General features: G+C 53.5%; 1 protein-coding gene and 1 pseudogene across 12 annotated transcripts; both read left to right on the top strand.

The window, feature by feature from the left end:
- The first annotated feature begins 20,574 nt into the window (after positions 1–20,574).
- On the top strand, positions 20,575–137,117 carry ADARB1 (adenosine deaminase RNA specific B1). Of its 12 annotated transcripts, none has more exons than XM_074323293.1 (11): positions 20,575–20,744; positions 66,302–66,433; positions 103,309–103,383; positions 107,697–108,643; positions 112,346–112,460; positions 114,265–114,433; positions 114,983–115,128; positions 116,124–116,292; positions 125,387–125,568; positions 132,635–132,769; positions 133,571–137,117. In XM_074323293.1, the coding sequence occupies exons 3-11, from the start codon at positions 103,356–103,358 to the stop codon at positions 133,861–133,863; spliced, it is 2,184 nt and encodes a 727-aa protein (XP_074179394.1). In that variant the 5' UTR covers positions 20,575–20,744; positions 66,302–66,433; positions 103,309–103,355; the 3' UTR covers positions 133,864–137,117. The 12 variants fall into 12 exon arrangements, with proteins under 12 accessions (XP_074179394.1, XP_074179554.1, XP_074179469.1 ...); XM_074323368.1 differs by having other exon boundaries at positions 20,576–20,744; positions 132,635–132,813; XM_074323116.1 differs by having other exon boundaries at positions 20,577–20,744; positions 114,980–115,128.
- On the top strand, positions 43,532–44,633 carry LOC109436869 (dysbindin; annotated as a pseudogene).
- Positions 137,118–141,376: the final 4,259 nt, after the last annotated feature.

The raw sequence follows: 141,376 nt of genomic DNA, 5'->3' as shown, positions 1-141,376 counted from the left end.
CGGCGGGTGGAACCACCCAAGAGTTCTTCAAGGCCCATTTTCTCCCCCAAGATTCCCCGTCAACCCAACCACTGCAAAATCCTTCTCCACATCCCTAAGGATAACAGCAACCCTGGGATTTTCTGAATGAGACATCACCTCTTTGATTAGAGTAGAGCTGAGACCCAGGGGACAGCAGAGCAGAGGTGACACAGGTTCTGCCAATGATGGCGGTTTTAGTGGACGCCAGTGCTAGTGGAGCTGGGAGAAGCAGGCAGGGACACGTGGCGACCTGTCACATACAGAAACTGGGCTCTGGGGCAGACACAGCGACACTGAAGGTGAGGGTGTTCAGCTTTGCGTTTTTTCTTTCTTTTCTTTTCTTTCTTTTTTTAGTGAATCAAACACCCAGCCAAAGGAAAGTGGAAAATAACATGACAGTTTCCATTTATCCCAACAGGACACATGAGGCCACAAGGCGGGGTGATCACCAAATGCCCTTTCCCGTGCCAGCTGTGGTCTCCCTAGGAATGCTGAGCCCTGAGTGGATGTGACAGAGCCCAACACTGTGCTCCAGAGAGGTCTTTACTGTTGTTTGCATAAAGATGGTTTAGTTGTCAGTCTGAATAGAACTCAGTAAACTATTTTTAACATTAAAAATAAAATGTGAGATGCTTATTTGCATTTGAAGAAATTTGAATGTGGGCTTACGAAGATTTGATCAGGCAATATAATTCTTCTCAAAGATTTCAGACTATCGCTGATTTTCCCCCTGCTGGTTTTACCTTAATACTTTATAATATTTTTATCGTGATCTTGTGAACAAAAGAAGAAATTTAGCAGGTTCTGCTCCTAGTCATGGGCAACTTCTAATCAGACCATCTCTGTCACAGATGGCAACTCTGCACTCAGAATGGTAGTGGAGGCGGCTCCATGAGGATGCTGGGTAATGACCCAGAGCGGGCAGGTTTGCAGGCGGCCAGGGGCACTGGAGGAAGGGGTGGCACTGGTGAGTTTCCTGCATTTTACAATCCCCAGCCTTAGGGCAGCCCTAGTTCACACGGTAACTCAGAAACGTAATGTAATTGGTCACTTTTGAATGTTCTTCTCCAATCACAAGAACAGAGAGAGGAAAAAAGACTTAGATAATGACATGGGTCTCAGGGGCCCCATAGGTAATATTAAAAAGTCTAGTCTATACATAATTTATTCTGAGGAGGGAAAGAAATAACAGCTGAAAAATTCTGAATTTTGGTGGAAAACATAAATTTTTAGATTTAAGAAGCTCAGTAAATCCCAAGTAGAGTAAATACAAAGAAAATCACACCTAAGTGCATCATAGTCAAAATGCCAAACACCAAAGATCACTAGAAAATTGCAACAGCAGCCATAGCAGCACAGAATGGTGGTAACAATGATTGAAGTGATTGACTAAAAATACGGAGCCTCCATCAGGCAGAAAAGTCAGCAGGGTCACAGTTGAACTCAACACCATCAATCAACTGGATAAGCTTGACATCTGTTGCCTGTCCAAGAACAGCAGGATGGCATTCTCCTCAAGCTCACATGGAACAGCAGGATGGCATTCTCCTCAAGCTCACAGGGAATATTCACTAAGGCCACAATATGGGCCATAAACACACCGTAACAAATTTAAAAGACTAGAAATCATACAGTGTCTGTCCTTGACCACAATGGAATTAAACTAGAAATCAATAACAGGAAGATAACAAGAAAAATACCAAAATACATGAAGGTTAAACAACACACTTCTAAAGAACACAGGGGTCAAGGAAAACATCTTGAGAAATTTTAAAATATTTTGAAATGAAAATGAAAACCCAACTTTTATCAGAATTTATGCAATGCTGTGAAAGCAGTGGTTGGGGTATAAAAGAAATTTATAGTATTGATGCATATATTAGAAAAGAAGAAACCCTAAAATCAATCATCTAAGCTTCTGCCTTAGGAAACTAGAAAAAACAGACCACATCAAATCCAAAGTAGGCAGAAGAAAAGAAATCGTGAGAATTAGAACAGAAATCAATGAAATTGAAAACAAGAAATCAATAGATAAAATCAATAAAATCAAAAGCTATTTCTTTGAAAAGATCAATAAAATCAATAAACCTCTAACTAGGTTAACTAAGAATAAAGAGAGGATACAAATTACTAATATCAGAAACGAGAGAGGGGCTATCATACTGATCCCATAGACATCAAAATGGTAATAAAAGAGAATACTATGAACACTCTATGCTCACAGACTTGATAACCTAGGTGAAAAGGACCAATTTCTTGAAACGCATAATCTGCCAAACTTCACACAAGAAGAAATAGACAATTTGAATTGGCTTATATCTATTAAAGAACTTGAATCAAAAATTAGTAACCTTCCAAAACAGAAAGCACCAGGCCCAGATGGGATCACTGGTGAATTCTACCAAACATTTAAGGAAGGAGTTATGCAAATTCTTTGCAATCTGTTTTGGAAGATAGAAGCAGAGGGAATGATTCTTAATTCATTTGATGAGACCAAAGACATTACAAGAAAACTATAGACCAATATTTCTCATGAACTAGATGCAAAAATCCTCAACAAAATATTAGCAAATCAAATCCAACAACGTATAAAAAGAATTATACATCACAGCCAAGGGAGATTTATCCTAATACATACAAGGCTAATTTGACATTCAAAAATTAATTAATGTAATCCATTATATCAACAAGCTAAAGAAGAAAAATCACATGATCATATCAATAGATGCAGAAAAAGCATTTGACAAAATCCAACATAATGATGTGTCAGTGTGGGTTCATCAATAATAACAAATGTACCACTCTGGTGGGGCTGTTGGTAGTAGAGGAGGCTGTGTGTGTGTGTGTGGGGGGGGGGGTTGGGGGGAGGTAGGGATATATGGAAAATCTGTATTTTTGCTCAATTTTCTATGAAACCAAAACTGCTCTAAAAATAAATCTGTTGAAATTATACAGCTAAGGTCCGTGCATTTCAATGTGCATACATTTGCGTAAAATACTAAAATAGTAATAATGGTAATTGAGTGAGGCGTGAGCATAAGTAGAGGTATAGACTATACAAGAATGGAAGAATGTTAATAAATATTGAAGTGGTGACTACATAGAAGTGTGTTACCTAATTCTGTGTACTCTTGCCGTGTGAAATCTTCCACAACAAAATGTTTCCTTTAAAAAAGCAATTGAAGAGAAAATGTTCAACATGGAAGACAATCAAAACAGAGTCTACATGTGCACAATTAAAGCCTCAACAAAGAAAATTACACTAATGGAACAAAACAAATATTTAAGCATGTAATTTAAGAATACTCTTCATAATAAAAGGCAAATGTATAGTTTTAAAAAGTCACATTGGATCTCAAGAAAAATGAATACCCCATAGCATTGTTAACACTAAAACACCCCAGAAATTTACTAGACTTCAAATAATTAAAGTATAAATATTTTTTGCAGCCTAGCAAAAATATAAAGTTAGTTATAAAGACAGAAATCAGTCTTTCCTCTGACTTCTTTCACCAGTTGATACTAGAAGGCCGCAGAGCAATACCCGTGAAATCCTCTGGGAAAGATGGTGTGCACATGATTTCATATCCAGCTAAACTGTCACAAGTGAAAGGCAACTAGAAACAGTTTTCAACATGCAAAACTCAGGGGATGCTGTTCTTAGGAGCTGGTTGTTACCTTTCAGCCAACTGAAACTGAATTTTAAAATATTATAAAAATAAGTAGCAGTGAACTGTGAATCTATTTAACTCTAGGACCAAGGCTACAACCAATTTGCAAGAATGTAAGGTAATACATTTCTGACCATAGAGAAATCATAATGCTCACAATGGTCAGAGTGAAAGGAGCAAGTGCGTGGGAAGGAGGAAGAGTGTGCTGATTTCCTCACCTTTATGGCCAGGAGCTCAAACAAAGATACTGTTTACAATTGATGAAGCCAGTGACAGCAGTGCAGGTATATTGAATAGTGAAACATAAGCACTAAGAAAGGTGGGGGGTGATGGAGGAGAGGGGAGAGGCCAGGAACCCCTGTATCAGTCTTTGTCCCCCTCACAGCACTCAGTACATAGTGCTTAAGAGAGGAAAGTAAACTATTATGCAACATAAAAATGAATCCTTTAGATTTTAAGAAGAAAACAAATATATCCAAAGCTGTTCTTAAAATATAAGGTATTTATTTTACACAAAATGTGGTAAGAGAAGGAAACATTGCCGATATGTATATAGCATTCCTTTTATGCTGGTCTTTCTTAGTTTGTATCCAAAGCTATGGTGCTTAAGACTGGTAGCCAGCAGCTGTAACAAAAAGGCCACTTCCGTTTTGTGATTGTGTAATTATATTCTCAGAGGTGCTCAATAAAATACAAGTTTAAAGTTCCTTTTACTTCTTTGCTAAAGATTAAGTTTCGCAGGCCAACATATGAGGTTGGATGGTTAACCTCTAAGATTTTCCTGCAGAATACATTTCAACATTTCGAAACTCCCAAGACTGCGGAATTGGCTGCCTGGTACAGTAAAACCATTCTCCATCTGGTTGTGGACTCTAGGCGTTCCACCGTGAAAAGAAAGTCACCCCCTAAAATAGATTCCCATCACTAGATGATAGATCCCTGTGGGAAGAAATAATTTGCAAGGAAAATTCCGTATTCAATAGATGTAGTTTCAGATTTCATACCATGTTTTCCCCAAAATAAGACCTAGCCGGAACATCAGCTCTACAGTGTCTTTTGGAGCAAAATTTAATATAAGACCTGGTCTTATACTATATTATATTGTATATACTATTGTATATTGTATATACTATTTTCAATTAATAAGGTAATTCTTTATGCTTACAAGCTAAGTGTTTTTTCTTGTGATCAGGATTTCCCATCTAATGCCCTTCCACTTGCAAGCAACTAAAATAAGAGGGCAGGTTTCTTCTCCTTCCCTTGTAATTTCTCATAATTTCTAGATGTTGGCGGCTACGAGGCAGATGACGCACACTTTGTCCCACCAAGTCCATTTTCAGGAAACATCATGACCAGCTGGGCAGGACTTAGATGTGTCCTGCCGAGAATGCCACACATCGGGCCATCTGGTGAACGTTAGTCTAGGGACTTCTCGGTTGAGGTAACTTTTGCATAGTTTTGGTACAAACTGAAAATACAGTATTCGATTACAAAAGAATTTAGAAAAATAAGTGTGGTCAGAGCAAAGTTGCGCGGGGATCAAAAAAAAAAAAAAAAAAAAAAACAAAACCCAGAAAAAAACCTCATTGGAATAAAAACAGGAAAATTTGTTGAAAAAATTAAAAGCCGTTCAAAGATACGCAATGTTTGCCACAAAAGTTCTTTTTAGAAACAAAATCTTCAATGTTTTTATGGTATTTACATTAATTTTGGTTGAAAAGAGCCACATAGATACTTTCAGTAATTTGTGAGTCTAAAATCATTATATTTCTCTGTGTGGTCATAAAGTAACTATACTCCCTATGTAAAGAAAAAAAAGTTCCTAACGCCAGAGGGGAACTGGGTCCAGAAATCCCTTTGCTTCTTGCTTTCAGTGGCAGAGTTAAAGTGACCCACTGTGTAATGAGAGAGCCTCTCGGAATTTTCACCTGTCACTGCCACGTGCAAACTTCTCTTAATCATTTGTATTCTAGAAAGCATTGCACCTTCTCAAGTGTCAGCATAGTCACCTATGAACTAGTAAGACGCGCTGATGCCACCGCTGCTTCACAGACCCTGTCATCCTTCCTGGTCACACTCCAATGACACCACTCGGCCTCCATGTGGCCAGTGAGCTGGGACTAATTCCAGCCAACAAACCACAGGAGAAGTGATGTTTCCAGAAGCTCTCGCCTGCGTGCTCTCTTCCCTCAAAACAGGTCCGAAGGGAGGCAGCCCTGTGACCCTTGAAGTCCCTTGTGGAAGGTGGCAGCCTGGTGCCTGAATGTCTAAGCAGGGGAGGGACCCTCTGTCCTGCCTGGCCCCGCCCCAGCACCTCCCCTCCCCCCTTCCCTGTCCCCATGCGTCATCAACTAGAACCTCTTTCAACTTTACATGAATAGTAGGCGCACTTGTCTTGTGTTTGAGCCAGTGAGCACTTTGGGGGACTCTGTCACAGCAGTTAGCCCGCCCCACACTCCCAGCCAGTTGTAAGAGTTCTCATTCCTTTTCCTGAGATTTTGCTAAGCATTTCTGGGTTTTCTGTTCACCTCCTGGTATTACCTTGTTTCTCCGAAAATAAGACCCAGCCAGACCATCAGCTCTAATGCGTCTTTTGGAGCAAAAATTAATATAAGACCCGGTCTGATATTATATATTATATTATAGTATAGTATAGTATATGATTATATATTATATGAAAGACCCGGTATTATATTATATTGTTATGTTATGTTATATTATATTTATTATATTAAAGACCCGGTCTTATATTAAAATAAGACCGGGTCTTATATTAATTTTTGCTCCAAAAGATGCATTAGAGCTGATGGTCCGGCTAGGTCTTATTTTCGGGGAAACACGGTAGCTTCTGTCCTGTAACTGGAACTCTTCGGATATATCACTCTGGGACACTGAGGTTATGTTCCCAGCACTGGTTGTCACCATCACTGAGGCTCAGCTCACACTCACCGTTTCCTAGCTCCCCTTGCAACTTGACGCTGCACTTCCAGAATGTTCCATCCCCAGGGTGTCTGAGTACCTGGAGGTGATCCATGGGGCTGAGCGGCCAGCTGGGACTCCAGACGGACTTGGGGGACAGACTTAATTAGCCGCAGACTTTCAGCACAGGGAGCTTATGCGGCCTTTCCTTCTAGAAGTCTCCGCTCCACTCTTAACAGGCGCTGAGCAGGTGCCCGGGCAGGAGCAGGACTGCAGAGGGTCGGCTGGCTGTTCCAAACCACGCGTCCTGGAGGCTGAGGCCTAAGGAATGGGCCGTGGAGGCTGCCTGCATCATGGGGAAACAGTCTCCACTGTTGCTGGAGAAGCACCAGTCATCGTGGGAGAAAGAAACTTCATAAACAGAAAGAAGAAAGACACTCATAAAGCCATCACGCAGGAAAATGCCTCACGCACCTGTCTGTACGAACACAGAAACCTGCAGTTTCCCATACGAGTGTGTAACCTGGCATCTGTTGTGCACATTTGTCACGTGACGATTACATCACTAGCAGTTTTCAAGGTCAGTAAATGTAGGTCTACTGCATCATTTGAAGTTGCAGATAATGACGTTTGATTAAACATGATCTACTGAGTAACCCTTTATAGATGGCCATTTAAATTGTTTAGATTTTAGCTTTTATAAGAACTCTGTGAAAACATGGGTGTGCATACATTTGGGGGCATATCTCTTCTTGCATCGTAAATTCTAAGAAGTTGGACACATCTGTAATGTTTCTGGTCGGTGATCAAAGTATCCCACAGAAGCAAGTCACAAAAGCCCAATGTCCCCCAAGTCCCCTCCCCCAGGAATGACATTCTTATTAGTATTTGCTAATCTGGTAATGGGACTGGGTATGTTTTACTCCTTTAATTTTCACTTTTATTATGGCGTTGATGGAGTTTCATGTTAATTGACCATTTGCTGTTCCTCTTGCTAATTGCCTGTAGCCCTTTCAACGTTCATATAAACGTTTTTTCAATATGCGGTTTAACCCTTTGTTTGCTGTGTCCGTCACCTGTCCCAGTTTGTCATTTGCCCTTTCACTTTGTTGTTTGGTGCTTTCATTGTTGTCACTTCGCTTCCTCAGTTTTTCTTCCCATTCTGATTCACACCTGTCCCCTCAGTTATTGCTGTGTGTGTGTGTGTGTGTGTGTGTTCTGTGAGTGCATGCCTGTGTGTTTACACTCAGCTCTGCAAACATTGGCCACTTGCTTTGGTGAACTCTCTGTGCACAGGGAACATGTGAGTGGGTGGGCAGCACCCCGCGCCCTTCGCACCCTGTGCCTGAGTTCAGGGCTGGTGCTGGTGTGGCGGTGATGGCAGAGTGCGCGGCCCAGGAAAGGTGCCACCCCTCGGTACCGAAGTCTGCTTGCCCGTGAGTGGAAATTGTACCAACCTCCTAGGTTGTCCTGAGGACCAAATAAGCAAATCCATGTGCGGTTTATACACGTGAGCTTCTGGCACACAGTAGGCACTGGAGAAACGCTATTGTTGTAGAGTCAGGTCCTGATTTTATGAAGCGACATGGTGGTTCCATTGCATACAATCACAAATTCATATTTCATCAGCTCTCCTTAAAATGGCCCCACGTCATCAGGTCCAAATAGACTGCACTGGATACAGCTGGAAACTAAAGGGCAAGTGGAGTTTCCATTTTCACAACTGTCCCTCCCATGGGAGGACCTGGACCTGACTGTGGCTGCAGGAGGGGACCCTGTGCTGTGGGTGCTGTGGCCCCGGGGGAATAACTGCCTCGTGGGAGGAAAATAGTTGGCAGAGACGGATCCCAAGGAAGGGGAGACCTGGCAGAAGAATTAGTGCCCTCGGAGACTGACCCTTAAACAGAGACGTCCTGCAGATGCCAGCTCAGCCTAGCAGCAGGAGGTAACAGACAGCCTTGGTAACTGCACACGACCGAACAGGGCGTCCAGGGCCTTCGGCGCAGCCCCAGCTCATCAGCCGAGGAGGACACAGGCGGCTCTAGGACTCGTCAGGCTGTAAGGTGTTGCTCACTTTGTCATCCTAACGCGATGCACTCAGCTCCTAGAGCTGGCAAGAGCGGGTTCCCACCCTGTCGGACTGCCAGCCAGCACGCCCTGCCCTCCGAGCCCCACTGGCAAACACAGATGTGGCACAAGGCCCTCAATGGCTCTGTAGTGCTATTTGTAGAGGAAAGGACTAGAAACGAGGGACAAGCTGCTCCAGGATGGGAAAGCGTCTCTATGTGCCAACCACGCAGGCCACACGGCTCCCCACACAGCACCCCCGGCCGGCCACACCCGCTGTCCCCTGAGTCTGTCCCTGGCCTCATCCGGGCACCCCTTTGCTTCTCCCACAGCCACTCCTGCGAGGTCTCGCCTCACTACAGTGAAAAACCGACACCCAGGTTTGCTGCCTACACCTCCCCCTGGAACTCCAGGCCAGCACACCACACCTGTACTCCTCAGGGCTCTCCAGAGAAACAGATGTGTCCATAGAGACGGGGAGATTTATTACAAGGCCTTGGCTCACACGATTCTGGAGACTGGCATGCGTCGGGACCTGTAGGCTGAGTCAGCAGGCTGGAGACCCAGGGGAGCTGACAGTTTAGTTCCAGTGGAAGGCAGGCAAAGGCCGAGTCCTGTTTCAAAGGCTGTCAAGCAGTCAGATTCTTTCAAACTGGGGGAGGTCAGTCATTTTGCTGGATTCAGACCTTCATGTGATTGGGTGAGACCCACCTGCAGTGAGGAGGGCTGTCTGCGTACTGAGCATGCTGATTCAAATCTCGATCTTACCTGGAAACACCTTACAGACAGACACACCCAGCGTGACGCTGAACCACATGTCTGGGCCTGGCCCTGTCACACTGACACGTACAATGAAGCCCCGAATTGCCTGGGACTACATTGTAGCCTGCCGCTTTGGGCGCGACGGAAGGGTCCTCCCTGGCCTGGGCGGGAGCTGTTGGTGAGAGACCGTCTGTCCCAGCAGCCGGTCTGAATCTCTGAATCTTCACAGCTCAGGGTGTTCCTCAGGGAGGGTTCCAGCCATGGGGAGCGGCTGGACGCCACCTTCCTGGGCTGTGTCCCTCCCCGTCCCCTGCGCATGGCCCTCCCTCCCAGGAGCAGGCGAGGCCAGGGTCCTGCAGGTGAGCACAGCCCCCCGTCAGACCCAGAGACCTTGGGTTACAGGACAACAATGGGTGGACGTGAGGGTAGAGACCGCAGGATTGTTTTAAAGGCGTTGCCCGCAGGGAGGCTGACGGGATGACCATGCAGGACAGAAAGCCACTCCACACCCTGCCAGTGGGTCGTGAGGGGGGCCCCGCGCTCAGGAAGTGCCGTGAGCCCACGCCGGCCCTTAGGTCTGGCGGGAAAGGGCTCCTGGCAAGGCTGCCCCAGAGCCTCCTTCTCAGCAACGTGGGTGTCCTGAGCTGCGTGGGGAAGGCGTTACATAACAAGTGGCCAGTGTGGCAGTGCCCACGACTCTGGGAGCAGAGGTGCTGCAAGGAGGCCCTGCCCTCTGGTACATGCTGCATGGGTGTGTCTGGTATCCTGGGCTGCAGGCCCAGGGCCAGCACGCCGCAGAGGTGTGGGCGCCTGCCCTCCCTCAACCAGATGCCGTCCACCGAAGGACTCTGCTGGATTTATTCAGCCAGCACCACTGTAATGGGCAGGGCGGGGGGGGAGGGGGCCTCAGACTACTTTCTGCCAAGTGGCTTCAGCATACCCAGGCGTGGAAAGCCCATACTGCACGCGGCAGCTCCAGGACTGCGTTCCCACATGCCGAGAGGTCTGTTATGGAAACACCTCTGCAACCCAGGCTTGAGTCATCCGATTCCATCTCTTAAATCACTAGGACCTCAAATTAGCCACGAGAAACAGCAAAACAATAAGCCTTTGCTTTGTTGTAAAAAGGAAGACACAACCCAAGAGCTGACATGTGGGGCCGAGGCTGCTCCATTGGTTGACGTTTATCTCTCTTCCTGCACCTTTTGGTTTCTTCTATTTGTGGAAGGACAGAACTAAGCTGTAGCAGAATGAAAGGAAACGCAGGACAAATGGGCAGTCTTGGCAGAGCGGGACCGTCAGCTGCCCCAGAAATCCTGAAATTAAAACGGTTTTCCCATAAAACATTTGCTTGTCAAAGATGCAAATTAGAGCTATTTTTAGGTAATATTAATGCCTAAATTTGCAGACTGCCAATTACTCCTGCCCCACCCCCACCAAAGCCATCTGAGTGTGTGGCTCCTTCCTTTTAAAATCCTTTTTTAGAATAATGACTTGGTTGTTCTCCGTAGGAGGGATGCATGCACATTGTAAGGAGTCAAACAATTCCAAAAGTTACAAAAGAGAAAGAAATAACCAAAAAAGTCCTCATTTGTGTCGGGTGGGGCAGTCCCACGCAGACCACCCCAAGCGCCCGCCTCCTTAAGTAGGTAGAGGGCAGAGGGGAAGGAAGTAAGGACCTTCCTTGAATGTAACAGAAGAAAAAGAAATGGAGTGAAATTGAGGACGGCTAAATGACACATAAATAAATCTTCATCACGAGAAATAATTTCTGATGATCCCTCAGAGCCAGCCGTCACGCCCTGAAGGAAAAAAAGGCTCTGGGTTGGGACCAGCCCCTCCCTCTGGCACAACACCCTTCTCAGGTGCCTGAACAGACAGACAGACCCGGGACAGAAGAAAAAGCCAGAAACAGGCCCACGTACATTCGGAAGTTCGTGTAGGATAAAGGTGGCATCTCGTGGAGGTCCCGCTCAGGAGGGTCCATACTCAGGGGAGCCCCACCAGGAGAACACTGCTTGTAGTTTTAATGATTTGTGGTTGCTGTCTTGAAATTTTAATGTTATCGGTGAATTTGTGTTTTGAAAATGGAGCATGTTCTGGGCTTGGAGACTGGGCTTGAAAGTGGCCATACCTCCTCCCACCAACTGCCCACCGCTGCTCAGTGACCAACCATTGCTGTGTTGGAGGCCTGGACACAGACATGGAAAGGGGTGGAGACGGGTGTAGGGTAGGGCCCTCATGCCTGAGAGGCTCTATATTTGCCCTGCAAGGATTCCCATGCCCCAGGGAGCATGACATTAAATACCAAATTAAAAAACCACTATGACCAGGAGAGAAAGAGAGAGAGAGAGAGAGAGAGGAAGAAGAGCATAAATACAGAAGGGAAGGAAAGGACTTTTGTCCTGCTTTTTGAGCAAGATGCCCACATTTTCATTTTTTACTGGGCCTGCCTATTATGTAGCTGGCCTGGCTCCCGTGTATTATACAATATGCGATGTCCTTCCAGGTTTGCTCTTTTATGAAAATGGAGAAGGCAGCCAGACCCCAAAAGGAAAATCCTGTGTTGTCCTTCCTCTGAGGTTTCCCGGGACTTCAGCATCTGTGCCACCGACCCTGAGGTAACTCTGTCCTGTGGGCGTGGCCAGTGCCGTCTGTAACACTGTATCACCTTCCTGGCCAGTGCAATAAGGCAAGAAAAAGAATACAAGGCACCCAGACTGGAGAGGAGGAAGGAAATCTGTGTCTGGTCATAAACAACATGGTTGTAGATGTACATGTAGAAAATCCTATTATTTGCATTTCTAGCAAGAAACAACAGGAAACTTAATTACACCATTTACAATAGCAGCAAAAAACATAAAATACTTGGGAATGAATTTAACAAAAAGATATGCAGGACCTCTACACTGAAAACTCCAAAAAACACTGCCAAGAGAAATGAAAGCAACTGAATAAATGGAGATACTCATACATGCCATGACCATGGGTGAGGGGAAGACTCAGCATTGTTAAACGTCCATTCTCCCCGAAACGACCTACCTACCGATCAATACCATCCTGATCAAAATGCCAGCAGGCGTTTTGGTGGAAATGGAGGCGCTGATGCTGGATGGAGGCACAAAGGGCTCCAAGCAGCCTCGGCTGCTCGACAAAGAGCCTGAGGGGCTGACAGCAGCTCCATCTGCTGCGACGCTGAGGAATCAAAGCCGCGTTAAAGACAGCAGCAGATCAGTGGGACAGAATGGAGCCCAGAAATAGACCCACTGTGGGTCAGAAACTGCAAGAAGGTTTCTTCTTGGTTTGATTTGAAAGGGACTTCCTGGGGTGGGGGGAGGAGGGGTTGCTCTAATGTGATTGGGGCTCTGGTTACAGAGCATATGTATTGTCACAAATCATCCTGCTGGGCCACTGAGGTCCTTGCGTTTTCCCGCCTGTAAGCTGTCAGTGCAACGGGCTAGTCATTAATATGAGGGGTGTGATGGGGCACGGTGCCTGCCAGACATTGCTGGGAAACAGAGGTGGGGGGCGTTGCTGGTACACACGGCAGGCTGCTGGTGGGACAGAACGTAGAGTAATTGCTGTTTCAACAAATGTGTTAACAAGTTTCTGCTACCTTCGAGAAACGCTTTTATAATTAAGCTCAAATCCTCCTGTCAATCAACTGATTGTGATGGTGGCTAACGTGCCAGGAGGAGTGAACCACGCTGGGCACACGGGCTCACACTTACCAGCACGACGGGGGCTCAGGGCTTCCTGAAACAGCCTGTTAAACTCCCCATCTCCTTTCAAAACAACAGTGCCCAGTGCCCACCACACGCGTGCTTGGGGCAGGCAAGGAGAGGGCACACTGCCTCCCTGCCCTCTCTCCTCCCCCTTCTTCCCAGGGGGCAGGCCTGAGAGCGAGGCCGGAATCCGCAGTCATAGAATGGTGGGCACGCTGGCTGCCCTCCTCCACACCCACCTTTTGGTATATGTGGTAATTACTGAGCATGAAAAACCGAACAATGAAAGTTGGGCTCGGGGAAGCCGTCTGTGTGGTGCCCTCAGCAGCTCCTGGCCCGGAACGCGGGAAGGGGGCTCACCCAGCACCTACGCATGAGTGGGCTTCGTTAGTGGGCAACCGAGGTATTATAAGACAGTTGAGGAAAAAAATGTGTTTTTCCATTTTGGGAAATAGTCAGAGCTGCTATATTCCACCAAAAATAGAAGTGGAATTCTAGAAAGCAGAACTCTGGGCTTCTGCACGTCTGCTGCTCAGAGGAACCCGCACAGACTATGCGTGCTCTCATCTTTCTGGAATGTGTGCCTGTGTTTCCCTGAGGTCCTGGCCCAGGGACAGGAGAGAGTGTGGGACCTGCTCGGGGCCTGCCACCCCAGCAGCTCGGCCACCCTGGCCCCTTTGTGGGCCCTGGTGAGAGTCCTCACAGATATGCTCTCTCCAGCCTCTGCCCCCACCTCCCGCCCACCCCGAGGGGACGATGACAAATATGAGATCCTTTCCCCAGACTGCTGTGTCACTTGAATCTTCTCTTGAAAAGAGACTTGCTGAATTACTAAGCAGTGACTCTGTCACTCGCCCCGTGGTGGCTGGCACTAGACAGGAGACATTTCCCCCCTTAAAAAGTCTAGGTTGTTTGGAAACACTGCGTGCCACATCCCGTGTAGGGGAGCGTCTCAGGATAGACCCGACTGCAGGCAGAGACAATGAGGGACAGCTGAGTGCACGCGTTAGGGACCCTGTGTGTGTCCAGCTCATACTGTGTTTGACATCTATAGCCTCGTACTTTGCCCATACGGGACTCACAGACGACCTCTCTGAGGAGGACACCGAGACCCAGAGCAGCCCAGCAGCTCTCCCGAGGGCCATGCTGCCTCCATGCTCCCACTTCTCCCCCAGGGTTCCCACTGGAAGCGGCTCCCAGGGTCCCGTCCTTCCCCCCTCCCCCCCCCCCACCCCCCGCCTCGCCGCACAGTCTGCTCTGGCTGACTCCTCTGTGAGAAGCAGCCCAGGTGACTCGCAGAGCTGATCTGGAGGCCACACGTGGAGGAAAACCCCTCATTCTCCAGTGGCCGCAGGCAAAAGGAGCACCACGGGGAAGCAGCAGAGCCTCCCTCTCCGTGCCCTGTGTGCCAGCCGACTTCCCGGAGTAACGGGGGCAAATGGGAAACAGAGAGATTGAGGCCGGCTTAACAAAGTCATGACAGAAAGGGTGAACAACAGACCCAGGCGGCAGCCTGGCAGCCGCCACTGTGACGGAGGTCTCGGGGAAAGTGAAGGTGCGGAACGCACCCCTTTCCATGCTGGCATTCTCTGATCGACTGGCATAAAGGTTTAAACTGCTTTTCAATTCTTTTTGTGTGTCAGACCAGCTTGTCTTCTGAAGGCAACATGATGCCAAAGCAGGCCACCAACCCAACCACCCAACATCGGTTCTCAGTTGTTTTCCGGCTTCTCGAGAAGGAAGTAACTGCACAAAAGAGAAGGAAAGCTCCGTACCGTGTTCGCCCGTTGTTTTTAGTGTCACCAGGAGCCATACTGCTTTTGCATCTGGTTTCTAAAAAAAGTCTGCTACCACTCGAAAGGAGTTGGTGAGGTTTCTAATTTGGTTAGCTGCTATGTTTATTTCTACCCATCTTACGGCACAAGCATTTGGGGTGTTTGGCAATACTGAGGTCTCACTCTGAGTCTCCTTGATGGTTTGCCAAGCAGTTTGTCTTATTTACTCTTCACAGGCACGTGTGGTGTTTTACTTGATCTCAGCTTCCTTCAGATGGTCCCACACACGCTGTCCCAGGGGACCCTCATGCAACTCCCGCTTCTGTGGAGAGCATGTCACATTGGCCATGGCTCTGATAGTACAAACACTGCCACATGTCTTCTGGGAACGTATGCCTGCTTCTTTAGGGCTGTGGATTCTTAGGGGACGTGTGTCTTTGGCATGAAAATTCCACATCATTTTCCAAAGTGGGTTTTCATTCTGTTCCTCACACACACTGCTGCGGCGTCCCCGTGCCCAGATGACAGCATTAGCCATCTTCATTCCTTGCCGGGGACGTTTCCATCCGGAGTCTTGTCTTACCATCCTTCTGCTTTAACATTTTCATTTTAAAATGTATTCAATATGCTATTTGACTTACCAAAGGGTTATATGCAAACATATGTAACTTACAAGGCTTCACCGCCCAGGCCTGAGGCTGTCTCCCGTAACCCTAATGGGCAGGCTCCTTCTCACCACCTGTCGCCTTCCTGCTGGAGATAAGCTCCGCCTGAAACTCTGCCCATCACTCCCTTCTTGTACACGTATCATGTGCACAGATGTGTGTGTGTATGTGTGTGTATGTGTCTGCATGTGTATGCATAGTAGTAGGTTGCTGCAAAAGTAATTGCGATTCAAGAGGTTAAAAATGATAGCAAAAATCGCATTTACTTTTGCACCAACCTGTAGTATGTCCTTACGTTGTGTGTGTCTGTGTGCCTAAGCCTGCTCATGCTTTTGTTTTCCTCGTTTTTAGGCTCTAAAAACTGGCGTGTTTTTCAGTCAATATTTTATTTCCAAGATTCACGCTTGTCGGGTGTTGCTGTAGTTGAGTCATTGACCATCACCGTTTCACAACGTGTGGGCAGTGTGTGGATTTATCCCAATGTATGTCGTCCTTCCCAGTAAGTAGGTAGTTGGGTATTGTGAACACGGCCATCACACACATCCTGCTGCCTGTCTCCTGACCACACGTGCAAGGACTTTGCCTGGGTGTACACTTGGGAGAGAGATCGGTGGCTGGTGGGGTATGTATGCAAATATTCAATTTTAGGAGACAAGTGGTTTTCAAAGTGGCTGCAAATTAGGCTCCCACTATGTTTAAGAATTCTAGTGACTCACATCTTCTCCAACACTTGATGTTCTCAGTTTTTAAAATTTTTGCCAATATGGCGAGTGTAAAATCGTGTTAACGTGACTGACCTGCATTTCAGTCACTGATGAATTCAAACACCTCTTCATGTGCTTATTGGCCATACACCTTTCCTTTTCTGTTCATGTCTTTTGTCCATTTTTTTATTATGTCGTTTGACTTTTCTCATCTGTAGTTCTTTACACGTCCTGGATACAAATCCTCTGACAGTTAATCCATGTTGCAAACATCTCACTATTTCTTGCGTGTCTTTTTACTTTATTGCCTCTTGTGATGAACAGATGTTCTTGTTTTAACCTGACCAAATTTATCAATCTTACTTTTTTATGGTTAAGCACTTTTTGTCCCTTAAGAAATCTCTCTTCCCCAAGGTCATAAAGACATTTGCCTGTATTTTACAAATTCTGTTTTCCTTAATTTTTCTGGACTGAGTCTTGTGTGGGGTGTAAGGTACATACTTGGGGTGTAAGGTACATACTTACTTCCATTTATTCCCCAAATGGACAAACAAGTGTCCCGGCATCACTCACGGAAGCCATTCCTTTCCACACCAATCTGCAATGCCGCGTCTGTTTCTCTTCCGATTGTGTTTCATCGGTCAATTTGCCAGTCCTTGGGCTGATAAGTTACTACGACTTACAGCGCGTCTTGATATTTGCTGGTGCAAGTCGCCTACCTTATTCTCCTTCTTCAGGGGGATCTTGGCTCCTCGAGCTCCTTTGCTTTCCTGTTACATATTTTGAATCAGTCTAGTTGCATAAAAATCCCTGTTGGAATATTTATCAGAATTCCATTGACTGTATAGGTAGTTTGGGGGAGAGGTGACATCTTTATGACACTGAAGTCTTTTTTACCTATTAAAATGGTGTGTCTCTACATTCACTTGCTTTATCGATAAGTTTTTAAAACTATTTTTTCTCCTTAAAGATTACACACTTCTGTTAGATTTATTTTTAACTCGTACTTTTATTGCAATTGTAAACAGGATCATTTTTCTAAATTACACATTATTTGTTGCTGATGTACAGAAATTGGTTTGTGTGTGTGTTGATTTTGTATGCAGTAATCTTGCTAGATTTTATTAAATCTAATAATTTAACTGTAGATAGTTTTTAATTTTTTGCATGTGCAATCATATTATCTGTGATTTTTTTTTTCCGTTTTCAATTTTTATACATTTCATTCTATTGTTGCATCGTGCTCTGTCATTTAGGCTCTATTACAAGGCTGAATGGGAGCATCCTTGTGTTGTTCCTGATTTAAAAGGAATGTTCCTAACATTTCACCATTGGTTTAATGTTTCTTTTAGGTGTTTGTAGCCACCATTGATCAGGTTAAGGAAATTCCCTTCTAGTCTCCTAAGAGCTTGTTCTCCTCATCATGAGTGGTGCTGGGTTATATTAAAAGCCTTTTCTGTGAATAGCAAATATTGTGAATACTGTGTAGATGCCTGACCATTGTGCTATATACCTGAAGCTGAATAATATTGAATGTCAACTATAGTTATATATAGTCGTGTGTGTGTGTGTGTGTGTGTGTGTGTGTGTATGGTCACGGGATGTGGAGCACAGTACAAGGAATAGAGTCAATGGAATTGTAATGGCTATATATGATGCCAGAGGGGTAGTAGATTGGGGGAGGGGGTTATCACTTTGTGATGGGTGTAAATGTCTAACTATTACATTGTTTTGTACACCTGAAACTTAAAAAAAAAAAAGCCTTTTCTGAATCTTTTGAGATAGTCACACAGGTGTTCTTTGATCTCCAGTTATTCACATTCGTGGATTTTAAAGTGTAAAACCAGTTATATTCTCTTGGTTATAATGTTCTTGTTATTATTTTATATATTACTGGATTTTGGTTTGCTGCATGTTCTGTTTAGGATTTTATGATAATTTATTTCTTAATAGGTTTGTTTATGAGTGAAGTTGGTCCTTTTCTCCTTCAGTCATTCTTTATAGGTTCTGAAGTCAAGGTTATGTTAGCCTCATAATAGGAGATGTGGAGTGTTCCCTTTCTGATTCAGTTCTGTCCCCAGTGCTCCACTGAATTTTTCAAAGTCACCATGACCTCTGTGTTGCCACATCCAATGGATTTTCTGTCCTCACTATATTTGGCTTTATCATTTTCTGGCTTCTTTTCTTCTTGAAATACTTTTCTGTTGGTCCCTCACACCTCTCTGGTTCTCCCAGTTGCCTCTGCTCCTCCCCGCCCCCCCCCCCCACCGCCCCATTCTAATGGTTGAAGTTCTTCTGATCTGGGCCCAGTTTCTCCTCTTTTTTCTCTCCTTTCTCTGCGTGACCACTTCCATCTTCCTGCTTCTTAAATGTGAGTCCCCAGCATCGCTGTCTTCCCCAGAAACCAATCTTTCACTCCAGCCTGCCGATGGCGGGGGACACATGACCCACTCGTGGTTCCTGACCAAGCCCATATGAGAGGGCCTTGCCCACACTCCATGAAGAAGAGCAGAGCTGTCCCAGCTGCTGGCCCACAGGATCATGAGCACATGACTGCTTTGAGCCACTTGGTTTTGGGGTGTGTGTTACACAGAAGTAGATATAAAGTCTTCATGCACATACTTCCTTACTCAGGATGAGTCCCTGGAAGGCATCCCAGGAGCCTTGATTTTTTTTTTTTTTTACTTAGTTGTCAATCAGTGGCCTTTGGACACTGTACCTGGCACTTGGCCCTCAAGCAGGGTGACGGGCTTGCTTGTTCACTGGCTGGTCCCAAAGACAGGTTTTTCCTTTCACTCAGACAGCAACCTGAAGCAGATAACTGGACTGCTGCAGCACTTTCCCCTGTGGTTAATTTATGTTCCGGGTCACTGAGCTTCTCGACACCTTCAGTCCCGTCACACGACTCCGGGAAAAAAAGAGTAGCTAACACCGATGGGGCGCTGACCACGTCCAAGGCTCTGCACTCAGTTCTCTACTGTGTGAGTCTTCTCTTCCCTGTCGTACACGTGAGGAAACAGGCAGAGGTCCAGTGGCAGCAGCTGGGTTTGACCTTGGAGTGTAGCTTCTGCACCCATTGGCCCCATCCTGGCCCGAGGCTTGCCAGGCCCTGACCACTTTCTCCAGCCCTTGTGAAAATGAATAAAGGAAACCTCATTAAAATCAGGGCGGGAAAGCCCTGAAAGGGGCGCTCTCACACACAACCGCCCACTGCCATGTGGGGCCCCAGCAGGAAGAAGCTAGGGTACCTTGTTCTCCCCAAGGGGGAGAAGCCCACTTCACTACTGAGGCAGGCGGAAGGAAGATTTTCTCCTGGCCCAGCAACAGGCTAGCCAATGAGAGACCACCACACTCAGCCAATGAGAAGCCACCACCACGCTGAACTCTTGCTCTCCTCCAATGGACTTCTGCTCATAACCACCCCTCCCAACTCCCTCCTTTTTCTCTATAATATTAGACTCTCCTTTGTTGTCAGGATTTTCCTATGGTTTGCCCTAGTTTGTGGGTCTGGAATTGCAATTCCTCAGCTATTCCTGAATGATCCCATTTTTGCTGGTAAAACAACTGGCCATTATACTTTTAAGTGTGATACCCTTGGATTCTAGTAAATCACCGACAGCCAAAGCACTGCTCAGGGCTTCTCCCTTCTGTGCTCTCAGCACCTGCGCTTTTCCTTTATTAAACGTGATTTTCTGTTCTGAATAGAATTGCAGCCTTGCGCTGGTTATTCTGGTCAGAAATGCTGCATTTCCACACATGCTTAAAATCGCGCGTAAACATATCTTGGTGTAAGCATACAATACAGATGGAGTAAGTTTAGTGCACAGACTCAAAAAGCCTCCAAATGCCTCTACTGTCAAACTAGCCAGCCGAGCGACCACCTTGACTCCGATAACTGGACTGGCTTCTGAGCTCGGAGAGCGCCACACGGAAACACGGGAGCCCCTCGGGAGCTCGGGGACCCCCATTTCGCTTTCGCACTGCACACGCAGGGCTCTGGGGACGGCGGAGCGGCCGGAATGCGTTGGAACGTCCAGGTGACAGCGGGCCCTCCCCGGGGTCGCCGGTCCCTCAGTGCCCCCGCCCAGGTCACCTTTCTCCCCGCCCCTGCGCGCCCTCCGGGTCTCCCGCGGACCACCGGCAGGGCTCGGCTCGGCTCGGGGTGCGCGCGCGCGCACGTCCTGCGTCGCGGCGTCGCCCTCCCCCCTGCGTGCGCGCGGCCGGCTGCGGGGGCGAGAGGGCGGAGCCGGCGCCGAGGGCGGAGGCGGAGGCTGAAGCGGGGGCTGAGGCGGCGGCCGGGTCGGGCCGCGCACAGGGGCGCGCCCGGGAGCGCGCTCGGGGCCGCGCCAGGCCACGGCCCGCGCGCCGCAGCCCCGGGCTGCCGAGCGGTGCGAACCCTGGCACGACGCGCGGAGCGGAGCGGCCCGCGGCTGAGGTGAGGCGGACGGGGCTCGGCCGCCGCGTGCGGACACACGCCGCCGGGGCCGCATTTATGTAAGCGCCGCGGGGCAGGTGGGGAGGCCGGGCGGGGCGTGCGGCTCCAGCGGGACCGGTGCCGCCCGCAGGGTGTCCGGAGGGGCTGCGGCCGGGCCGCCCCGCGCGTCCTCCCCGGGACGCCGCGTCTGCGCCGGATGCTCTGCACCGCGGGAGAGGAGGCTGCGCCCGGGATGGAGGGGGAACTGCGCCCCGGGAATGAAGGGGAGACAGCCCTGGGATAAGGCTGCGACCCGGGAGGAAGCTGCGCCCCCTTGGAGGGGACACTGCGCCGGGGACAGCCCCGTTCCCACCCCGGGAGCGCCGCGTGCGTTCCGGATTCTTTCGGCCCCGGGGAGGGAAAGCTGCGCCCTGCGCTGGGGCTGCGTCCAGGGTAAGGCTGCGCCCGGGGGAGGGCGGCTGTGCCCCGGGAAGGCTGCGCCGGACGAGAAGGTTGCGTCCGGGATAAGGCTGCGCCGCTGGGCTGGGGAAGCTGCGCCTCCCGGATGAGGCTGCGCCGGGGTCGGCCCCGCGTCCCCTCCCGAGGGCGCCGTGCCCGCGCCGGGTACCCTGAGCCGCGGGGAGGGGAGAGCGTGCCCCCGGCAGGGGACCCTGCGTCCAGGGTAAGGCTGCGCGCCCCGGAGGGAGCCTTGTCCGCGCGGGACGCTCTGCGCCGCGGGCGGCCCGGGGCGGGCGAGTTCCCGCGGGTCCGGGCGTCTGGAGCGATCCGGAACAATCTGGGGCGACTGGGGGCCCGAGGTGACTTCTGACGTGTTCACATCTGCAGTAGGAAAATTACCGGGCTGTGGACGGGTGTGAGGGAAGGTGGGAAATTGGGCTGCGGACGCCAAAATGTGTTGGAATCCCTGTTTACACCCGGAGAACCTAAAATGTGTTCCCGGCCGGTTTATCCGTCGGAGCCGTATTCGGTTCGCTGTTAATATTTTCAGCCAGTCCGTTCGGTTTTACTTGTGATAAAGGGATTTTGTTTCCTTCTTACACGAACCATAATGGCTAGCGTTCCATTCTCCAGGTGTAAGGAAAAGTGGCGCGATGTCAGACTTGCTTCTTTACTCTTAGTGCCGCAATTAAGATGATTGATCAGGAAGTGTGGGGAACATAAATATTTATGTAATCGTTTTTGTTCCCTCTTAAATTCACCCGTGTGATTTATGCCTTGTAAAGGTGTCACCCAGAGCTGCATTTTCCAAAACACTGGGTTGTCTGAAGGACAGTTCCTGGGCACTGTCTTTGGTTCCCGTATTTTCTTGGGGTCTGAGGCTTTTTTCTCTCTGCTTGCTGAGGGTTTCCCAGCGGGGAAAGAGAGAAGGGAAACACACAAAAGGTTGGGCGATACTGCTGTGCCCTGGAGAAGAGTTCACGCTGCTCCTGGGTGCAGGCTTCTTCCACAGGGCGGGAGCCTCTCCCGTGGGCACCCACCAGAGGGCCTACGGAGTGGCTGATGAGACTCAGCCAGCTGGGTGCCCCATCAGGCCCCAGGTGGAGGCAAGGCGCTCACTCCAGCTTTGGGAGGAATACATTGTCTGTGAGTAATGCCTGTTCGATGGCTGAAGGTTCCTGAGACTGAATCTGTTCAGCTATGGTACGTCTTCATCTGATTTGAAGCTTTAGTTGGAAGGGGAAAAAGGAGGCCTTTCTGCAGGGGCAGTGGTGGCAAGAAAAGTGCTCTGAACAGCTGATGCCCGGGTCCCAGGAGGTGCGATGTGCTGTCAGGCCAGTACTGGGAGCTGAAGAGGAGCCTTTGCCAGTAGCGTCAGGCACAGAAACTTCCTGGCTCATTAGGCTGGTTCTCTCTGCGAATTTACATGTCGCAATAGCATTTCAACTGATTTTAGATTTTTGGAATAAGAAAATTCTTTAACCTTGCATTTGTCTGTTGAGTGAATAAAGCAAACTTAATTCATTCGGTGAATCCGTGTCCACGGCCTGCTATGTGCAAGGCCCTCCCTGTTTTAGGCGCGGTGGGGGGTGAGGGGGAGCTCAGTGCTGAACAACGTAGGCAGAGATCAACAAAGGTCACAGACTGGTAGTTTGTTTTATGAATCACTTTTGTTAGCATTACCTTTTTAAAACTAAAACATCACTTTTGTCATAAAATTTAAAAATGTATTGCATTGAAGTTTGTATTTATAGATTTAAAAATAGAAGCACGCACACAACGCAGTCCATTCAGAAGGCACGCGAGGATGAGAAAACCTGCCCCAGCCCCTCGCCAGCCGCCAGCCGCTGAGTTCCCTGCAGTGGCCAGTTGATGGTGTACTCTTCCCGCCGCAGTCAGTACACACACAGTTGCATATGTGTTTAATATTGTTTGTGGTGTGTGCTGTAAGAAACAGTGCTGCCGTGAATATTTTTATACACAAGCAAAACCTGCTCGTCGTTTTTTATTCATCTTCAGAATTCCTTAGGTGTCAGGCTTATTAAGAGCTGGGTTTTATTCCCTGGCTATGTCAGAACTTAGGACTGAGGAACAGCTAAACAGGAGGGAGATACGCAGCTAGACAGTGCACTTTGGAGATGCATAGGTGAAGTTACACACTTACTGGCCTATTAAAAACTAGTTTAAGAAAAATGATTGGTCTTAGCATGAAACTGAGAAGCTTAGAGAGGGTCAACTTTATTGGAAAACTTGGTGGATTTTTGGTGTCAATTTTCTAAAATGTGAATTTCCAAATCTATAATTTGGTGATAGAAACAGTGGTGTTAAAAGAAACACAACCCTTTTAAAAACACATTCATAATATGTGAGGTAGTAAAGGCCACTAGTGAGCACATGAACTTATACATTGATGTCATTAAGATTTCCTTTTTCCTTGAGTGACTTTTCTTTGCAGTGTTTCGTTTGGCACGTGGGGAGCAGAGGTCTGCACGTGGCCTCGCTGCCAGCATAAGTGCGGGCCCAGACCGGCAGTGTCAGATCGTCACCCCCTCGTGATCTGATGAGGCTCGCTGGCTGCTCCACCCTCATGTGAGGAGTTCTAGGAAGGGGAAGAGAAAGCGCACAGAGACAGCGGCCGTTGGTTTTAGGTTTCCCGACCTTGCGTGGATTTAAGATGAGGATGCACAGGGAGGGGTGGGAGGGCTTGGAGGGCCTGGTGTCTGGACCGCCTGTGCAGTGACGCTCTGCTTGCCTCCAGTGAGTCGCTTCCTTCACAGGGCCACCTCACAGGTGCGCTCAGACGTGGGGACAAGGGTGGTTCCTGCCTCCCGGGGTTTGCATCATGGGGGAGGAAGGGGCATTATACCCCACCTAGAGCCCTAAGTGGTGGCCAGGCCGTGGGCTGGTGGGAGAGGGTGCTGAAAGGAGGGAGGGAGCTGGGCGCTGCCCGGCAGCTGCCTTCAGGCCGGGCGCAGGAACTCCGCAGCCAAAGCGGTGTCCTGTACTGGTGTTAGCTCGGTGTCCTGTACTGGTGTTAGCTCGCTGGGAGCCGGTGGCCGGAAGTGAGCCTGGGAGGCAGGTGGGAGGGCTGCCTCCTGTGGGGGCGCTGCTGAGATCAGGAATTGCAGTGTTAATCTCAGAGTGGTGGGGGCCTTAGGAGGGCTGTGTGCCTTCCTGCCCGGTTGACTTTAGAGTTTTGAACTAGAAAGTGACATGATCTGATTTATCTTTAAAAAGCATCATCTGGCTGTAGGAAGCTGCTGTTTGTTAGCAGCTGGTGACGTGCCAGGCCAGGCTGGTTACGTACTTTACATGTGTCACCTAACTAAATCTCATGATGGTCCGAAGGTCCGTACTGTTCTTCGCCTTCCCTGGGTGAAAGCAGGCAGAGAGCCACAGATGGTGGCAAAGGCGGACTGCCCTGAGCACCTGTCCCTGGGCCCTCCCAGCCCCTGCGCTGGCAGGGAGGGGGCATGGATCGGCATGCGGGCCTCAGACCAGGGCTGAGGTGGCAGCACGTGTAAGATGCCTTCGTTTGTAAGTGGCAGCATTATTTTTGGTTTTTCCCAACAGGGAGGTGCTGCTCGTTAGACTGTGACTCCTGCTTTCTTATCACGCAGCTTTTACTAACACTCCCTTTTAAAATCAGGCCAGTCTTGTGCTTTCATAAAAAAGGGAAATATGAGGGAAATAAAATAAAGTAATTCTAGAATGTCTTCGTGTTCAGAGCCTGATTGCTCCCTGTCAGCCGTGATGTGACGCCACGCCACGCCCCAGTGTTGTCGTGTGCCGTCACCGCTGATCGTCACTGAGGCCCGCACTCTGAGGTGTGGCACAGCCGCCCACACCTGCTTGATCTTACTGGCAGGTGTTAAGGAGAGGGTTCTGGTCCTTAGGTGATTTGCTGACTGACCTGTTGACAGAGGTGTGTCCTGCTACGCTTTCAAGAGTGACAGTTGGGTCTGAGTGTGCCAAGCAGGGAGAGTGACCGCTCACTGGCGGCTGGCAGCCTGTCCGACACTCAGTACCAGGTATGAGTTCTGCGTTGCCAACCTGTGACATGTGGGGCACGCACCTTAGCACTGATGAAGTGCGGCCTGTTTTGTAGGTGGCCCGTCAGGACTGCAGGATTGCTAGTAGACTCTGCAAGACAGAACATTCTGGAACGACCCCAGGGTTGTCGGCAGAGCAGGTAGCTGGCGCCCGCTACGAGGGGCACTGGGAGTGGGGAGCGGGTGTCTTGTGGACATGAGCCTGTGAGGCTTCAGACCCCGGAGGCGGTTCCTGGCAGGCCCCCCCAGACCAGACCTGTAGCGTGTCCCCCCCGGCCGGTCCTTGTCCCGGGACTGTCTGAGGTGCGACCTTGGGCAGGCTATGCAATCCTGTACTTGTTTCCTCACCACAGATTAGGAGGGACTGTAGCCCCTTGCGTGCTGGGGGTGCTGGGTGGATGAATCGCTGCGGGGAGGTGCCTCGGTGGCAGCCGGCTGACGGGACTGGAGCGGGGTCACCTCACTCTGTACGTTCATGGTCAGGCGTCCGGTGCAGGTGTGGGGAGCTCAGGTTGACTTCAAGACAAGGCTGGGGCCAGACCTGGAAATGCGGTTGTGAAACCATAGGCTGGGCAGTGGCTGGAGAGACAGCAGAGCAGAAGGGGAGGCCTGAGCCTGGGTGCTCTGGGCCAGCGGTCCCCAAGAGACAGGGTCAGGCACTACCGCTTGAAAGCGGTCTGTGGAAGGAAGAAGACACCTGGAGTGTTGAGTGGCCTGGAGCCCAGGCCAAGGGACTCTTGTGCTTCATGAGAGCAGGTGACCTTGTGGTTGGGAGAGGAAGTGGGGACATCGGCAGAGAGGAGTTTTGTTAAGAGGGGACAGAGGAATTGGACAGTAGCTGGAGGGGCAGTGGGTTCGGGAGGTTTTTCTTTTTTAAACAAGAACGATTGTGGGATCTTCCGTAATGCCTGGGGAGAGGGGGTAACTGCAGAGCAAAGTCCTGGAGAAGGTGAGAGGGACGCGGCCAGAGCAGGGGCCTGCGGCCCCAGGGGCCGGGCGGGACTCATGCACGGCCCTGGATTCCCTTACAGGTGTTTCTAAAGGACCTGCTGCCTTTGGAAGGCGCATAAGAGGCTGGCAGGTGTACTCGGTCCAGGGGACCTGCCTTGGACTTAGGAGCAGACGTCTTCCTAGCTTGCGGTGCTAAACACGCTGGGGGGCATCCTTACAGAAAGATGTATGTGGAAATGGCGTTTGCTTTATTAAAAAATGTCCCGTGTCCCTAAAGTGCCACTGACTTAACAGGAAGTCGGCCCCTTCACTCGCCAAACGTGGTAGGACTCAGGACTGGCAGGCGCTGGCTGCTGCTTTGTGCCGTGTGTTCTAACGATCTGGACGAAACGCTCTGGACGAAACGCGTGCTGGACGCCCACCTCCGGGCGGGGCAGCTGCCGTCTGCAGCCAGATGCCCAGGCCCCTTTGCTGAAACACCTTCCGTGCGTGTCGATTTGCATTGTTTGTGGTTATTTGATTTTTTTAGGTGTGGCCTTTGGAAATAGTTTTCTCAGGCGTCCACCCAGTGGGATGAAATGTGGACGCCCTGCCATCTCCTTGCCTCAGGCCCTCGTCCCCGAGGTGGGAGAACTGGTTTCCATCTCTGGGCACACTGTCACCTCACACTGCCTCAGTGGACAGGTTCCACGGAGTGCCTTCACTGTGTGTCACTGTGGGGGAACGCAGGGAAGGGGGTCCCTGCCTGTGAGCCAGCATTCCAGCGGGGGAGACTAAACACGGCCAGAGGCAGAGCTTACACCTCGAAATTCGTCCTCCTGTGGAATGAGTGAGGAACCAGGGCTGCGGAGGTGGCGTCCGAGGGCGGCTCCTACTTGATCAGGGTGCTGTGCTGGGGCCCCAGGGGAGAACCAGCTCTTCCTGTCAGGAGAGGGACCAGGACATGCCAGGTGGAAGCCCTGCCTGTTGGAGGAGCCGAGGGCCAGGAGCCTTTGTCCGGCCGGTTGGTCACGGCCTGGCTGTGAGGCCTCTGGGCCAAGGGAAGAGTCTGAAGCCAGGGGCGGAGGGCGGGAGCAGGACAGTCAAGGGCACTGTTTCCTGGGGGCCAGTTAGGGGGGGGGGGGGGCAGGCGGCTGGACGGACTAAGAGGGGCTGCTCCAGGACTCACCACGTGGCACCCGAAGGACTGAGGGTGACCTTCATTGTAGACCTCGTGCGGCCCTGGGATCTGCTGGACTCCGCAGGGCACGTTCCGTGCTGTGTGATGTGCAGGGTTATACACACCTGAGTACGGTCCAGAAGCGCCGTGCATGTGGTTTGTAAACAGATGGAAACGTTTGAACGTCTGGGTACAGCTGGCACTAAGTGGGCGTCCTTGTACCTCCCAAGTCTTCCATCTCTACGTCTCTCATTACGCTCCTTTCCAGACCAGGAGCTGCTGCAAGACGTTCAGTACCTTCCTGGGAGAGCTGGCCGATGTGTAGCTGCCGCTCGGTACGCTCCCCCAGTGTAGCCCGTGCTGGAGGCCGTGTGCTCCAGTTTCTCCCTGCGCTGAGCTTGGGCGGCTTCTTCACGGGAAGCGCCGGCACCTGCTCCTACTGATGAGCCGGCCTGGCCGCCTCCTCACAGGCGTCCTCTCCTCTCCTGTGCGTCCGCTCCCATCTGTTGTTGACCGGCAGCCAGAGCCCAGCGCGTGTCACCCCCCACCCCCCAGAGCCCTGCAGCCGCTCCTTCTCAGTCCTCCCAGGGGCCTCCTCGCCTGCCGTGCCCTCCAGCTGTGTCCTGGGCCGCACGCCCCCACCCTCACCTGCGCACCCACGGCCCCCACCCTCGCAGCAGCCTGCCCAGAGGCAGAGCAAAGCCCTTGGAAGGCAGGGGCCCTGCTCCTCTGTGTCCCTGGGCTCAGAACCTGTGCCTGGCAGAGAGCAGGCTGTCAGCAGTGTTTGTTGAACAGATGAAAACCTTTTCTTACTTTTTATGTTGGCAGTAAATGCTAGTCCCTGAACTGGGGCTATCTGCCTCTGAAAACGTGCTTTTCTGCCTCATCTCACCAACCCCCCCTCCCCCCGCCGTGGACTTGGTGAATCAGGCATATACTTAGGCCCATATGTCTGTGTTACCTCCAGATCGCCATGCTTTCCTTTGTAGAACAGAAACATTTACAAAACATGGAAAATTGTTCTAAGACCATAAAGTGCAATGTAGTAACTGAATCTCTTGAAAACAGTAAAATAATCAACCTGAGAAAATGGCTGTGTCCTGCCCCCATCATTCTAACCCCTCCCGGTGCCGTGTAATTGCGGTGCGTTCTCGTAAGGAGCAACCGTGTCCATAATAGAGAAGTAATCGCTGTAGAACTACATCTTGAGAAAAACGAGTGTACTTTGAATAATTCTGGGAAGTTTAAGAAAAGCAGCTAAATAAAATGAAAAATACTTGGTTCAACTGTGGAGGCTTAAAGATTTAAACATCAGCGAGAATGCAATGTGATAAGCTGTTTGGTGGAGGAGCAAACAGAAGAATTTAAGACTTTCTGGGAGTTTCGGAATCTGGGGATTTAATCCCAGCCTGTCCTGAACTTGCTCCCTTGAGTGTAACAGCAGGCAGGCCATGGAGGTGGTGATTTCCAGGCTTCCTTCCATTTCTAGAAGACTGCTGTATGTAGGAATGAACAATATACTCTTAGTCTCTCCAGGGCCATTTGGCCAGTTGTCCCAGAAATACTTCTCGGAGAGCCCGTGTGCAGTCCTGGGCCACACACGGGCTGTGCCACCTTGCGTCATAGCTGCTTAGGTCTGTGAGAGGCCAGCACTTGGCATAAAGCACCCCGTCCCCTCCCTCCGGACCTGTAGCTGGATGGGGAGGAAGGCAGGTCAGGAGGCAGGTCTGGGGCTGGGGTGATGGGTTCTGACTGCTGAGAAGTCCTGAGACTCCTGGGGCTCCAGGCGAACCCCTCTGTGTTTTCTGGGGCTTAGGGAACCTGACTATGGTAGCTGTCCAGAGTTAAATGGAGCAAGGATTGTTTTCAGTTTGTAAGTCTAGGACTTATTGTCCAGGGGGAGGGACGTACGTAGCCCCATCGCCAACACTGCAGTTAGAAACAGGTGATTGGCATATAGGCTGGTGATGTGGGGACGTTTGCAGGTTGTGTTGTGTGAATTCTGTGCCTTCACACAAGTCCCTTTTTTCTCTTTTTCTGGTTGCTAATAGCACGCACGATCTCTGTCTCCCGAGTGTTAACTCACGTAGGCTGAGTTGATTTCTGTGAGCACGGGAATTGGCTGAAGGACGTCAGGAAGCTTCTCATCGTGTGCGCTGCCGAGGCTGAGCCAGCCAAACACAGGCACCTGGGGCTACGGGAGCGAGGTTGGGTGCTGCGCCAGGTCCCCTGCCATGGGCCCCTCCCACGCCCAGGTCCCCTTCACCTCAGGCACCTCCCCTTTTGGGAACTGCTTTCTGGGGCTTCTCTCTTTCCAGGCGAGCCCTGGCTAGGAGAGGACGGGGAACGCGACTGCTGGCTTCTCCCTTAGGAAGGGGGATGTCACCAAGTAGAGAGGGGAGTCAGAGGTGCTGGGTGGCCGTAAATGTGAGCCCTGAGCACTACGTGAAGAAGGGTGGGAAGCCCTCGGCGTCCCCTGACACTTCCTTCACTGCGGCAGGCCGGAGTACAAGCGGCCTGCAGTCTTCCAAGGACAGGAAGTAGTTTCCAGAGACGTCTGTGCTCAGGCTCACCTCAAGTAGCGATGCTTCGACTTTCTATTCACGGTGTGGATATGAAGTCATCGCATCCAATGCATGTTGCTTACTAGTCTTGAGTGTTTGAATTTGAGGCCGTGTCAGCATAGGAGCTGCGCTCAATCAGAGTCACACAGAATGATTCTTCTCGAGTCAGTCATCAGCCTTCGGTTCTACAGTGTTCTCTGGCGGGCTGCTTTGGGGGATTGGCTTTCCTTTCTTACTGTGTGAACACTGTGTTTTCATTAGAAACCTATCTAAACGTTTAAAGAGACTCACGTAATAACTGTCTAAGTGAACAGTTCCGGGAGACGGGTGGCACAAGCAGTGACTGGTGAATAATATTTGCTGCCGTGGAAGGTGCTTTGGGGTCGATGTTGAAAATCTTCATAGGAGGACATGGAATTCATAGGAGTGACTCAGGACTCAGCGGTCAACCTAGATTTGACCATCACTGGGCCCCTATGGAGAAGGTCACTTCCATCAAATCTTGGCTGGTTTGCGGACGTGGGAACCTCTGTGTCAGAACTGCCTGCTGTGTGCTCGTGACTGTGTGGCACGTGTCGCCCAAATGTAGAGCAGGGTCACAGCTACACCTTGTGACTCCTACTCTGGGGTACTTCCCTCTTCGCTCTTTGGTGTCACGTAGTAGATGGTTTTCGCCCACATGCCGTGAGTGAGTGACATATTTGATGATTTCACAGAGAAGCTTTCTGTTCTTTAATTCCATCCGTCTAATGAAACTGGGCGGGGATTGATGGCATTTCCACAGGCGAGGCAGGTACTGTGTCACCGTACAGGATGTGTCGGTCGCAGAGCGCCTTGTGGGGTCCGCTGTCCCGCCCCGCTGCCCCGCGGTGCTCCCTGTGTGGGTCAGGCGGGCAGGGGCGTGGCACAGAGTGTGGCCCCGGGACAGGGCGGCACGGTGTGACACACCCTGCCGTCCTGCGTGGGTCACGTGGGAGAGTCCATCCACAAGTTCCCAGTCTTGCTGACTGGGGAAAGGAACAGAACAGACTGACGTGTGAGCACAGTATGGTCTGGGTGTTCCGTGTTCTGAGTGCTGGGGACAGCGGGGCCAGGAAACAAAAGGTGGGAAGGTACTGGAAGGATATTTGTTTCTTTTGTTTTAAACAATTACCATGGGGTTCACCTCTGTCCGTGGACAAGTCAGTGACTTTCATGAATTTCTAAGCGGTGTATCCATTACCACAGTCCAGTTTTAGAACTTTCCATCCCCCAAATGTCCCTTATGCACGTTTGTGGTTAACGCTGTTCCCACTGCAGCCACGGAGGCCACCGATCTGCTCCGTCTCGCGCGTTCGTCTCTCCCAGACGTTTCGTGTAAATGGCATGAGGGAGTGAACGTCTCCTGTGTCGGCCTCCTTTCCCATAAGGGGTTTGGGGCTCGCCCATCCATAGCACGGTTGGTCATGGCACCGCTTGTGTGTCCCTTCACCAGCGTGAACATTTGAGTTATTTGTGCGTTTGGACTGTCAGGAACAGTGCTGCTGTGCACGTCAGCGAGCACGTCCTTGTGTGGCCACGTGCTGTGTGCCCAGGAGCCGCGATTGCAGTTTAGGATGAAAGCGCTCCTTGCACACTGACACTGCTGGAAGCGCCGTGTGTCAGTCAGACTTCGGGGCTGTCCCTGGTGTGTGTGGGGCTTCCTGAGCTCCATGGACTTGTCACCTCCCGATGACATGTCAGGCTCACGCTGTCACAGGCTGTGCGGCTTCATACAGGCGCATGCAGGTGGATGGCACGGAGAGAAGTGGAGGTGTCGGTGCGCGTCACCTGGCTCTGTGACAGAGCACAACTGGCTGTCACCCTGCAATAGAGAGAAGCAGGGCCCCTTGATGGAGGCGCGGCCGGAGCACCTGTTGTGCAGGAATTCCTGGCAGAAAGTGCTCGGAAAGGCGGGGCCGGCGGAGGAGGAAGCTGGCCGGGCTGGACGCGGGCTCAGGAGCAGGTACCAATGGCGTGGTGTGTGCCCGGAGAACCAGGCGAGTCCATCACTCCATACTGGTGTGAGGCGTGCACTGCACAGGTCAGTAAGAACAGGACAGAGCCTCTTCCTGGCAGAACGGCTCCGGTTCGTCAGTGTAGACAGAATGAGGCAATAGAAAAACACGCACCGCTGACCACACAGGAGGGTTACTTCAGGCGAGCCCCGGACCCATGCTAAGATTAGTGGGTGAAAGTCTGAGGAGAAACAGGATATTTGCGTCGTCTCAGAGTATCTCTTTTCTAAGTTATTTATTTATTAAAAGGGGAAAAATAGTAACTTTAGAGTGGAGACAGCCAGCAGACACCGCCTTGCCTGGTAACCCAGGTCAACACCACCTCCGGTAAGACAGGTGGCCGGCATGGGCTCCCTGGTCCTACCTGGCAGGTCGTCTCCCTGCTATTCCTGCCCCGATGCCCCAGCACGTGTAATCTCAGGCCAAAGCCGCTGAGCTCCAGCGGAGGACGTCCTGGGGGGGGGGGCGCCTGAGCTGGGCTGGGCCAGCGTCCAGGTCCTAGCACAGGCAGGGGTAGTGACCGCAGCATGCAGCGTGGGTTCTGGGGGGTCCCGGCACACAGGGACATGACTGGGCAGCCAGGGAGTCCAGCGCCCTCCGTGCCCGAGCTGCTGCTGCGGTGCTGGGGCTCACTGCCCACGTTTGGTCATCGGTCGGCGATTTGCTGAGACGTGAGGGTTGGGAGACGCTAGAGGAAGGCTGGCTGGGTACCGTCTGTACTATTTTCCACTTCCCCGAGTGTAGCATTTCAGAATAAAGACTTGAAAAAGAAAGCACAGGGCAGCGTGACGAGATACCAGAGGAGCTGAGCTGAGGCCGGGGCCCATGGCCTTGGTCTCCCCACAGGAGGCAGGGTTCCCAGCAGTGCTCAGGGAGAACCCTTTCCTGCGTTCTTACTGGAAGTTCTGCAGACCTCGCGCTCCGGTGTGCAGCCTTCGGGAGGGGCCTCCCACACCTGTGTCGGGAGGAGCACCTTCTGTAAGGGGCCCCTCAGGATGACCTGGTTCCCGTGGGGAGGGGCGCCGTGACTAGGAGCCACGCTCTCACGTGGCTAGCGGTGTTTTCCTACGTTGTCCTGGGACTTTTGATTTTTTTTTCCCCCAAAGAGGTATGTTAAATTTTTATCTATTCAAATGTATCAGTCTTTTCCTTTTTTCTTTTTAGGAGAAAAGAATACAAGTTTTATTAACGTTTTACATGTATGTGGGAGTGAAGACTGCAGCCTTCTCCTTTGTGACGTTTGGGTTTGACTCCCCTGTAACCACATGTTCCCTCCTCAAGGGTCATTCTTACGTAGTCTCTTCCAGCAGTCTGACATTCTGTTTCCCATATTTAGCCTGTTAATCTCTGTGGATCTGTTTTGTACAGTTTGAAGTCGGGGTCGACCATGTCCCCCCGTTGGCTGGCCCATTGCCTCAGTCCCTGCCCAGTGGTCAGAAAGGCCACTTTTGTCACATACTAAACTCCTGCATTTCTAACTGCGTGTTACTGCGTGTAGGAAAGCTGTTGGTTTTGTATGTTGGTTATGTCCCCAGCCTGTCATTTGTGTGTCATGTGTTCTAGGTAGAGGACCACAGTGCAGATAAGCCTCTTCCTTTCCAGTCTCTGAACTTGTCCCTGTTCGGGGCCTGAATGTGATGTTTGAGTGGCAGCGGCACTTGCTTTGTTCTGACTTCAGTGTGAATGGCTCTGCTGCCCGCCGGGGGTACCCAGTGCTTTGCACTCGCCCTCTCGCCTCGCAAGTTACCCTCCTCGCTTGCTGAGGGGTTCTCTTTCATAAACTTTAGTGCGCAGAGCAGTGGAATTTGATCGCAGAGCAGTGGAATTTGATCGTATGCTTTTTCTGCATACAGTCTGTTGAGCTGGTCCTGTGGTTTTTCTCCTCCCATCTGTAATGTAGTCAATTTCAGTAGTAGATTTCCTGATGGTGAACGTTTTTTTTCATTCTCAGGAAAAACCTTGCTTTACTTTTAACATATTGAACAATAAATTTTGTTTTTTATTTTTATACCTTCTCCTTTTAAAAATAAGTCCCTCAGGCCAGCCCGGTGGCTCAGGCGGTTAGAGCTCCGTGCTCCTAACTCTGAAGGCTGCCGGTTCGATTCCCACATGGACCAGTGGGCTCTCAACCACAAGGTGGTCAGTTCAATTCCTCGACTCCCACAAGGGATGGTGGGCTGTGCCCCCTGCAACTAACAACGGCAACTGGACCTGGAGCTGAGCTGCGCCCTCCACAACTAAGACTGAAAGGACAGCAACTTGACTTGGAAAAAAGTCCTGCAAGTACACACTGTTCCCCAATAAAGTCCTGTTCCCCTTCCCCAATAAAATATTTAAAAAAAATAAAAATAAAAATAAGTCCCTTCCTTAGCCCCCAGCTTTTTCTTTTTTGACATAGTTTACACACTGTAAGGTGTGCACTCCGGTTCGCTGTGTAACCGCTGGCTTGCTTGGAGAGGGTAGGTGTAAAAGCCCTGATCTGTAGCACTTGCCAGTTTCCGTGGCATAAATACTCCCACCCTTGTCTGTTTCAACCTACCAATGAGCGAGCTGTCAGTTGCTTCAGAAAACTCCTGAGGATGTAACAGCCCTTTCTCCTGAGCTGGTGCCACCTGCCAGTGGGACCTGGTTGCAGCCCGGCGACTTCCATGTCTGCATTCTCGTGACCCTCTCCCACGTCCACGGGGGGCTCCTTGTGCTGGCCTAAGTCAGCACCCCACCCCCACCCCATCACCCTTGCGTCCTCCCTCCTGGCTTGAAGACCTAGTTTATTTATTTTTAAGTCATTCTCATATTCTACTCTGTGCTTTGAGAGCTGCCGTCTTCCCTAGATGTACAGACAGTAAATGTAGGGCTCAGAGTGACTTCTAGTGGCAACTTGGGCATTTGACCCATGAGCACCGTTGTGGGTCTTGTACCCACAGGAGTGTGTAGAAAAACCACGTAGCACCTGTGATCGGAACGTTCCTTAAACCTGAGGGGTTGCTAGCATCTCGTACCCATGGAGCTCTTTGTCTGCCTTAGTGTAAATTAAACGTTCTTCATTCACTGTTTATGTCGTCATTTAACAAGTAGTATGTGAATACTCCTGTGTTTCAGGCACTGTGGAATACAAAGGCATAGCCTTTCTTCTGCTACGTCGTTAAGTCGTGTGTTTTTCCTGTTCGGTTGTCCTGCCGATTGTCTTCTCAGACACCCGTGTGTCTCTGCTGCTGGCGTTCTCTTAACATCAGCCCTAAATTAATCCGATCTTTCCCACGGCTTCAGTTCTGAAACTACCTGCTTCCTTACTAGCTGGTGCTGTTTAGCTTAACTGCTTATATAATTATTTTTCTTTTGACTACATTCTCACAATCAGACGGCAAAGGAATTGCATCTGGTGGTTTTTCATTAGGGAAAGTTAATGTTTTAAAAGGGTTGTGACAGTAGAGCAGTTGCAAACGTTGAAGGAAGTGGCACTCTAGTGCGGGGCCTGTCACCTGAGGAGGCACCGTGGGTGAGCTCTGGTCTTCCACTACAGGCCTGGATGGCGGCGGCTTGTCCCCCCCCCCCCCCCAGGCCTCTCTGCCTCCTAAGGGCGTTAGGGCAGGTGGGGCTGTGCCTTCTGGCAGCTTGGTGGCTCTGAGGGGCACATTGTTACGTGTTAGCCGTGTGCTTTGGTATCAGGTGCAGTGGAGGACGTGGAGACTCAGGTCCACATTCTCCTGCTGGCCACAGTTGGGGACAGTGGCAGGTGTCCCTGGGGGACAGAGCCAGGGGACCACAATCAAGTGTAGCTGCCATGGTGGGTAGGCTGGGAGTGCGCATGCCGGCCACTGGACCGCAAGTCTGTCTGCTCGTCTTCTGCCAGACTGGGGTTTCTACTTTTTGGTTCCGTACAAAATCAAATTGTCTTTAATTTAAAAGTCCGTATTTTATTTTAATACGAGAAAATAGTTATATTTTATTTATTCAGATGGTTTAAAAGATCTTGGAGGCCAACTTTCCTCGAGGAGGATACTGAAACGCAGCGTGTTTAAAGCTGGCTGGGTCCCGAGGAGGGAGGGGTCACTGCTGCTGGGCGGGCGGTCCGGCACCTTCCCCCCTCGGCTGACCCTGCAAGCACCCTTGACCACCCGTGGAGGATACAGAGAAGCCCCTAAGGCCGTTTGTTGGTCGAGTGACATCTGACCTGAATGAAGGCCTGAGCTGGCCCTCCTTAACTCTCTTGACAATATTGCACCTGCTGGTGGAAGGATTTAAAATAACCACCCAAGAAAAAACTTTTAACAGGAATAAATATTATCCTTTTTCTGTATAGTTATACCTTGGACTTACTCTTTGAAAGTGGCTATTACGGGGGTCACATCTTAATCTGAGGGTTGAGCCCTCAGAGATTCCATCTTAGAATCAGGAACCCCAGCAAGTCATATTTCTATGGTTGTGCTCCTGTTGGATTTTAAGAAATGGCGGCATCTTATGTATCTTAAATTTGTAAGTCAGACAGATGCTGACAGTGTCACGAAGTAGGAAAAAGCGCAACGTCGCGCCGTGAATATTAAGGTCGTGGACAAGTTAGGGACTGTCCCAGCTCAGCAGACGAGGCGGAGGAAATCGGCAACACTCTCAGCAGCTTTTAACTCTGAGTCTTTATCTAAATAATGATTTAAAAGTTGTTTCAATAAGTGGAGCCTCCCAGTCCTACAAAATAGGCCTAACTCATCATCACGTACGTTTGTGTTTTCTGTTTCTTTTTTTGAATGTTGGTCCTAGGTCCTGCAGACGCGCAGATCAGTGGTTTTCTAGATCCCACGACTTCCTTGTCCTGTTCTCCAGGGCCAGGGGGCCCGTCTGTTACCAGGCTGTTGAAACCCTCTTGATGAGTCTCAGATTCCCCCGCCCACACACACACACGCACACACTCACTTTCCTCCACAGGCACAGTGGAAACCAGGAGTCCAGGCTCTGGGGTGCACAGAGGTGGGAGGAAGGAGGCCGCACAGCCGCACGCACGCCTCCCGCGGTGCAGGTGGGGCCCTGCCTCCTGGGCACGGCCAGGCGGCTCCAAGTCTGGGCAGGACAGTGTTGCTGGGACGGGACCTGGCTATTCCAGGTCTGCCCACCATTGCCGTGGGCAGGTTTCCAGAAGCAGCCGCTGACACCCTGGCGATCTCTGACTTGGTGGCATTTTCCTGCCAGCTCTTGCGGCCTGCTCTGCGGTTCTGGACCTAGTTCCTGTCCCGCATGTGAAGGCTCAGGGTGTTGGCGACCTGAGGCTGCGATCTGTCACTGTGCGCCCAGGGAACCTGCCTGGGCTTCGCCGTCCTTCCTGGGGACACGTTGGCAGGGTGTGGCCCCTGGCCCTGCGTGCAATGGGACCCTGGGAGGAGACTGCCGGGCAAGGCCTCCTGGCTTAAATGACGTCCAGACTCAGTGACTGTGTCCTCCGGCCTCTCCCTTGGGCACGTCTCTTATCTGCCCCCTTAAGCACCTGCACGTGGGCTTTGTGTCCGCATGGCCGTGGCACTGTGGCTGCTCAGGAAATGTTTCATAAAATGGCATGAAATAACTTCCCTCCAGCACCTCATCCTTTCTGGTGATTTGTTTGCTGCCTTCTCTACTCGTGACTCATCTGGTTATTTGCGTGGCTCTGCGTGATCGGAACCTTCTCTTTCGTAGAAGTGTAAGAGGTGGTTTCTGGGTTGTGATGTGATGTATAGTGTTCTCTCTCAGAAGATGGGGTTCTGGTGATTTTGTGTTTAAAAAGTCATGCTCTTTTGAGAAATAAAATATATTAAATTATTTGTGCAGAAGCCTTTTTGCAGCCCCCTGAGTGGTGGGTCTGAAGCACAGTGGATCGTGTACCTGGTTACAGACCTGCAGTCGGAGCCCCCATCAGGCTGCCTGTCCTTTACTGAGGGCAGGGCCCCCCAAGTGCTGGGAGCCCATTTGGGCCCCATGCTAGTTTGTTTCTGAAATTGCAATCAGAAATCTTGATGTAACGCTTTGGAATGTTTTTGATGAATTCCCCAGGATGCTTTTGAATGACGGCTTTGGTGGGAAGTGTATTTCTGGTGTTTTGGCACCACCCCCATGAAGCCCGCCTGCATGCAGGTGGGTCATCTGTGGGACATCCCCTCTGTGCACGGAGAGACAGCACCAAACATGCGTGTCCCAGTACGCGCACGGGGCCTGGGGATGCAGTCACAGGCTTTCTGTGCTCGGCTCTCCCTCCCAGCCCGGCTTTCCCGCTGAGGGGCTCTGTGACAGAGTGGGGGAGGGTGAAAGCACATGAGACGTGGATCTTGCTCTCATGGAGATGTCTGGTGGTGCAGACACATGTGTGTCAGGTCATGGCACATACGTGTAAAATGAGAGCCCGGAATGGAGCCCGGACCTCGCTTTAGGGCACAGAGGGACAGTCTGCAGGAGGGCGGTCAGTATTTACGCTGGGGTCTCCCGTCTCGGGCACCTGTCCCCACTGTTGCCACCTCATCTGTCTGGTCGGGTTTGGCCTCACTGTCCCTCTGAAATGGCTCTTCCAAGTCACCGTGACTGTCCTTGCCAAGGGCAGTGGCCACTAGCCTGTGTCACTCAGGCTGCCCAGCCAGCCCCTTCTCCTCCCGCCCCGCTCCTGCCTGCCCACCCTTAGCCGGAGGCCATGCTCTGTCCTGCTCTGGCTGCCCAGGCGTCCCTGTCCCGGCCGTGTGGCCTCCAGCCCAGCCCCGCCCTGGGCCTGGACGTGCTACAGTGCACCAGCTCAGCGCACACCTTCCTGTCTCACCCTCACCCCACTGTCCGGCAAGGCCTGTTCCCGTCTTTCCCTCTAGAGCCCACTCGCAGCCCCACAGGTTCCCTGTCGGCTGTCCTGGGCACAGACCCGCTCCTAGGCAGCCCCCCTTCCTAGGGTCACTGCACTCATCCTTCTGGGCACATCCCTTCAGGTGACCCCTGCTTGACCCATCCAGTGACTTCCCAGCACAGTGGGGGACGTGGGTTTTTCTCAGGAGAAAGTTCATGGCTCTTCTCCGGCCTCGTCCTTCCGTCTCCCACTTGCTGCTTGTAACTCAGCCCCCACCCCAGGCTCCGTGTCCACTCTTCTCCACGTGTCCACCATTCAGGCGTCAGCTCAGATGTCTCCTTGCTTCCCCGTGTCATGCTTGTCCATGTCCCCTGGTTTATGGGCACTGAGGTGGCCCTGTGCCCTGGTACCTGAGCTGGTGGAAGCCACAGGCGGCCCTGGTCGCTGTGACGGCTGCAGGCCTGTGTGTCGCGGGCCGTCCACAGGCCCTGCGCCCAGGCATGCTCCTTGGCTTGTAGCAGAAAACCTGGCTGCGGGGGCTTTCAGCTCCTGGCCCCCTCGTACCAGGAAGTGGGCAGTCAGGCTGGGACGGGGTTTCTGGACCTTTTCATGTCCACTCTGCTATTCATCCTCAGGCTGGCCCATGGGGTCTGGTGGTGGCTGTCCTGACGCCAGCCTGACGTTCCAGCAGACCGGAGGGGAAGCCGGAAGGGGCGCTGTCTCTACCGGGAAACACTGCAGGAAACCCCCGGCTTCCTTCTCATTGGCTGGAGGAGGGCTCCACGGCCATCTCTGGTCACCAGGATGTGGGGGCAGGGTCTGTGCTCAGGGAGGAGGGGCCGAAGGGGGTCCTCCAGGACCACATCGCAGGAGTCCCTGAGTGTGACTGCCAGAGATGAGCTGTGTCGGGGTCTGTGTTGAGCATGTTTCTTCCCGTCCCGAGTTCTGGACCAGGGAGAGCCCCGCGCACTGCAGACAGGCGAGTGGAGGGCAGATGAGGCCTGTTTTACAGAAAAATAGTTAGAGGCTGTGGCCGGTTTTGGCCACGAGGGCTTGCTAACTTTTTATCCCGAATTAGACAGACGTCCCCACCTGGTGACCAGCATGGCTGGGGACAAGGGCAGGGTGCCCTCGGCAGGGACAGGCCCCTTCTGTGCAGGGACCTGAGTGCATGGTCCCTGAGGCCGGGCCCAGCCAAGGACAGCTGGCTGGGCAGCCCCACTTTCCCTCCAGCAGTGACCTGTGCGCCCTCTGCAGGGAAGAGTGACCGAGCTGGACTCCGTCCACCGGGTACAGAGGAGCGAGCAGTGTGGGTTTTATCTGTGGGAGAAGTGTGGGAGCGGGGTGGTCTCAGGCCCGGCGGCATCAGGAACGCGGCCTGCCTGCCCCTGTCATTCTGTCCCATCTGCCCCATGGATGGCTGCCCCCTCACAGCCCCCAGAGGCAGTGAAAAGCAGTGCCTCCTGGCGCATTTGCCTCTTTCTGGAACCGTCCTTCACGGTTTCTGAGCTGGATTATACCGGGAGAAGCCCAGAGTCATATCCAGAGCGGCTCCTGAGAGGTGAGAGGGCTCGGGGAAGTCATCCGGGAGGTGGCAGGGACCGTCCTCTCCTCTCAGGTGTCACGCTCAGCTTCCTCTACAAGTTCACTTTGTTTCCCCGGTGTGTCTGAGCAGACAAGAGGGAGGAAGACCTTCCTGCCTTCCCCGCAGTGCATGTAGGTCAGGAAGAGCAGGGGATGGGCCCCTGGTTCTTCAGAGGGTGTTTTCCACTGTGAGGTGCTCACTGTGCTGTTCCCTGTTAATTGGGAATAAAAGAGCAAAGCTTTGCTGGAAAAGCCAAGGTAAGCTCATGAGCGTTCCTGGACGTCTATGCAGATGAGGGGTGGAGGACGGCCTGGGGGCCAAAAGCAAGGAACAGTGTCTTCTGCCTACACGGGTGCTGGGGCCGAATGAGAGTTGTAGTTTGGAAGGTTCTCTTGGGCCAGATGGAGAACAGATGTGAGTGGCGGTGGGGGGCCCGCTGACTAGGCAGGAGGTGAAGGTGAGGCAGGTGGGGACTTGGGGGGAGGAAGGTGAGGCAGGTGGGGACTTGGGGGAAGGTGAGGCAGGTGGGGACTTGGGGGAAGGTGGGACTTTGGGGGGGAAGGTGAGGCAGGTGGGGACTTGGGGGAAGGTGAGGCAGGTGGGGAAGGTGGGGACTTGGGGGAAGGTGAGGCAGGTGGGGAAGGTGGGGACTTGGGGGAAGGTGAGGCAGGTGGGGACTTGGGGGAAGGTGAGGCAGGTGGGGACTTGGGGGAAGGTGAGGCAGGTGGGGAAGGTGGGGACTTGGGGGAAGGTGAGGCAGGTGGGGACTTTGGGGGAGGGAAGGTGAGGCAGGTGGGGACTTGAGGGGGAAGGTGAGGCAGGTGGGGACTAGGGGGGGAAGGTGAGGCAGGTGGGGACTTCGGGGGGGGAAGGTGAGGCAGGTGAGTACTTCGGGGGTGAAGGTGAGGCAGGTGGGGACTTCGGGGGGGGGGGAAGGTGAGGCAGGGGCGGACTTGGGACATTGGGCGTTGCAGTGGCCTGGGCTGTGACTGAGTCTGGGATGGAAGTGGTGCTTTTCAGGGGACCATATGGTGGCAGAGGGATAGAGCGGCAGGTCTGATTGGGACGTGCAGACAGTGACATGCAGACAGTTGGACGGGTCACTGGCATTTGCCTTTCCGGGCTAATGTTTCACAGGCGTCCCAAACTAAACATCTGGAACCAGCCACTTTATTTTCCTACCCTTTCTCCTGGCAGTGAATTCCACTGACACCCCCCCCCCCCCCCCGTTTCCAGAAACTTGGCCGTCATCCTAGACTCGTTGCTGTCACATTCACTCGCTAGCATGTTTTGTGCCTACACCTGGAGTGCCTGCTTCTCCATGTGTCTCCTGCTGCCCAGGGCCCACAGGCCACCACTGTCTCTCATTCAAGGCCCTGCACAGAAGCCTGCTAACTGTCCCTGGGTCCTCCCTCATGCTCTCAGCCCCTCCACGGAGGCCATGGTGTTATCCCCGTGCTTCCGGTCCCTTAGGGACTCACCTCTGCGTCTGCAGTAAAGCTGTTACTTATTCCGAGGCCAACAACACCCTGCTTGATCCTGCTCTCGCCTGCCCCCAAGCTCCCTCTGACCATCCCCCATGTGCACCAGGCACACGGCCCCCTCCCTCTGACCATCCCCCATGTGCACCAGGCACACGGCCCCCTCCCTCTGACCATCCCCCATGTGCACCAGGCACACGGCCCCCTCCCTCTGACCATCCCCCATGTGCACCAGGCACACGGCCCCCTCCCTCTGACCATCCCCCATGTGCACCAGGCACACGGCCCCCTCCCTCTGACCACTCTGTCTGCTTGGGTCCAGCTCCTGGCACATCTTGCTGGGTCTCAGGTCTAACTTTCCCCGTGCTGCTTTTCATCCCTCAAAGGACTGCTGCTGTAAGATGGCCCTGACCCACCTGGTTGTGGAGGTGTCCCCTAGTTTTCAGTTGAGAGGCAGCTAGGGGATGTGGTTATTCGCCCGGTTCTGGAACCAGGCAGTTGGGTTTGGGTCATCCCAGCCCTGCCTTTTACCAACTGTGCAATTTAAGTGTCTGCACCTCGGTCTCCCCTTCTGCAAACTTGGGATCCTGGTACCTCATCCCTGTGAGGATGAGTAGTTGGAGCATTTGGGACAGTGTTGGATAGCAAGTGCTGGGAAGCTCTGCCTGCACCTGGCCGAGCGCCTCCTGAAGGGCGGGTGCCAGGAAGTCACCAGAGGCCCTGACCTTGCGCCTTGCCACCTTTGTCTGGGAAATAGGACCAGGGCAGCTGATTCTCAGTGTTTTAAGCTGACGCCAGATTGGCCATCATCTGGCCATCATCCCTGTAAGGGCAGGAACGATTGACCCCCAATCCAGTGGCAGAGTTTCCCAACAAAACAGGTTCCTAAGTCATTTTTGCAGCAGACAGGTGGAGCCAGAAACGGCTTGTCCAAGCTTTAGAGGTGAAATCTGGTGACTGCTCGGATTGAAATGAAGTGTTGGCTCGCCTGCTAGCAGTGCCCACGTCTTTTCCTAAGGGTGGTTAATTCAGCATTACTCTGAGAGGTGGGGGGACTGGCCAGAAAGTATAATTCCCATGGGAGAGCGGCATTTTCATCACCTAGTTTTATGTCAGGTAAAGCTGAATCTGGACATCCTTTATGCACACAGTAGAACCTGGCTGCTATATTAGGACCTTTTTCTTTACGTTGCTCTATGAGCCTTAAAATAAGAATTTGCCATTTGTGTTCAATGCAAACAATACTGTATCATTTCACGTAAATGAAAGCATAATTGCTAAACACAGTGTGTGCAGCCCAGAGCGTGCAGTGTTTGCTCACACACAGTGTTGTCCTCGGGATTGCTGGGTGGCTCGCTCAGGCGGGTTCTGAAGCCCCGCTGCACAGTGGAGCGGCTGTGACCACGAACCAGAGACCTAGACACGGTGTGTGTGTGTGATGCTTGTATTAGATTTACCGCCCAGAATCCCAGGTCTAAAAATATGGATGGCAAGTAGTCCAAATGTGGATTTATGAAGATAAAAACACCTGTGGAAAAATCGCATAAAACATGTGTGAACTTAACGAAGGTGACTCTCATCTTCCCTGTCCACATGCGTGAGTTTACCTGTTTTCCAAACCTCATGTTCAAGATTGAAGAATGTATGTTTTAAAAACCCACCATTGGCTGCGGCGCGAGGGCGAGGGCGAGGGCTGGAGGGGCGGGCTGCGAGTGTGAGGGGCGTGCGGGTGACATGCTGGGGCAAGAGGGTGGAGGTCTGAGACCTAAGGGGAGAAGACACGGTGGCAGCGCTGCTGGAGACCCTGCGTGAGCGGCTGCTGAGCGTGCAGCAGGCTTTCACCTCCGGGCTGAAGGCTTTAAGTGACAGGTCAAAAGAAGCAAAAGTAAAAAGCAAAGCAAGGACTGTTTCATGTTTGCCAAAGTGCTGTGCTGGACTAGAATTACTTAGCAGCTGTGAGGACACATGGGCGCAGTTCACAGAAGAGCAAAGGAATGTGCAGGTGCTGGAGAGCAGGTGGATAGCAAGGTGGGCCTGCTGTCAGCACGCTGGGGAAAGAGAAGACGAGCCTGACATTTACAGCAGCAGCTTCAGCAGCTGCCAGGTTTAACAGTGGACTTAGGGTCTGTGACAGCAGATCTGACTCAGTTAGAGGCCAGTTTTGAGGAGACAGAAAACCACCTGCTGAACCTGGAGGATTTATGTGCACAGTGTGAATTAGAAAGATACAAACACATGCAGTCCCAACAACTGGAAAATTACAAGAAAAATAAGGGGAAGGAACTTGAAACCTTCAAAGCTGAACTGGATGCAGAGCACACCCAGAAGGTCCTGGAAACGGAGCACACGCAGCAAATGAGGCTGAAGGAGCGGCAGAAGCTTCTGAGGAGGCCGCCCAGCACGCCGTGGGGCAGGACCCCGCCACCGGTGCCCTGCAGCGAGCGGAGAGGCCAGAGCCCCTGGGCAGCGTGTCGCCATGGGGGTGAATGTCGACCTGCTGGAACAGATGGAGCTAAGGGACGTATCCGACCAGGAGGCCCTGGACGTCTTTCTGAATTCAGGTGAAGATAATGCTGTGCTGTCCGCCCTCTTAGGCCCTGAATCCAGTATCGGTCAGAAAGAAATTACTCTTCAGGTTCCAAATCCCTCTGAACTACGAGCCAAGACACCTTCCTTATCCTCTGCCTGCACTGACCCAGCCACCCAGGACCCCAGTGAAGGTGGGGGGTCCCCCATTGTTCAGTCTGACGAGGAGGGAGTTGAGGTGGACACTGCCCTCGCCAATTTACACACCAACGACAGTGACTCCTCAATCTGGGCACTTGCATTTTCTGCCCTCTGAAGGCAGACTCCGCTGTGTGCAGAATCCCACCATGAAGGAAAGTGGTTTTATGGAGGCTCTTGATTTTCACACAATTGCCGATAATTTGTGAGAAACTGAAATAACAGCTAACAGTAAAGTTTGAGGACTTTAAAAAAAATAAAAAATAAAAACTCACCATTAAATAATAAGTTATTCACCACATACGGAAATGAAAACCAGCGTTTGGAGATTACATGAGATTCTATGCGTCTAATGTTTGGAGTCAGGTTATAAGCCCGTGCTGCGGGCGTTTCACATGGGGGGGAGGTGTGAAGGAAAGTGAAGTGCACAGTGCTGTCACGGCGCAGGCCCCTGTCACTTACTGTCCCCAGGTCAGTGCAGCCACCAGCTCCTAAGAGAACGACCAGTTTGACAAGAGCTGTGGCCCCTCCTGCACAGAGCAGAGCCGCACCTGACACACTACCCACTCAGCTTTGACCATACATTTAATGAACCCAGGTGAAGCTAAAACACCGTCAGCCGGCTGGGCACCGCTGAGCTTCCATGGCTCCCGAGCCCACCGTGGGCCGCTTGGGGGGCTGCATCTCCGTTCAGTGTGTTGGTGGACTTGCAGGAGGTGTGTCACTTTGCGCCCCCTTGCTCCCAACCAGTCACGGTGGGCTTCTCACTTTGGCTCCGTTTCTATCAGTGAAAGCAAGGAGTGAAGGCTGGCGCTCCATGTCCACGCGTGCGGGGGAGCGGGGAGCCCCTACCCGAGGACCGGCCGCGGGGCCAGCAGGGCGAGCAGGGCCAGCCGTCCGGGCGCGGGGTGCAGGGCGCCGGCTTTGAGCTCGGTGCTGGCCAGGGGCCGGTTCGCCGATGAGTTGCCCTCCGGAATTGGGGTCGGCATCGGCCTGGGCTCGGGCTCCGTGGGCTCCGTGTGGGTCTGCGCGGGCCGGAGCAGGGGCAGCAGCAGCAGCCGCAGCAGCAGGGGTGCAGGCTGGGACGCCACGGCCGTGCGCTCGGCGCGTCCCCTCGCCCCCGTCCTTGGTGCTGGCGGTCGCGGCCGAGTCCTCGTTGGGTCCTGTCCCGTAGACCGCGCGCCTGCAGCCCTGACCCCCGCGGGCGGCTGTTAACGGCGGCTCCGGGTGCTGCCCGCGCGCCCGCGCCCTCGAGCCCAGGGTCAGTGCGCGTCCCCGCGCTGTGCCCGCGCCGCCCGACGCTGGCTGCGGGGGCTCGGGGGGGCTCACGAGAGACGCGGGCCCCACCTTCCCGAAACCCCCAGGTTCCACTGTTGTAGCCGCGGGAAGCCTTGCCTCCTAAGTATACGCGCGGAGCTTTTGTTGTAAAACCCGAGGAATTAGGCCTTTTTTTAAGTATCCCTGTGACGAAACTAAAACATGTTTTTGTTAAGGCTTCTCCAGGGTTGTGCTTCCGTGTAACATTTCCTTCCTGTGCTGGAGTTGAAAGGGTAACATGTCTTGAGTAAATCAGGCAGCTTGTGCTTTGGGAAGTTGTGATGGACTTGGCGTCTTCAGCGCTGCGACGGATTTCCTCCCAGGCGGATGGTGCAAATCTCCACTACTGCACCCTTAATACACAGACGCTTGAATTTCTTGGACGCCCATTATGTGAGAAAACCAGAGTCTGCTGGTTGCTAGATGGGAAAAGAGCAGCTTAACTGCCTGTGGGAAAAGCAGCCGCCGCAGTGGTGCACGTTTCGCCAGACCTGGCTGACCCATCTCGAAGCACAAAGCGAGCACTTATGCTTGTTTTTATTCTAAATCAGAATTATTAGTATTATCTTCCTCACTTGAACTTGGTCAATTCTACTTGTTATCAACACAAGGGTTTAAAATAATCGCCCATCATATCCTTGGAAATGCTTTTGCAAGCAGTTCAAAATGAAAAGTTTAGGCTTCTCCCCCCGCCCCACTGGAGGCAGCCCCTGCCCAGGAGTTAAGGATCCAGGGGGAGCAGTCCGTTTCCACAGAACCCATCTGGGCTGCTGTTCCAGAAGGAGCAGGATGGATTCTCCCACAGTTTAGTTTTCAGATGTGACTGCATGTCCCATGAAAGGGCATATAAAAAACAAAGGGCGAGGGCTTTTTTCCAGGACATAGGAAATGCCCACGATGAGCCCTGAGCACCTGGCACTGCCCGTGAGGAAGGAAGGGCTCCAAACCAAAACGCGGCACCCACTCAGGGTGTGTGGGAGCCAGGAGCCCGTGGAAGAGCTCCCAGCGGCCAGAGCTGGAGCAGGTCCAGCCTTAGCAGGTTGTGGTGGATTCCAGCCCCGAGTCTAAAATCAACATCCACGCGTCACACAGACGTGAATAAACGACTGACGAGTCCATGGGGAGAAGAGGAAACTCCCGTGCAGACGCTCCACGTGCCTTCTGTGGCCGCCCATCCTCCGGGAGGGGCACACCGTCCCCCTAGGTGTGGGCTGTGCACGGCGACCTCCGGCCACAGAAGACGGGGGGGAAGAGTGGTGTGGAGTGGAGGGGCTGGACAGACTCCTCTCCACCGGGGTCACGGTCAGCACCAAGGACGGTCATGGTGATGAGACGGAGCCTTGATGTGTGATGGGAATGCACGTGACCTCTGTGGCCTCCCTCCCGACAACCCGTGTCCCCAGTCCAATCACGAGAAGTTATCATGCTGACCCCAGGGGAGGGCCATCCTACAAAATGCCCGACCAGCCCTCCTCACCATGGTCAAGGTCACCAAGGCCATCAAGAAGAGTCTCAGAAACTGTCATAGCCCAGAGGAGCCCTCGGGACACAGCGACCAAATGTCATGTAGTGTCCTGGCTGGGATGCTGACAGGAAAGGACAGTAAGTAAAATCTGAGGACATCTGAATACCCTAGGCCTTATTAGCTTAGTTAATGTGTTAATATTGGTTCATTAATTGTAACATATGTACCGTGTGGATATGTGGGCAATCTCTGTACTGTCGTCTCAGTTTTTCTTCAAATCTAAAATTGTTCTCAAAAGTAAAGGCTACTTTGAGCTATGGTGTTTTTAAAAAGCTAGTAATTCCTTAGAAGTTCCTTCCGTCTCCTCAACCTCTACCCTAAGTACCCCCCTGACTTCCTGGTCACTGTTTCCTTGGTTTCCTCTGTAGATTCATCACACTGTCTGTCACCTAAACAATATATACACCCTCTGGTTTTGCTCAGCAGGCAAAGGTCGCATTGCCAGCAAGCGCTCCTGGCCGAGGCCGGGTCTCAGTGACCGTGGGTCTCGCTCCTGGCCGAGGCCGGGTCTCAGTGACCGTGGGTCTCGCTCCTGGCCAAGGCTGGGTCTCAGTGACCATGGGTCTCCAGGGACTTCACTTGTGAGGGTCCCTCCCCGGGCATGTCTTCACGAGCTCACACGTTGATACATCTGTCAAAGTGAGGGCTTTCAACTGCAGCGAGTCAGGACTGCCGCTGTCTCCTTCCATGTGCCGTCCCTGTCGCCCATCCTGTGCTGGGAGGCCTGGGACCATCTTCCTTAGAAGACGGCCTTGGGCATCATGGGGTCCGCCTGAGAGGAAGACGCGGGTGCTAGGGGTTTTGGTTTGGGCTGATTGGGCTGTGTGTGTGGGTGAGGGGGTGCTTGTGCAGCGGGGGGCCGTCGGGGGTGTGAGCTTGGACTCGAGTCGGCCTGTGCAGCTCAGGCGTCCAGGAGTGGGGCCAGAGGAGAGGGCCTGTCTGCTGTCCCCGCGCACCTCGGGACCTCTGGGCAGCGTCAGGTTCCAGAAAGAACAGGGAAGAGGGGGCAGTGGAGGCGCAAGGGGCTGGACCCGGCGTGGTGGCTCCCAAGGTGGGTTCGTCAGTCTGAGGGGGAGCTGCTGCCAGACTGCTGGCGGGTGGCTGCTGCAGGGCCACTGCAGGGGCCCAGTGTCAGAAGTGACGAGTGGGTGTTTGGGGAGGGGGCACCAGCCTGGGAGGCCCCCTCGTGCATGTCAAACACATTCCTGCAGGTCTTTTGCGGCGACTGCCGGCCATGAGGACTCTCGGGTTTTGTGGCCTGAATGTACAGGTGGCATTTTTCCCTCGGGGAAGTACTCCCACGAGCGCACACATTCTGAGTGTGGAGTCAGAGAACAGGGTGGAGAAACTCACCTGACGGGCTGTGAGTGACTTTTCTGTTATGTTTTACCGTGCTTCCCCGAAAATATGCCCCATTTAAGATCGTCAGCCAGACGGACACATTTAGTACGTTATGACGATGTTCCAGAAGATGACATGACTGTATTTGAATAAATGTAGATTGTTGTACATGAAAAAAATTAAGACATCCCCTGAAGCGCCCTAATGCGTCTTTTGGAGCAAAAATGAATATATGACCCAGTCTTATTTTCAGGGAAATGCGGCAGAATGCGTCATTGATCCTTTGCGTTTTAATACTCGAGTGATGTTTGTAGAGGAGCATTTGGGTTCATTTTGTAAGTGTGGTGGAAGACACGACAGCCTGGTTCCGTTTCCCTCCGATACCCCCAAGGCTCGCCCCTCTGCTCTCCGGCCGCCGCGGAGGTCCTCGGAGGTCACATTAATGGAATATTGTAAGTGACACAACACGTAAGCGTTAGCCCTACCGAGACAGTGACCCATCTGGACATTGTGCACATAAAAGACCCTAACGTCACTCCCAGACCCTGTTGAACTCACTTCATACCAGTGTCTGTCTCCGTGGCTGCGTTTCCAGAGCCGGCTTCTGAAAGCATCCGGGGCTGTGGGGACCTGTGGGACTCACCTGTCCTCAGAAGCGCTGAGCTCCGCACTGCGCGGGCTTCTTTCCCACAGGGTGCCCACGATGGGGGCTGGGGCCGAGAGCGCTTCCTCGCTGGTCCAGCGTTTTGTTGGCGACCCTGCTGTCCTGTTCTGTAAGCGGTAGCAGCAGGCTGGTGTGGAAATGCTGTGGTGTCAGAGCGCTTCGTTTTTCCCCCTTTCCACAGCAGTATGTATTCCTTTCTTTTTCTGTATTGCAATTGAATCCTGTAAGAACAGGCTTATGAAATCCCTCGGGAGGTTTTTACAGGTCTCTTTCTCCACTTGGCTATGATACCTGTGGAGTTTAAAGCCCTGTCCTGAAGTTTCACAAAGCCCCTCCCTGTGCCCAGTGTGGTTGTGGCGTGTTTATGTCACAGTGCAGACCAGTGTACTAAGCACGAGCGTAGTCTGGCAGTGAATTTGCTGTTCTAAGTGTGTTCGTTGTCATTTCTGCAAATCATCCTGAGTGGGAACCAGAGGGGTGTGTAGACGTGAGCACGGCCGTACCTGCGTTCAGTTCCTGATGTGGGTCCCCACAGTAAGTCCTGGAGAGCACTGGGGAAGCCACTGGGCTCTGGTGCTTTTCTGTCCCCCTTGTCTCTTATTCTCCTAAAAATGAGTGGCTTGGGAATCCATCAGAACAACAAATTAACAAAGAATGAATTTTCCTAGCAACATAAAAGCATTTAGCCTACTTTATTTTCACAAGCCATGCTTAGTGCTGTCTGTGATAGGTTAGGGCCCTTCCGGTCGGGGGCACAGCAGGCCCGAGGTTAGCGAGATGGAAGGGGTCATGTGCAAATGCAAATTCTGCACACAGCGAAGGGTACCATGGCCACGGTACATGATGGGTAGAACATGCAAGGCGTACGGTAGGGTTCGGAGATGTGTTTCCCATGTATTCCACATTCTAATAAAAGAACATTCAGATATCTATAAGTCTCTTTTTCAGGATCCACACGTCAGTCATTTAGCTTGTCCTAGAAGGAAGTTTTGTTTTCCTCTGTGAGAGAAGTCTTATCGGAGGTTTAAATAAGGGCAGCAGGGCAAAGAAAGCTTTGTGGAGAATGCAGGTGGCAGAGTGAATTTCTGGGTGCGCTTTGCCCCCACCCCCAAAGCAGGAGTAGGTGCTGGACCTGCAGGCCTGGGGGGGGGGGTCAGGAGTTGTACAAACACAGATGTGTGGTTTAATTAAAAATTATAAAGGGGACCTAATGTTCCCACAGCCAGGATCCGAAAAGGACAAGAGACAACAAAGGCATCACAGTTTAACTAGAAGAGGTAAAATAATGTGTTTGCCATCTGCCCAGAAAGGTGGGCAGCAGTGCCGTCCGGGGGTGCTGTCTGCGGGTGGGGTGTCTTGTAGCTGCGCTGCCAAGATGGCCACCACGTGAGAGCACAGCCCCAGGGCAGCAGATAAAACAGCTCAGACAATGAAAGAATTTGCTGGGGTAGCAGAAATATAAAATTAATATGCAGGCATCAGTGATAACTTTCATATACACAGAAGAACCCGGTCAGAAGATATTATAGAGGAGACGCCATTTACACCAACAACAAGAAAGTACTTAGGAATAAACGTAATAAGTACTGCTGTTCAAAACTTAAGTGAAGAGAATTCTAAAAAACTTCTCAAGAAAGACACAGGAGCCTTGGCAGATGGAAGGGCTTGGCTTATTCTTGCTGAGGATGTCCCGGCTCGTTAAGACGGCAGATCTCTAAGTCAATGGACAAATGTAGTGGGATTCCAGTAAAACTAGGAACACAAGAGTCATTTCTTCCCTTGGGCTGCACATGATTATAAAATTGACAGAAAAGCGAGCATGCCTAAAGACCTAGAAAACTCCGAAGAGGCGGGGCCGTGCTGGGGAGACCAGCCCCACAGACACTGAAACGCGTGGGCATGACGTGGGGACGACCAGGCGGACAGTGAGTTCAGGATAAGCCCAGATCAGAGGGGATTCTGGTGTCTGATTCGGCAGGTTCCCAAATGGCCAGGTCAAGGTGAGCTTTTTAAGAAGGGATTTGGGGCTGACTAGACACCGTGAGATTTCTCCCTCACACCACATGCAAGAACATGCTCCAAATGGGTCAGAGAGCTCAGTGTAAAGGGTGACCCCAGTCAGCTGGCAGACAAAACCAGGGACCAGGACCTGTGTGTTGGGAAAGGCTTTCAAATTGTAACTCAAAATACAGGTTCAACAAAAGAAGATGGGCACATTTGACTACATTTAAAAAACTACAATGAAAAGCTGGCTAACCCAAAACAAAATGACAAAACAACAACAAAACACTATGAGTAGGGTCTGAAGTCAGAAAGATCAATTGGGCAAAAAATCTTTGCAACATATCAGAAATTTGCCCTTTTAAAAATGGCAGGGAAAAAAAGGACCAAGATCCTGTAGGAAAACAGATGACATAAACAGACACAGACACGCACACACGGTCAGACATATGCAGACATGCACGTACACACGTGCACACAGACGCATGCGCAGACATTCAGGCGTGCGCACACACACACACACACACACACACACACACACCGCCTTTCACCGAGATACCATTTCTCACACATCAGATTGGCCCAGTGCAAAAGTCGTGAAAGCTGTCACTCTCGCCCCGCCTGGTTGAGACGGCGTCTCAGTGAAGGTGAGGCTTCTGCAGCCCTCAGAGCGTTAGCGTTTGGGGGCTTCTTCGTGGTACCTGCCATGGCCTTTATACTGAAGCCCCCAACTCCTTAGGTCCTGGGTTCTAATCCCACAGAGTCAGTGGTTCCTGGATTCTGATCCCACGGAGTCAGTGGCACCTGTGTGCACAGCAGCGGTTACCCTCTGAGCCCCCGTGGCTCTTCGGGACTTGGGCCATTTGTCCTCCCTCCACACCTGCGGGTATTGGATCGAGGGGTTGCGCTGGGGCAGCTCGGTACTGCTTACGGAGCTCACACCCTCCCGAGGACACGGAGGAGGGAGGGGCTGAGAAGGACGGTGCCCTGTCTGCGCAGGCTCAGGCCGTGTGGGCGCCGTCAGCTCGGCGGGCCGCCCTCTGTGGGAGCGCCCTGCACACACCACGGAGAGTGTTGGCTGCACTCGACTGAGTGTGCCAGGAGTGTGAACTGCTCAGGCAGACATGACGACGCACAGCAGAGCCACCGGCAGGCAGAGCTTGTGCCCGGTGCTGTGCCAGCCCCTTCCGCTGCCGAGCCACGGCCCCTCTGCCCACCGTGCACTGTGCTCCGCTCCTGGGTTTCTTTGAAGGCTGACCTGTTCTGATTTGAAAACCAATTGTATGGTTCCTGATGTGGACCTAAGGGCACGTGGTTGTCCCTCTGCTTGAGGGGACACAGAGCTGACCGGGGTGCAGGGACCATGGCAGCGTTGGGGCCACTGCCAGGCCACTGTGCCTAGTGGGGCAGCACGGGGGTCCGGGCCAGGCCCCCTTCCAGGCTGGCACTGCTCGCTCGCTTACAGGTGGGTGACAGGAGAGCCAGTTTGGGTCCTGCCGGCGCCTGTGGCTCCCGGGGCCCTGGCTCTCAGGTGGGGGGACAGCTTTGCCTCAGGCAGGTCTCTGCAATGGGACAGCAGCCGCCCGGAGAATGAGGCAATGCCAGGCTAGTTAGTGCCTGGCACGAGGGGGGCCTGAGGCTGCACTGGCTCCTCAGATAGCCTGCTGGAGGTTTGCTCACATGGACGGCCAGCCCGCCCCCGCCCCCATTTCTCCGTCGGGTACCACTCAGCCCCTTTCCTGATGGCCACAGCCCCCTCCTCTTGGACCAGGCCCACATGGAGGCTGTTTGTGCGTAAGAGGAAGCCATCACTTAGCTGGATCACGGGCCTGGCTGGTGAGCACTTGCCTCCCTCCTCCCTCCACGCGCCCCTTTGAGGCACCTTCAGGCCATGTGGTGTCCTGCGGGTGCTGGCGCTGCCAAGCCCTGGGCGGCCTTGAGTCTGGTGGTCGAGGCCTGCAGGGCTGGGCTGCCCTGGCACGGGTAGCCCCACCTTACAGACTGCTGGCACGGGCTGATCGGAAGTGCCGTGCTCTTCTCCCCTGGTGTCTTCCTGTTCTGTGTGCAAGGCCTTCAAGCTTCGTTCCGTTCTGGGGGCGTCCAGAGAGCCAGCAGAGATGCCTGGTTATGAAGTGGCCCTGCTGAGGGCCTGCAGACCCTCACTGGTGCCGAGACCGTGATCACCTCCCCGACTGGCCTGGCCGTGAGAATGGAAGTGACATTTAAAGCAGGACCACTAGGCCCATATGGCTGCTTACATTGCAGTGAAATAGAAATAAAAGCCCATTCTCTCAGTCGCATGGCCCCAGCGGGCAGCTGTATTGGGGGACAGCACAGGGCCAGTAGGCAGGTGGCGCTGGTGCCGATGGAGGGCGGCGCGCGGCCCGCTGTGGCCCGTGTCCTGCGTTCTCTGTGCCATGGCTTCTCACACCTCTAGCTTTTTCTGTTACAAAACTGTTGTGGGGCCAGAGCCCCAGAAAGTAGTTTACAGGCTCTCGGCCTCACGTGGAAAGGTGCTGGCTTGAGTAGTGAGTGGCCATCGGCTGTGGCCGGTTAGCCGATTGGCCGCTAGTGTAACTGCTGCGGCTACGGAGGAGAGCCGAGGAGCCGTGGAGAGCCGAGGAGAGCGGAAGAGAGGAGAGGAGGAGAGTCTAGGAGAGTGGAGGAGAGTCGTCAGTCGGTTGGCGGAAAGGCGGACGGCAGGTTGCGCGTCCGGTGGGCCCAGCCTCCAGTGAGACTATAGTGGTATGACTCCCCTACCTATGGCTCCGTGGGTGTTCCTTTTCGGCCTCACCATATCCTGCGTTCTTGTGTGGGGAGCGGGAGCAGAGACCCTGCAGGCTGCCCGCTTGAAAAATGGCGCAGCGAGCAGGGTCTCCGGCACGACAACTGTGCTTCAGGGTAGACAGTTCAGACAAGGAAAAGAAAACAAGTCGTCTGGGCACTCAGACGCTCTCCAGAGCTGTCCTGTGGTGGTATCCTCACGCATGGGTGGGCGTGTCCTCACGCATGGGTGGGCGTGTCCTCACGCATGGGTGGGCGTGCACGGTAGACGTTGCATGTGTGCGCGCACGTGATCACGGCACCGGTGGGCGTTGCTCCACCCACGCAGCGCGGCCCCGCCCCTGCTGGACGGGCTCTTGGGGCGTGTGGGTGGCCTGAGTGACCTGGCGGTTCCAGGCCGGCTGTCCGGACCGAGTGTCGGGAGAGCTGTGCGTCGTAGGCTTCTGTCTGCGGGAGTAGAAAAGCCCGCTGGGTTCCAGTGTGTGTCTCCCTGAAGGTGACGGAGTTTCCGCGGTGGATCGTTCCATCGCGAGGCGGTCTGTCGGTGCGCAGCTTCCTGCTGCGCCCGGAGGGTTCGGTTTCCCGTCGTTACAGACACGCTTGAGGCCAGACGCGCTCCGCTCCTGCCCCGCAGCGCTTCCCCCACGAAGCTTTTGAACCTTCTGCCCCGTTGGCTAGTGCAGGGGGAAGACGAGCTCAAATTCATCAGTTTGCTTAGTATTTATTTTTACGTGACCTTTCTCACTTCCAAATTTTGAGAAGAAAATGTGCGTTTCTTTTCTCCGCATAATTTTCTTCCTTGACGAGAAGCCCCTTCCCATAATAGACTCTGAAAGGGGGGGATTAACGTGAGGGCGGCGCGGCCAGCACTGTCCATCCACGGAACAAACTTGAGGGTGTTAATCTGTTGCCGTGCGAAGTAGCTGTTAATTCCTTCTCCAGCCCACGTGGAATCAGGACACGCGTGTCCCGAGTCATGGTTCCCGGACAGGGACGCGGGTGCGGGTGCGTGCGCGGAGCGCGTTGCTGAAGGCGCGGGGGAGGCAGGACGGAGCGTTGCTCTCCGTGGTTTCACTGACTTTTCTTCGGGAGGGAGGGAAGCCCCGCCCCCGAGCGGGCCCTGCTTTAATGTCCAGGCGATTGAGCGCCTCGCCTGGGGCAGTTTGAGGCCGAGCGGACTCGCCGAAGCGCCCCTGCGCCCCCGGACGTTCTCCTGGCCCAGGGGTCGCGGGCGTTCGCTGCGCCTCCAGTGTTTCTGGTGACAGCTGCTGTCGGGATTCATTTTACTCTGAACAGTGGGTCATGAATGTTTGCCATTATCTTAAAGGTAGTAAACATGAAATGAAATGTCGGGGCCGGGTGGTGGCAAAGCCCTGCGGCCCCGCCCGCCGCCGCAGGTCGCACCCGCCAGGTGCCCAGGCGCCGGCCCGCGGGCTGCTGGGGGCGCAGCGCTGACGTCGGTGTTCCCGGCCCCCAGCCCCTGGGGTCGCGGTGCTGCGGCCTCTGCGGGCCGCCTGCTCTTACCTTCTCCTTCCTGCTCAGCAGCTGCCATGGCTAAACGGCGCGTTTTAACCGGTGTTGAGGAGACGCACACACTCACACGTGCGCGCGTGCAAAGTGCCCAGAGCAGACGTGCTGCTCGGCCAGTCAGCGCAGCGTGAGCTTCTGTGGGACCCCACGGGAAGGGACGTCACTGCCAGCCCCCGAGCCCGCCCAGGGTGGACCCTGCGGGTGTCCCCCACAGCGTCCATCTGTTTTAAGTTTCTGTACGCTCATTCAAAAAGTGCATTTTTGTGTCTTTCTTTTGTTCAGAGTTGTGTCCCAGGCTCCCTGTGGGGTTCAAGTTTATTTTGCTGCTCTGTGTCGTATTCCCCCTTCGGACCCTATTGTACATTTATTCATTCTGCTGCGGACGGACACTTAGGCATGTGGGGGCAGTTATGAGTAAAACTGCTGTGGCCACTCTGAGCCGCCTTTTTGGATAAAGAACCACAGGCCTTCCCGGGTGGCCATAGAGGCATGGATTTCACATCAGTGGGCAGTGCTGGCCTGTGGCCGGTGGGGCTCTCAGGCTCCCACCCCACTGGGCACCATGGTCTTGTTAGCCTTTGCCGTTCTGTGGGCACCAAAGCTGTTCTGTGCGGTTCTGAGCGTCCTCCCCGGTTGCTAATGACATCGAGCATTTCCTTTATGCAGAGTGACCACTGACCTTTTGCAGCACCTTGTACTGCGCCCAGCCAAAGGCTCAGGTCACCAGGGAAAAAAACGGATACAGGGACAATGCTCTCTGCCACAGCCCCTGTCACACCTCCATCTTTTTTTAAAGAAAAAAGCCCTTGTTTCCCCCTTGTAATTTAAAGAAATTGGCTCATTATTTCTGAATTCTACCACAGGTGTCTTTTCTGGAGGTGGCTGTTTTATTTAGCTCTTAAAAAGGCATAAATGCTTCATAACCTTAATATCCGTGTGGCAAGTTCCCTGGGGACACGTCCAGGCTCCTGGCCGCCTCTTCCCCGCTGTGGCCTCTGGGACTCCCGCAGGCTCCCCGCCTGTGGCTCCTGGCAGGGCAGCGGGGGCCGGACCTGGGCAGCAAATCTTTCTGTCCCTGTTCCTCCTGTGCAGAGCTGCTCGGTGACACCCCATTCTGTGCTGAATTGAATTAAGTGGGGGAGGGTACAACAACATGGGGGTGGCAGGGGGATGTGGACCACCCACATTCCTCTTGGTTGGTCTGCCTGGGGTGAGGTGGGGAAGGGAGGCGCCGCACCCTCTGCAGACATTCTCTGTGGTTTCGGGCGCTGGCTGTTAAAGCAGGTGACCATGCAGTTGACTGCTTGAGTGGGGACACTTTTGAGAGTGCAAGGGCCTGCAGTTACCAGATGTCCTGAGCAGCGTGGACCCTAAGTTACGATCCCAAAGGCCAGAGCATCCGGGAGGGTGCAGGATGAGTAATAAGAGGACCCACGTGTCCCCTGAGCCGCAGCCCAGGGGGGCCTGCGGGGCCCTGAGCCACTGCACAAACGGGCCCTTTGGGCACGTGTGTCCCCTGAGCCCCAGTACAGACGGACCTTGGGGCACATGTGTCTCCTGAGCCCCAGTACAGACGGACCTCGGGGCATGTGTGTCCCCTGAGCCACAGCCCAGAAGGGGCCTGCTGGTTAAGTCTTTACCCCTGAGCCACTGTGCTGACGGGCCTGTGGGAAGATGGCTGGAGGTGGAGGCAGGAAGTCTCAGTATTTCACGCCACATCTTCTTACTGTGCAGTTTTATTCGTCCTTGAAAAAGGAAATGTTCTTGCTTTGCTGAATGCCTTTCCTCGGGCTATTTGGGGCAGTAAAATGTGATGATGTGACTTAAAAATATTTTGCAAAATGTGAATTACTCACCTTGGCCTGAGCTCTTTCTGTGTCCCTCCATAATGGGCGCAGCACAGCTGTCTTGGGACTGCTGTCCTTGGTTCTGCCCGGAAGCGCCCAGCCCGGGTCTGTGTGACCGCTGCCCGTCCTAGAGGGCCCGCCGAGGGACAGCAGCGCCGCTGTGTTCTTTAACTCGTCACCGTCACGGTGGCTCCCGGCTGCTGACCAGCCCTTCCTCGGCGTGAGCACGGCCAGCTCAGCCTTCCACTCCACACTGGTTTTTCAAAGATTTCAAACTGGAAGTCACAGTTGCCTTTCACATTTGAAGCCATATGCCCATGTCACATATAAGGACATTCATATTTAGTTAAAAGTACTTCTAAAGCTGCTCAAGTTGCACAATTTGTTTAGACACTGAGGAGAACCATGTGACGTGACATGGTGGCATAAAGCTTTCCTTTAGTGAATATTGGGATTGGAGACATACCCTCCGGACCAGCTGGGGGATTACTGGCTGGGCACGTGTCGCCAGGCTGCGCTCAGAGGTTTTCCCGGTTCCGCCCTTAAAAGGCTGACACCTTTGACATGGAGCACACAGCCGGCATGTGAATCGCAGTAGGAGGGGCACCATTTGTCAGGCGTGTCAGGAGCAGGATACACATCTCAGCACCTGCACTGGGAACCCCTGGCAGGTATAGGACATCCGTGTGACGCTGTCCCACAGAGGCACAGACGGCCACAGGGTGCACCTCAGGACAGCGCTCATTTTATGCAGAGGTGTGAAGAGGTGCCATCTGTCCTCACCGGCACAGGGCGGTCTGGGCGCTGGGCGGCCGGGCGCGCTTGCTGCCAGGGCTGTGCCTCTGCGGGGTCTTCGTGCTGGAGGGTCCCTGAGCTGCCGCAGTGCTGAGACACAGCCGGCTGGTCCACGTCCTGCTGCTCAGGAGCGTGTCGGGCGCCTGCCAGCCAGGGACCTGGCCGCGTGGACCTGGGAGTTGCCATCTTCATCCGAGGGTTCTCGAGGCCGCCCAGAGCAGCCAGCGCCCGTCCAGCACCCAGTCTGTGCCGGGAGCTGGGCGGAGCCTTTGCCTGGACTCCTTATTCAGTCCTCGTGCAGCCCGCGTAGGTGGCACTGTCACTAACCCTGGTTCCCCAGGGAAGCCCGAGGCATCGGCGGAGTGGAGCCTGCCCAGTCGTCCCTAACCCGGGCACGTGGCACTGTGCAGAGGTCGGTGGGCTGTCTCGCCAGGGAGTGAGTGGGTCCTTGAGCCCTCGTTCACCACAGCAACACCAAAGCAGGGTGATCTTTGGGGGTGCATGCCCCCCAGCTCTGTAGCCCCCTGTCCACTCACAGACAAGCCCCATAAGGGCCCAGGAGACAGATACCGTGACCAGTCATCTGCGGACAAGCAGTATTTTGTACTTAGTTCTAGTCCTTTATCCCAGAAATGCAGAAACGTGTGCTTTTGGACATTTGCTCTCACCTGTTGGTGGTCAGGAGGCAGAGTCAGTGAGTCGGGGACCCACTGTCATGTGTCAGAGCTCTGTGCACCCTGCTATCCTCGTTGGGCCTTCATGGCCAGGGCAGTGGACAGCTTTGCAGGGGCTCTGGGTCATCCAACCCTGACGGGCTACAGCCAGAGAGAGGCCCCTTAAAGCTCACGCGCCATCGTCAAGGACCTGGCTTCCCGTGGTCACTTGCACCGTGACCTCCGCCCCTTTCCTGCAGCTTGGGGTCTGAACTTGCCGTATTTATGATGTGAGTTTAATAGTCGAGATGTCTTTTGTTATTTGCATCAGTGAAAGTCAAGGATTCTTGCAGGAGTCCTATGGTGTTTCTGCTTTCACGTGTGACACACGTAAGGAATTGCTCCTTTGCTCTAAAACGCCAGTGTGTAGCCTGCGGTTGTGTCACACACAGAGTCATAGTGGTGAGTCCAGGAGCCGAGGCCTTGCCCAAACGTCTCAGCTAAATCTGGGGCCAGGGTGTCCGCCCAGTTAGATATTAGGGACACCGACATACCCTGTAGAGGTCTCTGTTTATTCCTTTCTGTGACGCCCAAACCTGAAGAGATGTGTGTTTGTTCATTAAACGACTTCACTTTTGTCCCTCTCTGTGTCAAGAACTGTGGTTTTGCTGCTGGAGACCAAGCCCTTGGCACCAAGTGTGCACTGGGGGTGAAAGGTACACGCTCTGAGGGGTGCAGATTGAGTCACCTCCCGGGTCAAAGCCCCTCGGGGCTCAGCACAGCACAGCTGCATGTTTGAGCCGCTTTTCTCTTGTAAACAGGGTCAGTCTGCGAACTGGCCTTGCCTGGGGTGGAGGGCACCTGGCAGGGCTGCGCCCAGGCCCTCTGGCAGGTGCGGTCTCCATGCGTCTGCCCTTTGCCTGGGTTCCATGTCTTCCACGAACAGTTGTTATGTTTCTGAGTTTCTTTTAAGAGAGTTGACATTTTGTTCAAAACAGAATGTGCTCCTCGCGGACTGTGTGCTTAGCTGAGAGGCAGCCCCGGACGAGGAGGCAGCAGCCGCGGGGCGCTGGGCGGCGCGGGCCTTTCGGGACCCCCCTCCCACGCAGGGCTCCCCGTGCATTGCTGTGGGCCTCTTCAGGCTGCTGGAAGAACACGTGGGACCGTGAACACATGGCAGCTGCACGTGGAGAAAGGGCTCATGTCTTGATTTTCACTGTTTAATGACACCTTCCTCAAGGTCTCGTGGACAACGTCTCCTGCCCACACTGGTGCCCAGGAGCAGCACACAGCTTGGTGGCATTTCTTGGACCTCTTCTGGGGTGAATGAAAGTGACCTGGCTCTTCAGAGTGCCACTGCCGGGCGCTCTTCTCCGAGGGACAACTCCCTGCTGCCCTCTGGTTCATTCTTCTGACGTCTGTGTTCACTTTCTAGGCCAGCTTTTTGGGCGTGTGAAAGTGTTGTGTGTGTAGGAAAAGCATGGGCAGGTGCATACTAAATAGTGAATGTGATATGCGTGGGTTCCTGTGACGTGCGTGGGTTCCTGTGATGTATAAGGGCCTCGTGTGATATTTAAAGGCTTCCTGTGACATGCATGGGGTTTCTGCGATATAAGTGGGGCTTCTGTGCTATAAATGGGGTTTCTGTGACATACCTGGGACTTCTGTCCTACACAAGGATTTCTGGCACATACCTGGGAATCCTGTGTTGTATACGGGTCTCTTTCTCGTCACCCTGTGATGCACCCTGTGTGCACTTGTTAGTACACATGGCACCCCCCTCTTCATATGGCTGATGCGTTTTATCGTTTTTCTTTCACAGTAAAAAATAGTTTTTCAAAGAATTCTGACTTTATCCAACTAATGTAATGCACGTAAGTCCCTCACTTGCTGTAATGAGTGCGTCTTAGTGTGTCCTGTGCCTGCACTGCAGACTCACACAAGTCGCCACCGGGCGAGGGCGCCCTGTAAAGTGACTGCCGGGAGGAACAGCAGTACCGTGTGGCCCATCAGTGGGTGTGTGTCAGGGCCGGCTCCTCTCTCCTGCCTCTTGCCAGAGGTAAACAGTTCACAGTTTGTGTCCTCTCCCCTTGGTCTGCGTCACCACAACTGCACGTCGTGCGTCTGTTTGTTAATTCATGTGGGCACTTGCGTGCTGCCTCTCCAGCTGGCAGTTTTTATGAGGTATAGCCTGAGATTTGTTCTCATGAGGTTTAAAACGTGTGTAGGCTGTTTCTCGTCAGTCATTGGGCTTTCTGTGCTTTTCCTACAGCTTCAGTCTAAAAATGTTAAGACAAGGGAAGCAGTATCTATAGTGTTATGATAATATAAATACATTTCACTGCAGAACCAAGTAGTGTGACTGGAGAAGGAAGAAAGTATAATTCTGTGTCACGAAACCCTTGCCCAGGAGAGGAAGCTCGCAGCTTCTTTTCAGGGTTCAGTGCCCCTTCTGAAGGTTCTCTGGCTGCCGGTGGGCCCTGCCCCACCAGGTCTGTTTCGTGGGCTCCATTTTTGTTTTGCCTCCTTAACCCAGTTCTCCATGGGACACGTGGCTCAGAGATTTTGGGGCTCTTCACGCAATGTTCCCACGTGAGTTATTTTGTCCCCATACTTGATTGACAATTCAGCTGGGTCTAGAATTCTAGGGTCACGTAATTTTCCCTTCAAATTCGAAAGCATTTGCTCCTGTTTTCCGGACTCTAGCGTTGCTAGTGAGAAGTCAGATGGCAGCTTGATCCTGTTCTTTCGCAGGCAACTCTCTTCTGCGCCCCTCTCTCCCTCCCTGGCTGGTGATTGGGTGTAGAATTACCTTCTCCCAATCCTCTTCTCTTCCAGATCCAAGTGACCATGCTTGCGCTCCCTCAACCCCCCTCGGAAAGCCTCCGACTGTCTTCGGAGAGTCATTCTTAGGTTTGAGCTTCGGCCCCTTGTTCTCGGGCTCCCCTCCATCCTACACTGCCGTTTCCTCTCCGCTTCAGGCCAACCCGCGTTCATCTGCTTTGTCCCTTAACCACTTACGCGAGGGTCCCTGTCTGCTGCTGAGACCCCTCTGTGATGTCTCCACGCTATTGCGATTCATTTACTGCCCCAAAGTCCCTTTCCTGCCGCTTTGATGAGGTCTTGGGAATAAAGGAAAGAAGCTATGTGCTTTATCACCGTCTGCAATCCGAAGCCTTTAGGTCACTCTTAGTGACAAAACCCTGTGCCTTGAATGTCCTTAAGCGTGGTGGTGCTTTCTTTTCAGTGGAAAAATTGCTCATTATCAAAGAATTGGGAAGAAATTAAGTGAGCCAGTCACATAAATCTGTCAGCAGCATGCATAAAATCATTTCTGTATGTGCACTTGTACGTGTCATTTTATGTTAGTACAAGCGCTGCAGGAGCTGAGGAAGAGCCGGTCACTGTGTTATACTTACCTTGACAGCGCGTTGCCAGTTAGTTAAACTTCACGTACTGAGTCAGCACGTCGCCAGTAAATGAAATGCCACTACCTCATTGAAATTTGAGGTGGGGGGTTCCATGCATCTGTTTTGCAATAAGGTTGGAGATGATTTTATGATACTGTGAAGTTTAGTTATTGAAAAATTGTGGTTCAAAAAAACTGATGAAATTTTCATCACTATATATATGCAAACATCCCATGTCAAACTAATGTGAAATGATGAAACAAAACTAACATTATAACGATACAAATAAGGATGGTGACGATTGAAATCCACGACGAACTGGCTGGACGCTGCGGCGTGCGTGGGGGCTGCGGCCTCTCCGCTCAGCGTCCTGTGGAGCTGGTGGCCGCTGGGCCTGGGAGCCACACTTCTTAGGATTGAATCGGATCTCTGTCACCACGAGTAACACCCCAAGTTTAGGTTGTGAATTCCAAATTTTAGTGCCCCTTAATGATTCACTGTATAAATTACCGTTGACGAGCTGTCGTGGTACTGAAAGACGAAGACTGAAATTTTGCTGGGGAGGCGCCAAAGAGAGGAGTGGGTTTGGGGTCGGTTCCCAGGCCCTGCAGGGCTGACTTTGGACGCCTCTGCCCGAACCAGCATGCAAGCCAGAGGCTCTTTGGGGCATCTGATGAACGCTGAGCGGTTTTTCACTACGAGGTGCTCCTGGGCACATGAACAGCATTTTGTGTAGCGTTTTACCGCTTTTGTGGGTTGGTGACCCTTTGGATGAATGCAGGTGTGAAGTAGGTGTGAAGCCGCGCATCCTTCTCCTGTCTGTCGCTCACCCAGGCTCTTGCCGTACCTGGAAAACAAACTCCCAGAGGCTGCAAAGGCCCCGTGTCCCCTCCTGCCTTGTCCTTTGTCTCTACTCATGATAACGTCACGATGGACATACTGGCATCTTCTGAGGACACCATCCCCAGCCGCCCCCATGGTGTTGCTGCAGCTCTAAGCCCAAGGGGAGGAAGGTGAAAGGGCTTTTATGTGCTTGCTCTTTATTGTCACAATTGGCAAAAACATTTGTTTGCAGTTTATCAGCTTTGTTGGTTCCCCTCGGTTTTCAGTTATTTCCCAAAGGTTGAGTATATTTTAGGAAGCGTGTCAGATTTATTGCACTAATGGAAATGTAGGAAAATGCCAACTTGAATTATTGAGGAGTCTTAAGTTAAAGCATTCCTGAATAGAAATGTCACTGTTGATACGACACATGGATTTATTTCCAGATATTCAGCCAACTGTGCACTCCTGCCCATATTTAGCTCCGCTGTGAGGTGCTCTCTTTTATGTCACTGGATTGAAGCCTTGGCGTGTGTTCACAAGAGAAGATGGCCGCTAATTGTTCATTCCTGTGACATCCTGGATGGGTTTACCCCCAAGGTCATCCTGGTCTCATAAGAAGGGTTGGGAAGTGTCCCCTCTCTTCCCTTCTTGGAGCCGTTGTGTGAAATTTGTGTTTTTATACAGACAGTCGGTGTTCCCACGTGCCACTTGCTTTAATCTTCTTTCTTTTTTTGTTCGGCTTCTCTCACCAAGATCACTTTCCTCCTCCCGACGTGTGACCTGCAAGATTTCTTCTAGTGAGGGAGGGTCTGCCGCTGGCCCAGCCTCTCGCTGCTACTTGTCTGAAATCCCCCTCATTGTCGTTGTGAAGACGTTTGTGTTGGGCCTGGATGCGCATCGTCAGCTCCTGCCGTCCCCTCAGGTCACCAGGCTCTCTGTGTCCCAGGCGCAGTAGCACTGGCCACAGTGGATGTGCTGGGGGGGCTTCGCCGTCAGGACGCCGCCCCCCTCCCAGCTTCCTCTTGATGTCCTCACGTTGCTGTGGAATCCATCGCACCTTTGATGGAGCCTTGAGTCGCCGCGCTGCTCCAGCGGGCCTGCTCGCCGGGTCCCCCCACCCGCCTGCGAGATGACTCTGCCGTTCCTCTGTCCCCGCTGTCCTCCCAGCCTCTGGTCGCACCCGTCCCGCCGCTGCCTACAGACCTGTCAAGCTGTCTTTCTGAAAACAGATGGGGTTGTTCTTTCTTCCACGCAGTCTGCCCGTGGGACCGTCTCCCGAGAGGCCGTCCACCTTCCCTGTCAACAAGCAGCTCAGCCAAGGGCGTCTCTATCTCTAGCCCTCCTGCGCCCCGGGCTCCGTGACCCCGGCCCCGCTCACACCCGCCACTCTGCACGCTGGCTTCATCCTCCGTGGCGGCTGCCATTCCTAGGAAGGCCTGTCAGAAGTCAGGGAGAAGGTTCCTGACTCAGCACCCCGGCCGCCGCGCGCCTGTTCTGCACTCGCCTGCGCGCACCCGCGTTTGTTTGTGTTGCGATAACCGGTGTCTCCAAACATCAGAGAACCTGCCCTCGGACATCTCCGTGTAACAGTACACACGCCATGGTTTTATGCATCTACAGGGCAGACAGTTAGTCCTTGTTCTGTGGCAGAGCGAAGCCCTGATTTCCAGCCTAATTAAGTTATAATGACAAAGGTCCCTTGGAAAGGAAACACAGTTGCTTTGTTTAATCAGTATGACGAGTATTACTGGCAGGCGGGCCATCCCGAGCTGAGTGGTACGTTGATTTGAATACAACCAGCTCTGTCCATACTTGCTGTTAGGACGAGCGTGTTACCTCTCACGTGGCTCCTCCTTCAGCAGCAGGGCTGGCACTTGAACGTCCTTGCGTTGGGGGACAGTCACAGGTGCATCTGTTGTAGAAGACCCTCCAGCTTGACTGAGCTGGGGTCACACTGTTTTCAAGGGGACGTGCTGGGCCAGGCGCTGCTGCAGGAGAAGGCTCCAGAGAGGCGGGGTCCTGGCCTGCAGCTGGGCCGCCAGAGCACCCACCGTGCGGCTCTGTTCGTCCCATCCTACCTCTGTTGCCCCTTTGCCCCCCAGACTTTTAGGTTGCCACCGTTCCTGCCCGTTTCACGTGCCGGCTCCAGGCACGTTGAGGGCACGACCAGATCTCTCAGCCGGTCACTGACTTGCTTCCTTGCCCCAAACCACAGCCCCTGTGCAGCTCTGTCCTCAGTTTCTCGCTAATTCTCTTTTGCAAGAAAGATAAACCCTCCTGCTGCCTGTCCTGCTGTCCTCAGCCTTGTGGCCATATGCACCTGTGGTGCCTTAACTCTCCCTTTCTATGGCAGGGGCCTGGCTTGGCAGTTGTCACATGGTTAATCGTGTAGTGACCCCTTGGTTCCGTCACTTGGAGACGGCCCTGGCAGAGCCCTGGCACACGGCACAGTCACAGCTGGGAGACGTGGAAGGGGCTCAGAAACCAGCAGTTCTCCCCCTGGGACCTGCAGCTGTGACACGTCTGGTGACGACTGTGCAGTTGGGTTCCACGCTCAGATGTACGCTGTCTGCACTGCCTGAGTCCCCTCAGGGACCCGCTGTCCCTCCCCCGGCCTTAGCTCGGAGCCCCGAGGGCTTCCTTCCTTTGGATGTCGCCTTGTTTTGCTAAAACTAAATGGGAATGTTGCATACTTGGGTTTGAAAGTGTAGTAGCGTGTGGAAACTTTCTCTGTAGTGACTTGCTCATTGAGAGGCAGTGACGTGCAGACGTGTCACCACCTTCTGCTGCCAGCCCACGCCCACTGTACAGAAGGTGAGGGCCCCTCTGGCCTGGGGGGTACCTGTCTGCACTAGTGCGCCGGGAGCAAGGTGCATTGTGGGTGTTACATGGGCGCCGGTTGTCCTGGCAGCTGGGTGAGGCATGCTCGGTACTGCGTATCAGCTTTAAAATCCGTAAGAATACGGAAAAAGTCATTGAAACATACTTAGGCGGGGGGTTAACTGAGTCCGTATTATTAGAGTTCCCGTGTGAGGAGTGAAGAAGCTTCTCACACTCACACGATGGACAGTAACTGAATCTTTTTGTTACACAGAGTGAAGTCTGTCAAGGGGACGCCGAGAGCTGGGGACCGCTGGCCAGGCGCGTGCACACCGTCTGCTCCGTCCTGCGTTGCCGGACGCCTGGCCCCGGGGTCAGAGGACACAGACACTGAACAGTCTTCAAAGTAAGAGGGCGAACCTGCCATTTTTCATTGGCTGATAAATGACTTCTGCTTGCTGTGAAGTGAGCGTGTCTTTTAAACCGTGCCTGTGGCCTCAGCCTGTGTGCTGGGCGCCCCGGGCCCTCCGGCGGCTCTTTGGTCACCCGGCAAGCACCGGGGCCTCCTGCCAGCCTTTTCCTTGGAGGTGATTAAAAGACAGTTTGTTTGGTACTTACTTTTGGTGACTTACATGATTCAGCACCTGCTTGTGAGAGGAGTCGAGACAAACCCTGAAATCCCGGTGAAGCCGGTGGGGTGTATGGTTAACGTGTGGTCTGTGGAGAGATTAAGTGAAGGAAGCCAGGTCTTAAGCCCTCAAGGACATTCCTGTGAGGCGGAAGCATCAGGAGGTGGCCGGCGGCCTGCTGGACGCCTAAAGGACCGGCGTGTCCCCGCGTGCATTTGTTCCTTCATTTTGAGGGCGCTGACAAGTGCCTGCGTGTGGCGGGCACCCGTGGGCGTGGCCAAGGACGGAGGAGCGGGCGCCAGCCCACGGGGGTGGGGCATTTTGGGGAGTCAAGATGCGCCCACATCTGACCACTGGGTTTTGAGTTGGGGCCTGGAGAGGCCCCGCTGGGCATTTCTGAGGGTGTACATGTCAGGAATGGAAGGTCACTCAGTGGTTTGCAGGGAGACCTTTAGAAGAGATTTTGCTCGATTGTCACCTGATCCTTTTTTCCTCGGTACCCGGGGCAGGAGGGTGACGGGAGGTGACTGCTCACGGCTTGTGCGGAGGCTGGGGTGTCATCTTCAGCCTCAGCTCTCCTTTCAGCTCAGTTAGTGACGCCAAGTCAGCTTGCCTGCGACTTTATCAAAAGGTAGTGAGAACCTCAGCGCTAGTCGGGTCTGAGGGACACACGTGCTCAGTGCGGAGTGAGTTGTGAGTGTGACCGGCCACGTGTGACAGGCCACAGAAGTAAACAGCTGCATTAAGCTGCTTGTGTGCAAGAGCCAGTGTTTTGACACAGGGCAAGCATGCGTTGCGAAAGCGAGGTGTTGGCCATCTTTTGCAGAAATAAATTGTCCTTAAAGCCACAGGAGAAGTGATGAGGCCAAGAGACACCCCCCCCCCCCCATGTGCTGACAGAGCGGGACGCGAGGGCTGAAGTTACAACCACGGCAGCGTCTCCTCCCGACTCTCGGCTGATAACTAACCGCACAGTCCGAATTTTGTTTCTGTTTTCATAAAGTGAGAGCTAATTTCGGCAGCGGATAGCCTGATGTATTATTCTTTTCCCTTTTCAGAGTGGCGTGAAAAAGAAAAAAAGAAACATGAATTTTTTTGGCTAAAAAAGTCTTTACGAGTTGAAGCCCGCATGCCCTCGGGGCTTCCCCCTTCGCCCCCCTTCCCTGTTCCGGCAGCAGCGCCGGGGGTCTGGGCTTCGCGCCGGTGTCAGGCTCCGTGGCTGCTTCTGCCTCGCTTGTTCCCTAAAAGGACAGAAGCAGTGCCTGTACCTCACATGTCAGAGGGTGTCCTGGGCCGGGTCGGGCTGGCCTGCGGCTGAGCCAGCGCGCACCTCTGGGCGGGGCCTGAGGAAACTTTGACGCTGGTGGAAACGTCACAGCTTTTTCTCTCACTGCCACCACACCCCGACATTCTTTTCATAGCAAATACCCCCGTTTATTCTGACGTGAAATTCATAGAAGATACTGCTTTGTAGATTTAAAACCATATAATCTTTTAAAGTGCGATCATGCCAAGTGTAATAAAAGAGACGTGTGCCAACATGTAAGTCTCGTGCAGTGCTGCTCGCAGCGCCCCTGTCACGTGTGAAGGCAGACGGAGCAGGCTGAGCGTCGACCCACACCTGCTGCGCAGCCCACGCGGCCTTGTCTGCCCCGACTGCGGGGAGCAGGCGCAGCCCTCCCAGGCTGGACTTGGGGAGGCTGTTCAAAGCTTGGAGAGATACGTCGTGTCACGTGGGAGGCTTTGACCTGCACGTTGGTCCTTCAGGGCAGGGCACCTTTCTGTCCCGCGCAGTGCCCCCTACCCACCGTGTGCAGACCACTTCCTCCCACGGCCACCTGCTGGGCCGGCCGGGCACTGGGGTGTCTAGAGCCTTGGCTCAGAGGTGTCGCTGGCAGCCAGATGCAGCACGGCGTCCCAAGCAGTTGGCATTCGGAGGAGCTGTTGGGGACAACTGGGGGTGGCAGGGGACTGTCATGGAGGTTCCTAGGGCACCCTGCTGCGTGTCGTGCGCTGTCACGCCTGCTCCAGGCTGCAGCAGCAGCAGGGGGAGCCCTGGTGTCCTTGTCACACTGGGGGGGGTGGGGTGGCTGGTGAGCGAAGGACGCTGTCGCAGAGCGCCGCTCTGAAGCCTTACATGTAGCCAATACTTGGCAGGAGTTTCCTTTAGAGTGACTTCTGGCTGAAACAACCTGTTAAGCACAGATGACGCTTTAGTTTATAATCATTCCCGAGGGTTCTGAAGTAAAATAAAATTGGCTAAGAATAAGCAGTGACTCTCAGTGTGTTTTTCTGGCATTTCATTGTCACCAAGAAGGTGTCTTTGTATCAGCTGGCCCGACTCATGGGCTTCCGTTCTACAGAGGCATCAGTGCGCAGCGTCTGTCATGTGAGGTCAGGAGCTGGCCGCCAGCCAGGTCAGAGGCGCTGTCTGCAGCGTGGTCACCCATAGCCTCTGTCACCGACTTGAAAATGGCTCTCGTGTGCTCTTCTGTCCTGAAACCAGGAAGTGAGCGGGCACACCCCACCAGCATGAGTTCTTCATCTCGAGGCCTGTGTGTTGCCCACGCTGATGGCCGTGAGGAACTTCACGTCCCACCCTGTGGGCACAGGAGGGGCCAGCCTGCCTCCTGGGGGCGTGTGGTGGCTGCAGATGGCACAAGCCCTTCCTCCTTCCTGGGGAGCCATGGGGAGGAGACTCCTTTTCAGAGAGGACACCCCAGACGTAGGTCTGTTTGCCTACTGTTGCGTCCAGGTCTGTGCGTGTGCAGGAGGCAGGTTGTCGTTGGGCCTCACGGTGCCCTGAGTTATGACTGGACAGTGGAGGGACTCAGCACATGGGGTGTTCCTGGGTGCCAGGGGCTCAGTGGGAAGACACCCCACTTAAACCACCCTTCATCTCAACTTAAGAGCGCAGTGAGTGGAAGGGAGCTGCGCACAGGTCAGAGGGGCGAGGCCTCCCTGAGCCCCCGAGGACATGAAGCGTTGGAGAAGCAGAGCAACTCCTGTCCTCCCCCAGCCCCGTCCCCCCAGATCCCGCCTGCAGTGGGCCTGGCCCGTGCACCAGGTCGCCACTTCTGGGCTCACTGTCCTGGCGGTCGTGACTCAGTCCTGGTGCCTTCGGACAGCTGTTGGGGGTTGTCAGCTGCATTCGCCAGTGTGAACCCCAGTTCTCTCCCTCCAGGTGTCAGTAGTGAAGGGGTCTGGGGTTGGTGTTCTGTCGCTGCCTGGCAGATCACCGCAGACTCAGCCCTCTGTCTGCAGGGCTCAGGGCACAGCTTGGCTGGGTCCCTGCGAGGGGTCTCACCTGGCCGCAGGGTCTTCTGAGGCTCGGCCCCCTGCCCAGCTCACTGGCTGTGAGCAGAGTTCCGTCTGTGAGGCCGTTCACCCCTAAGGCCGCCCCTCGTTCCCTGCCAGCTGACGCCCCACGGCATGGCGGTTGGGTTGGCTTCCCCGAGGCCTGCGGGACGGTGTCGCCCCGCCTCATGGCTCTGACGTCCCAATCCTAACAGGCTCAGCCGATTAGGTCGGGCCCACTCAGGATAGTCTCCCTTTTGATTAGGGACCTCATTTTATCTGCAAAAATCCTTTCGCCTTGGCCTTCTATGGGTGTACTCATTATATTCCCAGCTCCGCCCATTGTCAAGGAGAGATTATATAGGCGTGGACACGGGGGTGGGGGTGCGAACACCACTGGGATTGGGATGCTTTGCTGATGGAACTGTGCACCCCACGGAGCTGGGTGCCTGACAGCTGCAGACCTGAGCGAGGTGCGTCCCGAGGGAGGTGTGTGCTTGAGCAACGGAAGCCCAGCCTCCTGTATTTCAGTGTCCGTAATACCTGAAGATCCTACAAAGAAGTGAGGACGAGATGGTGTCGTGGGAATTAGGGGCTCACACGGGGTTTCCCTGAAAGATGAAATCTGAATAGCCAGTGAACACGTGGAAGGTGCTCGCTTGAGAGCCCACCCAAGGCCAGACCTCCCAGTGGTGAAGATGCGGAGGTGAGCAAGTCAGGGTCCTTGCCCTCAAGGCCCGCCTTGGGGAAGCTGCTGTGCTGCAGCCTGAGCCCAGACCCCTGGGTGATAGCTGTGTATCCCGGAGGCTGGGACGGAGACCTCCCTGCAGATGGCCATGGGGACCCGAAGGCTAGGGTCTACAGCTACCGTGTTTTCCCGGAAATAAGATCTAGCCAGACCATCAGCTCTCATGTGCCTTTTGGAGCAAACAGTAATATAAGACCCGGTCTTACATTATATTATATAAGACCAGGCCTTATATTATAGTAAAACAAGACCGAGTCTTATATTAATGTTTGCTCCAAAAGGCACATGAGAGCTGATGGTCCGGCTAGGTCTTATTTTCGGGGAAACGGTAAGAATGCCTTTGCATCTAAGGAGCAGCTGTAAGCCAGATAAAGAATGTATGGCAGACACTGTCTGTGGCCGCAGAGACTTAAGAATTTGCCACCATCCATTCCCAGGGCTGGGGTTCGCTGGCTGCGTGGGGGCCTTGTCTGCTGGCCCCGGCGGCTCCGGAGGACTGCGTGGGGGGCAGTTTGCAGACCCAGAGTCCTCGGCCATGCTGCGTGTGAACCCAGAGGGCGGAGGGCCTGTCCTCTGTGCCTCCTTGGCCCCCAGACTCAGCCAGAGCCTGCAGAGTGACTAGGCACTTGGGGAGCATTTCACCCTAAACAGACTAAGAAAACAGCCATGATCCTGGGAGCTCAGTGATGCAAGCGGAAGGGCCAGACAGAACAACCAAGAGAAAGAGGCGCACAGTGAGGCAAAAAGACTGGACAAGACAAGCTGACTTCATCCTGAAATCAAGGTGACATGTACGGCGCTGGCAGAGACCGGGACACTTTCTGGAACCGCTGAGCCTGCTTTTCATTTCAAACCTTGAGACAGATTTGACAAGAGAACGGGCATGTGGAGAACACGCGTCTGCGTGTTCAGGAAGATCAGGTGAAGGCAGATGGCAGACAGAGACATGAGTCGAAGGCCTCAGGTGACGTCCCCACCCCCAAGAGGGTGCCGTGGGCCTGTCTGCCTGCGGGCGCGGCTGGACGCAAGCCTGGCTGCCCTCACGCTCCGGAGGTCCTTGGGGACAAAGGGGGCGGGATGGAGCTGGGTGCTAAGACCTGACCGCACACCTCCTGCCCAAGTCACCACCGCTAGAGGCCACCAGCTGCAGTGCCGCTAGGTGGGAGGGGTCGGGATGGGGACACCTGTAGACATAGCAGGTCACATGCCCCCACCTCACCACTGTTCACCCTGTAGATGCCCGCGGTCCAGGCTGGAGCTGGAGGTGGGTTAGGAGCAGGCCCCGGCCTTGAGCAGGAGGGGAAGACTCACTGCTGTCCCGCTGCCCCGCGTGGAGGCAGGGCTGCCGAGAGGACGGCACTGTGAGGGCTGTTTCTGAGGGGGTCAGCACCAGGCCCCCCAAGCCCCAGCTCCCACCTCCTCTTATTTGCTGTGTGTGTGTGGTGAGGTTGGGGCCACAACACGGGTTTCACAGTCCTGGCAGGTTCTGCATCCACGGGGACACCTGTCTTCCAACGCGCGGGTCCTTAACAGTCCTCTCCAGGGTTGGGGCCCCGCCCAGGCTGAGACTCAGGGAGCACTCGAGGACGGTGATGTGGGGTGGTGCAGGTAGATGGAGGTGCGGCCGCCAGAGTGGCTCAGAGCTTTGGGGCCTGTAGCAGCGTTCAGGAAAGGTCTGTGCTGCCTCCAGCGTGTGTGCTGAGCACCTGTGGGCAAGGTGGACGGGGCAGATGGCACCTGCCTGTGGAGCTGGTAGCTAGCAGGGCAGAGAACAGCCGTACTGTCACCACCGGCAGTGTCAGCTATAAGGGAGGGCAGCAGGAGTGGCGGCCTCTCCGAGGGGTTGGCATTTGACCAGGACCCAGGAGGGGTCACCACACCCCGCCGGCCCCTCTTCTCCAGACCCCTGGGGCGGCAGGTGTGAGGGTGTAAGGGACACACCGCCGCCTGCTGGTGGCCACGGCGGGGAAGCTGGTAGACTTGGAGCATCGGGGACCTGGTGACCTTGGGTTGTTTTCCATTCGCAAAATGAAAAATAATCTGAATAGAACTTGGTTTAAACAGCGTGAAGTTTGAACAATTTCTAAAAAGTGGTTGGATCCCCGGTTCTTATTGTTGTGGCTTTAAGTGCACAATTACCCACAAACGTATGACAATACATCAACGTTCAGTCACCTGTACACTGTGCATGCAAATCATAAACATCTGTTCTTAGAGTCGGGGGAATTTTCTTCTAGCTGTTTTGTGTCTGGCCGTGAGACTAAACATAAAATAATGGATCCAGATACCTTCAGACTGAGGTGTGAAAAATAGACTCGCCTGTAGGAGCAGGGAAATACCCTGTGCGTCCTTGGCGCGGGTTCCCTGCAGCGGGAGGGACTGTGGCGGCGCGGCGGCGCCCTCTTGTGGACGGTCCCTGTGCTGACCCCCCTCCCTGCCACGAACCCAGCCTGACTGCCCCTAGCAGCCTGCGAGCTTGCCTGGTGTTCCGGCCACAGATGACCTTCAAACACGGGCGAGAGCATTTAATGTGGCCTCTCCATCACTTCTTCACGTGATGAGGAAAGGTTCTGGGGCCCCATTCTACAAGAATAAGGCCCAGAGCCGCTCAAGGTCGGGCCGGGGGTGGTTCTTTCATTGCGGAACTTAGGCCTCTGCGGCCGCGTCCCAGGCGGCAGGGAAGGGATGACATGGTCTCTGGCCTCCACATGGACAGCACGGTGGGCTCGGGGAAGGGGATGTAAGCAGGCGGCGACAGCGGAGTCTCCTGGTGCTGTGACGACCGAGGGGGCAAGAGGCAGGGGGCCTGCCCTGGAGGCAGGCGTGGCGAGCTGCGTGGGGTGGGGTGGAGCTGAGTCTCTCAGGGGAGCCTGTGTCATCCAGGCGGATGCATGGGGAGGTGGACACAGGGCCGGAGGGCTGTGCCGCGGGACGGGGTCAGGAGACAGCTGCGGGGGCTGGGGAGCCTGAGGGCTGCCGCCGTGGGAGGGGCCAGCAGTGGGGCCTGGGGAAGAGGAGGTCAGACCTGGGCTTTATTTCAGTGTTTATCAAAGTGACGCTTTCAAAGTCAGAGAATCACAACATTTAGAAGGGCCCTTGGAGAAAAGCAGCGACCCACAGCCCTCACCCCACCCCCACCCCCAGAGGCTGCGCTGAGTTTTAAAGAGTGGTGGCTGTTTGTGTTTCCTATTGGTTTGTATTGGGACTGGCTACAGGTGTCAGAGACACAGCTTAAGGGGAGAGGCTGTCCCCTCACAGCAGCGCCTGCTTAGCAGGCAGGGCTGGAACGGCGTCTTGTCGTCAGGGCCCCAGACTTCCTTTTTCCTGGTGCCCTGTGTGCCCTGCCTGAGCTCCCCCACAGCTGGGGCATGTGCTGGGCAAAGTGACGGTGCAGCGGCCATGTTGCCTCTTGAGAAGGATCCCAGAAGCTGCCATGCGATGCTCCTGTTTTCCCTCCCAGTAGACACGACTTCAGTCAGTGACTGGGCCTGGTGGCGAGGGGCTGGGATGTCGTTCTCCGTGCCATGTGTGCGCTCTGCCTCACGGCAGAAGGACAGCCTTTAGCTCATTTACACTTCTCCTGCCTTCCCTTCTCTTCCTGTGCCATTCGGCAGTGCTTTTGGCTGGAAGTAATGGAAAACATGACCTATACTGTGTTAAACAGCTGGGGACTTATTCATTTATGTATTTCATAGTAAGTAACCCAGAGGTAGGCTTTTTCTACAGAGCTGAATAGAATCACAGCCATGTCAGGAGTCTGGAACCATCTCTTAGTTGCAGTGTAACTGCCACAGCTCCAGCCATCGCATCTACAGTCAAGGCAGGAACAACCGGGAAGGAGTAGGCAATACAGACCACGCTTGTCCTTTTCATGAGGCATTTCAGAAGCCTCCAGCATATTTTACTCACACCTTTTGGCCAGAACTGTGTTGGGAGGCCAGCTATAGCCGTGAAGAGGACTGAGAAAATGCATATTTAAGTCTTGTCGCATCAGTGGTAAAGGGGGCAGGGACGAGGGGCCTGGGGAGGAGTGCGGGCCCCGCCAGCGGGATGGGTGGCCTCGCGCCTCTGCTGTCATGTCAGAGCTGTGCGTGCTTCCCCGTCTGGTTCCTTGGGCCGTGTCAGGCGTGTGGGCGGGCCTGCCCCCTGCCCATCACCTCTCCTCATTCCTCCCACTGATCAGCTTCTGTCAGGTTGGTTTTTCTTTTCCTTTTGACATTATCGAAGTAGGAAACGTCATCACTCCTCGGCCTTTGGCTAAGACCAAGGTGAGGTAGGAAACTCCATGTGTCCTGTCCCCACGGTTCAATGAGTCGCAGGTCCCCAAGTGGCCTTTGTGTCCTTATGGTTAGTAATGTCCATGACAGAGCCAAGTGAAATGCAGGTGGTCATGTCCTCCACGTCCCACAGCAGGACTTCCTCGTGGGCAAAGGGAAATAGTGACGCGATTTCTCTCAGCACACGCTCATTGCCCACCGCTGTGGCCCATTTTGATTGTTTTTATTATCTCCGGCCATCCTGGTTCGCATTTGTCTTTTCCTGGGTTATCACTGCCAGGCAGGCGGTGCGGCAGGGCGGTGGGCATGGCTGCGGGCTGAGCGCAGGTCCTGGCCCCCCCGCGACAGTGTGTCCTGGGCCAGCTGCCCGCCTCCCTGCTCCATGTCCCCTCTGGAGGGGGGTGGCTGTGGTGACGAGAATGAGCCCTAACCGAGTTAACTGTCAGTGAACACCGGCGCGTAGGCTTTGTTTTCTCGTTGACAGAAGAACCCCAGGCTTCCTGTACTGTGTCTCCAGTGTTTTCCCGCTTTTTCTACTCTATGGAATACATTCGTTCATTCAGTCTTGAAATCTATGTGTTGTCGATTTTATTTCAAATCGAGGCTATGACTTTCTTATACAGTTTATTTCCTGGGATTTTTCTTTTTTAAGCTGGATATATTGGGGTGCAATTTACATACACTAAAACTCACACTTTTAAAATGTAGGGTTAGATGTGTTCTGACGTGTGTGCAGATGGCATACGTCTCCTTTGTCCTATAGGTGCCCTCTTGCCAACGCGCGGGGCCTGGTCCGTGGCCAGAGTAGCCTGTCTGATGTTGGCATTCTGTGACTGTGTGTGTGTGTGTGTGTGTGAGTGTGTGTGTGACAGAACACCAGGACCATGTGACGAGGGACAGGCCAGCGCCCACGCAGGCCCGGCCGGAAGCCCAGAGCCGCCGACTTCCGACAGTAGGTGGTGCTGTAGGCTCGCTCTCGGACTAGGAGGCGGCAGCTGCCAGGAAACAGTCCCGTTTTCATTAGTGCAGTTTTCCTCCCATCGGTTCTGAGCCCAAAAACCGCTGTTCACTGGCTTGTCTTAATCATATTAAAGGACCCATGAGGCAACGTATGCAATACTTACAGCTGGTTTAGTTCACTGATCTCACTTGTAAATTAAATTTTATCAAATAACTTATAAATTTAATTATAGTAAGCTGAGCGTGGAGGAGCTTACTGCTCCTGTGGAATTGGAAGGTATAGTTTCATACACCGATTCCAATCTTTAAAAAATTATTACTTTGATGATATAGTTGATATGTAACGTGATTTTATGGTTCTACTATTTTAGCTTAGTATTTTAAATAGGAAATAGTTAAGATAAAATGGAAAAAAAATTAGCCTGTACTATCAAGTTTTAAATGTGTGCTGACAGATTGCCAATTTTAATGAGACTAAATTAACCGAAATTTGTAAAAGAATGTGTCTGGTCTTAGTTGCCGTGTAAAGCCAAGGCGTAATACAAGTGTTTAAGTTTTAGGGTCCGTCTTCCTTAAACTCGTACCCTGCATCTGTCCTCCTCTACTGGCCACGTGGAACCACATCCCTGCTGTTGCCCTCCCCTCCCCTCCCTCCCTCCCTCCCTCCCTCCCTCCCTCCCCTCCTCCCCCCCCTCCTCCCCTTGCTCTTAGCCTAACTGAGCAGCAGTGTGGGGCCTGGGTCCTAGATGGTCAGGGTCAGGCTGGCCGGCAGTTGCCAGGACCCGTCAGGTAATCCAGGGGCTAAGGCCTTGGCTCAGATTCTGCCCACAAGGCCTGTCTGGGATGCTGGCATTTTAGCGTGAAGGGAGACTCAGGGAGCAGAGCTCTGGCCGGAGTGAGTAAGGGACCTGCCACAGAGCCACCATCCTAGTACTGGCCTGGCCGGCGCCCAGCTCTCCTGGGAGCCTCACAGTGATTACCCCCCTTCCCGCCCCCCCACAGGCTCTGGGCAGTTTGGGGGAGTCAGGTCTGGGGGGGGGGTCGGCTCCCGGATACGCTGTGCACTTGGTTCTGTGGAGGTGGGACTCTGCATTTGGTACAGGGGTGCTGACACTCCTCGGGGTTCAGAGGACCCTCCCCCATAGGTAAGGGCAGCTTCAGGGGAACCTGGCTGTGAGTCACTCCCCTTTTCTTAGAGTTTAGTAATCGTCCATGGCTGCCTCCAGCCTGACTCCATCGCCTCAGTCATCCATTGCTCTGGTCTGGACGCCCTTTGGCGTCTCATTCTTGGGTGTCAGTGACACTGCTGAGAACACGCGTTTTCATGCTGTTTATCCCCTTGTCAGTGCGCACGAGTGTCCGATCGGTGGCACATGCGGCTCTTCATCTCTGGGAAGCTTCTTCTGTCCTGTTTGGCAGTGTCCCGCGGGTGCGTCACGGCCCTGGGACCCACCACGTGCCTTGGTCTGTGCCCAGTGCGTCCAGCTGTCATGTCCCGTGTCTGTTTCATCTTATTGGCGTTTTCAGTCGGATCTGAGCATCTCCGTCCTTTCTGTACATTCCTGTGCAGACACACGGATATGCCGTTTCTTTAATCTGCACACCCCCAGTTTTACAAACCTTGGGACCGGTTAGGCCGCGTGAGCTCAGCCCCCGGTTCTCTGGTCTAGAATGAGCACTTGTCCTCTTTGAAGGACCAGCTGCCTTTACGTTCTGCTTTGTTTCTAATAATGTCATAGTCAGCATTGTTTTCAAAGGTGATTCAACAGCTCATCTTTAAAAGAAATATCTGTTTCAGCGGTGCCTATCAATTTAGTTTAGTTTCAGATTGCCGTTCAGACTTGAAACTATTTCTTTCCAACTTTCCCTCAATCTGTAAGTAGGAGCCAGAGCTCTCCCTGTGTGGGCCCGGCCTCCCACGTGGGAGCTGTCCTCTGCTGCCAGCATTCATCTGTGTGCCACCTGGGTCATCCATGGGCCACCTCCCCACCCGTGGGCCACCTGCCGCCTGGCTGCTTCCTTGCCTTAGGTCACTCTCGACTATTGAGCTGTTAGAATCACTGGGCCTTCAAGTCCAGTGCCTTTTGTTCTCTTTCTTTGTTTTTTTCTTTCAAATGCAACACCTACTATACTTATTTGAGAAATGTAGGATTTTATTTTAACCCAGAATTCCTTGGTAAAGTCACTTTGGAAGAAAATGGACAAAGCTTAACTGAGTTCATGACCTTAACTGAGTGGCAGGACGCTGCACGGAGACTGGAAACCACACTTACCTGCTCTGTGGGAGACCGCCTGAAGAAGGAAGACAGAAAGCGTTCATTTGAAGAACTATGCATTTGTTATTTGACTTACTGTTGTAGGGGATCTTAACATACTACAAAAAGTAAACTTGAGTCGTTGTGTTTTTCTTTAATTGGGTAGCACTTAGGAGAGGGAAGAGCTCGGAGCGTCCAGGATTCTGCCCTGTTTTCTGCGGCTTCCTGGCGTGTGACCTCAGACAAGCCACTTAGTCTCTCCAGTTTCGGGCTCGTCTTCATAAAGGGCTGGTGCTGACGGTGTAACAGCAGCTGACGCCCAGGTGGCCACTGTGTCCTGCACACTGTCCTCACTCGATCTCCCCGGCAAGCCCAGGGTGTGTGCTGTCATTATCATCTGTGTCGCACAGATGAGGAATCTGAGGGGCCACGAGGGCCAGAAGCTGCCTCAGGTCTCCTGGCGAGTAGGAGGAGAGCAGGTCTTGACAAGGGGACCTGCTCTCGGCTCCGGGTTGGTTACCACTGGACTGTACTCATGGCCACATTGTACAGCTGTGCAGGTTGTACACTGCACAACTCCACTCACAAAGACTTGAGTGTGGTGAAACCCCAGGCTGCCCTGATGCTGTCATTTCAGTCCCCTCTCCTGAGATTGGTGAGGTTTAAGTGAGCTAAACACATGTTGTGCGTGGGAGCTCACCTGATAGGCCCGTACAGTGCACTCTGCCTCAGTGGCTGCTGTGTCACAAGCTCCCTGCCCTCCTCTCCTCCCTAACCTCCTCGCAGCGGACACTTCCCAGGGCACCTCCAAGTCAGCCCCAGCCTCTCCAGGCCCCAGGACTCTCACCTCTGAGTGAGTGAGTCCACATGGAGACCCGGCTCCACCCAGCGTCTCCTCTGGGGGAGCCTCAGACGGCAAACCCTCCCTCTGACGGCCCCGCCCACACAGCCTCTCTCAGCAGCTCCGAGTTCCCGGCTGCCAGGCCCAAAGCTGGCCGTCCTGTCTACTCCCCACACACAGGCCCTCGGGGGCGAGGGGTTAGAATGCACCTGGGGTCCGCTTATGTCTCGCCTCATCCTTCCGTGCCCTGCTCTGTCTCCCTGTGTCAGCGCTGCCCCCAAGCTCCTCCTCCTCAAGGGCCGAGGCCCGGCCAGCTTAAAGCCCTGGCCAGAGTGACCACCACATCCTTGCACTGGCCCAGGATGCTTCACGAGCTGACCCTCTAGGGCCTTCGCTCTGCTGGTTGTTCTGGGGGCTGCTGGGCGCTGCATGGGGGCTTGGCCCTTCTGCCCTTAGGATGCTCTTCCCGAGTCTCAGCCCTTCTGCCCTCAGGGCACCCCTCCCGGGGTCTCAGCCCTTCTGCCCTCAGGGCACCCCTCCCGGGGTCTCAGCCCTTCTGCCCTCAGGGCACACCCCCTGGGGTCTCAGCCCTTCTGCCCTCAGGGCACCCCCCCTGGGGTCTCAGCTGCGGCCTCTCTGCTTCGTCGTGGCCACTTCACAGCCTCCCTCAGCAGCACAGGGCGGTTGCCACCTAGACACTCAGTGTCGGGTGTCCTTCCCATCCTCGTCAGAGCACAGGCTCCCTGCAAACAGACGCCAGTGTCCTTTAGCTCAGCAACACGCCCCGGGCGCTCAGCGGCCCTGGCACGGGGTGGCACTGTCACTACCGGTGGGAAGACAGTGACCGCTCACTGCGTTCTCATTGAGACGTATCCCGGGTACTTTAAGTTAAGTGGTGGTGTGATTTCTGATGTGTCAGTCATGTAAATAATTGATGAGTGACTCATTTAGAGTTTAGAATTCTAAAGGAATAAACTCCTTTTTTTCTTCTTGTAAGAGGAGAAAAATAGCTGTGAAGAGTTTCATCCTAAAGGACTATTCTAGGAACATTAAGTTTTGGAATCTTTATTCTGAGGACATAGATAAAAATAAAATTAATTAGATACCAGGGATGTCAGATGCTCAATGTGGTGTGGCTACTTGTGACATTCTCCTAGAATTCAGTAGTTACTAACTTTCAAAGACGTGACAGCTGAAGTCGGAAGCCGATGTAATTTTAAAGTTGGGAAAAAGAGCCTTAAACTGTTTTCTCAATTATGAACTGTCAATTTAATAGTTCTAGAAGCTGTCTCTGGTGCGTCCGGTCACAGCTGTTCTCTGTGGGCTCCTTGGTTCTCATGAATGAAAGAAAACGAAATGACAGACACAGAGTCAGGACATGAACCTGGGGACCCCGTGGCGTGACGCGAACACGAATGTGTGTTGAGAGAGCCGCTCCCCAGGCCACATGCCTGAGCCGCTGGAGTCGCCATCGCTCGGATTTTCTGAAAGCGAAAAATAACGGCGCTTGTTATGCTCAGATTCACTGTGCATCGGGTTGTCCTTTGATGAGGGAAAAAACAAGGGCTCACTTTAGGAGCTGTCACTGGCATGGCTGTCGGACTTTTTGTGTGACGTAGCATTGTACAGTGTGACAGGCAGGGCACTAGCTCGTCCTGCGGGTGGAGACGGTCACGTGCCCTTTGTGAGCGGAACCTGGGGGACTCTGTGCTGTCAAACCCTGGTGTCTCGGGCACCCTCGGGCTGGCCAGTGAAGATGCCTGCGTGACACCAGGGAGTGCCCGTGCCATTGAAGGAAGACTTTGTGACTCACTTCCCTAGAGGAGGCCACGCCACACGCCACACAGGGAGCTCCAGGTTTGCTCAGGACGCAGAAACGGGTGAGGGGAGGGCCTCGACTGGGGCTTCCACAGGAAAGGCGCGGCCAGGCTGGGCGAAAGCGTGCAACTGGCTTTGGGCTGTACTGGTAGTCTCTAGCTGCCTGGCACCTGGCACAGGTTGGTTTGGGGCACGGGAAACGCTGGCTTGGTGCGTGAGCGTTAGCTTTGGGGTGGGGAGGGTTGTGTGCAGGGAAGCACACACTCTCGCTGAGCCTTCCGTCTCCAAGCACTGGCTGGCCGGGGCAGGGTGGTCTGTCCCTGGGTTTGCGGCTCCCAAATGGCAGAGCATCAGGGAAAAGAAGCTGTTAATATAATTTGCCTTGTGACAAATGGATGCCAAATGGGCAAACACAGACTCTAAGAAAGCACAGCAGGAACAACTGCCTCCGTTGAGAACATGGCACACGTAGCCCCAGACAGACGCACAGACCACAGGGGACCTCGTCATGTCTCTTATTAACTGTCACCCCAGAATAAGTGTTCCTGGCAGCATATCTCTTGGGGGTGGTGTCAGTGCACTTGTGCTCCAAGCAGTGTCGTATTTGATGGCAGCCTGAGAAGGGCGCCCGTGGCCAGGCCCTCGGCCGTGACGTAGAGCCGTGGTGGCTTAGCGCAGTGGGAGTGTAAAACGTGGGTGTATACACACACTTTGCTAACTTTCCTTTTTATGAATATACTTGTTACACAGTGGGGTATATCTTGATGTAAAATGTCCCTTTTGGGTCAGGATTATGATGGAGATGGAGAAACTTTAATTTTCTCGTTTCAAGGAAGTGTGTAGGAAACCTGTGACAGGAAGTCACCATGGCAGCTTGTTCTCAGCTGGCAGTGGTTCCAGCCAGGGCCGTACCTGTGGGTCCCGGGTGCAGAGAGCATAGCCAGCTCCCGGGCACAGCCTGGCCTCTTTGCCACCTCATCCCAATGCGGGTAAATTAGAGATTCAGCGTAGCTTCCCGGAGAAACCAAACCCAAATGAAACCCTAACACAGAGAAGGACACCATAGAGGTTTATTTTTTAAAAATGTGAGTCTCCAGCAGCTGAGGAGATGTTTCTTATTTTCATCTGACTTCTTTAAGCATTATTTCCCCAGAATAATTTCATCATAAAGAAGCTGGAATCCTGACAGCTTTTCACCATCCACCCTTTCTTAAAATCCGTATTTGGTCTGGACTGTGCAAGACTCTGACAGTGTCAAGCTCTTTCTCATGGATGAGAGAGTTCTAGAAGTTCTGGCTCCATTTCTCCAATTGTTTCTTCTTGATTTGGGCATCGTCAGGAGACCAGGGCCCAGTCCTAGCGGCTCTGTGCTCCAGCATCTGTCTCCTTGGAGGGGTGGGACCCTGACGTCGCAGACTCTTCCCAGCTTGTCAACTCACCGCTCCGGGCTTTAGCTTGCAGCTCGCCCTCTGTCCCCAGCCTGCTTGGTCACAGTGCGTGGCCACCTCCGTGCTTAGGTCCCTAATGCGCTTTGCTGCACGGCAAGGGGATAATTAATAAAGAAACCTGTGAAATCCTTAAACACAGTTTTTAAAGGCAATAAGTGACTGTATTCTGAAAGAGGTCCAAGGAGACTTTTTGTTTCTTATTTAAAATACTTGAAGACCGTTTGTGGTTTCATTTTCCATAGTTTCCTCAGGGCTTCTTGGTTCTAATTAATCCCCGTGGTTACTTTTGAACATCTCTATTGGGGCATATGTGCACTGAACTTGGCAGGTCCCAAGCCCCAGGTTCCCGAGGCCCCAGCAGGAATGCCGGTCCAGGCCGCTGTCGGGACGGAGTTGTGCGAGGCGTGTGCAGCACGAAGGTGTCCCGAGTGTCGGCCTGTGCTGTCCCGGTGCTGCTCTGGCCAAATGGGGCGTCCTGGACCCCTCAGACCAGGCCTTGGGGCACAGGGACAGCATGGCAGCGGTGGAAGAGGGGCTCCCGGCCACAGCCGCAGAGCTGAGGGAGCTCTCCCCGCCCCCCGCACTCACCTGGGGGACCCTCGGCCGTGGACGCCTGCTCCCCTCCCTTCCTCTTCAGGCCGCCCTTTTTCTGTCCTGCCCCCATCTTCCACCTCCTCCCTGAGGGTGGGCTGTGGGCTCTGTCCCCCCAGTGCTGACGTCCTCAGCACGGCCCACCCTCAGGGAGGAGGGGGCTTCAAAGGATGGTCTGCAGGACTGTCTCCACACCAGGGAGTGTCACTGTCACCCCCAAGCCCAGCTCACAAGCTTAGAAGCTGTAAGAAAGGAGTTGTTTGCTTCCCAAAGGAATCCACAGACTGGGCAGACTTTGCCAAGCTTCTTTCCCCGCCTCAACCCCAGGGCCACTCCAGCCTCGCAGAGCTTGTAAGCAGCAGAGACATGGCCACAGAGTCTAAAATACTTACTGCCTGGCCCTTGATGCAAAGGATTTAAAATAAAAGATGTAATAGAATTTAAAATATACAGAATTTGAATGTATTTCTGTTAAAAATGTGAATTTAAGTAAACAACAAAGCAACACATACTAATTTTTCACATTTTTAGAAAATACTTTTTCAAAATTAGTTATTAAAAGTAACTTATAAAATGTAAATTATAGTTAGATCAAATGTTTAAATTATTTCAAGAAAGCAGAATTTTGAATTTAATACTGATGATGTGGTTAAATCATACTAATAAGCTTATGAAAAGTCAAAGTCTTGGTCGTGCTGGTGTCCGACCGTCGGGCCACTGTGCCCGTGGGGACAAGGGCATGCTGAGGGCTGTGCCCGCGTGAGGCAGGCGTGCTGGAGCCCGAGTGATGGGTGGGCACTGGCACTGTGCATGTGCATGGTGTGTGGGTGTCCCCAGGCTGGGTGGCAAGTGTACAGGGTCAGGGTCTGCTCCACCGGCGGGAGCCTGGCGTGTCGGGGGCCAGTGGTACCCCTGTAGTGCAGGAAGGGGGGCAGCAGTGGGCCCGGCTCCCGGGGATGGAGTCAGGAGGGGCATGGAGGGCCGGTGGCCCCGCTGGGCCTCTGCGAGGGGCGTGTCAGCCCTTCCTGTGCAGGTGCTTTTGCCCACTGTGCCCCCTTAGTGACACTTCTATGGCGTTACTTGAGGAGCTCGGTAGTAAAGGTGACGAAGGCGTGTTCCTTAGACAAGACTGTGTTTGCTGGGCAGACTCCTGTTTCCCTGGAAGGAGCCCCGGGCATGTCATTCCTCTCGACTGGCAGTGTCATGTCCGTGACTGCATTGAAGGGTAACTGTCACATGTCACTCTGGAAGGTGTGCTGGAAGTCACGGTGGTGTTGGCGACAGCCCTGATTCCGGTTTGATGAATGAGCCTCAGCAGAGGAGGGGCGGCTCCCACGTGTCGGCGGGGGGCTGGCCATTGTCACAGCGGCCGCTGCTGAAGCCGTTCACAGTGACGAGGGGCACAGAATGAGAGCGGGCTGGCAGCTGGCTGGATGGCCTCGCTTGTCACTGGGACTTGGGCCATGGGGCGCGTCTTCAGCACCGCGGGCCGTCGGCACAGAAGGAGGCGCAGGAGGCGTGCGGAGAGGAGAGGTGACTCGGTTTCGTCCCAGACGTAGGGCGGGCAGGCGGGCGCGTTAGGGCGGTGTGGGGTGCGCCTGGGGCCGGTGGTGAGCGGATGTCCCCCCGGCCGGCCCCTCACGTCGTGTTTCCCTTTTAAAGGGCTTCTCTTTTCTGTTGGCATGTTCTACGATTTTACACAGGGACTGGCTTAGAGAGGAGATTTGAAAATGTGTGTAGAGATCGTGTAAGCTTCCACGTTGAGCGTGTGTTTCAGGCGCTGCGTGTGAAACCTTAAAAGTGTGCAGCGGTGAGCGCCAGCAGCTTTCTGCTGCGGGCAGCTGCTCGTGGGGCTGCCGCGGCCGCCGCTCTCCAGGAGTGACTTCCCAACACGAAAAGCATTCTTCCTGCTGAACACACGAAGGCTGTGGCAAGCTCGTGAAAATATTTCCTTTCAAAAACACGGAGAGCAAATTCCTTCCAGTCAGCACTCGGGTCATTTCAGTCTTTAATGTTTTAAGACATTAAAATCTGTATTTTTTCCTAACACCAGATTCAAACGCTGTCCATGCCTATAAAGTTGACGAACGACGGGCTTTGGGTGATGAATTGTTGCTTTAAAAGGTGTTGGGTTTGCTGTCTGTGTCTGACACACATGAACTCGTGGAAAGGTCTTAGGTGACGAGGTGCTTCTGCCCAGGTTTCCGTGAACCTCTCTTCCTGGCATCACCTTGTGCCCCCAGCCGGCAGGACCCCAGGCTTCCACCGGGACACCGTCGTTAGGGGCTTCTGTGGCAGGAGCAGCCCTCCCTCAGGCAGGTGAGCCCCAGTTGTTGGTGTGGCTCCTGAAGGAGCAGACGGACGCGGAAGGCAGCAGTGTTAGCAAGGCAGCGTCTCGCTCCTGTCACACACACGGCCGTGCCTGGTAGGTTCTGTGTCTGCAGTGGCGAGGGCCTCAGGGCCCGTACACCCTTATGGCTACCACGCCTGCTGTGTGCCCAGGACAGAGGGCACCGCCCCGAGGGGACGCGTGTGCCGGGGGCCCCGCCACCCAGACTCCTGTGCACTCACAGCACGGCTCTGTGATTCTCTCAGCTTCCAGTGTTGGCTTGTTTTGTTTCCTCAGTTAAGCGTTTAAAAAAGCAAGATGCACTAAGACGAGCAGCAGAGAAGGAAGACAAAGGCAAAAGGAAAACGGTAAGAAATGTTGGTCAAACAGCCTCAGCTTAGAATTGTCACTCTTCTTCCCTGGCCCCTCCTCACTGGACGTTTAAGTTGGGGGAAGTGTTGAGAAGTGCCAGAATCCTTCGGCCGTCACCCCTTTGGAAGTCACTGTCACTCAGATGATTTGTGTCAGTCCCACTGCACGTAGATGCCCATGTCGTCCTCATGGGGTCTGGAATCTCACCCGTCAGTGGGGAAACATCTCAAATATGGCGCCGTTTTGGAGCAACGTCTGGAGAAATTAAGATTGTACAGAATGTAACCGGTGAAGCCCTGCCTTAAGTGCATTGTGTTCACTGGCCTCTCCTGTAAGTTCACAGTGAATGTTATTGAACAGCTTCATGTTATATGTTAGTACCTGTTCTTATCTGCAATATGCACCATGTCTGAAATGGATAAAAATGCCTTAAAGATCATAAGTTTTATTAAGACTGTCTCCCTGTTTATACCAACTTGGCAAAGCTTTACAAGAGGTGCAACGTAGTCTTTCCGTGTTGTATAATCTTAAGGTGCCGCGGTCACGTGCCATGGCTTTTCCCTGAGACTGGGGTAGTGTGAGCCTTTTCACATTTATTGCTTGTGGAGAACAGTATAGCAGCAGGTGTCCTGTCAGCTTCAGTAGCCTTTTGTCACTCCTGAGTTATCGTGCAGTGACAGTCACTCCCTTGGCTGCTGACTGTGCCTAAGCCCCAGACGGATTCGCTTTGTCATCAGAAACTCGGGCTAAAAGAGTAACGTGCAGTGGGAATACTGACCAGGCCCCCACACAGCAGACATGCTGTCGGGCTGATAGCGGCCTCCCGAGGCCAGAGGCGCACGGCTGGGGACAGGTGGACTCCACGTGCCTGCCTTCCCTGGCCGCTGGCACCTTTTCACTCACGGCACTGCTGCAGATAAAGCAGCGGTGGGAGGGGAGGGGGGGAGATGCAAAGATCCCCTCGCCCCCCCCGTGTTGTATTTCTAGATTAAGGGCTTTCCCATTGAGTACTTTGTCCCAAGTGTGATAACCCTGTATCTGTGCCCAGTCGTCCCGCACACCCTGTGAAGACCGCTCTGAACTGTGCTGGCGCTGCAGCTGGGGTCCCATGTGTCCAGAACAGGGGAGCGAATGGGGTGAGCAGACCTTGTGCAGAAAGGGAGGCCCAGGCCATGCTGCTGGAGGGTGAGCAGTGGAGATCTCGTGCTGTCTGACCTTCAGAGTTGGGACGGGCTGGCCGTGGGGGTGTGGCAGCACCCGAGGGAGGGGCCTGGCGGCCATGCAAGGCTTCCTCCTGGTTCTGCCTCGCTGAGCACGTGCAGAGCGTGCTTAGAGCTGGAGGTGTGAGGTGGTGTTCATCTGTCCATCCATCCATCCACCCATCCATCCATCCATCCATCCATCCACACATCCACACATCCATCCATCCATCCATCCATCCATCCATCCATCCATCCATCCACACATCCATCCACACATCCATCCATCCATCCATCCATCCATCCATCCATCCACCCACACACTCCATCCATCCATCCAAACATCCATCCAAACATCCATCCAAACATCCATCCAAACATCCATCCATCTATCTATCCATCCATCCATCCATCCAAACATCCATCCAAACATCCATCCATCTATCTATCCATCCATCCATCCATCCATCCACACATCCATCCATCCATCCATCCATCCATCCATCCATCCATCCATCCACACATCCATCCATCCATCCATCCATCCATCCATCCATCCATCTATCCATCCACACATCCATCCACACATCCATCCATCCATCCATCCATCCATCCATCCATCCATCCATCCACACATCCATCCACACATCCATCCATCCATCCATCCATCCATCCATCCACACATCCATCCATCCATCCATCCATCCATCCATCCATCCATCCATCATCCATCCACACATCCATCCATCCATCCATCCATCCATCCATCCATCCATCCATCCATCCATCCATCCACACATCCATCCACACATCCATCCATCCATCCATCCATCCATCCATCCGTCCACACATCCATCCATCCACCAATCCGTCCATCCACCTATCCATTCATCTGTCCACCCCACCCCCCATCTCTTCATCTACCCATTTATTGACCCACATACCCAGCCATTGACCCATCTACCCATCCACCCATCTATCCATCTTCCATCCATTGACACATCCACCCACCCACCTATCCACGCATCTATCCACCCACACATCCATCCGTCTTCCATTCGTCTATCCAACAAGTACCCATTAACGCTTTCTGTGTACCGGCATGAAGGATTTGGGCGTGCACAGGACAGGTGTAGGTGACAGGATGGTAGTGGCAGAGGAACAACCCCAGCCTTCAGACTTGGCACTTACTCTGGAAAAGGCCCTTGAAGTTCCCTTCGGTGCATGAGGGGAGGATCTGTGTGACATGTGGCTTCCGTGCTATGTGTGTCAGGGAGGAAGGGGCAGGAACGGAAGGAGCCGTGTCTGCCGGGAGAGGGCCTGGCCAGGAAAGTCGCTGGCTGCCTGTGAACAGCAGCTCACGGATAGCAGGCCCCGGCTGGGTGCATCCCATGGCACTTGTGGGGATGGTCTTCGTGTCACAGGGAGGACCTTGCTCCCCGGAGGAGCTGCTGGCTGTGGGGCGCGTCCTGGGAGAGGCAGAGCCGCGCCAGCTCAGCCGCTGAGTTCTGAGCAGACGTGCAGCGTTAGATGGTGAGGTTGCACTTGAACTGCCCTGGAAATGGGTCGGATCCTAACTGCCTGTTCTTAGTGTAACTGCTGGTGGTCATGTGGGAAATGCAGTTCACTGGGCTACCTTTTCCTCGGGTTCCAGAAAGTGAGGTGTGCTTCTCAGATAAAGGGGACTTCAGTTACGTGGAGCCCGCGTGGGTACAACATTCTGAGTGCGTCCATTTGGAAGGACAAGCTGTGGTTACAACGGTGGAATTGACGAAGCGTCCCCTCTGGAGCCGGCGCTGAGCTGGTGGCACTCATTCTGGTGGCACTCCAATGGTGTTTCCGGTTCTGAAGGCCGCTGTTGCTCAGGCCTGGGCTGGGGGCGGGCTGCAGCAGGAGAGAGAGCGTGTGCACACACGTGGGGCTGTGCGTGACCACACGCATCCACACACGGGGTGAGGGGACAGGAGCAGACGGGCAGTGACCGAGTAGGAAGCAAGCCCCGTGCGCCAGCAGTCAGGCAAGGATGCAGGTCCTTCCTTCCCTCCTGAGCAGAAGGTTCTGGAGTCTCCCTGGGGGGTCCCATCCTCGTGCCACAGTGGGGGGGTGAGAGGGAATCCGGAGAAGCACACAGGAGGCTGTGTGGCCAGGCCTGGGAGCAGCGTCCACAGCCGGGGCACACAGCACCCCCATGGGGGACAAACCTCCATCTTCGCTCACCACTTCGTCCTGACCAAAGCTCCAATTCTGGGGGTCCTGACTGTCTAGATGAGGCACCCCCTGGGCTGGCAGCCTGCGGGGGTGGACAGCGCCCAGCAACCAGGGCCCACAGCGGGGCCGGGGCTGTGCCTCGTTCACACCCATGGCTCCTCGTGGGGCCCCTCGTCCCCATCCTCCGGAGCCCCGCCAGAGGCGGAACACCCGAGAGAACGGGCCCATTGGACAATCTGGCCGTGAGCTTCAGGGATTGCTCCGTGTCAGGCCCCGCGTGCTGCTTTTTGTGTGTTGCTTCGCTGCAAAGCACGTGCTTAGAGCAGGGGGTGCATTACAGTGGTAACCGGAGCGGCTGCCTCGTTTGCAAAATTGTGTCAGCGCCCTGGCATTGTCACTTTGTGGCGGCTTGGGGGCTGGGTGGCCTGCCCAAAGTCGCCATGCATCAACCTCAGTCACGGGACTGGACCCCACTCCCACCCTTCCCCACTCTGCCCCGGGTGCCCTGAGCTGTTGCACCTTCCCCAGCTCCCACATCCGCTGGTTGTCCTCTACCCAGCAGGCATTCGTTCCGTCTGTATTTTGGCAGTTGCGCTGTCTCTGAGATTGACACTGTGCAGTCTGCAGGGTGTGCAGTAAAGTGTGACGTCAGCCAGAGCGTCTGTCTGCTCCGTGCCGATGGCCGATGAGACGGCCGATGAGACGGGTGTGGGTTTCAGATGCTCCTTTCCAGACCAACTTCCGAGTTCTCAGCAGAGCACGGTGTCTGCCTGGTGTCTGCCTGTCAGGGGGATGGCTTAGAATACATAGGAAGTCAGTTTTTCACACTGTGGAAACAATGTTTATTGTAACAATCAGGAAACAACAAATGTTACGGCCAGGAACGCAATGGTGCCTGGCTTCTAGAAGGCCTTGGGTCCCCTCACAGGGTCCCCAGGGAGAGGCGCACGCAGGAGGAGGTGCACAACTGCTCGCCCGTCGCTGGTTGCTGAGCCCGGGTACCCGCAGGAGCTCTGATACCCCGTATAACCCCAGCAGTCCCTGCAGCCACTCCGGAGTCTTGGGGTAGTTTTACTGTCTGGACGTAGCCTGGAGGGGCCAGTCAGGCCAAGGGCACTCCCTGCAACAGGCGTGGGTTTGTTCACCAGAAAGAGTGACCCCTTTCTTCCCTGTACTGCAGCCAACTTGTGACTTCACTCTGTCAGTTTGACAAATGATATCTTTCTTTGCTTACTAGTGAATGAGGCAAAACTTTAAAAGATAAACTTATTAAAGCCGTTGCATTTATTCTTCTAGGAATTTTGTTCATAGTCATCTACCGTTTTTTAAATCGGGTACTTATCTTTATATTATTAGCTTTAATAGGCTGTTGAAAGGTTGGCAAAAGAAACAAGGCTCTAATATCCAGAGAGACTGGGCACAGGGAGGTCACTGGGTGCCCTCGGGGGGTTCATCTGGAAGGGGCTGCCTTCTGATGGGGGCCCCTGGGGCCCCTGAGACGTGCGGAGGATCCAGTGGGCTTGGGTCAGAGCTGACCAAGCATATCAGCCTGTATAGGAGGCACCTTTCCACCGGTCCTCAGTGGGGCTCAGCAAGGAGGTGGTGGTGAAGGACGAGGCTGGGGCACAAAGCCCAGTTCTGTTTGGTGGTTTTAACCCCAGAGAAGTTGCTTGTTGTGTTTTCATCACTCTGTATCGCTGCGTCAGTCTATTCACTGATCCGAATCTATGCCTCTTAACGGCGTTTTCCAGGCCCCGCTTTGTTCCTTACGGTTATGCGTGTGTGTGTGTGTGTGTGTGTGTGTGTAGGGGTGTGTGTGCATATGTGTGTGTGCACATGGGGAGAGGTGTGTGTGTGTGATGTGTGTGTGGTATGTGGTGTGTGCGTGTGTGTGGGGTGTACTGATCGTGCTTTATGAACATTCCCAGCAGCTCAATTCTGTTTATTTCAATGCTAAGTGTAGTTAAATAACTAAATATGTGCAGAAACTTGTAGATTTTATGTATCTAGAACTCTCATTTACCAAAAACGGTTTTGGATGTGACTAACTCTTAATGCTCTGGGCTTTTACCGTGAGTGACGTAGACGTTTGTTCGCTGCCTAATCATTTGGTTGTAGTCAACTCTGCCTCAATGTGGTCTTCACTCCTGTTGTACGTCGTCCCGACGACAACGGAACTCGGCTTTGTTGTTCCATCTTCTTTGTGGTCGTCGTGTGATTAAAGACAGAGCCCTCAAGCTGAGGCTAAAGGGCAAGCTGAAACATGACTTTGAAAGTACATTTCGTTAGGAATGCCTGTGATTCTCCTGCGACTATGAATCGCCAAGCTTCCTAGCAACAGCTGTGGGACTACGTGCAGACAGCTTGGCACAGTTCACGAGCGCACACCATCTAGCGCTTCAAATCAGTGTCAGTGTTTTGTTGTGTCATCTGAGCCTGAAGTTTTGATTTACCAGGAACAGCCACACGTGACTAGGGACATGGAGAAGCATGACTGTGTGGCTTTATCCACGTAGGCCCTGCCCCGCGCTAGTTTTGATGCCAGCTGACACACAGGCGCACTGGCTGCATGCAGGTGCCGCATGCAGCTGCTCCATGCAGGTGCTCCACGCAGGTGCTACACATAGGTGCTCCACGCAGGTGCTGCACGCAGGTGCTACACATAGGTGCTCCACGCAGGTGCTCCACATAGGTGATCCACACAGGTGCTGCGTGCAGGTGCTCCATGCAGGTGCTGCACACAGATGCTCCACACAGGTGCTCCACGCAGGTGCTGCACGCAGGTACTACACATAGGTGATCCACACAGGTGCTGCGTGCAGGTGCTCCACGCAGGTGCTCCACACAGGTGCTGCGTGCAGGTGCTCCACACAGGTGCTCCACGTAGGTGCTCCACACAGGTGCTCCATGCAGGTGCTGCACGCAGGTGCTACACATGGGTGCTCCACGCAGGTGCTCCACATAGGTTGTCCACACAGATGCTGCGTGCAGGTGCTCCACGCAGGTGCTCTAGGTGCTCCACGCAGGTGCTGCACGCAGGTACTACACATAGGTGATCCACACAGGTGCTGCATGCAGGTGCTCCACGTAGGTGCTCCACGCAGGTGCTCCACACAGGTGCTCCACACAGGTGCTGCACGTAGCTGCTCCACACAGGTGCTCCACGCAGGTGCTCCACACAGGTGCTCCAGGCAGGTGCTCCACATAGGTGCTCCACACAGGTGCTGCGTGTAGGTGCTCCACGTAGGTGCTCCACACAGGTGCTCCACACAGGTGCTGCACGCAGGAGCTCCTTGAAGGTGCTCCATGTAGATGCTCCGTGTAGGTGCTCCGTGCAGGTGCTGCGTGCAGGTGCTCCACGCAGGTGCTACACACAGGTGCTCCACGCAGGTGCTGCACACAGGTGCTCCACGCAGGTGCTGCACACAGGTGCTCCACGCAGGTGCTGCACGCAGGTGCTCCACGCAGGTGCTGCACACAGGTGCTCCACGCAGGTGCTGCACGCAGGTGCTCCACGCAGGTGCTCCACATAGGTGCTCCACACAGGTGCTGCACGTAGCTGCTCCACGCAGGTGCTCCACGCAGGTGCTCCACATAGGTGCTCCACACAGGTGCTGCACGTAGCTGCTCCACGCAGGTGCTCCACATAGGTGATCCACACAGGTGCTGCACGCAGGTGCTCCACGCAGGTGCTCCACGCAGGTGCTCCACACAGGTGCTGCACGCAGGAGCTCCTTGAAGGTGCTCCATGTAGATGCTCCGTGTAGGTGCTCCGTGTAGGTGCTCCACGCAGGTGCTCCACGCAGGTGCTCCACACAGGTGCTGCATGCAGGAGCTCCTTGAAGGTGCTCCGTGTAGGTGCTCCACGTAGGTGCTGCACACAGGTGCTCCACGTAGGTGCTGCACACAGGTGCTCCACGCAGGTGCTGCACGCAGGTGCTCCACGCAGGTGCTCCACGTAGGTGCTCCACACAGGTGCTGCATGCAGGAGCTCCTTGAAGGTGCTCCGTGTAGGTGCTCCGTGCAGGTGCTGTGTGCAGGTGCTCCACGCAGGTGCTACACACAGGTGTTCCACGCAGGTGCTGCACACAGGTGCTGCACACAGGTGCTCCACGCAGGTGCTCCATGTAGGTGCTGCGTGTAGGTGCTACACACAGGTTCCACACCTAGGTGCTCCATGTAGGTGCTCCACGGAGGTGCCACACGCAGGTGTGAACACCCCCCCTTCCGCAGACCCACCAACCCGTGAGACGTGAGCGTCACCAATGAAACGAGGCTCAGAGCCCTTGAAGACATTGCCCGAGGCCATAGCTAGACAGGGTGAAACAGGCTCACCCAGGACTGTCACCCCGGTGGCGTCTCCCACCCTGATCATGGCTGTCCCGTGGGCCACGGGCACAGATCAGTGGGTGGGGCTTCCAGGGGAGCGTGACCTCAAGCAAGGGATTCATAACCTGTGAAAAAGGACACTTGTCATAGCTGCTGGGGGACACTCCTTCATCGTGACTTGTACCAATAGTCACAATTTAAAGCTGCTTTATTTACAAATGTTTCTGGTTTAAGAACTCGAGAGGTGGCTTAGTATCATGCCAAGTTTAGGTCTATTTCAAAGAAAACCAGTAAAGCGGCCGCATGACACAGGTGATGGTGAAGATATGATTAGTTCGTTGGGGACCTCCAGATGGGGTATCCACACCTTGCCATCGGGAGGCGTCCTGCCGAGTGCTGAGAACACGGAGAACCAGCTCCCAGGCTGCCCTCCGGGGGCTCAGCCTGCTGGGAAGGGCGGGCAGCAGGTAGGACGGGGCAAGGGACCGGGAGGCGGCCACAGCTCCAGCAGCACGAGCCTGGGAGCCCGGCTCTATGGGGCTCACGTGCGGCCTTACAGGAGAGCTCAGGTCTGGGAGCCCCGCTCTCTGGGCAGCTGTCCTTGCTGGCCCTCTGTCTGACAGGGACGCTGCTGGCCTGGCTGGTCCCCAGGGTGCCCCCGGTGCTGAGGCCGCCTGGCACAGCCGACAGGTTCCATGCTTTCCGTGAGGTCTCCATGGGTAACTATAGCTCATTTGTATTTGGACAAGCTGCCACCTCGTTGGCACGTTTCAGTAAAAATTATGAATTAGGAAAAATGGATAAAGTCACGTCTTTTCCCTCTGCAGAGATCGACGCACAACCCGCATTGGAGCCTTGGGTGTAGAAGGGAGGGGCTGGAGGGGCTGGCAGTGGTGTCCCCAGTCCAGGAGCCGGCAGGGCCTCCAGTGTGGTGGTGCTTCTCAGAGGATAGTGGCTTTGGTTTCGGGAAGACAGCTGTAGCAGCACGTGCAGCCTCTGGGCCAGGTGGCCCCTGGGGTAGGGCCACTGTTAACTAGTTGTCCTTAGGAGAGCTGCCAGTGGGCCGTGTATGTCTGCTCAGGTGTGGGGACCAGCTGGGAAGCAGCCCCCTGGGAGAGCTGCCACAGCAGGGACAGCCAGGCTGCAGGTGACAGACGGCACCGTGCATGGAAGGTGAAGGGTGACACGCCTGGGTGGAGGAGCACTGCAGATCAGTGTGGGGGTGGCCAGTGGGTGTGGGTCTGAGGGACATTGATGAGGCTGCCCTGCTGCTGTGCAGGGAGTGACGATCACGCCCTGGGGGGACGCGAGGTGGCTGGCGCTCGGCACAGGGCGGGGTGAGGCCGATGTGCTTGGCGCTGACTTTGGGGGAACAGCTGGCAGGTCCTCAGATGTTCTTGGGATTGGGGGAGAAAGAAGAGAGTCGGGCGGGGGCTGTGGTGTTGGCTTAGCACCTGCTGCAGGCGGTGTGGGGGCAGGTGAGGAGGGTGAGGCGACACAGACTCACACATTTGCATCCACAGTCACTCCCAAACCTGCGGCCACCCACAGCCACCGGGAGAAGCTCTGCCCCAGCGCTGCCCACGATGACGTGCTGTTTCTTCTCCACGTTTCCTTTTTAATGGGGGGGAGGGGAACTGCACCCACAAGTAGAGACACCGCCAGCCCCCTTCATCGTCTGCCGGCAAGAGTACCGGTGTCTGTCTGCTTGGCTCCCCGCTCTGTCTCTGTCATCACCTCCCAGTGTCAGCGATCTGAGCACAGCCCGTCACATTTGCTGTCTGCTAATTGTCCTTGACACGTGTCACCATTCTCATCACATTTCCCACTTAATGTGGTAGGTATTCTATGCTTCACTATGCTTTTTTATTAAGTTTTTTGGAGCAGTTTTAGGTTCAGAGCAAAATTGAGGGAAGTACAGGGATTTCCCATTTACCCCCTGAAACCCCCGCAGGCACAGCCTCCCCCATCGTCAACGTCCCCACCGGGTGGGGCCTCTGTTACAACTGATGGACCTACAGTGACACACACGTCGTCATCACCCAGGGCCCACACTTTACACCAGGGGCCCCTCTTGGTGCTGTGCCTCCCGTGGGTTTGGGCAGATGTACAGTGACGTGTGCCCACTGTCACAGTGTCATACAGAGCGTGTCACTGCCCTGAGCACCCTCTGTGCTCCTCCTCCTCACCCCTCCCTCTGTCCCCTGGCGACCCCTGACCTCCCACTGTCTCCGCAGTTCTGCCTTTTCCAGAATGTCGCAGAACTGGACGCCTTCTCATCTTTCATTTAGTAATAATATGCACTTAAGGTGCCCCCGTGTCAGTTCATGGCTTCGTGGCTCATTTCTCTTTCTCACTGAATAACAGCCCATCGCCTGGATGGACCACAGTTTATCCATCACCCACGGACGGGCATCCGGGTGGGTCCAGGTTTGGCCGTCATGAATAAAGCTGCTGTAAACGTCCGTGGGCAGGTTTTGTGTGGACGTAAGTTTGCAGCAACTTTGGGTCAATACCAGGTAGTGTGATAGCTGGGTCCTATGGTTAGGGGACGTCCACTTTGGTAAGAAACCACCCACTGTCCTCCTGTGGCTGCACCACCTGCCGTCCCACCGGCAGTGAGTGAGACTTCCTGTGGGGCCACGTCCTCGCCGCGCCTGGTACTGTGAGTGTCCCGGGTGGGGGCCATTCTGGTGGGTGTGTGCTGCTGTCCCATCGTTTGTACTCGTGTTTTCCTGGTGACGTGATGGGAGCATCTTCACGTGCTTGTTTGTCACCTGCATGCTTTTTTCGGGGAGGTGCCTGTTAAGGTCTGTGGCTGTTTTTAATCGGGTTGTCTGTTTTCTTATCGTGTCGTGTTTTGTATATTTTGGTAGCGGTTCTTTATCAGACGCATCTTTTGCAGATATTTTCTCTGTCAGTAGTTTGTCTTCTCAGTCTCTTGACCCTGTCTTTCACAGAGCAGAAGTGTTTCATTGTAATGAAGCCCACCTTGCCAGTTCTTTCTTTCATGGGTCCTGCCTTTGGTGTTGTACCTAAAACGTCATCATTACCAAATCCAAGGTCATCTAGGTTTTCTCCTGTGTTTTCTTCTATGAGTTTTAGAGGTTTGCATTTTACATTGAGGCCCGTGATCCACTTTGAGTTAGTTACTGTGACGGGTGTAGGGTCTGTGTCTGGGTTCACGTTTTGCATGTGGGTGCCCGTGGTTCCAGCACCCTTTGTTGGAGAGAACTTCTGGCTCCATTGTGTTGCCATTGCTCCTTTGTCAGGGTCAGTTACTGTGTTCAAGTCGGTCTATTCCCGGACTCTCTCCTTTGTTCCATGGACCTGTTTGCCTGTTCTTTCAACAGACCACACTGTCCTGATTGCTACAGCAGTAGAGCAAGTCTGGAAGTCGGGCGTTGTCAGCCCCCCAGCTTTGTTTTCCTCCTTTAGTCCTGAGTTGGCTATTCCAGTCTTCTGCTTCTCCCCGTAAATTTTAGAATCAGTTTGCCAGTAGCCACCAAATACCTTGCTGGGGTTCTGGTTGGGATTGCATTGAGTCTGTAGATTGAGCTGGGAAGAACTGACGTCTTGACAGTATTGCGTTTCCTACGTGTGAATGTGGCTTCTCTCTCATTTATTTCGTTCTTTGACTGTGTTCATCCGTTTGTGCTCTTCTTCATATAGGCCTTGCACGTGTTTTGTTAGATTTATACCTAAATAGTTCAGTTTCTTGGGTGCTAATGTAAACAGTAATGTGTTTTTATTTCAAATTCTACTTGTTCATGACTCATATAGGAAAGCAGTTGAGTTTTGTAGATTAACCTAGTATCCTGCAGCCTTGATACAACTGCTTATTAGTGCTAGGAGGGGTTTTCTTGATGATGGCTCCACATTCCTCTATGCTGCTTTTCACTAGAATAAATATATTTGCTAAAGTTAATGCAGGAACCTTATTTCAGCTATATTATGTCTTGCTCCATGTGTAGAAAAATCGCTAAAGGGTAACCGAACTGAACATTCCTTACGTAGTTTTCTAGAAAGGAAACTTTTCATTGTAAAATATTGGAAATTGCATGTTTTGAACACTTTCGTGATGATTACTTTGTTTAGCTAATGTTGAAAGCAAAACACAAACCATGAAGTGTGTTCTCTTATCACCCAGGATGAAGTTGTTGATATTTGATCCTTTTCCTTCAAACACCATAATAGTTTGATGCTTCGCTCGCCTGTGTTCAATAATGACGTCATCGTTCACAGTTGTGCCCCGAGTCACGTCGCCGTCTGCAGGCGGCTGGACTCCAGCACAGAACGAACAGGCATCGCCGCCACTGACTCGTCTCCTTTCTAAAATTTGCAGCGTGTGACACTGATACCGAATGTGCGTAAAACTTTTCCCAAAACCATCCTTTTTGAGAGTAAAGTGCAGTCAGTCAGTAATAATTGCTGGTAATTTTAATCAAGGTTACTGTTTGTCTCAAACATTTTTAATCTGTAAATTTTTAGTGACTTCCTAAAGATAGCACTTTTTACCAGCACAACAGATAATACTCAAATTCTGGTGCATCTTTAATATAAATAAGTCACGTTCTGTGTATTTTTCTTCCCTGCGGGAAGGGGAAGTGGAGAAGGGGTGGGATGGGTGCAGCTTATTTCCATAGAGACAAGGAGTAGTCAGAGGTGATGGGAACGTGGTTCGTGTAAATGTTTCGTCCTTGGCTTTACGACATAAGCCTCCACAAAGGCGTAAGGAAAACCACCCCAGGTGACCAGTCACCTCTCACCACCTAACAAGTGGAGCACTGCCAGTCAAGTCCTGCCATGAAGGACCCACGGAGATCGGAGCTGAGCTGACCGCACTGTGCGGGCGAGCCTGCTGGGTGGGCCACATCTCCCCGTGGCCACCCCGCCCCGCTGCTCATCAGAGAAGCAGCCGTACGTCACTGACTGCAGTGTCACCTCACCTAACAGTGTCATTCTGCATGCGCCCTCTCCCTGTGTGCGACTTTGTATCCTCCACCCGTGAGCCGTGGGCGCTGTGCCTGTCGGGGTCTGGCCCCACCTCATTGCTCCTTTAGTTCAGAGCTTTTCCTGAATATTCAGACCTGTTTGTTTTTCCACCTAAACCTTAGAATCAGCTTATCTAGTTCATTTAAAAAAGAAAGTTGGCATTATGACTGCAACCAAGTCACACGTCAGCCCTGGTCTTTGGATGCCGAGCTTGATGGTCTTTCCACTCCACTGCCCCCAAGTACATCTTCTTCCTGCTCTAGGGGCTCCTGAAAAATGAAGGAATCGTTTGAGTATTGCTACCAAATAAAGCTTTTCTTTAATTGGCCGTTCCTGGAATTTTCTTCCAGATGGGGTTTTAATTCCGTCTTTTTAGTTCGGGCTCTAGAGGTGCCTTTCAGAATGAAAGGACAGGCTACGTGACGTGCTCTGAAGTCTTGCATTCGCTCCCTCGCTTTGTTTTATAACCTTTGGTACAAGAGTTGGCATTTGTAGGAAGTGGAAGTCTTGGCTTCTGCTCTGCGAGCGATTTGGGCTCCATTCTCAGTGCGCACGTACGTCCCACCACTGGGCACAGCGTGGTTATTTTCTACTGTGAGACATTTCCGTGTCCTTTCTGAGCACTTTAATATGTAAGAGCAGGAAACACGGCGTGCTGCACAGACCGGGTGGGCTCCGCCAGAGCCGGGCCCCTCCTGGGGCTCCCACTGTCACTGTCACTGCCGCTGCGTCCTGCCTCGGCCTGGCCTGCAGGGAGCCAGCGCTCTCCGGGCCCGGGCCCTGCAGTACAGACAGGTCCTGTGCCTTCTGCCTGCGTTTAGTGCTTTTTATTTGGAAACCGTGTCAAGTCACGTGAAGCTGTAAGAAGTGATGCGAGGGAACTGTGTTCACTTTATGCAGCGTCACCACCAGGACGTCGGCCCGAGACAGGCAGGATCCAGAGCATTCCACAGGCTCGCTCCCCTGGCTCTTGTGGTCACAGCCTCACCCTCCCAACCCTGGCAACCACTCACCTGTCCTCCGTTCCTGTCATTTCCTCCTTTCAACAATGTCACATAATGGCCACCCCATGTGTAGCCTTCGGGGACTGGCTTTTGTCACTTGGCTGATTCCCCGGAGCCTGACTCCGGTCGGTCGCTGCGTGTGTCAGTAGTGTGTTCCTTCCTGTCACCACGCAGTGTCCCACGCCATGGGGGGGCCACAGTCCAGCTGTCCGGCCACTGAGGAGTATCTGGGCTGTTCCCAGTTTGGGGCCGTTGTGAACGAAGTTGCTGGAACGTGCATCTTCATCTCTCTGGGACAAGTGCCTGCGTTTACTTCGTAAGAAGCTACCAGACTGTTTCTCAGAGTCCTGCACCGTTTTCCGTCCCCACCAGCATCTGGGGTTGTCACTGGTTTCTGTTTTGGCCATTGTCATAGGTCGACAGTGGTGTGTCACGTGGTTGTAGGTTGCTTTATCCAGATGGCTAGTGCTTTTCATGTGTTCTTCTTCCATTTGCAAACCCTCTTCATGTCTCTTGCCCATTTTCTAATTACATTGTTTGTTTTATTGTTGAGTTTTGAGAATTGCTTATGTATTCTGTTTGTGGAACATGAGGTGTTCTGATATTTTTCCCGGTCTGTAGCTTGTCTTTTCATCTTCTTCACAGGGTCTGGAGCAGAGCAGAAAGTTTTAATTTCGGTGAGGTCCAACATACCATAGAAAGCCAAGTTTATTTTATGGATCGTGCTTTTGGCATGTGGTCTGTGAGCTCTGCCTGACCCTAGGTCCTGACGATTTCCTCCTGCCGCTTGCCTAGGAGCTGTGTGGTGTATGTTGCGTGCCCAGCCCTGGGCCATGTCGAGTGCATTTCTGTGCAGACACGAGACTTGGATGCCTGGTGGCTCCAACTGCAAGGCTGTCCCGCCTTCACTGAGCTGCCTGATCGAGGCCTGTCTCTGCGTCCTGCTGTCCCCATGAGGTCTGTCTGTGTGTCCTTCGCAGTACCACACTGCCTTTGTGACTAACGCCACATAGTGAGTGTTGAAATCAGCTAGACGGTTTCCTCCCTTATGATGGCTTCTTCTTCCTTCTGATGGCTGCTTAAAAACCTTTCTCGGATAATTCTGACGTCTCTGGGTTGGTGTCTGTTGATTGTCTTTTTTCATTCAGTTTGAGATCCTTCTGGCTCTCGGTGTGATGAATGATTTTTTATTGGAACCCGAACATACCACATTCTGAGACTTTCACTTGAACGTGCGCTTGAGCTGCCACGCTCACACTGCGGTGATGAGGGCAGGGGCCTCCACTGACCCTGCTGCTCGGGGCCAGAGTCCTGACTCACCACTGGGCCTCCCTGACACCCAGCAGGGAGGGGCGGGTACCTCGTCATCTCGTTACAGGTGTAGGTGGGAGTCCAGGCTCCCTGACCCTGCCTTGCAGGGTGGGAGGGAAGGGGAGTCGAGGCCCCCCCGGGCCTTGCTGGGAGAGAGGGTGGGTCTGGCTGGAGGAGGGCAGTTCCATCAGTCACGTCCTGTCCGGCCCGGAGGGCCCTCTCCTGGTCCTTTGCCAGGGAGAGCAGCGTTTGGTGGGGTCTTTTGTCTGTGCCTGTTGGTGTTTCCAGGTTGCTGGCCGCTTCAGCTCCGAGTCTGGGATAACAACACCAAAGGAAGACCTGGGGACCCCTACAGTGCTCGAGTCCTGGCAGGTCTGCCTTCCTCCCTCCCTCCTCAGAGCCCCCTCAGGTTGCTTTCTGTGTGGTGTCAGGGCTGTCACTTGTACCGAGGGGAGGAGGAGGACACCGCTCCGTCTCCCTCCACACTGCTCCCTTCTGCCTGTTTCTGAAGCAGGGCTCCACGTGCGCTGTTTCCGGGACTGGCAGTGCATTTCCCCAGACGCTGTGGCTGCGTCTCACCACCCTCTGTGCTTCCCCACACGCCCCCCATCTGCCTCCGTTCTTCGTGCTGCACCTTCTCCTGCAGGCCTGGCTTAACTGCCACGCGCCCAGCTCCCTACCTGACCCTCCAGCCGTGAGGCTCCTCAGAGCACCTGCGTCTTGCGCAGGACGTGCGGTGGTCTTGCACGCCTCTGCGTCCGACCTTCCATTCTAGACCCCAAGGAGATTACTTCGTATTAAAAGTTGCCATAATGAGTGCTCGCTTCGGCAGCACATATACTAAAAAAGTTGCCATAATGGGACTGTAAACATGTATGTCATGCAGGGAGTCACGTGGGATCTCTTCTGGGGTCTCTAGTCGTGCTCCCCACATAAGAACGCAGCACATGGTGAGGCCAAAAAGGAACACCCACGGAGCCATAGATGGGGGAGTCATACCACTATATTCTCGCTGGCGGCTGGGTTGGAGACACAGGAAGCAGGAGCCACACGATCTGCAATCCGCTGTCCATTCTCTCTCTGCCAATCAACCTCACTTGCTAACTGCAATCCGCTCTTGCCAGCTCAGCCACCACCTCCTTGCTAGCCCCCATTTTTTGCTAGCATAGCCTCAGCAGTTATATTAGTGGCCAATGGCTCACTGGTTACAGCTGACGGCCAACTAGTCACAGTTGATGGCCATTTACTACCTGAGCCAGCACCTTTCCACGTGAGGCCAAGAGCCTGGAAACTGCACTCCTGGCTCTGTCCCCACAACATACAAATACTGAGTGCATCGTGAACGCACGTGCCCATGAGCCAGCATCAGCAGTGACCAGAACGCATGCCATGTCATCCCAGCACGCTGGGCCGTCTTATAATAATAAATCCCAGACACGACCATTCCATCTCTGAGAACTTCAGTATGTAGCGCTGAAAGACAATTACTGTTTCTGCACCTAAATTATTAACAGGAATTCCTAAATATAATCAGCTGTCCAGACAGTGCTTGTGTTTCGCTTTCCCAGTCACAGAATTTGATTCATTTTAGGTCTTGTAGTTCCAGCACCGCTTTGCACATGACAGATTTTCAGAAAACATACCTAGAAGTAATTAATGAGTATAAAATAATAATGCTTTTAAAACTACCTGGAACACTAGCTCGAATGAAGGATTCCAGGTAGAGACTCATTTAACTTTTAGCAACAGATTTGCCAGATACACGTGAGGTGGGACATAATTGATAAGTGGCTGTCACAGAAACTCTTGTCGATTAGACATGACACATGAGGTATCTGTGAGATACGCGCGTGCTTTAGCGTTTTAGTCACTGTTCCTAAAAGCAGTGAATTTGCTTGTAGTGCTTTATAACATAAATTTCATTCGTATAAAACGACATGTGGCGACAGATTGCACTTTTTCCTCAGTTGCAATTTGATGGGCTGCTTTATTATAGACCATGTGTTTGTACAGTCGTGCAAAGTACAGCCAATTATTTAGAAAGAGGGAACTCTTAAATTTGTTAATAATTAGGTAACTGCAGTGATTCTTTGAGGATTTCCTGTGGTTTCTCCAGCCAACAAAAATACTAAGCTATACATGGCTGAGAACTCAGGTGAGATTTTAACAAGCCCATGCATGTACTTTTCGTCCCCACGGAGAAGGGGGAGTGTGAAGTGAGGTGCTGTGGCCGCTCTGCTTCCCCGACCTGACCAGAAGGCTGCAAAGGTCCAGTGCAGGTGGGCTGGCTTCTGTCCTCGTCACCTGTCGGCAGCCCCGCCTACAGGAGAGACCCTTCAGAGACGTAAGCGCCGTCACCTTTCTCCCTGGTTCGGAGCGTTCCATGTCCCACCCCTGCGATTGCCCCCACTCCTCAGCGTGGCCCTCAAATCCTCCTTGCGGGGCCCCTTCCCCCTCCGTCGCCCTCCTGCAGCAGGGTCCTCGGGGGTCCTGTGGTGACGTGCTGAAGAGGAGGGGGCATCAGAACACTGTCCTGGTGGCAGCCCGACCCGTCCTCATTTTCTGAGTTTTCGCTTTCGTTTGTAATAATGTCGTCTTTCCACAGAGGAGGCGTACCTCACGCTGCTCCGAAGACGGGCCACTGAATGTTCTTTTCTTGCTGTCTTTCAGACAGAAACAGTCTCCGCCAGTCAAGAACCCTCCCAAAGCACTTTGCCATGGAGCTAGAAGATGAAGAAAACATGAGTAAGGTCTAGGCCTGTTGTGTCCTGTCGAGTCGCGGTTTTTCATCACAGTCTTAGTGTTTCTGTCAATTTAGTTCATGACACTAGTTTGGGGAAGTAATTTTCCTCGGATACGGGCTAATGGCAGTGGCATGTTTTGAGTGTGTGATACCCTCTCTGTTAACCGTGGGCATCTCCCTTCCAGCCGCGTGTCCGGGGCTGTCACTCCTGGTGACAGGCCTGGGCCGGGACGTGCATGTGCCTCCAGGGGCATCTCATGAAGCACCTGCTTCACACTAAGTCACGGCCTGCTTCTCAGGATGCTCGCCAGGTTTCCGTCTGTACAACTGTCACATAACCTTGGGGATGGATTTAAATCGCTGGCCATTAGGGATGGCAGTGCATAAATTTTCCATTCAAACACTGTGGCTTGTCCCTAAATTCTGAGGGAAGGGGCTCACGTGAGTCTGCTGATCTTAAGCTTCCAGACTTTAATGAGTTAATATTAGGACTGGAGTGGCCCGAAACTCACCTTTGGGCCCTTCTCCTTCCCACAGTGTCCTCACTGGGGGTGGGGACGGAGGGACTCGGCCATGCCAGCTTCCCCTCTCAGCTTTGTCTGTGAAAAGTTCAGTGAACGTACTTCTCCCTTCTGATTTATCTTTAACCCAGATAGCAGTGCTTTTTAAAAAGGTTTAAAGGCTCCCACAGAAGCTGAGAGCTTGTAGTAAGGGGAGTGCAGCCCTTTCACTTGACGCCTGACGCCTGTGTGTGTGTCTGTGTGTGGTCGTGTGTGTGTATGTGGTGTGTGTGGTGTGAGGGGTGTGTGTGTGTGGTGTGTGTGTGGTGTGTGTGTGTGGTGTGTGAGGGGTGTGTGTGTGTGGCATGTGAGGGGTGTGTGGTGTGTGTGTGGTGTGTGTGTGGTGTGTGTGTGTGGTGTGTGTGTGTTGTGTGTGTTGTGTGTGTGTGGTGTGTGTGTGTGTGGTGTGTGTGTGGTGTGTGTGTGGTGTGTGTGTGGTGTGTGTGTGTGTGGTGTGTGTGTGTGTGTGTGTGGTGTGTGTGTGTGTGTGTGTGTGTGTGTGTGTGTGTGTGTGTGTGTGTGTGGTGTGTGTGTGTGTGTGTGTGTGTGTGTGTGTGTGTGTGTGTGTGTGTGGGTGTGTGTGTGTGTGTGGTGTGTGTGTGTGTGGTGTGTGTGTGGTGTGTGTGTGTGGTGTGGTGTGTGTTGTGTGTGTGTGATATGTGGGGGTGCGTGTGTGTGGTGTGAGGGGTGTGTGTGTGCGTGGTGTGTGTGTGGGGGCATGTGTGTGTGGTGTGAGGGGTGTGTGTGTGTGGTGTGTGTGTGGTGTGTGTGTGTGTGTGTGTGGTGTGTGGGGGTGCGTGTGTGTGGTGTGTGTGTGTGTGTGTGTGTGGTGTGTGTGTGGTGTGTGGGGGTGCGTGTGTGTGGTGTGTGGGGTGTGTGTGTGGGGCATGTGTGGGGTGTGTGGTGTGTGTGGTGTGTGTGGTGTGGTGTGTGTGTGTGATATGTGGGGGTGCGTGTGTGTGGTGTGAGGGGTGTGTGTGTGTGTGGTGTGTGTGTGGGGGCATGTGTGTGGTGTGTGAGGGGTGTGTGTGTGTGGGGGTGTATGTGTGTGCATGGTACTGGCCTGTGTGCACCTGCTCCGGAGCAAGGACACGCAGGGCCGAGTGATGAGTGGCCTTATGCTGAGAGCAGGCACCAGTGACAGCCCAGGTCAGTCCCTTGCCCTGTCACCCGCCCAGAGCCGGCCGGCTGAGGCCGTGGAACCCCGAGCTCTCTAGGCAGAGGGCTTCGGCCTGGCAGGCTGCTCCATGGCCGTCGTGGCAACACGAGGTGGGCTGGGCCTGCGTTCCAGAAACCGCACAGGAGACCTTCTCTCTGGTTGAAGCCAGTCCCTGTCCGTGTGGATGGACACCAGCATGAACAACCTGACAGGTGCTGTTTCAGAAACACGTGGCCCATGCTCTGTGCTGTCACATGTGTGTGGCCTCTGGCAGCCTGGTGGCTGCTGCCTTCAGGTTGGCATCCCCTCCGAGCCCTCTCGTGAGGTCCCCTTAGAAGCAGCCTACGTATCTCCTTGTCAGTCCCACCTGCCACCTCCGGTTCTGCCTGTGCAGAGTGTGCGTGCGACTGTCCCCGTCTCCTTGTCAGGACAGCGGGATGTCGTCCACGACAGTCACCTGCTTGGCTGGAACCGTCCCGGAGCGTAGATCACGTAACTGTCCCACTGCTCCTGGGGTAGCTTAGCCAACAGATAATATTCTTGGAAAGGTAAGCTGCTGCTTCAATGCTGAAACTTAGCGATGCCAATTCTGTATTTCCTGTCACCTTGGAAGCAACGGAAAATGTTATCATGATGAGTATTCACAGTTGTGAACTAAAGTAACGTGATGTGCCAAGAGAAAGCATCTGCTTAAGAAGAGTTGCGCTAAGGGCTGTCTTTCTCCACTTCTAACATTTCTTTTTCTTTACGTAGTAGTGTTTTTAATAAGATGGAGTGTGAGTAGTTTTCAGTGCTTCTGAAGCAAACAAGAACTCAGAATGTATGTGGACTGTGTCATGGAAAGTGCATTTCTCTTATCATCCCAGGTTGCCGGCCCACTACTGCTTGTTTTGTCTCTTAGAGGAAGGCATCGGGGTATTTCGGAGCTTGTAAATACGGGCTTGGTGCACGCGTGTGCGTGGCGCTGAGCGTCTGCACTGCTGGCTGACCACAGCCGCTCCACACCTGTGAGGTCCTCCTGTCTGCTCCTCAGCCTGCCCCGCCCTGCCCTGTTAGCCCTCTGTGTCCTCTAAGCACCCAGACGAGTAACCTATCGAGCTTTTGCTGGAGGATGTTATAAATGAAAATTTAGTGTCTGTTCCGTCAGCTTTGTCAACTGGGAGAAGTGGTGTGTGCAGAGAGCACGTGTCCGTCCCGGCCTCTGCGACAGGACACGCGGATTTCCCACGGGCTGTGTTTAAATCAGAGCCAATTCCTTACCTCTCGGCTGGATGATGACAGCCTGGGAAACAGAGCTTTCTCTTGGCGTGGCAGCCGGCGGCCCAGACTTCCCGTCACGTTAGGCCTCCATGGGGAGAGCTGATGGAGTGGACACGCAGTCCTTCCTCGGCTTGCTTAGCGTGATGACAGTCTGCTTTACGTCACATAGTGAAACTAGACCCGCCCAGCACGCTGGGCGCTGAAAAATGGTTGACAACTGCCCCAAACACTCCAGTTAAGAGATTTATGGCGGAGTTTTGAAAGCAGTGGTCAGCCTTTGAGTCCCGTTGTTTGTCACATCAACAGTGCATGGCGCCCTGTCTTACGCCTGTTCCCTGAGCTGCCCACGGCCTGGGGAGACAAGCCAGGAAAACAGGAGCTACTTCCCGTTCTCTTTGTTACAGAGCTTGATAAACTTAGAGAGAATAGTAATTCCCCTTTTTAAAATTAAAATCATATTTATTTTGTCCTGAACTTTTAGAGTCCTAAAATTATCTTTATTAATTATAAATATAAAAGGTAGGATAACCAAGTTATTCTGGAAATCCATCAAATATGTTTTAAAAAAAGACGAAATTGCCAACTGGAGCTAGGGAGTCGTGGCCTGCCTGCACCTGCAGTGTTACATCTTGTTCTTATGGATTTTTGCCTGTCATGGAATTAAGAATTCAGATGTAAATCAATCCCCATGTATAGTGAAAAATTTTAAGTGACTACTCGTGAAAAAGCTGTATTTTTCAAAAATAATTTCTAAAAGGCCAGACTACTTTACATAATTACATAAGCAGATACCTAAGATTGATCCCCGAACTGAATCAGATAACTAACATATTGATTGAATGTTTCAAACCTGAAGAACTAATTAGCCTGTATTTAGATACGTTACCTCTTCTGGGAGACACTGCAATTCAAAGCCCAGTGTGAGAGGCAATGCCAAGGAACAGACAGAAAATGCTAAACTAAACACACTTGGCAATATTATCATGAGACTTACTAAGGTCAGGTCTCCCCGAGCTAATTTGTCCCACGTTGTGGTAAGTTTGAACAAAGTATCTATCTGCAGGTGCTTCAGAGTAGTCTCCTAAAAAGTATTTAAAAATTCACCCTTAATGCACAGGCCTTGGTGATAGCAAATAACGGTAGGAGCCGTTTCTGAGCAGCACGTCAGCTCTCCTGCGGCGGGTCAGGCCCACAGCCCCTGGCTCAGTGCCCGGGAGCAGAATGTCTGAGCACACATCACTTACCCAGTTACAAAGAGGTAAAGGAATCTATAAATTTTGCATTTACAAGATCCTGCAACGAAGGCGTTGTAAGTTGCTCTTTCTGGGCACCGCAGGTCCGAGCGGCACAGATGCTAAGGAAAACCGCGGTCTGGACAGCGTGCCCCCCAGGGACGGCCACGCTCCAGGGCCGGCCGAGGGCTGCCTGCTCTCCAACGGGGGCGGCAGTGGCAGTGGCGGTGGCGCCAGCCGGAAACGGCCCCTGGACGAGGGCAGCAATGGCCACACCAAGTTCTGCCTGAAGAAGAGGCGGCGGGCGCCGGGGCCGGCCCTGCCCAAGAACGCGCTGATGCAGCTGAACGAGATCAAGCCGGGCCTGCAGTACACGCTGCTGTCGCAGACGGGGCCTGTGCACGCACCGCTCTTCCTCATGTCCGTGGAGGTGAACGGGCAGGTGTTCGAGGGCTCGGGCCCCACCAAGAAGAAGGCCAAGCTGCAGGCCGCGGAGAAGGCGCTGCGCTCCTTCGTGCAGTTCCCCAACGCCTCCGAGGCCCACCTGGCCATGGGCCGCGGCCTGTCCGCCAACGCCGACTTCACGTCCGACCAGGCTGACTTCCCCGACACGCTCTTCAACGGCTTCGAGGCCCCGGACAGGTCGGAGGTGCCGTTCTGCATGGGTGCCAACGGCGAAGACTCCTTCAGCTCCAGCGGGGACCTCAGCCTGTCGGCGTCGCCGGTGTCCGCCGGCCTCGTGCAGCCGCCGCTCCCCGTCCCGCCGCCCTTCCCCCCGCCCAGCGGGAAGAATCCCGTGATGATCCTGAACGAGCTGCGCCCGGGGCTGAAGTACGACTTCCTGTCCGAGAGCGGGGAGAGCCACGCCAAGAACTTCGTCATGTCCGTGGTCGTGGACGGCCAGTTCTTCGAGGGCTCGGGGAGGAACAAGAAGCTGGCCAAGGCCCGCGCCGCGCAGTCCGCCCTGGCCGCCGTTTTCAACCTGCACTTGGACCAGACTCCGTCTCGCCAGCCCGTCCCCAGCGAGGGCCTCCAGTTACACTCACCGCAGGTGAGGAGCCGTGCGCTCGTGCCTCGCCGTGCCTGCTCTTGCACAGGACCTGGCTTCCTGTCGCTCTGTCCCAGCCAGACGCGCTCGCAGGAAGTGGCTGCTGGGCAGGCGCTCCTCCACGGTCACGTGCTGCCTGGGGAGCCGGGCCACGGCCAGCAGCGCAGGGTCATCAAGCAGTGCCGTCGGCCCTCCCCAGGCTGAGCCTGCGCCGGAGGACGGCCCCTTCCACCCCCGCCCACGTGGCCCCCCCTGTGGGGGCCCATCCTGAGGCACCTTTGGGGGAGGAGGGATGTGGGGGGCCGGGGGGTATGAACCGCCGGACTTGCCCTCTCAGGGTATTTTCCTCACAGTCTGGGGACTCTGGGCACAAGAGTGAGGCTGGCCCATCAGGTCAGGGTATCGGGGCCCCAGCAGGACTGGCTGCTCTCTGCATCCTGAGGCCAAGGGGCCATCTACGCAGAGAGTGAGCCCACAGCACCAGGGAGCGCGTGTGCAAGGGGACGGGGCTCTCAGCACACGCTCCAGGGCCCACCAGGTGCTGGAGTCTCTGTACCCAGGATCCCCAACAGACCAGTGGGCCTCCCTCCTGTCCAGCTGGCGTGGGCGGGTACGCAGACTTTGGTCCTGGAAACCCCCCAAGATCAGAGTGCAGGGAGGGTGGGCTCAGACCAGCTTCAGTGGAGGAGAAAGGGCATTGAGCTGCCCCTCTGAGCTCTGCTGCTGTCCTGCTGCTTTTCTTGCAAATCCAAAATTCTCAGGTCTATGAAAACCAGCCTTTTAGGGAGAAGTTCTGACCCTCTTCTCTATTTAGTCTTCTTGTCAAAATATTACTCGGTTTGGAGATAAAATCCATACTGGTCTGATCAGAAAAGGGGCGGACTCAGAGCTGACACAGGGTAGCTGGCTCTCTCCTGGAAGGACCCGGGAGTGTCACTGCTCCTTCCCTCTGAGCCCAGTAGGGAAACCTCTGTGCAGGTGTCCTCTGGGATGACCAGTAGTTCTGAGTTTTAAAAGAAGGAAATCTATTTGATTTTGCCTAAAGCAACCAAACGCAGCATCAGCATACAGCAACACAAAGTATTCTGCTGCTTTTTTTAATGAACCCGACAGTTGCTTCTTAGTGGTAACCTCTTAGCGTTATTCATGACAACGATTAGTCCATTTATCAGTTTACAAGTCAGGGGCACTAGTTCCCCAGTGATTTTTTATTTTCAGGGTTTACTGTTTCTTAAGCTATTTCATCCTGAGTTCAAAGTAGTTCTGATGTGACCTATCTGCCCTCAGCATCACAGGTCACAGGGCAGAGAACTGAAGTCGTGTGAATAGTCTGCCTCCCAGATGGCAGTGCTGCAGTGCACACGTGACACCCAGCGGGAGGCAGGGTGATGCCCGCATGCGCCACAGCCCATGTCCCCAGGCCGCTTCTGGGACAGCAGTGACCAGAGCCCGGCCTGGGGGCGCTGGGCCTGTGCAGCTTCACTGGGGTGGGGTGTCAGGGAAGCCTCCTGAGGGGGGGTGCGGTGGGCAGGGCCGTCCCAGCCCCAAGTACTGTAGGTGGCGAGCAGTAGTTTTGGATCTCTGGTCCTAGGCCAGTGAGGCTGGGGGAGAGGAGCTGGACACCGTCTCTGCTCACAGTGCCCCCCCCCACTAGCTCCGCCCACTAGCTCAGGATGTGACCTTATTTTCCTGGAGGACCTGGGGTGGCCTTTGCAAAATCAGCCCTATGGCTTTGTTTCTGGGCTCATAGTCTTTGCCCTGGAAGTTTCCAAACGCACAGCTAGACTGGGTATAACTCTTCACCGCTCCCCGAGAGCCCGTGCGGGACTTGGTGGACACCCCCGGTTCTGTGGTGTGCGCCTTCATGGTGCTCATGGTGGCACCAGAGGGTTTAAAACCAAACGTGAGCAGAGCACTGTCACCATTGAGTGACATCGGAGTGGCCTGCCACACCTCAGCACGCTCAGCCTTGAGTGTTGCAGGCGGTGCCACGGGCTTGTGGCGCTGTGGGTTTGGCTCCAGGAGCATGTGACTGTGGTTATACCTGCCCCATTTAGAGGGACAGTCCCATTGTCCCTAGAGAATGAGGTAGCAGCCCCTTTAGGGGCAGAAGCCAGGTGCACAGATGCCCCCATTGAACAGGTGTGTCTACAGAAGTGCCCGACCACCATCCAAGTGTCTCTGAGCTCTCGTTCAACTCCTCTGCTTTGCTCCGAATGTGAGGATACCCTAACCCCACACGAGACGAAACTTTTATCCCTAACCTCTCACTGCTTTTTCCTTCTTTGTAAGTTGGAGTGTGTTGTCCTTTGTCTGTGACACCCTCCCCACTGTGTTTGCATGTCTGTGTTTCTGTCTGTGGTCTGACCCCGTTTCCTGCGCACAAATCGTACCGTGGACACGTCTGCCAAGTATAGTGTGAGGCCCACGGACCCCACCCTGACCTGTCCACTCTCTATGTCTTGTGTTGAGTGCTGTCTTCTGGGTCTCGCTGGAATTGCCTGGTGCAGTGACAGGAGGAAAACATCCTGACAACTGTACTTCTAAATAAGTCATCACTTAGGATGGTGACTTTTCTGTTCATTTGGGGCATGTTTTATTAAGGGCCAAGCTGGGGACAATAGATTTGGCCATTTGGTTGTCAAAACAGGTGTGAGATTGGCTGGTTGCACAAACTCCTGCCAGGCGTCGTTTCCCAGGACACTGGGTTCGTTTTATCCCAGGTAAATCATGAGCTGTACAAAGAAGCAGTGTCCCAAATCTTAACAGATGTGTTTGTTTCTGAGAAGCACTCCCTTTACGGCAAGTGGCTGTCGGGTCTCTGACATAGCAATGGAAGGGTTCCAGATGTCATTTAATTCATTCCCTTTAAAGGTTTGGCCTTGAGGACATTCTAGTATCATTGGATCTAAGTTGTAACTGCCCTGGGGCCCTGGTCAGTGCTGGGTACTGAGCGTGTGTCCTGAGCCAGGGACTTGTCGTACACACTAAAATTACCGAGAGGCTTATCTCACAGGCAGTGCCTTTGCCAGGCAGGTGCAAAGCCTACAATGCTTTCATTTGATCACGCTTCAAACTGCCCTTCTCCTGCCCATGACGCTGTGTGTCACGCCCAAGGGCATGCCCATGGCCTCGCCAGCCTGACCTGGACACTCCCTGAGAGCCCGGGTGGCAGAGCAGTGGAGGGCGGGAGGCAGGTGACCCGGGAAGGTACTGTCACTGCCCTACGCCTGGGTTTGCTCCTTGGAGGGCCGGCTGGCGTGTTGTGGCAATGAGGCATGGGCGAGCCTTACCTGCAGGGGTGTGGGCTCTGGGCTGCCCTGTCCTCGGAGACATTGAGGGGTCCAGCCAGGGCCTCTCGTGCTCCTGGGACGTCTGCTTCCGAGGAGCGTTTTGGAGGAAATGCACGCACGCACACACTCATGCAGGCTCACACATGCACGACATGTCTGCTGCTCATGCACGCATGCTCACACATGCTCACACATGTACACATGTATACTCACATGTATACACACTGACGTACACCTGTATACACTGTCACACATGTATGCTCACATGCACACACATGTGCTCACGCACACACACACGCTTGCAATGACCTGTGTGAGTCTCCAGAAGAGAAGCCATGTATGCTGTCACCTGAGGGAGAGCACGGCTCGCTGGCAGGCCGTGCGGGCGCCTGACCCCTGCTGTGGTCCTCAGGTGTTAGCCGATGCTGTGGCCCGCCTGGTCCTGGACAAGTTCGCCGACCTGACGGACAACTTCTCCTCCCCCCACGCTCGCAGGAAGGTTCTTGCTGGGATCGTCATGACAACAGGTACACAGCTTGAGCTATAAAAATCTCTGACTCTAACAGGAAAGCACTTTCTCCCTTCTTTTTCAAAATGTCTGCCATCTGCAAACGAGGGACTGCACTTACACTTTTCCCCTCAGTGTTCATCTCTGCTCCCAGTTCTCATTTGGAGCAGCCCTGGGATAGTACGGACTCCCAGAGTCGTGTGCGTGAAGGTAGCAGCGGCCTTACTAACTCTCGCTTCCCTTGAAAGTAGGACATGTCTGACTTAGCCGCGAACGTGAATGCTGCCGTGTGCGTTTCTGTGTGACTCACAGAGGAGGGGGGGCTCTGGCCATGGCTGGAAGCCCGCGGGCAAAGGCACGGCTTGGGACGGCAGAAGGAATCTGTTAAATTTGTCTACAAGTTCCCAGCGGTGAAAGGACCCCTCCCGAGTCCCCTTCCCACAGCCCAGGACTGGGTCCTTGTGCCACAGCTCCGAGGGTGACTCCTAGGAATGGAGCCACAGCCTGGCCTGCGCCTGGACCCCTGGCACATGGCGGGGGCCCTCTCGCAGCGTCCATGGCCACGCACAGAAAGCGAGCCCTGGGGGCCAGGGGGAGAGGAGCGGGAATGGCCGTGTGTCCATCCCAGCCAGCCGGGAGGAAACCTGCCCTCTGTGTCCTCCCCGAGGTAGCTCTCTGTCCCACTGGGGGAAGGACATGATTCCGGAATCCTTGGCGTTGACCCCCCTTGTGCCCTAGAGAAATGTGACGACTGTTTAATAGTGTCCTCCGTTTGCCGTGACATTTGCTCTGGCCCAGCCGAGCGTGTGTCTGAGGGATGGAATGAACTCTGAACACCAGCTCGGCTGTCAGGTTTTTGTGACGTGTGCTGCCTGTGTTTTCCTCCCTCTTCCCTGTCTCCTGACTGTTACTTGTTACTTAACTGAATACAGCAGTTCCCTGAGCAGGGATGCACAGCCGCTCAGCTGCTCGAGGGAGCTGATGGGTTTGTCACCAGCTTTCAGCCACCTTGGAAGAGGCATGTGTCCTCATGGCAGCATTTGCACCTCAGTGTCAATTTCACTTGGGACCACTGCTCAAAGCCACAATTTACGTCTGCAGGCAGGACCGCGTAGCAACTGGCACGCGGTTCTGACCTCAGACAGCTGCCAGTGGTTGAATGACCTTGGGCAGGTTATTAACCTCTCTGCCTCAGTTTCCTCATCTGGAAAATGGAGACGGTAGTAGCATGCACCTCAGAGGCTGTGGGAATGAAGGGAGAATGCCTTACCTGGCCCAGCCTAGTGCCATCACATGGTGCCGTAACCAGTGACATTCAGGGTCTTTGCAGCATGTCTGTCGACAAAGTTACTGTCACAGTGGTGGTTCTCTGGGCGTTCCCGTGCGGAGAGTGTCCCTCCAGCACGGTTAGATGGTGACAGATTCCTAACAACATGCTTAGTTACTTGTTTTCCTCCTCGTCCCTCTGCTGTGGGTAACCCTCCTGACCTCTCTAGTACTTTGACGCTGATTTCCAGATTAATGAGCAGAACACGCGGTCCACCTTCCCAGTGCTTCCTCCCCGTGTCCAATGGGGAACATTCAGGAAGAGGCTGGTGCCTTCCAGAGGAGGTAACCTTGGGTGGAGAAGCTGCATGCTGAATAGTGAGGGTGCAGGCACCCAGGAGCGTCGCCCAGCACGCCCTGTGCAGGCCTGAGTCTGCCCAGGTCGGGGCAGGCGGTGTGGCTGTGAACGCGAGCGCGTTCTCTGCAACTGGAGGCACCGAGGATGCTTGTCAGGCACGTGACCGTGATGCACATGAGGGGCGTCTCTTGTTTTTCAGGCACAGACGTCAAAGATGCCAAGGTGATAAGTGTTTCCACGGGAACGAAATGTATCAACGGGGAGTACATGAGTGACCGCGGCCTGGCTCTGAACGACTGCCACGCGGAGATTATAGCCCGGCGGTCCTTGCTCAGATTCCTCTACGCACAGCTGGAGCTGTACCTGAAGTAAGTTTGGTGAGGAGATACGCCGAGGAGGCTGTTTCAGGCAGTCTTCCCTCCCCCGCCCCATCAAACCTCTCACGGGACGATTCTCCAAGCAGTAACTTTGTCGGTGACACTGCGGGTGGAGCCCGTCTCCCAGGGTTGGCTAAATTCCAGCACACGCATGCAGGTCGCAGGCCAGTGTTAGACCCCGCGCTTTCGTTCCAGGCGCTGGGATCGAAATGCAGCTCAACAGCCTGGTAAACACAGTCATTTGTGTTCCACTCACTGTGCCCCAAATCAGCCCATCGTGTGTCTAAACTGCTTTTCCTCTCAAAGCCAGTTCTCTGCGTAGCCACTGTGTCTGAATCAGAAATGAGAAGGAAAGAAGTACTCGCATTTCGAGGACATGCCCATCCATTGTTAGCGACAAGAGCAGTGTGGAGTATCGGGACATGGAAGGTTCCAGTTCACACTCCTGCTTGCCCTTGAGAGCCACTGGGAGCCAGACAGACTGAGTTTTGACTGCACACGGCTGTAAAGTTAATTTTGCAACTTACCTCGTTTCAGTAGCAAAGATGATCAGAAGAAGTCCGTCTTCCAGAAGTCCCCACGAGGGGGCTTCACGCTGAAGGACAGCGTGCAGTTCCACCTGTACATCAGCACGTCGCCCTGCGGGGACGCCAGGATCTTCTCCCCCCACGAGCCAGTCCTGGAAGGTACGCCCAGGTTTCTCACGAACAGTGCTGGTTACGTAGTCACAGACAAAGGAAAAAGCCTGCGTGATGCCCTTTGCCCTTTTTAAATGTCAGCCTTGAATGTGGATCTGATAGGAGTAGGTAAAAGCATGAGGTCTTTCTTTTCAATGACTAATTTAATTAGACAATTTTAACGGATGAAAATGTTGATCATAATAAACATTCCAAGTAATTGGCATAGAAATTGTTTTCAGAACTTAAATTGGGAGAGCATATACTCTAAATCAGACAGGTACATCAGCCTCCATAGCTCTGATCAGTTTAACGTGTCATTGGAGTATCCGGCTGAAATTCCAGAAACACGTTTGGACTAATGACACGGGAGACCCCACTTCTGTCGTACGGGTCCCACCTTTCTTTGCATGTGAGTTAGTGCTTTTGTTGTATTTGAATTTGCGTCCACATCTCTCCTCCCAAGCTTAAGCGTTATTTATTCCAAATAGAATGTTTGATGGTATTAATTTTCTTGATTATAAAAGCAGTACACACCCATTGCGGAAAATTGCTAAATATTTTTAAAATATAAGAAAGAAAATTTAAAGCACCCGTGTTCATATGACGTTTGCATGTGCTTCCTGTGGGCTTATTTCTGCATCCTTACAGATTTCTTTTTGAAAATTAAAAAACACAGGAAAAAATATAACCAACAGTCAAATATCCATCACCTAGAATTAGCAAATGTTAGCATTTTGTCCTATTTGCTTCAGCTCAATTTTAATGATAGAAGTAATGTCCCCAACACCTGAGGAGATCACTTTCGTGACTTTGGTTTGTCTTATAGCTTTCCTGTCCAATTTTATGTTAAACTGTACATGTACCTTATAGATGCAGAATAAACGTGGCACATGTGGGCATAAACTGTGTTTTAAATGTATAGGGCGTTGTTAGATGTGCTTCTCAGTGAAGGAGATGGACGTTGCCTACCTGTAGGTTCTCACCCTGTTCTTCTCGCTCAGAACCAGCAGACAGACACCCAAATCGGAAAGCCAGAGGGCAGCTGCGCACAAAAATAGAATCTGGTGAGGGGACCATCCCGGTGCGCTCCAATGCGAGCATCCAGACGTGGGACGGCGTGCTGCAGGGGGAGCGGCTGCTCACCATGTCCTGCAGCGACAAGATGGCACGGTAAGGCCCTGCCGCCGCCCCCCCCGCCCTGCCGCCGCCCCCCCGCCCTGCCGCCGCCCCCCCCCTGCCGCCCGCCGCCCTGCCGCCGCCCCCCGCCGCCTGCCCCCCCTGCCCTGCCCCCCCCGCCCTGCCCCCCCTGCCCTGCCGCTGCCCCCCCCGCCCTGCTGCCGCCCCCCCCTGCCCTGCCGCCCCCCCCCGCCCTGCTGCCGCCCCCCCCCCGCCCTGCCAGTCACTCCATGGGCCCGCCCATCGCCGCCAGTCGCTCCTGCTGCTTTTCAAACTAGCTGGGTTTTGTCCCCATTCCCTACTCCAGGTGCCCCCCCCCTCCCGCCCCCCGCATTCTTTGAAGGACTAAGGCTCTAGAAAGGGGCTCCAGGGCCCCCGCGAGGGGACAGAGGTGGGCCTTTACCAGGAGGCTCTGGGCCTCCCACTGCAGCCCTTTAGAACAAGCATCTCAGTGCTTATTGTTGTTTTAATATGTGGGCTTCTGGGGTGAACTGATGTGTTTCACTGTGACATTTTAAAGCAATTTGCTCCCAGAGAAAACAGTTTCCTCATTCGTTGTAGATGCCTCTCGAATGAGCCTGCTCACCATTCAGTTAACATTTTGGGTATTTACATTTTAGGAATCATGTGACACCATCACTGGTGTTGTGTTGTGCTTCGAGCACAGAGCACCCAGGTGTGGCAGGGCGAGGCTGGGCGTGTCCCTGAGAAGGGTTACATTTCAGAAGCCTGGTTCCACTCAGGTTGTAGGAAGCCGGGTTTCTTCAGACACTGGTCTCAGGGCAGCAGATCTTTACCCTTTAACAGATGTTTATTGAGAACGACTAATGAGCGGATGGTAGAAAGGCATGTAAAATGGAACACGTCCTCTGTCTTCAGAGCTCTCCGTGGCCGTGGCCAACAACCCCTGACGGCCCTTCCCACAGTCTCAGAGCTGATGCGCGTACGTGCACGTCTTCTCAGTTGGGCTTGAGCCTGTGTTGATTTCTCTAATGCGTCTTGTCAGGGAATCTCAGGATGGAGCCGCACTCATCCTGCACTGTAGGCCACCCTCCCATCCCGAACCCCAGCACAGGTGCCTCCAAGATGTGTCTGCGTATTACGTGGTCTTCGCACCCACCTTCCATGTGCTTTCGTGTGTGTGTGTGTGTGTGTGTGTGTGCATGTGTGTGTCCTTGAAAAATACACAGTGGTGTCACTTTGGGGTGTTTGTGTGTGTGTGGTTAATTTATAGAAATGGTATTGTCTTTCAATCCCATTTGTATCTTGTATTTTCATTCAGCCCCGGGTTTGGGGGACTGTCCCTGACGCTGTAACGGCAGCTGCTGATGACTACTACTTCTTAGTCCTGGGCCATGCAAAGTCCGTTCCCTAACGAGGGAAACTTGGACTTCCCCCAACTCCCTCTGCAGGGCGGCCTTGAACTCCCATAGACACAGGTCACGATAGGCCTTTGCTGTCCAGGAGTCACACGCGTGTGGGACTTCACAGAATCCCATCACACGCACCCAGATGGTCACACCAGCTACACTCACACAAACAGCGCACGAGGTTAGCGCCCCACATTTTTAAACAGCTGTCTCGTGGTTTTAGTGGACGTTTCTCTTCTCACCAGGAATGTCCAGCATCTCAGCCACCCATCTGGCCCCTTTGAATCACCCATTTGTATCCTTTCCACTTGTCTTTGGACCTCAGGCCTTTTCCATCTGGATGTACACAAGGTCCATTTATAGTTTACATTGTAAATCCTGAATGGTTTGAGACGATTTGGTGTCTTCTCCAAGTCCAAGCCCGTGTCTTAACTTTATACCAACTTTTATTGCATAGAAACCCCTAATTTTGATGTAACTTTATCCATTAATTTGTCACCCTGAGATCTGTTCCTTTAGGGGCTTATTTAAGAAATTCCTCCTCAGATTAATGGCATAAAAAGATTCTCCTATACGTTTTTCTAAAACCTTTATGATTTTACTTTCACATCTAAGCCTTGAATACATTTGTATTGTAAGTAAGAATAGCTTTATAATTGTAATATAGTGAGTCAGCTTTCCCTGTACCATCCATCGAGTAATCATTCCCTCACTGATCTGTGAGGGCACCTCTGTCGTATGCTCAGCTCCCTTACGACGATGGTTCTGTTCCTACCCTCCCGATTCTGTATCAGCCTATCGGTAGCTGGAGTTGCACAAATTTTGTGGTATTTGTTATTCTGACATTTTAATGTGTTTGAAGTTCTGGTTGGATACGATTGACATTCTTTATTCTTTTTTTCCAAACTTTTGGTAGCTTTTTACGAACCTTTGTTCTTCTGTGAATATTTTATAATCAGCTTGTCAAGTGTCTCCAAGTATCTTCCTGAGATTTTATATGGAATTGCATTGAAACTATGGATTGAAATGGAAAGAATTGACATAAAGTTAAATCCGTCCATCCGTGAATATCATCATGTTAGGCAATTTTTGACAGATGAATTCCTAGAACTTTATACTTTCTGTATTAGTGTGATAATTATCTTATCTGCTCTATATTCTGTATAATTAATTATTCCTAGTGTAGATAAAACCATTGATTTTTTAAATTGTAAACAATATAAAATTTACCATCTTAGCCACTTTTAAGATATTTTTATGAGCAGTTTTAGATTTATAACAAAATTAAGACAAAGGTTCAGAGATTCCCATGTACCCCTCCCCCACACACTTGTCAGCACCCCCACCAGATGGGACACTTGTTACAACTGATGAACCTACAGTGACCCGTCATCACCCCACACCCATAGTTTACATCAGGGTCACTCTTGGTGGTGTTCTTCTGTGGATTTTGACAAATGTGTGGTGCCATGTACCCAACCGTCTTTGTAAGGTCAAACACGGGGTACAGCCCAGGTGGCCCTGAGTGTGGGGTGAGCAAACGGCGGTCTCTCCGTGCAGCGGAGCACCGCTCAGGAAAGAAGAAAAAAGAATGGACAGTGAGGTATACAATGTGGGCAGGTCTCAGAACAGCCGTACTTACGACTAAAAGCACCCAGGCCACAAACACAGTCCCTGTGTGGTTCCATTTATGTAAATTCCTGGAAAATGCAAACAAATCCACGGAAAAGCAGCTCAGTGGTAGCCCAGGGTGGGGCCAGAGTAAGAAGGGACAGTAAGGAAGGAATGCAGCAAGGGGTGAGGACACCTTGGGGTAACGGTCTCCTGGGTGTGTGTGTCAGAATTGTCCAATTGTGTGCTTTAATGTGTGTGATGCACTGCATGTCACCTGCACCTCGGGGGCTCACAGAAGGAGACACTGCAGTGGGGATTACGAAATGACCATAAGGAAATGACGAAAGCACCACAGCCAGTGGGTTAGAAAGAGAAAAGCACAACAAACCCAGCTAAGGAGGAGGAAGGGAACGAAGATTCACAGCAAGTGGTGAATCTGCCCGGTGTCAGGTCTTTGAAAAGGAGAATAAACTGGACAGAACTCGGGCAGGTCTGAGCACGAGCAAAGGTGGAGGGCGCGGCTGAAGTGTGTTAGAAACGAAGAGGGGAGTGAGGGGCCCGCAGAGACTAACCTACTAACCTACGCTGCGGGTCGTTCTAATGATGGTGGTGGCCGGTCCTTACCAGTGTTCAAAGCTGAGATGAAATTAAAAATATTCTAGAAAAGTGTACCTTCCTAAAATTGACTCAGGCATAGGTAGAAATTTTGAATAGAATTATAGCCATTTAAAAAAGTAAACCAGTCACCTTCATACCCCCAGGAAAGAAGGAATTGAAGAAAATCAAAGAAAGGGGGCAGCGGTAGAGAAAGAGGAAACTGCTCTCCCAGATGGGCTTGACATGCGTCTCCACGTCATTGGGGGGCCACTTTTTATATCATCTTTTCTGGACATTACAACGCTAGGGAAACGTGTGTCCCCAGCTCACGTTCTGGGATTATAACACCTTTTCCCCCAAACCAGACAAGGACAGTAAAGGAAACAGAATGACAAGCTGGCCTCAGTTATAAAACACACAGAACCACACTTACACAACCTGAGCCAAGTTCAAACCAAACCCAGTCACGTATTCTTAATAGTTCAGTCAGTTTCTCCAAATCTGTAACTTGAGCCCTCGTCATTTTTCATAGCACTTGAACATCTTGTGCCAACCCTCAGATGGAAAAGGAACGATGTAACCCTGAGTGTGATTGGCAGAGGCAAGTGGCACATTGTCTGGAAGGAAACCCGTGGACACATGACGCCCCCTTAGCATGAGGTTTGCCTACAAACTGGATGGAAGTTTACTTCTCTGTGTCAGAAAATTCCGTGCACAGCACGTTGTCCAGAGGCTGGATCCCATCTTCCTGGCACCTTCTATGTGCAGGGTCCCAGTCCTGGGCACAGCCAGGCCCCAAGCATCGGGGCTAATCCCCAGCAGAGGGCGGGAGCACAGAAGGGGGCCACCTGGGCATGCCCCCAGCCCACTCGCCCGAGGCTCTTGGTCTGAAGATTGGGGGGGACACAGGGCGGCAGCCGTAGTCTCTGCTGTACCTGGGGCTCGTGAAGAGATGACCTGGTCGACAGACAGTCCTGGCGCGATGGACAAAGAAAAGCGAGGCCGCTGCTCAGCACGAGGAGTACATTCCAGACAGACCAGGACCTGGACGTGGAAAGTGGTACCTGGCAGTTTTTATGGCTTCCATCTCAGCAGGATCCTTAAACAAGGCATGAGAAGCCCAAATTATTTAAAAAACATGCATAAATTTCACTAAATTGAAATTTTAAAAGTAACTTACCAAATGCCCATATAGTGGAAAGGAAAACCCCACACTGGGAAGATTCTGACCCCTCAAACCAACACCCAGTGAGCACCCGGATGATAAAGGGAACAGCTCGTCATGCAGGGGCGTGGCCGGGAGGGGCGTGGCCGGGAGGGGCGTGGCCGGAGTGACAGGCCTGTTCCACCTCTCGTCTGAAATGGGTTCAGACCAGAGGTGGCACACATGCACGCAATTATCAGTCAAAATCCACGGATGTCACCCCTCGATCTGTGTCTGTCACTGTTTGCGGATGACACATCATTGCAAGGACAAAGCAAAGAAAAGCCAGGAGGCAAGCGCAAGGAATGGTCCTAGAAGGGACAGTGTGGGGCAGCAGCCACCGCCGGCCCCTCCGACGCCAGGCATGTGGTCGCCACACCACGCAGCTTCAGGTCTACGAGTCACAGCGGTTGTGACGCGCCTGGAGCCAACGCAGCCCCACGGGCTCCGGCATCGGCTGCCCAGGTACCCACCCTTCTCCCTGACTTGGCTGCAAATTGGGGGTTGTCTCGACCCCTCTCAGGTTCAGTAACATGCTACAACAGCTCACAGAACTCCGGGAAAACAGTTTACTTCATTTACCAGTTTATTGTAAAGAACACAACTCAGAAGAACCCCCTGGGAGAGGCGCCAGCAGGAGGCATCAGGGCCAGGAGTGCTTACCCATCCCCAGCGCCCGCCTCCCAGCGCCTGGGGCTCACCAGCCCAGAAGCTCCTGAGCCCGTGGATCGTGGGTTTTATGCAGATTTCCATCATGTCACGACTGATTAATCTTTGGTCATTGGTGATTAATTTAGTCTCCAATTCTTCTCCCCTTCCCGGAAGTGGGGGGGCTAGAAATTCCCCCCTCTTGTCACCTGATGAGTTTCCCTGGTGACCAGCCCCCATCCACCTAGAATGACCTCATTTGCATAAAATCAGGTGTGGTTGAAGGGGGCTTAATATTCAATATTGCACCAGGGCAGCACTGGCCTGGCAGCCAGGAAGCTGCCCGCTGGCCGTAGTCCAGTCCTGTCCTGGCCCAACCCTGTGAAATGAAGAGCCTCCTGAGTGGCCATCCCGGAGGAGAGGCTAGTGGGCAGCTGGTGCTGGATGACGTGACCTGTATCTCTTCCAGAGGGACAGCTGTGTGCCAGATGCCAGGGCCTGAGGGCGGGGGCGGGGTGGGGTGGGCGGTGCAGTGCTGCTGCTGGGGTCACCAGGCGCCATGCACGGGCAGTTTGGTGATGAAGGTGCGTGACCCCACCCCTCGCCGCAGGTGCAAGGGGCGTGGCGCCGAGAGTGAGGTGACTGCAGCTAGCGCCCCTGTGCTCGGGGCTGCGCGGAGCTGGGGGAGGAGGCAGGGGGCACCCCTGAGGGCAGGCAGCTTGCTTCCTCAGAGCTGCCCTAGCAGGGGTCCCGGAGGGGGCAGCTCTCATGGGACAGGGGGCTCAGGTGAGCCCTATGGAGGCTGTGTGTCAGCTTGCCAGAAGTGGGGCGCTCTCCGATTGGTGGGGGGCACACCAGGCTGTGTGTGTGTGGTCCCAAGTTGGAAGCAGGGACGACCATGAGGGAGCTGGCAGTCACTAAACAGGCTGTGACAGTCCTGGGCCAGTTGTCCCTCCTGTGACTGCTCTGGCCGCTGTCTGGCCACTCACTCAGCCACTCAGAGCTGGGCACTTGACAGACCCTGGCACAGACCAGCGTGACTGCATTCCGAACCCCGTAACCTTGTCCTCCAAGAAACGAGGTCACGAAGAGGACCAAAGGCCTGCTGGCGGCAAACATGGCTGGGCCACCTTCCTTACCACCTAAGTGCTTCTTCCCAGTGTCACCCTAGCACCTGTCACCGGCAAACTGCTATGGACCCTGCACCCTCCTCCACAGGGGGGCCGGCAGGGAGGTGGGGGCGACGCGTGGCAGGCACCCATCTGTGCCAAGTTTCCCATCTTTGCAGAGCTTTACCTGGGGACGTTTGGTGGTCTAGAGCCTGGCTGCATCAGTGCACACCCCTTGGCCGTCACTGGTGTCCCTTGGCCGTCACTGGGCCTTTTTGCTCCGGGTGCAGCGGTCCTCCTGGTCTCCATTGTCTCAGTGGGGAGCCTGTCAGCAGCGATGTGCTGTGCACCCCACTTCCCACCCGGGGCTGCGCGGAGCAGGCAGAAACTCCTGCAGTTCTCTGATGGAGCATGTGTTCCAAATTAACGACTCGTAACAAATAGAGGTTTCTGCAAGATCACTATTTTAAAGCCAGCCCCAGAGGATGAATCCAGTTTAAAGATGGCCTAAATCCACACACACGCTTCTCAATTTATATAGAAAGGGTGCCCTGTGGTTTCGTGAGCATTGGATCATTTCATGGTTTTCCGTGTAAGGTAGGAAAACCTGTGTTTTAATGTTTTAGAGGGTGTCGTAGGAATCGGAGGGGTTGTCTGCCCAGCCCATATTTACTGACCTGTGTGTGGCAGGTGCGCACTGTGAGTGCTGGGACAGACCAGTGAGTAAATGATGAGCCCCTCCCCCGGGGAGCTTAGGACTGGGGTGGCTGGGGGCACAGGTGATAAAAACTAGCGCCCTAAGAAATGCAGGAAGTTAGAGGCGGGTCACCAAGAGGGGCTTTCTGCAGAGAGAGATGGGGGGACGGTGGCCGGGGGCTGTCCAGGGACCGTGTTCAGGCTGAAGGGTCTGAGGGTAGTGGCTGTTGTGGGAGAGCAGGGAGCCTGGGAGGTGCCTTTGGGAGGGAAGGATGGAGGAGGAAGCCAGGTCAGCTCAGACAGCTGGGCTGGCCGCTGTCGGAATGAGAACACGGAGTGTTGTGGGGGCCTGCGCAAAGGAGTGACCTCAGCGGGCCTGTTTTCACAGGGTCAGGTGGCCGCTGCCGGGGATGGGCGCTGGGGTGGGGCTGTAGTCACCACAAACGAGAGGGTAAAGTGGGCAGGAGGCCTGACGTGTGCTCCGGGACCGGCTGCAGCCCCTGGGTCTGTTCTGAAAGGGGCTCCCACAGGCTTGCTGGCCGCTGGCCTGGGACGGAGCGAGGAGGCGAGCAGGGCTCGGCGGGTTTGGCCTGAGTGGCCTGAGCCGCGGAGCCAGGCACTGCGTGGGCCAGGACTTGGGGCAGCGCTCGTGCAGATGCCATTCGCCCGCGCCGCTGCCTGATTCCAGCCCTGACCACTTGGCGGTGCCTCCTGCCTTCCTGAGGCCGAGACGCCACAGAGCTGGTGGCTGCGCCCTGAGAGTGGACTCGGGGAGGGCGAGACAGAGGGCAGCTCTAATGCCGACAGCGGCCTCGCTTCTGACCGGGCCACTGCTGAGGGGACCCCTGTCCGCCCCGTCGCCCCTTCCCTACCCTGCAGGCAGATCACGTCCACTAAATGAAGCAGTGCCACCACTGTACCCAGAGCCCTTCGGTCGCTCCCTACTGCCCTGCAGTGGCCCCGGCTACTCCCAGCTGCCTGGCCCCACCACTCCCTGGGCCTGTCCCTGTGGTCACCCCGGCGTCCCCTCCTGGCTCTGGGCTGGGCTCCCGCCCTTCACCTCACAGCCCCTCTGGGAACCTTCCCAAGAGTCGGCACCCTCTGCATTTTCATGGGACCTGCAGTCCCTCAGCTCCTAGTTCTTAGTCATGGGTGTGCTTTTTCACTGGTGTCCCCGTCCACACAGCTCACGGGCTCCAGGGACATGTGGGCTGGGTGGGCTCTGCCCCCGTGGACTTAGTGCCCAGCATTGAGGTGCTGGCATGTGGACCCCCAGCTGCCAGGTGTTTCTCTGTGTGGGGCTCAGACAGGGCAGTGTCATGTTTGTGAGATGGCGTGTGCATCTGAGCCCAGAGGGACACCTGGATTGTCGGTGAGGTGCATGATGGGTGTGATGTCATGGGGTCACTGCTCACCTCCCTCTCCCAGTGCCGTTCCAGCAGTGGCCCTGCTGCCGTCCCCTGCAGGCAGGTGACAGGTGTGGCTGACTTGCCTCCGTGTGTTAAACAGCCTGACTCTGAGCTGTCCCCAAGGAAGTAATGGTTTGGTGTTTTCAAGGACTCTCTTAGAGCGACCCCTCTTATTGGAAGTAATAAAATGTTTACTTTCCTCTTTGATTTCCTCTCAAGAAATGGGGCTCACAGATACCTCGTTAGAACTAGTCTGCAGTCAGTGTGTCACCATGGCAGACGTCATTCCACAGCCTAAAATCAGTTTACGAAGATTTTTGTCTTTCAAATTCTAAGTTGCTGAGTCGGTATTCAGCTGCTGCTTTTAAGTTGGCCGACATGTTCTGCATTGCGGGGCGTGAACACGCTGCGCCCTCCGCTGAGTGTGGCATCTGCCTGCAGGTGGAACGTGGTGGGCGTCCAGGGCTCCTTGCTCAGCATCTTCGTGGAGCCCGTCTACTTCTCGAGCATCATCCTGGGCAGCTTGTACCACGGGGACCACCTGTCCAGAGCCGTGTACCAGCGGATCGCCAACATAGAAGACCTGCCCCCGCTGTACGTCCTCAACAAGCCTCTGCTCAGCGGCAAGTATCTGTGTGCCCGTGTCACCTGTCACTGACCCGTGTTTCGCAGTGTGCATGCTGTACACGTACAGGCACCATAGGGACCTGCTCTGTGGGGCAGCGCGTCCCAGGACAGCCTGGGCTGCTCTAGTGGGCCTCTGAGGCCATTACGGGGTCCATTGGCAGGCTCTCCCTTAGACTGCAAGCCATCACTCCTGGCGAAACCGCAGGGAGGTGACAGGATGGGCCAGGACAGGTGGGTGTTGGGTGTGACAGGATGGGCCAGGACGGGCGGGTGTGTCGGGTGTGACAGGATGGGCCAGGACGGGCGGGTGTGTCGGGTGTGACAAGATGGGCCAGGACGGGTGGGTGTCTCACGGAGGTGACAGGATGGGCCAGGACGGGCGGGTGTATCGGGGAGGTGACAGGATGGGCCAGGACGGGTGGGTGTGTCGGGGAGGTGACAGGATGGGCCAGGACGGGCGGGTGTGTCGGGGAGGTGACAGGATGGGCCAGGACGGGCGGGTGTGTCGGGGAGGTGACAGGATGGGCCAGGATGGGCCGGTGTGTCGGGGTGGTGACAGGATGGGCCAGGACAGGCGGGTGTGTCGGGTGTGACAGGATGGGCCAGGACGGGCGGGTGTGTCGGGTGTGACAGGATGGGCCAGGACGGGTGGGTGTGTCGGGGAGGTGACAGGATGGGCCAGGACGGACGGGTGTGTCAGGTGTGACAGGATGGGCCAGGACGGGTGGGTGTGTCGGGGAGGTGACAGGATGGGCCAGGACGGGCGGGTGTGTCGGGTGTGACAGGATGGGCCAGGACGGGCGGGTGTGTCGGGGGTGACAGGATGGGCCAGGACGGGCGGGTGTGTTGGGGTGTCTTGCACTTGCCTATACGCCCTTTGTTACTGGTTTGCTTGTTGTTTTTCTTATAGAATGTCAGTGGATAACAGTAAAGTGAACGAGAGCTTTTGAATTCAAGGGTCGTAACTTCTCAGTTCACCCTTTTAAAGGACACAGTTAAGGTACTTTTATCCTTTTGAAAATGTCATTTCACTACTTGTGGAAGCTCAGAACTAAATTGTAATCCTGGACTGGGTGTGTTCCACTGGTGTGCGTGTGCCGTGCCTGTTCTGTGGCGCCTGGCGGGTAACTGCCCTGACTGGAGTAAAGCCTTTCACTGGAAATGGGGCTCTGGGAGCACGTGGGCCACGCACAAATGGAGAAAAGCAGAGGTCACCTCAAGTCAAATTTCACAGCTCCCCAACCTTAACTATTAATTTTTAAGGAAGAAACATAGATTCTGATGAAACTTGACAGTGGATGAGCTGAAATTGTGGCATCCACATGCATTAAGCTTCCCATGGAAGACACGAAGTGTCATTGGTTGTGTGTTCGTTTATGAATTTGTCAGGGGTTGGGAAATAATTCTCCCCATGTAGTCCTGTATCCTACGTGTGAGGGAAGAGCACTTTGTTTAGTTTCAGCTGTCACGTCTTTCACATTCAGTCACTTAAAACACTGTATGTGAAATCCATGGCACGTGGAGGGTGCTCAGAAATGTCGCTAGTTAGCGCCTGTGTGCTGTCTGACACCTGAAGTCTGAGTGGGGCCGTTTTGCTGAGGAGCGTTGTAGGGTACTGACGGGAGAACTCGTCTATAAAAGGCAAATTATTTTTATCATGTCACATGGACATGAAGTGCGTGGCTGGCTCTAAAGCGATACTGGAAAACAGCATTTGCCAGGGAGGCAGTTGGCATGCTCTGCGTGTTTGTCAGATAGGAAGTGAGTAACAGAACACAAGAACCTGCTCTCAGTCACCTGTCCCCACCCATGCTCTCCTCTAACCCCGAAGCCTAAAGCACCTGCCATGCGGTTGGGGCCCACGCCTCGCTGGCAGCGTGGCACTCGGGTTTTTCTTCCTCCGCCTGGTGACTAGGACAGACCACCTGCCGCCCTAACCTCTGTGCATGAGCGTGGGAGAATTCTGTGAAGCATAGGGACACCGCTCGAGTGCCAGGAAGCAGAATGTCTCTCGAGTGCTGATGCGACAGCGTCAGAGGGGCATTGCAGTCTGTTCTGGAATGCAAACTGGTTTTACTTTGGGCAAATGCTATGTTTGGGACAGTGGTGTTTCACTGTTGTTTTTCCTTGAAGAGCATTAAATCGGTATAGTGGGTAACTTTGGCAAAGACACCTGCAGACCAGCGCAGTCCCATGGGGTTGGCAGGGGACGGACGACGCAGCAGGGCAGGGCCAGGCAGTGCCTTCCTTCGCGGACCCAGCGGTTGGCCTGACAGCTGTGGGAACCCACTGTCACCACAGACAAAGGGGACTGAGCGGGAGGGTCTGCAGGGCAGAGTGCTGGTGTCAATAGATCTGGGAGGTCACACGCCTGTTCCCAGGACCCGGGGCTTGTTCCCTTCCGGCCCTGATGGGCACATGCAGTGTCAGCGTGTATCCACCACAGTCCATGCCCGGCGCGCATGTTTTTCATTGCATTTTATCACCAAGATCGTGTCCGTTAAAAAGGGAATGCAGTGTAAAGGCGCCCCGGGAATGTGCTGTCCTGAGGAGGGAAGGGACATAGTGCAGCACAGATGACTAATCAGCTCACACAAGATTATCTAAAGCCCAAAGCGAGTCACACGGACTTGGCAACGTTTAGGGACGGGCTCTTTTCAAAATGCTGCCAAGGGTAGAATGAGACGCATTGTGTTTGCAGCTCAGCGTAGAAACGTATTTTACTGTGAGAGCCTCTCGGTGGTGAGCGTAAGCCTTTGTGTCGCTCAGCGTGCCCTCCCCGGGCGTTTTGGAGACGGCGCCTGTGTCCTCTCCTGTCTTCTTTCCAGGTTAGTTTCAGACCCAGCGCCTGACACTTTCAGGACAGTCCGGCTTTTGTGTCACATGCCTTGGCCTGGAGGCTGTTTCTCGACTGGCCCAGTGTGCCATCCAGGCGCAGGGTGAACTCCAGAAGGGAGGCCGGTGGTCTTGTCTCAGTGCCGAGGCTGCTCTGGGGCCACCGGCGAGGGACTCCCTCAGTGCTGGCTTTACTGCCACCATTTTTACAAAACAGTAGCAAAGAAGCGGCCTAACAAAGCCCAGTCACTGCTTATAGTGCTGACAGCAGTGGACCCTTCTCAGGAGAGTGAAGCTTTCGGGGGGGGGGGGGGGGACAAGTATGAGTGAGGCAGGGATCTTACTTTCCAGGCGAGAACAGGCACTGAATGGTGATGAGACCCCTTTCCCCTGCCCCAGTTCTGGAGGCAGCAGTGACCAGGCCACATGACCTAGAGCAGAACGACTCCAAGGGGGCAAGACAGAGCGCACGGAGCCATCCTGCCCTTGTCTTACGTGTTTCCTGCCCGTTACACCTGCTTGCTATTGTTTTCCTCCCTTTCCTTTTGCTGGATTAATTACATTGTCTTTTTCTCTTTTTTGTCCACACTGGTGGTTTGGAAGTTCTAAATCTTACCTCTGTTTTACCCTTAATTTTAAACAAATATATTTAAAGCACTTTGAAAACAAAATCAGCATCAGGATTTAATCAGTATTCATGAAGGTCGCAGCCCGAGGCCAAGGAAAAGCTCAGGCTGGTTTTCACTCCACTTTCTCCGCACTCTCATCCTTCTAGACTCTGATGGCGGCATCCTGGGGTTGAGAGAGCCTTTCTCATTGGTCCTCAGGACGTTGTCTGCAGCTGTTAGGCTCGCGTGCGAGGGCCACTGGTTTCTAATCACCGTGTTCCGTGTCCAGGGTCTCCCCTCTCTGATTCCACACTCAGATTGACTTTTCGTTTTGCTGGAACACGTCCACATGCGGCACAGGGCAGGGCTGGCCGTCCTGGGCTGATTGGGGTGGTGCCCACAGCTGTCTCCACGTCTCCGCTCCGCCGTGCTCAGGCACGGGTTTGCCGCCTGTGGTCCCCTGGCTCCAGGCCTCCCAGGGCCTGAGTCATCCCCCACCCCCATGGTCTTCCGGAATCAGCCACCTCAATTTTCTCTCCTTTCTAGGGACCCCCCCTTCTTGTTTTCTCTCTGGTGGCATTAAACTGATCTCTTGCCCTTGACATCGGGACCGTTCCCGAGAGCCAGCACAGGGCTGTGGCTGCTTTCCTCCCCGCGCTCAGCTGTCTGACCACCCATTCTACGTTACCCATGTGCCTGTCTGGGTTCTCCGCTCTGACCTGTGCTCTGTGTCTGCCCCCACCCCCACCCCTGGAGGATCACAGCCCAGGCCTCCTGCGTCGCGCTGTCCTTTCTGTCGGCTCTGTTCGGCCACGGCCATACCATGGGTATTCTGCTCTGTGGGATGTGTCGTTGTCTGGGGTCAGCCAGGGCCCCAGGACCCGCCTCCTGTGTGTCACAGCCACCCGCTCACATTCTCCCCCCCGCCCCCCGCTTGACCCGCCTCTCTGTCCTAGGAAAACACTCTGTCTGGCCTTTCACTTCTCCTTCTGCGTCCATACTGGTGACTGGAACTGTCCAGAAAAGAGTTTCCTGAGAGGATTGAGTGTCCTGCGTGCCCATTACTAGGGACGTGGTGACCTCACGGTGCCTCCGATCCTGAGGTTCTATGGTCTGGGGTTTGCTGTTGTTTCTGAAAGTTCTCTATGTGGGTGTGTGATGGTAAAGTACAGTTACCTGTCTTACTGATGACATCCTGGAGGATTTCTCAACATTGGAAATCCCTTCTCCTGTTACCTGGGACATATTGGCGGCCGGGTGGGGACTTTCGATTTAATGCACCCTGTCCCATGTTGTTTTGGGGAATGCAGTCTGGGTGAGTCCTGCTTCCGCATGATGTGGGGGCTCCTGCCAGCCAGGTGGGCAGCAGCGCACACGTCACCTGGACCAGAGACGCGGTTCCTTCCCGCAGCTGCGTTTTGGCACCCCAGGGTCTCATCCAAGAGGGAAGTCTTATCCGGCCAGAGGTTCTCCTGCAGAGCCCTGGCACCCGTCTTGGATTAACGAAGGAGCAGGGGTGCGGTGGAGCTGGTGGGAAGGCCCCAAGACCAGCTCCGGGGACCCCAGGGGCCACGAACACCCCTGCTGCCTGGTCCTAACAGACGCTCGGGCCTCTGGACTGGTTTCAGTTACTTCTCTCCTCGGCTCAGGCCTTGCCTTTTTTGGCAAAAATTAGAATGAAAGTCTAGAAGGTGCTCTGCTTCTGGCTTAAGTGGCAGGTTTTTTCACAACTTTGGGACCCTGGGGTTCCGCAGACACGGAGGGGCTTAGAGGTCAGGTGGCCTGTGCCGCCCTCCCCTGGGGGCTGTACACCAGCTCCGTCTGCTTTAGCTCCTACAAGGGTTTCCATTCATTTGCAGCTAAAGGCCACGTTCAGCTGCAGTTGTGAACTCGACATTTTCCTGGTCGTGTAACAGATGAGTAACAGTTTCTCTTCCAGGAGTCTCTCTTACTACTCACATGTCGCTCCGTTTGGACCGCGCAGTGGTGGGTGAGGAGCCCTAGAGAATACCTGGAGGCAGGGTTAGAAGAAAGCCCAGCTTGTAGGGCCCTCACTGGCACCGCCGCTGCTGGGCCAGCTCAGCGTGCGTGCTTTTGCTCCGAGCGTCTGGCTCGGCGCACACTCTGCGACCGGCTCTCAGCCTGGCCTCAGCGTCTGCTGCCCCCACTTCCCGCACCTCATTACCCTACTTCTCACTTTGAGACCCCGAAAGACACCCTCTCTGTGTGTCAGTCCCCATGGACTGCTGGCCCCGTGGAATTGGAGAACTATGCTCTTGTGACCATTTGTGGGGACATTCTGCCCCAGAAAAAGCACGTGGTCAGTATTGGAAGCCAGGGCTAGCTATTTTCTTTTTGCCTTATTTTCTCAATTTTTGCTAAAGAGGGCACTTCATTTAGCTTAAAATATAGAAAGGTATTTGTCCTATTAGGTCTTACTTTTTCAGGTTAATGGACCACGTGTAGTTCTAATGAAAATGGTAGAACTCTAAGGTTTAAGGGTCAGTAAACAAGCACACCTGCCCCCCCGAACCCCCCCGCCCCCCGCCCCACGACTGTGTTCCTGGAAGAAGACGACGTCTGTGACGCCTGGTTTCCTGTGTCCGCCTGACTAGCCCGGCGCCCAGAGCGCACACACTCTCAGCGTGTCTGAGGGGCTGTTTCCAGGTGAGGTGGCACTGGATGGGTGGGCTCAGTACGCCCACATTTCATCCTGAGGCCTCGATAGGACCAAGTGGGCTCACCTCAGCCCTTTTCCTACCTGGCTGATTGAGCTGGGACGTCTCAACTCACCGCCTGTGAGCTGGGACTCACCACTGGCGCACAGGCTTCCGGCTGGCACACGGCAGGTCGTGGGACGTCTGAGTGCCATTATCGTGTACAGCTTGCTGGCTCTGTGTCGGGTCCCCATGTGACGGAGCAGTAGGTGGGACAGAGACTGTCTCTGAAGTTGGCAGTGGTCTCATTTCCGTGACTCAGACCTGCTGGAGATTGAACACGTTTTCTGTGAAGTCTATCACTGCTCAGCTCTGCAGAGCGTCGCTGACATGGTCATTGCCACGACTGAGTCAACTCAGACTCACTGCCCGGACTGCAGGGCATGAAACTCAGCGTTGGCTACAGAGGGTGGAAAGGAAGGCCGAGGCTCAGCGGGGGGTCAGACCCCCGTCCTACTCAGGGCCGACCACAGCCAAGCTGGCTCTGAGCTCTGCACACTGGAGAGAACCATGGCCTTGACGGGGTGAAAATCCAGGAACCCAGCCTTGGTCCCAGAAGTGTTGGGATGTGGTCAGAGGACACGCATGTGCCCTTGTTGACCGGTCGTGTCTTGTGTGTGGGTGTCGCTGTGCCAGGGGAGGGGGGCCGGGTGGCTGAGCTCCAAGCTGTGATGCACTGAGGAGCAGCCCCAGCGTGACTGAGGTCCCGAGCTGGCCCAGGAGTGGCTCGGCCTCTGTGACAGGCCGCCCAGCTTCCCAGCTCTGTCACCTAAGCAAGTTCAGGAGCGCTGTGAAGTCGCACGGTTTGGCCTTCCGTGGACCGTCTGCCCACCTCCCAGCCGAGCAGGGGTCTTGCCCGGCCTGCGGACTCCGTGTCACCTCGCCCTGTCTGTTGCTTCCAGGCATCAGCAATGCAGAAGCACGGCAGCCGGGAAAGGCACCCAACTTCAGCGTCAACTGGACGGTCGGCGACTCGGCCATCGAGGTCATCAACGCCACGACGGGCAAGGACGAGCTGGGCCGTGCGTCGCGCCTGTGTAAGCACGCGTTGTACTGTCGCTGGATGCGTGTACACGGCAAGGTACTGAGGTGTCCCCGCGGCAGCGCCTGCCGCCCCCACCGCTGTCCGTCTACACCCTTACCATCCTGTCACGGCCCCCCAGGTCCTCCAGACCCTCCTAGAACCTCCCATTCCTGCTGACAGTGTTCAGCTGAAAGGCTGGTGCTGGTTCCTCAAACTTAAAGCAGCTCAGCCCCGCCCTCCTGCTGGGAACCTGCTGTCACCTCAGCTGGAAGAGCCAGGCACCCTCCAGGCCGCAGTGCTGGGCACCTGCTGGGAAGGATTTTAAACCCGCTGGCACCAGCAGCAGCAGGGCCCTTTTTCCCCAAAACACCTTTATGTAGTAAGTCAATATATCACTAGTTTCTACTTATTTGTGAGTCAAGTTTATAGCATTTGTTTATTATGAAGCTGATGTTGAACTTGGCGTCGGTGGAGCAGACAAGTTGCAGGGCGCTCACAGGTGAGGTAGCCAGCCCAGGAGGCAGCCGTCCAGTGACAAAATGACAGTGACACCAGGGGTGTGGTTCCTCAGTAGATATGTGTTAACGTGGACCTTTCAGTCAAGAGCCGTGGGTCGCCAGAGCGCTGCCTGTTTATCCGGTAGCAGCTTGGCCCCGCGCAGGGGAGGGGGCGTCTAGGCTCTGCCCTGTGAAGAGCCCCTCGGGGTGGCGCCCCCAGAAGCAGCATAGGACCCAGCACCATCGTTGGACGCTCTGCTGCGTGTTCACCTTCCTGTCGCCGCCTCAACGGCTGTGCTCGCTCTGTCTCCACACAGGTTCCCTCCAACCTGATGCGCTGCAAGGTCTCCAAACCCAACATGTACCACGAGTCCAAGCTGGCGGCCAGGGAGTACCAAGCCGCCAAGGCCTGTCTCTTCCGGGCATTCCTGAAGGCGGGGCTGGGCGCCTGGGTGGAGAAGCCCACCGAGCAGGACCAGTTCGCTCTCACCCCCTGACCATGCGTGGGACCTGGGCCCAGAGCCTCACATGTGGACTGGAGGCGGGCGTGGGAGTATCGGGCCGGGGCGGGCCGCCGCTGGCAGCTTGCAGCATCTCCCCTTTACAGTGACCAAGTGACCGCTTTCAATCTCAGTTTACGTTAGAAATTGAGTTCTATTGAGCAGGGCTTCTTTAAGCTTAGGAAACTAGAAATTACTTCATGTGAAATTCTTGAATAAATAATTTATTCAGAGCTAGGAACGTGGTTTATAAAATAAGTAACTATGTTCGGTCACTCTTTTGCCACATTATTTTAATAGTAATAAAAGCACTTCTAGATGGAGGAGGTGATAAAGTAGCGAGTAGTAACCTAAAGCAACATCTCCGCGTCCACACGCACCCCCCCAGCACCCCAGTAGGTCCACAGCCTGCCTGGGAGACGCTTCTGTGCTCCTGGTAGGGTCGTGGCATGGAAACCTTTCCTGGCTTTACTTTTAAATAATCAGAGATCACTGAGGCCATTCATTGGGGATTTTAAACAGTATTTATCTTTGGGGACGAGGAGTCCATTGCGCCATAAATGTCCTGGCTGCTGCTTCCTCCGAGCCTGGCGGCGATGAGCACCGCGCAGAGATCTCCACAGGACGGAAACAGATTCAAGTGCTAGATACTCATTTTGGAAAATACCACTGAAGGCACATTTTAAATTATTCCATCCAGCTTTTTCAGACGTGTTTGAAATATAGGAAGTACGCAGGCTGAAAGCTGACGACACAGTGGGCCTCTGCTGCACGGTCACGGCAGGGAAGGGGGTGCTGCTAGCGTCCGGGGGACCCATGGGCAGACAGGACAGCCGGGGCCAGCTGAGCCAGGAGGTCGGGGCGGAGGGCCGGGTGACCCCACCCTGCACTCAGACCCTCGCTTTCCTGCTCCCACTCAGGCAAGAGGCAATGGTCCCCGCTCTTGGTTCTGTGGGCCCATGCGTGTCACAGGCAGAGACAGGGCAGACCCCACCCCATGGCGAAGTCCAGGCTGTCAGCACTTGTGTACCAGCGTCCTGTGCCTGTGATGGTCTCAGGAAATGCGGAACGGGACAGAGCAACCCGTCACTCAGCCTAGCCCCATACGCTCCTGGCACAGACAGACGCAGCCTCTGATGTCTCCGTGTCTGCACGGAGCCGTCCAGCGGGGCACGTCCGTCGTGGGGGGAGGGGTGTGGCGCACGTGGCTGGGGGCCAACCTGGTTCAGGGACAGGCGTAGCCCACACCAGCCTTCTCCCTTCCTTGCAGGGTGCTCGTCCTGAGCCAGAGGTGGCCTCAGGCCCCAGGCCGGTCCCCTCTGCGGGTATGGTCTGGCTCACGCGCGCTGGGGTTTTATTTCCATGGAACAGAAAGGATGTCTGTGGTGCCAACCTCCCCAGAGCAGGGCTTCAACACACCCAGAATGTCCTGGGAGGCCGTGCATTTGTATTCTCTCCATAAAGGGTATTTTTTCTAGTGGGGATTGGGAGATGGACTTAGTTTGTTTAAAAAAATGTGGGTTTTGATGACAAAACCCAGTGGAAATACCTTCCGTAGACACACACCTCCGGTGTGATAATGACTGAAGTCCGTGAGTCCCTGCCTCACTGTGTGTGGTCCCTGTGGCCCCCGAGCTGTGACCTGCACCTTTCTGGTTGGGTCTGTGGGACCAGCAGGACAGGCCCCATGCGGGGCTCAGCCCCGAGAGCCCCTAGGCGCCGCCCCGGAATCCGCCTTGCAATCCAGAGGAAGGAGGGAGGCAGGGCAGGGTGGGGGAGCCCCGGGGGAGGGGCAGGAGGGTCAGAGCCTTCATGTGTGAGTCAGGCCACCTGCCCTGCTCCTGGGACAAGTGGGACAACTGCCCTGTGAGCTGGAGAAAAGGAAGGAGGCTTGGTTAACTCCCTGAGACCAATCAGGAAACGGCACTTTAGACTATCCTGTCTCACGTTCACTGCGCAGTAGATGGAGCCGGCCTTGGGGCACTGATCTGCACCCGGGGTCCTCAGTCTGGACTTGAGAGACTTAATGGCAAAGTTGACACAACCCAGGACTTGGTTTTTTAAAGAAAAACCCTACATTTTGAGTCCTTCTGACCAGCGTGGGTCGGGAGGGTTTGCGTTCTGTTAGCTAAATCTAAGTATTAGTTCCACAGACACTGGGCGTGGCTGCTGCCCTGCTGACGGGAACGTCCAGTTGAAAAGCAGACTGGGGCGGCAGGTTTGTGACATTTGTGACGTGAGCCAGTGTCCGCAGGACATCCTAGCCACCTCCTCAGCCCTAATCGCCTCTCAGGCAAGGGACGCCAAAGAGCTGCCGCTTTGATTCGGGTCTTGATTTACCTGACCGTCTTTTCCTATTTCAGATGTTTTTTTTACTGTCATCAAAAACATTTTAAAATGGGCCAGCCAACATGTCACACGCATTGATTTCTCTGGAATTTATTTTTATTCAAATAATGTTGTCGACCTCCAGACTGTAGAGTCTCTTTGTAAGGACTGCTGCTTGTACAGTGGTCCCAAATGGTCACACTGGGGAGGCCACGTCGTCTCAGGGCGGGTCTGACAGTGGGCTAGTGGGTGCCGTGGGGAGGCCGTGCGCCCCTTTGCTCAAAACAACAAAATACAGCACAAGGCTCTTTTCATCTCTAAAATATTTACACCAAAACATAAGGTCTGCCCCAATCATAAATTTGATCCAGCAAGAGAAAAACTTAGCTGTCTTTCCCATGTCTAAATTCTGTGAGGTCCGAGAATCTCCGAAAAGATTTGTTTACCGCCCCAACTATATACATGGGGAAGGCAGAGTTCTGCCATCTTGCGTGTCCTTGTCCGTGGCCGGAGGCTGGCCTCAGCTCGCAGGGTTCTGTGTCCACATGACGGGACAGTCGGGAGCGGACTGGGTCTGACTTGGTGGTGACTTGGGGTCCTGTTCCTGACACTGCTGGCTGAACCTCCCATCTGCTGTTTGGAGGGACGAGCCGCCCGCCCCAAGGACCCCTGTTTGGACCCCCACGTGGGCCAGTTGTGTGTGAGGAACTGACGGCTGTCCTGGACATGACCCTGACGGCTAAAGGCACCGTCTGGAATGCTCCTGGAGTGACCCTGAAAGCTGCTGGCTTCTCCAGACATGAGGTTGTTTGCTTTCAATTTGACTCTAGAATTTGGACACTACATGTATGTAATTCATCCACGAAACCCATCGTTAAGATACACTCCTCAGTGTTCTCGTCTGTATATTGATGTACATACCACACGTTACCACCTGCATGAGCTCCTGCGCGCAGACCAGCGGGACCCAGCATGAGACGCTGTCACATAGACAAAGGATGTGCAATGTTCTCAATAAAATTCAAACATTTCACTACCACAGTGTTGTTGAGAATTTCTCTCCCTTCCCATTCTTTCTCTCGGTGCACTGGCCGGTCAGGGCTGGTCAGTCCTAATGAGTGTCCCTTGGAACCCCGAGGGTGAGTCCCAGCTCAGAGCTGCAGCCACTGTCTGGTCTTGTCAGTTTTGTTGCACGTGGCACCTCCCGTTTGGGAACAGGCTCTGTGGGTCCTCTCCCTTTGGACTCTGGGCTTCCTCACTGTCTTCCTGGACTTGTTGGCGGCTCCCATATGTAAGTTGTACAGAGGACAGAGCTGCCCCGGTGGTGTCCCCATCCATAAAGGGGGATGACATAAGCCAGGCCATGTTACCTGTCCAGCATGTGAGTACGATGGGGACGGAAGGCAGGGCGTGGGGGGAAGGTGGGGAGGACACAGGAAGCACTTAGCAACAATAGTTGGCCTTAGACCAGATAGACCCGGCACTGGGACCCGCGAGGACCAGGTGGGCGGGGAGCTCTCGCCCGGGGAAACCAAACAGCTACCAAGAGTTATATTTAGGACTAACATTTTGGAAGGACATTCACAGTAAACCAAGTGGAAAACTGGCTGCAAGGCAGTGTTTATATTTCATGGTTCTGGAGAAGTACGGGTACTTCAGGTAAGTGTGCAAGCACATGGACCAGTCTGGAAGGGACCGAGTCTGGTCGTGGTGCGTGGATGATGGGATTTGGGGTGATTTTTCTTTTTCTTTTTTAAGAACATAACTCTTTGTCTAAAGTTTATATGATTAGTTGAAAAACAAAATGTTTTGAAAAGTCACAAGCCCCATACAAATGAAAAGTAGCACTATTATAAGCAAATAATTTGCCCTCTTTTGCATCAGTGTTTAAATGTTTTTTCATTTGTTTTCCCACAATAAAAGTAACATTAAAATGAAAACATGTTGCATCAACAACAAAAGTAAGTTTCAGAGAAAAGACAAGTTCAGTCCAAGTCCCGGGGGTGTCGTCCTGTGGCATCGCGTGGGCCTCGAGACTCTGTCTCCGGGGCGGGTGTGTGCGGTGCCCTGAGCCGGCAGACTCTGCCCCCCGGGCCGCTCCTGTTCTAGGAAGAAGGCCGGGGAAGAAGACACCCTGAGCGGAAGGCGGGGGCGGGTCTGGCTGGGAAGAGCTGGAGGCTAAAGGACCGTCTGTAGGAGCGGTTCTTCAGTAATGTTCATGAAATGTAAAATTACACATTAAAGTTTCATTATTTAATAATTATCGACAAACCTTAATAAAGGAGGGCGGGGGGAGGGGGACTCTGGTCCAACCGCACAGGACTCCTGGAACGTGGGGGCCGTTGTTTAAAATCACGTTGTACCAACGCACACTCGGTTACACAGAAAGCAAAGGTAGCGAGTGTGTGCTCCTCTTGCACGTCTGTGCACGTTCCACGCGGTGCCTCCCTTGGGTGAAGCCCCTGCCCAGATGAGCAAGAGTGGGTGTCACCAGGATGACGTCATGACAGAGGCCCGGCCCCCCAGACTCACCCAGCCGCAGGCTTCTTCGAAGGTAACAGATCCAGAGAAGGGGGAGATTCGGTGGGAAGAGAGGGACACAGGGTGGCTGTGTCCTCCAGCCGTGACACCGAAGGCTTCACACTGCGGGGAAATTGTTCACTTGCTCTCTTTTCTTATCTCAGTCTCTTTAAAAGACATGGCATTATATGAAGTAATACACTGTATTCTCGGGTTTGTAAGGTATGGAAAGTGTCTACCTTCTAATTATAGCACAAGAGCTACCAGGAGTGATATCTGCATCTCCCTGGAATCCCGTTAGGACGCACCTGCAGCAGATTCTCGTGCAATGTGCGTGTCAGCCTGAGAGTCACAGGAAGAGAATAACAAAAAATATAGCGAAGACGTAAGTAAAGGAATTAAACGTTACATCAGAAAATATTCACTAAGCGCAAAAGAAAGTAACAAAGTAGGAATGAATAAAAGAAATAAGTCACATGGCAGATGAATATCTGACTATATTACTAATAACATCAAATGTGAATGAATGAAATACAACCAAAAGGCCTATGTTGCCAGCCTGGACCAAAAACCAAAAGATTTCACGTATCCTGTGTGCAGGAGACACTGCGGCCGGAGTCAGAGCCACGAGCAGGGAGCATCCCTCCCGCGTGGCCTCGTCCTGGCCTGGACGAGAAGCAGCAGCCGTTGTGATGACAGGTGACGGGTGTAACTGCCAAATTGTCAGCATTGTCCTGCTCTAACCAGCCTCAGAGAAAAGCACACACGGGCCCCCGCCCTCACGGCCGTCCTGCACAGCCAGGCCTGTGGATTCAAGTTTCCCCCAGTAAAGGGCTGGTCGTGTCTGAAATTGGCAAGGGGGTGCTGCATTTGTTCGCCCGCCCTGTCACAAAACGTTTTCCTCCTCTGGCCTCGTTCTTCGACTTTCCTTTGACTGATTTCCTGTGGTCTCAGCAGTGCTTCTTGTAGGGTTTGTGTGTGAAGCTGCTTCCTGCACGTGACGCTTCATGACAATGTCAACACCACTGCCCACTGCTTCACGCAGGCCTTCAGCAGAGGCGTGTCCACTGGTGAGCGAGTCATCAGTCTGTCGCCCTCTGTCCTACTGACCACCTACCTACCCCTCCTCCTCCAGCCACAGCCTGTCCCTATCTCCCGGATCTTGTCGGTGTCAGAGGACATCTCATCATGGCTGATAAGGTCCTGGTCCACAACCACGGGGGCAGCTGGCAAAAGACGGCAGGGACGGCAGAGGCAGTGTTGGCCGAGCAGGTGCCGGAGCTCGGGGAGGGGAGCGGGCGGAACAGCTTTACACTCTTTCCTTCTTTTGAAGGTTGATCTCTTATAAAAGCCATATTTCTTGGTTCACCCTGGACGGTCATGGTTTATGCCTGTCTTCTGGCGTCCCGCCTGGTTAGCACCGCCTTTTCTCTTCAAAGTGTCCTGCTTTGGACAATACAGTGTGTGACTACCCCAGTTATAAACAGTTGCTGTCTGGAATTCTAAAATTATCCAGTCTGATACTACTTGTCTTTTAATGATATAATTTAGTCCATTTTTATACATTGAAACTGCTGATGTAGTTGGGTTAATTTTTCCCATGTTATTATCTTATTACATTAATTCTAAGATGTACATTTTTCACGTACTAAAATACGTGAGTCAGGATGTGTCTTGATATGATAAAAACTATTATCTTAGTTCAATTGTCAGTACTTTTTCTTCCTTAATTGTACACAAAATAGTGGCAAGACTCCCAGTAGACAGCGTTTCAGATCTAACCTGTGTGCTTCTAATTTTTCCACTTTATAGCTTTTTCCTTCCCTTGTTATCTTTTTTCTAGTGACGGACATGCTTTTGAAATCCTTTCTGTCACTCCTTTTTTCCTCTACTTGTTTGCAAGTTGTGTTCTCTGTGATCATTCTTCTAATGATTGCCCAATCATAAATGCACGTTTAGTTAACAAAATCTACAGTAAATGGACACAGTTTACTGTTTAGAACAACAATAAACAGCACACTGGGACTCTGATCACCACCCCAGTTTACGTGACTCTGGTCCTGTTTGGATTTTAGCACAAACTAGACACGACACTGTTGTTTTTGTAGGTTAACATTTGTTTTCTCTCCAATATTCACCAACATCCTCCCCACCAAGCCTACCATTCATAGCAACTTTTTTTCTGTTTTCAGTTGTCCAACAGAACTTCCAATGATGATTGAAATGACCATATATGTTCCCTCCAACACGAGAGCCACCAGCCATATGTGGCTAATGAACAGCTGAAATGTGGTGAGTATGACTGAGGAACTGAATTTTTAACTTTATTTAAATGTAATTGAAAACTAAAGAGCCACATGTAGCTGATGGCTGCCGTATTGGGCAATACAGATCTGAAGTATACTTTTCCCTGTAATAAACATATTGTAGTGTGAAACTCTTACATATCTTGTTTGTTTGAAAAAAACTTACCCTCATCATAGTAAGATATTCTAGAATTCTAGGTTATTTTCTCTCAGCACATTGCACGGTATTATAATTCCATTTTCTTGCTTCCACTGATATGGACAAGATGTCAACAGTTACTTCTTTCTAAATAATTAACTTTTTCTTTGGTGCTGTTTTAAAAGATCTCTTTTTTCTTGGTTTCTGCACTTTCACTATCATATATTTAGATATACATTTATCTTTATTTATCCTCCTTTGGATTTATTGGGCCTCCTGGATCTTTCAGGCATCCTTCAACTATCTGAAAAATCCCCAGCCATTGTCTCT

Source organism: Rhinolophus sinicus, linkage group LG01 (genome assembly GCF_036562045.2).
Source record: "Rhinolophus sinicus isolate RSC01 linkage group LG01, ASM3656204v1, whole genome shotgun sequence".
NCBI classification, from domain to species: domain Eukaryota; kingdom Metazoa; phylum Chordata; class Mammalia; order Chiroptera; family Rhinolophidae; genus Rhinolophus; species Rhinolophus sinicus.
The sequence above is the reverse complement of the archived record's forward strand: the minus strand, read 5'-3'. Positions and strand labels throughout refer to the sequence as shown.

Coding starts and splice junctions, on each gene's coding strand:
- ADARB1 (XM_074323255.1), top strand. CDS start 103,356: ATGGAGCTAGAAGATGAAGAAAACATGA. Junction 108,644..112,345: donor TCCAGTTACACTCACCGCAG/GTGAGGAGCCGT, acceptor TGTGGTCCTCAG/GTGTTAGCCGATGCTGTGGC. Junction 125,569..132,634: donor CAACAAGCCTCTGCTCAGCG/GCAAGTATCTGT, acceptor TGTTGCTTCCAG/GCATCAGCAATGCAGAAGCA.